The 144,179-nt window shown below is 38.2% G+C and overlaps 1 protein-coding gene across 1 annotated transcript; it reads left to right on the top strand.

Moving 5' to 3' along the window:
• The first annotated feature begins 83,048 nt into the window (after positions 1–83,048).
• ATP2B1 (ATPase plasma membrane Ca2+ transporting 1) lies at positions 83,049–142,157 on the top strand. The gene is made up of 23 exons (XM_040063584.2): positions 83,049–83,273; positions 87,734–87,949; positions 108,394–108,804; positions 113,609–113,806; positions 114,637–114,891; positions 114,972–115,097; positions 115,512–115,655; positions 118,526–118,564; positions 118,906–119,067; positions 120,412–120,626; positions 121,828–122,070; positions 124,402–124,643; positions 127,351–127,588; positions 128,465–128,648; positions 128,729–128,815; positions 129,134–129,240; positions 131,143–131,334; positions 131,536–131,749; positions 131,879–132,090; positions 133,948–134,055; positions 135,911–136,093; positions 136,326–136,484; positions 140,696–142,157. The coding sequence occupies exons 3-23, from the start codon at positions 108,600–108,602 to the stop codon at positions 141,005–141,007; spliced, it is 3,825 nt and encodes a 1,274-aa protein (XP_039919518.1). The 5' UTR covers positions 83,049–83,273; positions 87,734–87,949; positions 108,394–108,599; the 3' UTR covers positions 141,008–142,157.
• The last annotated feature ends 2,022 nt before the right edge of the window (positions 142,158–144,179 follow it).

Genomic DNA, 144,179 nt, shown 5'->3' with positions numbered 1-144,179 from the left:
GAAATTAGCCTAAGGCAAAAGTGAATTCCACAATCCCGCCCTTCATTTTGCAGGATTGCCCTCTCAGTCAGTACCCCTTTTTTATCACAAGTGGTCTGCATGGACTGATTTGAACCGTCTTTTATCATGTGACAAGAGAGACAGAAATTACAAAGGAAACCATTAAAGCAAGTGCTTACAAAGATGTCTGCTGCATTTGACCTACATTTCACCCATCTGTTACAAATCTGATTTATGGGAAAACTGAAATTATAATACTTCCTGAAAACCTAAACACTTTTAACTTGGCCTAATTTTGTTGAGTCACATCCTTTTTTTGATACCTATCTGTCTTCTTACTAAGCCAAGATACTTACACATAAGACATAAAATGATAATGTTCTTAAGCCCCAGCTGATTTTTTTCTCTAATGTCAGACATGGGAGATGCATAACAACATAGAAGTCAGGATAAGAAAATGGCAGATCAGCACCAAGTAGGAGAAATTACAGGCTTTGCCGTGTGATTGCCAGTCTAGGAGCCTTAGCAGGTCAGCAGACTGAATGATTATTTATGCAGAGCAGATTTGCAGGAAACCACACGTTTTTGTGCTAATTTGAGTGTCAGAGGCATACAGTGCTCTGTCATGTTAGGAAAAGGAGAGGAATGAGAAAAGGATCTGGGAATGAAGCTTTAATAAATTCTGCTGCAGTATAGCCATCTGTTCCAATGGGAATTCTATTCTGTCGTAAATCTGAGTGTTGTGGCTAGAAAGATGAAGTGTATACAACCCAAATTTGTAGATACTGTGTCATGAAAACTGCAGAATACAGCTGAGGCATTAACATCATGAAGTTGGATTCTTTTCCGGTTGGGAATTCTTGATGATGCTTTGGTCCCCTTTAGTTAATTCATTACATAAGCAGAGTAAGTGACAAGGTTTGTAACAAAAAACTAACAAAATATTGACAAAAATTAACCTGTGTTCACTTACTGTGAGTAATTACTGAGTATAGCAATGTGTATTCTACTCCTCTCGGGGGGCAGAATTTTTACAAGAGGAGTTTTCTGAAGAAATCATCAGACCTTGGACTCTTAGGGAAAAGTCAGGTGGGAATCTGGCGATAAGCAGGATTAACGTAACTGAGTAAAATCTGAATCTTCCCTCTCTGTGTCTTTTAATTCCTTTTTGTTCCTGACTGAACAAAAGGTTGCAAGAGCAAGATGCAATATAATTAATTATTTTTTTAATTAAATTTCCTATTACCCACAAACCACATTCATGAACAAGGACTCCTTAAAGGTAGTAAAAGGAGACCAAAAGTTAGTCTCAGTTCAAAGAAATGTCTAATATAATCTCTTTATTTCTATTTTTTATTATTTGCAGGTGCACAATATACCTGCTAATGTTGCTTAAAACAGATAATAACATCACAGGCAGGCTAATATGTGTGCTCTGTGGCAGAGATCTTTTGAAAGGGATTTCTCTTTTTCTTCCATGACTACCAATGGCTTCTCCAATGTAATACAAATGAGTTCTAACATAAATACCAATAGACACCCTGCTTAACATTTGCTTTTTGTCAGTACTGTTCATGTACAGCTCAGTCACAGAAATGCAGTGGAAAATTCTGATATCCATGCAGGATTTTAGAAGAAAAAGGTAACTTATTTTTGAGGAACTGCCACTATCCAGAAAATGTTGTGACCCACTTAGAACTGAGACAGGAGCTAATGCATGCCAATGCATTAGCATTGTAATGCAAAAGCATATTTTTGTCAATGTTGGGCATTCAAGGTCTTACAAGTTTGCTTTAAGATGGGCCTTCCTTTCCCTATTCTATCAGTTTCCACTGCTTCCTCAGAACCACAGTTTGAAAAGTCCTTTATTCAGCCACAGAAAAACAATTTCTTGCACTTCATATATATTCATATCTATTTGTTGGTACTGTAAATAGGGTAGATAAGCCTATTAAAAATCAGAGTTCATGTCTAAGCAAGAAGGACTTAAATAAAAAATGTGCAGACCAATGGTAAAATTAAAGCTTAGTCATAGATGAAATTAATATAATATTATTATTACACCTTTTGAAATACAGGCAATTGTGTGTAAATATGCACTAGTTTGTTCATGTAGGACAAATCCAAAGTCAGGAATTTTGAATGGAGTGGAGAGCTAAGTCAGGTTCTTCACATACTGATTCTAGCAAGCTTTTTTCAACGTATCATATTGCTTACAAAATCTTTATCTTTTCCAGATGATCCTTATGACTAATATGTAAGATGCACAGCATAGGACACTGGTCAGAAGTGCTTGACTCTCAGTGGTTCTATTGGATCAAATCCCTGGAAAGCTTTTCTATTCAGTACCCACTGCTTTTGCATTTATTTAGCTCAGGAATGGGAACTCAGTGTAACCAGGTTTTACTTGATAGAACGCCCTTGGGACAAAGATGTCCCTTCTGTGAGATGGTTCCAGGAACTGGCTGCTTACAGAAATATGGAAGCTAAAGATTACACGTCCAGCTGTGCTAGGATTATATGCACTGTGGAACTGTGATTTGCCCATGCCTCTGAATGTTGAAACTGCCTCATCAAGGGGTAGTGCTAAAAAAAGAAATCTGTAGACATCCACAAGTAAACAATGTATACATTGTTCAAACCAGGTATAAGATAAACTTTCTCTCTTTACCCTCCCCACACCTTTTGCTCTCAGGCAGAAGAGTGGGGAGGACATGGTGAGAGGTGACAGAAAGGAAGACAAGAAACTCCAACAGAACTCAGAAGAAGGAGAGTTGCTGCACCAGAGAAACACTTTGGAGAACATTTTGGGCTGCTCTGCTGCTATAACAGTCTGAGTTTACTAGGTGTTTTGACATGCACTTGCAAACTGAACAACCTGCAACAACCCCAGGAAACAGGTAAGATACAGCAAGCTGTAAACAGCAACTGAACTTTACCTTGGAATCATACTAAGACGGCTTTGGCCAGCACACAGTGACATGGTTCAAGCTTTTCCTGCATTCTGCAGGACTCATGACCACAAAAAATTTTGCCTTGCTGAAGCAAACACTTACCAAGATTCTCAGTATGAATCAATGAGTGTAAAAGCACAGTAGAATCATAGTAATATACAATACCTGACAACATTCATGTAGACATTTCACCTAAAGAGCTGAGGAAAATTGAAGACATGAAAAAAAGTGCCTTCTGGAAACTTTGTGGTAGGTTTTCATTCTTAAAAGGTAGACTTTCTTAAAGAGTTAAGTAATTGCAGCCATGCTGTCTTAAAATCTGAACTTGGAGAAAATGATAGCCACTGAGGAGATTATGGCTTGATTTATCATTTGTATCACGTAGGACACAGAAGGGGGGGGGGGGGAACAAACAAACAAAAAAACAGCAACAAACAAACAAGTAAAAAAACCTGCCCAGTTCTTTCGCAGAAATGTAGGCACCTTTCTCTGAGCACTACTTGAATGAATGATAGTTTTTGTCTGCCACCTTGACTCAGGCACCAAATATCTAAAATGCTGTCAGACATCTCAGTCTTTGTCCTTAATAAGAAAACTACTTTATATCTCATTTATAACAGGTCGCTACATAGGTTGCCAGAAAAAAACCTCTGCACTCTTCCTGGATGGTGCCTTGCAGAGCAACAAAGTCCAAACTTGTTGGATCTACACTTGTCCAGTATTTCCGTGGACATGACAGGTATCACAGGAAATTGAATTCAGGTGTCCCAAATCCTAAACTAATAATACCTAAAATTTTTGTTTCTCATAACAGAACCTTAGTGCCAATCACACAGAAAAGACAGACTATTTGGTTTTCATTCGGTTATTCTGAACTACCCATCCTTCTTGAACAGCAGGCTTAGATTCATATTTTGAGGTCATCATCTGAATTATGGACACCATTTGAAAGAAAATTACCTCATTCAGTCAAAAACTAGAGGCTGCCTGTGCTATGTTGAAGAGATGGAACAGTGAATGTCCATGGTATATCTAAGCAGTTGTTTTGATCCTTAAACTGGAAACACAAATGAAGACTAACTGATTGCCACTGTTGGAAACTCTCCGCTTACTGTCTTATTACTATTATAGAATAGAAATTGTGAAAAAAGAGGATAAATATCAAGCTTGTTGAGAGTCATTATGACAGGCTGACATCAGAATAGTCATTCATCAAGCTGTCTCTTTGGTTTATACAAAGATTATCAAATACATGGTATTTCAAAGTGCTAATTTCTGCCTAAGTAATGTTTTAGCAGCTACACTGTATTCCTAGGAGAGGATCCTTATTTCCCAAGAGCTCAGGAAAGCATCCCAATTGTGTGGGAGGTTTTCATATCCCTTTGCTGCCTCTGAACTCTTTCTCTTACTTCTACTGAATCCATAGTCAAAGTCTGTGCAAGTTTACTCCTAACAACTTTTGCAGAATTTTGTCTCCAATACCTGCAGAGAAGGTCAAAGGGAAATTGTTACATCTGACTCAGGAAGGAAAGACTGAATCAGCTATGCAAACAAAATAAATCTGCATTATGGGGTAAAGAGATTGACCTTTAGACATAGCAATAATAGCAGAATAGAATGGTCATAAAGCTGTTAACCAAATGATTTGGTCTGACAATCTTGAATCAAACTGAAAAAACCTTTTTTAATCTTTCATTTCTGCAATTCATTGTTGCAGCATTAAGTTGCCTTTTGTGAACAAGTTTTAATTAGGTATCTAAGAAATGAAAAATCCCACAGTTTTTGCACAAGTCCAGAGCTGGTTTGGGGTTGGACTTTATTTCTTAAATATAAAAATTAACAGAAGTTCTCATAATTGAAGATTTTATAATGCTGGGCATTGTGATTAATTATTATGGGCTTGAAAATATGAACTTAGCTAAAATGAAAAATCTCTATCCACAGCAACAAAAAAAACCACTCAGGGTTTTTTCCAAAGTGGGACTTTAAAAGCCAAATTTATAACGCTTTAGATTTTTACAGAGTAGCAGTGATATATGGACTGCAGTACATTTTCAGTGCAGACACACCTGAATTTGTTCCACTGCACTAAAAACACTATGCAGTTTACCCTTGAACCTGATCCATAAGAGTCACTTTAGATCTGAAAACATCATGACAACGAACAAGGAGTAAGTATTAGCCATTGCCCAGACACTTACTAGGAAAAGTGTCCTCCTGTTAGGAGTCTCCAATATAAATAAACAAGATAGGGAATGACAGGAGGAGATTAACACTGAGGAAATGATTTGTCTAACAGAACAATGGCTGATTACAGTATATCATGTGGCTCCCCACCCTTCATGAGTTCAAGTCACAAGCGTTTTGCCCATATTACAGATGTTACTTTTCCAAACACAATTCTGATACTTATTTTAGAAGTAATATCAAAACATAGTGTTATTCACTTCCCAATGAGATCAAAACACTGTTAAACATCTCAAGTAATTTCATATACCTAGTGAGAATATGACACTGTTTACAGATTCTTGTGTTCCAGACACCATTGGACTCTCTTTATTCTCCCTCCTAATGAGTTATTAAATGATCAGTGTAAAGAGACGTGTATCCTGTCACCTGGGAAACTTGTGTTCTTAAAAGATTGTTCATTTGAACACTATTAGTCAGAGAACCATGGGGCATGGAAACACTTGTGCATCCCACAATAAAAACAGAGTGTGTAATCAGAGCATTAATCTAAGGCAGTCTTCATCCTCTTTCTACCAAGGTAGAAAGATGGATGCAGGATGGTTTCAGGAAAGATGCCAATCCTCTCAGAATGGATAATTATTTTAGACTATTCTGTCATCTACCAGTGGTGAATCTTACCTTAATGGCAGCTTGAGAGATGTGGTCTGCTACATAATAGGACATTATCTGAGAAGTTCATTCCTCTTTTTACATTCTCAGTAGGCTTTGGGGAATAACAGATGCAGATAACTGACAGGCAAACATTTTTACTTCCTTTGCCCTTCCTTCTCTCCCAAAAGAACTGCTAGGAAGACACTCATTATCTCAGTTTGCAAACACACAATTGTCTGTCAACTGAGCGAGATGGAGAAGAAATGCAAGGGTAACCTAGCAGCCTGAAACATAAGCTGTCCTTACTCTGGCTGGCTACTTGGCAGAGATGAGAAGCTATATGAGAGGGACATGAGTGATATTTCAGTACCACAAACTCACTAATCATTGTCACCTCTCTAGGGCAAGTTTACAGTGCATGTTGGAAAGCTGCTTCTAGTGATTGAACTGGTAGGTCCAGTGCAAGGGGACTAGTTTGGAATTACTGGCTCAAATCCAGGACAGAAGTATTTAATCCTGAACCTATTTCCTCTTAGTAATGGCTTTAAGTGGGAAACTCCTACTGAGGAACTTTTCCTAGAAAGGCATGCGCGGTGCCCAACACATTCAGGTGTCGCCCATTACTAAGGCCACAAGTTTCTAGCTAAATATTAATTCAAAGATAAGCATTAGATACTGGTTGATTTGCTTTTTGACCATTTTCCATCTTTAAGGGAATGTCAGAAAATATCATTGTTAAATTAATTTTTCCTAATGCTCTAAATTTCCAAGATGATTAGAGGTTCTAGAGAATATTATGGACATATCTAGAGCAATGCCAGCAGCACTGCACAGAGAAGCACATCATCCAAATCAGTAGAAAACACTTGAATCTTTTAACTGTGAGGAATGAAGAGCTAGAGGCATGATACTGGAGGTGAGAAGGCTACTGAAGTCATTCTTGGAGATCATCTTTTATATTGTCCTAGAAAATAAAAGGCTTCCAGTGAGAGGAAACAAAAGACCTGAACAGCAGGAATATTTTGGGACTGGAGCCAGGAAAAAAAGTCAGTAACAAAGACTGGTAATTTTGCATGAATTGCTGTTTTGTGTTGTTGAGCACCAGGACACAGCTGGTGTACTGGCGAACCTGAGGTTTTGTATTAACTGTATTGAAATTATAATGAAGTTTTTATTTTATGATTGCAGATGTTAGTGGATTATTGTTATTAAGCCTATTAGTGTAATAGTGCAAATATAAATTTCTTTTTTCTTACAGTCTTATTTGTTCTAGGTTAAATTAAATTTAGGTAGGTATTAAATATTTAAAAACAACATAAAGGTCAATTAAGGAGATTAAAAACACAGAGAAGAAGGTAGAATAGCTTGTTTAAAATTCTTGAGAATTTGGAGTAAACCTACTGCCTTCTGCTATTACACTCTGGGCATGTACTTAGTGATTCTGTATGGTGATCTCAGGTACAGTTCATGCAAGAAGGTTGTTTCATGAAACATTGAAAGAGCAATGGTCTGTTTTGCAAATTGGTTTCTCCCTGTGCCTCATTTGAAAAAAAAAGAAAACAAAACCCAAAACAACAAGAACTGCAAAGTATCTAGCTTCCTGGGACATCTAGATTTCTACCTGCCTAATGTGGAGCATCTCAGAGCTGCTCCATTTTCAGAGAGGATGTCCACATTTTCAGTGAATTAGTCTTTTTCTGAGAATCTCAGCTGAACACCCAACAGGCTAACCATGATTGTCAATACTAGCTTAATCCATAAGTAATGCATTTTTCAGCTGATTCAGAATAGAATAATAAAATTGTTAAGGTTGGAAAATACTTCTAAGACTGTTGAATGAAGTCATCAAAACACATCACTTATTATTCCAATTACTAATTGGCATAAAAGTACGTAACTCATTAGTCACCCTGGGTATAATATAAAACACATAAAATGGGTGTACCATGACATTTGACTCTCTAAGTGTATTTTAGGTATACATTATTTACATTAAGGCAATTCAGTACCCTTATGAACTTGCAATCACTATGGCCATTAGATAACAGTAAAGGATTTTCCCTGTACAACCCAGTGGCTGCTTCTCCCTAGGCAGCATGATATTTTTCAAGATAACACTTTCTGCCAAGTAACACTTAATAATGTGAAGCTCTGTTTTTCGATACACCTTTCCAGGCTGTTATAAGTGGCCTTTGGCAGCTAACCAACCAGGCACTGACAGGTGGTGGGGCACTGGAAGAAAGTCATGCTGCAATGCAAGTGAGCACTGCACGCTGAACATGAGAATCTAGTATAGGAGTCCTCAACTGGGTTCAAAGCGAAGAAGTTTTCAAAAAGATCATTCCACCCCATTGTCTGGCTACAGACATTTGGTTGTGGCTGAGCCAGTGTCTGCTGATGCCCTTGAAGCCTTACCTAGGGCACAACATCCAGTCAATTTGTAACTTACAATAAGCCTCTCTCTTTTCTCATGTGCATGATTAGCCAGCTCAGCTGCAAAATCATGATAACCAATTTCTCCCAGAGACTATTATGGTTTACTCTTCCTCTGAGCTGTGAATAAGGTCTCTGCTTTCAAAAGGAGGAATAAACTGTTGGGTTTGAAGACCTTAGGAAAGAATTTTAAACTCTTGTCTGTCTATGGCTGTGCTTTGAGACATATAAACAAAATAAAACAGTCATTGAAACCCCAGTCCTTAGAATTCATAAAATAAATATTTTTTCACTTCATTTTAACTATAAGACTTTATCAGATGTACTTTGTACACCACTTTCTCATGAGGAAAATTCATAATGATAAATATCTTGAAAAACATGTGGTTAGACACAAAGTTTACAATTCTTAATATTCCTACTTTGTTGTTAGCTGCTCCTAATTAATTTTATTTACTTTGCAATGAAAAAATGTTATCCCACCCACCAAAAAAAAAAAAAAAAAAAAAAAAAAAAAAAAAAAAAAAAAAAAGTTGATTGAGAAGTGATAGCTGCAAAATGCAGAGAAAGACTGGTGAGACTTTTGTCTATTTTCTCTATTTTCTTCTGAATCCCGTCAGGAGCAGAGCCACTTATGAGAGTCTGTATGTGTATGCTGTGCACATGTGCATGCATTTTATAATTGAGCATTTGTACACATATGCACACACAAATGTTTATCCATTTTTAAAGAAGCTGTAGCACAGTTTCCTACTTGAAGGCAGTCAGAATAAAATAACCATTAATCTTCCAGCACAGCATAGGCAGTGACAGGGTAAGCTCCCACATTGCGCTGCCAACAAGCTTCCGGGACTGAGAAGTCCTTTCCTTTTCGGTCATCTTGGCTGAACCTACATGTAGACATGCCAACAAGCCTTAAGAGTTATAGTGCCTTCTGTTATGACACCAGACTCATCAAGGTACTAAACCACCTGCTTCATTTTGAGCAAGGGAAATACTTCATTATTGAGGCACATTCTCAGCTCCAGTATCTGAGCAGGCATAGGATTATTCAGAAAACACAATTAGCAGCACTTACTCTCTCATTTCACATAGACTAACAAATGGTGACAGCAAATAGTCACCGCTTTCAAAAGCCTGTATCTGAATTGCTGCATTGGAGCCAACAGGTAAATAAATATTTTCTGTAAATCTTGTTCTCTCAGATTTTTTGTATACATTCATTTTAATTCAGGACAAATTTCTGTATCCAATATGTACAGGGAGTTCCCATTGCCTTAGAAGAGATTGTATTTGCAAACATGGAATGGACATATTTTCCACCTCTGAGTGTCAGCGATGTTGACTCTGCACTTTACAGAAGAAAAGTTTATGACTGTTTAGCAGGACAAAGCACAACAATAAAGTACTATAAGCTTAGTGAGAAAATAATTTTAAAATGCAAGTGAAAAATTGAAGCAACCTTGCCTTCAAGGTACAGAAACTTATATAAAGAATATTGACTTCAAAAAATGCGGACAACATTGATCTTCCCCTGAAGTATATGTCTGTCAAGAGGCAAGGCTGAGAAGGATGATATCAATTTATTTCTTTCACATGACTTAGTACTGAGAAGCAAGGTGCTGCTCAAAATGGTTCAACAATGAACAGAGTAGCTTAGAATCCCCACATGGCAGAAGACAAAAGTAAAAAAAAAAAAAAGTGAGATTAATTCTAAGGTCATGTGACCTTAGAATCCTGTTCTGTATTTAAGGTGCTCTTGTATTTGTATCAACAGAACCTCGTTGATTTAGTATGATTATCCTGATACATAATTTAGTTGGTGGTAGTTTGGAGCTAAAAGTGCCTTGTGATTCCAAAGTACTGAAGTATGGCCAACAGAAGATTCACATGGCAAGCAGTTCTGCAGGATCAAGTTATATCAGTTCATTTTGGAAGTCCAGAAGAACACTCAGAGAAAATATAAGGACTGCTTTCTGAAGCTGATGTTACATGACTAGAAACAGCATGTATCTACCTTAATACCAAACCCATAAAAACATCCTCTGTCACCATTTCAAATTACACTGAAAAGCTTAAAAATTAAAATCTTACAAACAAGTCAAAGTAAAACCTTGATATTAAGTATATAGCTATTTCACTCTTCAGTTGTTTTGGTTATGGATGGTAGGACAAGAACATGAATCTGATTAACTAGAAATAAGTGGATTTCTTATTAAAACACATTCACAGAAAGTTCTGCAAGGACATAACTTGCCCAAATGCAATCTTGACTTGTGCCCAATAATAATTAAATTCAACACGAAAATGATTTGTACAAAAAATTAACCTTCATGGAACAATCTCTGAAAGCAGAATTTCCAGTTTCACACTATGACAACTTAAATCAAGGGACCACCCTCAGTTATACCGGTACTGACAGTGTTGCTCTACCTTTATCCTTAGCAATGATTTCTCTTCTCCAATGGCTTTAGGTTTCAGGAGGTTTTCTTTGGGCAGAGTTCACTGCCTAGCTAGAAGCTAGAAGAATGACGCACATCAGACTGTGCATTGTTCACTATTCATTGCCCTCAAAAGACCTGCTCAAACTTTTCAGATTGATATTACATCTTTGTCTGATTTCTACTAATTACAGCAGAATAATTTGCTCTACTAGCAGCGCAAAATTAATCTTATATTTGAAAGAATAAATATTACATACTCAAACAGATGCGTGAGAATGTTCTGTGTCACATACAGCTAACAAACTCATCAAACAAATATATGTTTATTATCTTTTAAAAACTGCTTAAATCATAATTTTAAGCAAGTACAAAGCAGAAAATTAAGGAACAGCAGCATCAACAATCATTAAGAATTGGGGAAAATATTTTCATTATTGTTTTCTCCTAAATTAGCATAAAGAATATAATCCAGCTTTAAAAAACAAGCCAGAAAATACCCAGTGTATGGTGTTCTTCAAGACACAGGATCCCTCAGAACAGCAGCCAGCTAAAAGAGACATTACAGCACCCTCAAACGCCATAAAGTTCTGTATTTACCTCTTCTCTTTCTGAATAGAAATTTCACACTGGATATGAGTTACCCTCTTAGCAAACCTTTTTCTCAAAAGAAATGCATCATATGGAATTTTTTTCTATCTTGATAATCTAGTATTTTCCTGTTTTAAAGCATCCCACTTACCTCTCTGCAGTTCAACACAGTTTCTTAAAAGCAATTCCATCATAGTGCCAAAAAAACCAAACAGGTAGCCACCACATCAACATGGCACCAGACCAACATTCCTCAGGCCAAACCTCAGCCATCAGCTTAGCTGAAGTCACTGTGACATCTAATCTTCTGAAAAATCACCTTTTCTTGTTAAAACAGAGAAGGTAATATTCTACTCAATTCTCAACAACTTGACAATGACACTGCTTTGAAAATTAAATTCCCAAGTTATTGTATGCATCTTCCTATCTTCCATTCTTTGGGAATTTTCAATTTATTTAGAAGGATTCTATAAATTTTCTTATATTTCTTCCAGAGCTGATGATAACATAAGAGCTACTGGATATGTATGATTTTTTACAGTTTTCTTTGAGCAGTTTCTGAAGGTTGAGTTTATTTTGTTGACAAGAGCATGCAAGCATGTGCAGATGTTCCTGTTCTATATGGGTAGCAGCTTTGGAGTGTTAAGACTAAATCCAGTTATGTGAAGGATACAGAGAAAGCAAAATAAAATTGCCATTTTTAATTCACTGCAGGCAAATTGCTGCAGACCTCGGGCAGACTGTAAGAAAAGTGAGTTTGTGGGAATTCATTTTTACTTAAGCAGTATGTATAATTCTGCTAACTACTGCAGGACCCTGTGAAGAAGTCAACATGAACCAAAACTTAATACATGATCTGAGAACTGTTAGCATTTAATTTGGGACTATTTTGTATAGATTAATTTTGTATCAACAGTAATGAGTGGGGGGTTTTTTCAGATTGTGGCAGTGTTTAATCTTCACTGTACACTGCCTGTAGGCTAATTGACAACTTCAAACTAAATACCAGCAGCCCAAAATAATGTACTCCTTCTCTCAGTTTGTGCTTGAATATTCAAAACTGCAGATATAGGAGTAAAATAGAAGACAGAGAAGTGTAAAAAGATTCAAATCTTACTGAGATTCAAGATGTCGGATGTTTGACATAGGCTAACCTCAATGAACTCTCTCCATGGATAATTGCAATTGGACATTATCATGCCCACAGAAAAGTTTCAGATTTAAGATTCTAGACTTACAAATTCTGTTCAGTGATAATTACCATAGAATAAACCAGTTAACTACTATGCTTTTCTCACCCACTATGGATTCACTGGATTAAATCCTGAGCATATATTTTTAAGAGATTCTTAAGTAAGTAAGTAAGTAAGTAAAGAGATAAATAAATAGATAAATAAATAAATAAATAAATAAATAAATAAATAAATAATCTAGTAAATCAGAGAGCTCAGTGAGGCTGATTTGTTCAGTGTGAGGTTTTTCACTAGAACTGTATCAGCAAGTGCTGTACATTGAGCATATGCCTCTCCACATGTCCCACAGGCTGCAACCACAACCTTTAGTCCGTGTTAGTACATTAATATTAGGCAACATTAATATGTGCAATATGAGTTTAAGGCCCTATTATCTCCCATGCATAAGCAAACTATTTGCTTGTGCAACAATTTAGCATCTGGGTTTACAGCAATAATAAATTATTCATGTTTATTACTGCACTGCTGCTGTGGATAAAAAAGGAAAACCCACTTCAAAATGAAGACAGTCTGCAGTTACATCTTAATAGCCTTGCACTTAACACAGAAGAATCTGTGACACCACTTCTGTTGGAGGTTACTCAAAACGAAAGAAGAAATGTTTCCCCCACCCTCTATCATGGTTGATCACCTGGACAAAAGGCTTAACAGACTTAAATTTAGTCATTCATTAATATGGAGCATCAGTCAAAAGCTACAGCCTCCCCCACTTAAAATTAGCTAACAGATATTTTTGTACGTATTCAGGCTGTTAGGCTTTGCAGAAGATTGCAGAAATAGTATCAAGTGACTTCAGAGATTCTGTAGACTCCACGGTCATGCAGTAAGTATGGGATATTTGGGTCTTTCCAAATAGAAAGTCTTAGTTAGTATCTCCAGGAAATAAATGTCAGCCTGTAAAGAAAGGATAGAATCTGGGAAGTATAGTGAGGGTGTCATGGATGCCTTCTCTGAATTGTTTTATCATGTTATGGAGACTAATAAGACACTGTGAGACATAAAAATAATTTCCATCAAAATATTTTTTCACTGCCATGAAGTATTGCACCTTTATGATCAATGCCTTCATCACAAAGCAAAAAAAAAACAAAAAAACAAAACAAAAAAGGTTAAAATGCTGACCTGAAAGAGATTTAACTGGTTTCTTTGACATAGCAGTATGTGAGTAGAATAACAATTGTTTTGCACAATAAGGAAAATGCCAGACTACTTCCTTCCCACTTCTGTATTTCATTTGAGGTGTAGGATGAGTGAATGTTCAGTACACAGAGAACATGCAAATTACAGGTCAGATGATCAATATATGTTGTCTGGCCACAGTTCAGCACAATCAAGAGTTACTCCAATTTACACTAATTTAAAAATATGTCCTAAAAGTAGAACTATTTATGAATGACATCTCTGTGTCAGTGGCAGAGCAGAAAACAAATAACAGATGCAAAATGGATTAACTGTGTTTCAGACTTTTCTGCCATGTAAAAACTAAGTGAACTAAAAAGCAAAATGTTTCAGAATGAGGATTTTTTTTTCATATTTTAGGGCATCTTTAATGTACAATTAAATTAAATTTGGAAACCAGACTAGAATTACAACAGAATAAAAGAAAAACTCAGAAGGAGGTGGCAGAACTGTTGTTGCTGTGATAGCTCCTCCCCTGAAACCATGACGAAAGTTTAAAAAACTATCAAGCAGGAAGTGGCAAGTGTTCAGTGCCCTAGACAGCCTTATGGAAATCTTATGTAAACTAATTTTTCTGTCTATAGTGAGCACTGCTAGAGTGTTTTTTTCTTCACAGGTATGCCATGATTTGGGTGATAAAAGTAGTAATAGCCATGCTAAAAAAACAGGAGACGAGGCAGTTGATTTTTCTCGGGAAGAAATTGTGGGAAACAAAGAGATCTAAAAAAATAAGTAGTAGTGTTGCCATAGAAAATGCCGAACTAATAGAAAGTTAAGCATGAATCATAACATGGCACTGAGTGTTTTTTATTTACATTTGCATTTACATATTCCAACCTTGCAGACACACCTAGTATAATTCTAAATTTTATTTCAGGTCCTAATCTCAGCAATAGGAGAGGTAGCTACCAGCCCAAAGGAGGCTGCAAAATATGCCCCAGAAGTAAACAAATACAAGGGCAATGAACTTGAGCTGTCATGATGATGATGTTAGCAGGTCCCAAATTAGCCACCTTTCCTCAAGATCAGTTGTTTGACCACAACAAATATATCTAAGCATCTGAAAAGGCCAATGCAGCTATGACTCAAAATCCACCAGGCTACAAATTGATCCCTCTCTCAACTAAGTACTGTTTTTATGTTTTGTTCAGCTGTTGGGTTTTCATAATGGTGTATATTAGGAAAAGGGAAAAAATGAGTCAACTTGAGGAGGTAGCAAACTGCGAAGGATTAAAGACTTGATACAGTAAATTTTTAAGTTCAAAATGTTTGCTTCTTTGGGTTTCTATAAGTAGCAGTTCCTAGGCATGTAAGTTAGTATGTACCTTTGCCTTGTGCAGTACTGCACTTCAGTGTCCCCAGGATAAATGGTAGAACAATGGCAAGGCAAACGCAGCCATACCATAGGTTGTACCAGGCACAAGAATCCAAAGAAGAGTTTCATGACATTATGGCAATGCCAGTATTTCTGAATCTTCCAAGCCCTGCACCAGATCTGGCCAATATAATTTGCAAGAAAAGACAGCTGGAGAATGTGTGCTCTCCTATACTGTTAAGTTTGTCCTGAAAAACATGCAATTCTCTGTTTTTCCTTTTTTTCCAAAATTAACAAAAACAACAACAAACAAACACCAAACAAAAGCGAACCAATAAAACCTGAACACCAAGCAAACACCACAAAGCTGTGAGATATAGGAAGAGAGCATGCATGTCTCAGGAATGATCAGTTTACAAACAGAAAGATGAACCACAGTGTCTTATATATACAGCTTTAACAAGCAGACTCCAATTCTCATCTTTTATCTAGACTCATCAGTGTCTCATCATCTCATTTTGATTCTTCAATAGAAGTGTGTATCAGCTCTCTAGAAGCACATGTCCTAACTCAGTGGGTTTGAAAATTAACACTAAAGCACTCAGCTAAACTTTTTCCTGTTTTTAAGAAACTTTCAATTCTACATCTCCAGGATATGTGACCAGCTATCTTGAAATAAACATAATTCTTAATTATTGCACTGACAGGTTGATATTTTTAATGAGTATGATATTTCATTTCCATGAGCCTGATGCCCAGAGAGAGGCTATGTCTCATCTTTATTTCAGAGAACAAGGGTCATCATCCAATCACCAATACATCCCACACATAGTTAAGTAAGTCCACCACAGATCTTTCTCCTATAATTATAATGCAAGGTAACTATGGTAACGATAGTTGGCAAATCTTGTGTTTTAAATGGCTTCTGTTGCACAGGTTTTTAAATCTTCTTCTCCCTCCCCCTTCCTACACACGTTTTCTTATTATAACAAGAAGATATGGGTAACTATTATGAAATCTGTGGACTCTTGTCTTCAACATTTCTAAAGATCATGACTCCATCAAGATTGGCGATAACCCAGTTAGTTTAGATCATCTTCATATTTTATATTCTCAAGAATCCTACAATCCAAGGTTTCTGCTCACTAATACCTACTAATACCTTTACTACATCAATTTATATTTCCCTTTTCCACCAAATTCTAACATTACTGAGCTGAATCAGCTTCAAACAAGATTAAAATCATGACATTTCATGAATGTTTGGCATCTCTATCGTAGAATTAGGATGCATAGAAATTTTCCTCCTTATAATTTATATAATTATGGGTGCTCATACTCTGTCTGAGTTAAGAACTTAAAAGAAATCTACTCAATTTCTGTAGAGAGTCACTTACTAGCATTTATGCCTAAAGGGAAGCCTGTGGTAAAAAGTTGCTGCACTCAAAGGTCTGTTTTGCCTGTGAACTCACTGGCTGCATCTTCCATCTCAATCTTTTTTCCATTGACTCACTTTTGATTTTTGACAGATTCTGAACATATTATTCATTATTACTCTGGTGATGTGATCATAGTATAGATGGCACTACTTGCTTTTTAGAACAAAACAGTACTTTGTTCTCCTGACTAGTTTAAGATGCATTATGCTTCTTCCATCCATCAAATCGCTTCATTTTAATCCTGAACAGGATGTCAGATTGTGCTTAAAAACTTTGGTAGTACATTACTTACAGACAAAAGTACAAAAATTCAAGGGCAAAATCAAAGGGCTAAGAAAAAAAATTATATTCTTGTTATAATATGGAATATTATCAGTTATCAGTACAATATTAACAATTCCTTGATTATTGGAAGAGTAAAGCTTAAAAACATAAAATAAAACTAGAGCTCCAGTATGCAGAGATATGGAAAAGATAGGTACACATCCTTGCGGCGGTGTCTCTCTTTCTCTCGGAGCCCTGGCTCCATTTTTACCTCGGCTAGCTTGAGAGACAAACCACAGCTGGAAGGATTTTTTTCCTCAGGGCCTTAAAGATGCCAGAGAGGCTGTGAACCTTTTCCTTTAGGGAGAGCAGGTCCCTGTCGATGGCAAAAGGGAAGAGTCTGCACTTGATTTGGGGGGGAACCAGGGCTTCATTCTGTGGTCCTGCCCCTACAGGGTCAGGAGCTCAGTTCCGGTCCCCATCCCCCAAGCCAAGAAAAAATTTCACGTCGTCTCCAGGCTTTTATCCAGGGGGAAGGGACTAGAGGCAGGGACAAGCCACTACCCAATCAGGGACAAGGTGGGAGTGGAACAGAGTTGGATTACATTCCAGTGTGGGAGAATGGGCGGGGAAAAGGAGCAGGGACAAACCTCAGGATGATACATTTTCCAGGGGAACAGGGGGGTACAGAAGAAACCATTACAAAACCCAATATAAAAATGAAATACAATATAAACCCAAATAATGCACAGCAACACATCCTGATCGCTTAAATTATCTCTATGTTGGCATTTTAAAAGGCTTAAATCATGATGATAAAGTTCCAGTAAGTTAAAAAAAAAAAAAATCTATGAACTAAATTCAGCTGTGATATAAATCTAGACTAATTCAAGTGTTAGCAGTGGTGATGTTCCAGATTTACACCAGTGAAATTGAAACCAGAATCAGCATCATTTATTAAACTCCAGAGGCCATGTTTGTCTCTCAGTATGATTATTTAAGTCTCATTAGCTACTGAGAGGGAACTGTATACCTGATGGGATGCAATGGATAGCTGGCATAGAAGCAGGGAAGGCAAAGGAATTTTCAGGGCTCAAGAAAGGCGGTCTGTTCCCCAGACTTTACAGAATTTACACATTGATAACACACTTATGTTTTTAGTTGTTCAGAAGCAGTGTTTAGACTAAGTCAAGGATTTCCCAGCTTCTCAAGCCCTGCTAGTGAGAAGGCTGGAGGTGCACAAGAATCTGGGAGGGGACACAGACAGGACAGGTGACCCAAACTGACCAGAGGGATACTCCATAGCATATGGCATCATGCTTACCAAATAAACTGGGGGGAAAGCTGGCTGTGGGCCACCGCTGCTAGGGAACTGGCAGGTCAGTAGGCAGTGAGCAATTGCATTTTGCATCACTAATTTTGTATATTACTATAATTATTAATCTTATCAATATTATTATCTTCTTCCTGTTAATGTTCTGTCCCGCTAAACTATCTTTATCTCAATCCACAACTTTTCTCACTTTCACCCTTCCAGTTCTCTACCCTACTCCACTGGGGAGCACAGTGACTGTGTGGCTCTTTGGGGATTAATTGCCAGCTGGGCTTAAAACAAAACATTTACAGAGACACAGAAAAATAACAATTACCACAGACATGGAGATTATAAAGTTACAATTACTATATCTGCATGTCCAGGCCAGTCATCACATTAAAGTGTAGCTAAATAGTTTTAGCTGGCTTTGATGGAACACTGCCAGTAAATGGTGCAGCCTTTTGAGAGGACTTTGGTCTCTTCTTCAACCTGTACCTCATTTAATCAGACTTGTAGACACCTGTGTTTCAGTGCCTATGCTGAGAACAAGGTCTTCTGGGAGCAGGACAAAAAATATAATTCAACAGTTGCTAGATAACTCTTGGATCTTGCTGCCATAATGATGGCTCTCAATGAAATAGAAATAATTTGATATCTGTACTGGATATAAACACAGCTACAGTAAAAAGTAGCCTTCCTTCTATTTGGAGAGAACCCAGGGAAGTGTAAAATCAACAAGCCCCTGTGGCTAAAGAAAGAAAATCTATCGTGAAAAATAGTGCAGAGCAATTTCAGAGCTTTTAATTTTACGTACACAGAGACCTGAATTCCTGTATTTGTCATATAGGTCTCCATACATTGAAAAGAATTCGCTGAATTTTGTAAATATACACACATTTTATAGCACAATCTGAGCACTAAATTGGAGAGATAGGGAAACCTTGTATACTCATTATCCTCTTCAATCTGAGATCATCTTGTTGTCTGAGTTAACCTAAAGATCCCCAGATGCTGTTGCAGAAGATAGGTCAGCTTTGCTCTTTCTATTATACTAGCCAAAAGATCACTCTTATCTGAAGATCTGGAAACCTCTGAGGACTAAGCTTTTAATATGTTTTATGTGAAACTGCATGCTTCACTGTGACAAAAATCACAAGCAATAGATGTGTCTCAGCAATGCACTTTCCCTTCCTTGACTCAGGTTACTTTCATCTTCCTAGTACTAGTCATTCAAGAAGACTCTTAGTTTATTTTACTCCAAGTCATAATTTGCATGATCAGACTGAGGGTTTTAGTATAGACTCCTTGAGCACATATGATTCCTTATGCACAAAAATTAAATACAGTCACAGAAGGAAAATGAAGCCCTGCCAATGCAAATACTTTAGGGAGGGCATTTTACTTAGCTTTTTGTATGGGAAACCAAGGCACCAGAAATCAAAGCCTGCTATAAACTACTCATATTGATGAAAGGCCTCAGAAATTGCAAAATATATATATGTACCTGTATATATGTGTAGATATGTGTGTGTGTGTATATATATGTCTATACATAAAAAGATATTTTAAATCTTTCCTTCCCTCCACCCTCTCTAAAAATTATTTTTCTGGACAGTTAAGACTTCTTGGCCAGTGATGGAAGACCTGCGTTCTGAATTGCCTTCTAGCAAGGCCCAATGAGCAGAGTTCTAGACAGACCATCTTAATCAGCCCAGTGGCCTTTGGTTCATTCTAAGTCCTGAGATGAATAGAAAACTTCTTTAATTTCAGTTTCTGCAACAAGTATAATTCAGCTAAAATAAGAGTCTGGCTAAGCAAGAAAAATAAAGGCTTTTAAAAATACAATTTCTCAGACAAATAGTTTGTCAGAGAAAAATCATTTTATAAGAGATTCAAAATCAGCATCACACTTAATCCAAGTTTTTTTCTAGATTTTTAAAAGATGAAATAATATATAATAAGGAGAAAGACTATGGATCTCTGTACAACATGTAAAAATGTCAAAGCTGGTATTTCAGTTTTGAAATAACAGCATAATATCTTAGCATAAAGCTGGTGAGTCATCCACATGCTAAACATTCGGGAAGTCCAGATGCTCTTGGGAAATTTGTTTTTAATAGCAGGAAAGATTTTGTTTTCTTTAATTTTTTTAAGTGAAAGTAAGACAGATTTCTTTTCTTCCAGGTTCTGAACCTGGTTCACTGATTTTTTTCTGAGGTATCCTAAGCACCTTCTACCAACACTTGAACAGAAACCGAAACCATGCTGAAATCTGCCTACAAAATGTATTTTTTTCTCATTCACTTTGACAAGAATAACATCAGCATCCAGATTGAACTAGAAAAACGTAATTATTTTGCTGCTCTTTAGACAGTCTTCCCACTTAATAATAGGGAGCCCTGAAGATAAAATTACTCCTGGGGAACGGATTTTTTGGTGCTACCTGCAACACTCTTGCTTCAGTAATCACATTGATGACTTACCATACATCTTTCACATTGCCAAAAATGTAACTGGGATATTGCAGGACTCATAGGCTTTGAATTATACTTACCCAATTTTTGATTAAGTAGTTTATCCAATTAATAACAGAGATGTACAGATAATGGATGGTGAGAAATAGGATAAACTTGTTAACCTCAGTACCTACATCCAGTTCTGTTACATCCATATGAATTATTTCTGCCTTCATTAATTAATTACTTGTGAGAGAAACATAACTTACAGTATTTCTGGAGCATAAGATTCACACAGGAAGGTAGCAGAGCCTCTCAGGGCTCTGCTCAAGGCCTTACATGACCAACCCAAGGCTGCCACGAGCGATGCCCGTTCTGCTGCATGGCATGACACTGTATCATGTTACATGGCTGGTGTGTGCCTGGCATCACCAGGAAGATAAATACATTTGGAATTTACACATTGTCCTGCTACATTTATCATGGAAAGCTTATTGTCTCTATGGTAAACTATTTCTTATAATACAAGAGAGTAGAGAATGATCAGGGAAGGAGAAACCGTCTCAGTGACATGGATGCAGGACAGAAGATATCTAGATTAAGGAGATATACTGGGTTGCAGATCAGGCATGTTTTTCACTCACTCATAACCAAACCTTGATTAACATCAGCTTTTAAAATGGATGCCTTGAAACCACACGTCTGAGAAATGCTTCAAATAGTATGTCAGGATTTACAGGCATTTTATACCTCTGGAGAACTAACATACCACACATGAAGAATTTCTCCAATCCATTTTGGAAAAAACTATGCACAAGTCTTTCAAATAACCTCTAGATTTTCTCAGATTCTAACAACTATTTTGGTTAATTCTCTGGGACTTAACCACCTATTTATTAAGAAGTCAAGCCAATATTCTTTACTAGTGGTAGATTAATGAACTACTTTCAGAAGTTAATCACCATTCACCTTTTGCATTACCAAATTAGAAGATATTGTAATTTTTATACAGTGTCATTAAACTTAGCATCTTCAAATACCAAAGATGAAAATGAAAACAAAACACATTGTAAATGATATTAAAATCTCTCCAGTACCCTTAGATACAGATGAGGGAATTGTTTTCCTTTTTAAGTATGAAACACAGTAAATGTTAAATTGGTTAGTGGCTTGAGGTGCCACATTTTTCAGATGTTCTGGATGAGATCGTCCCTGAAATTCTATTCTAGAGGTCCAAGTCCCTTTTTTACTTATGGTAAATAAGCAGTGACTAACTGAAGAACAATGATAACACTTGGGTTTATTAGATGTTCCACAACTACTTGGAAAATGTTTACATCTTTACTTTAAGTGAGTTTGGTGGTGACTTAAGCCAGTAATCAAGCACAAGGTCTGGTAATGCAGAGTGCTCTGAAAGAAGAACAGCACTGACTGGAACATAAGCGATCACTTGTGATTCTAGCAGAGGAACTGCAGTCATCATTTAGTCAAGGATGTTTATTATTAACTGTGAAGAATGAGCTTTAGGCAGCAGAGTGGGAAGTCACTGTGGGTGCAGTGGAAGTAAATGAAGATTTTTGTCCACTCAAAATAGGTCTTTAGCTGTTTCAGTTAGATATTAATTTTTCTCCTGAATAGAATAAATTATATGAAATTCACTCTGTCTTCCTATAAATATCATAGCTGCTGTGCAGTTCTGTTCCTTTCCTCTACCAGTCATTTATTGCTCAAAACCTACTTGTAAAATAGGATTGATAAATATAGTATAACAATTATGAAACGGTAAAATTGGAAAAATTTTCCTGAATGTTATTGTGAAGATAAAAAACCACAAAATGGTCTCTGTTTTGGTGACACTGTCAGCAATTTACAATAACATAAATAAGTTTTGGGAAGGTACCTTTGTTTTTTGCGTCTTTTTTAAGCCATATACTAATTGCATCTGGTCTACTCAAGTGCAACCCATGAGTGCTGGGGGACTTCCAGACGGCTCCAGAAGGTAAAAGCAAACCAACAAAGATGATGTTACACACTTTCCTTGAGTCTCTGTCCTTAGGAAGCATGAAAGTCAACTTGTGCCTGTGCCTCGTTCAGAATAATTTTGCTTTTATGCTCCACTGTACTCTGAACAATTTCAGTTATAATGTGATACATTTTCTCAAAGTCAAGGTGACATAAAACAGTAAGTGTGTTTCATAACAGAGAAATCCTGTCCACTATAATGTCATATTAACATTTTGGTTATCACCCCGAAGTTCAGGGACCTATTTAAATTGAAATTATCCACCTAACAAGATATTAGTCAGTGGGGAAGAAATACCAGGATCTAACATCATTCCAATGATTTTATGTTACAGCAGCTTTATTGTAAGAAATATTTTAAACAGTTATGCTCTCAGCTAAAATTTTGTATGAGTTTTCCTCTTTCTGTTTCAAACATTACAAATAAATAAACATTATAAACAATATAATGTATTTTACAATAAAAGTGATCTATAGCATTATAGCTTCATAATTACTAAACTGCCATGGTGGTATATATTCTAGAGATATATGAAACCCATAGAAATATAAAAAATTATAAGATTTAGCCTCAATATTTCTCAATTATTCATCAAAAAATCAAAACTACTTCCACTTCAGGTCTGTATAAAGAAATACTGCTCTAATGGGAGTAGCAGAGTTTGCTGTGGAGCACTTTAAGTGTGCCTTAAATCAGATAGCTTCTCTAAGTTGCACCCAAAATCATATGAGTTCTCACGCTGGCATGTCATCTTCTCACAAAAGAACAAAGCTGAATATTTATAAAAAACTTGGGAATTACTTAAGATTTACAGTCTCAGGACTTAACAAATCTCAATGATTATTCCAAACACATGATCCAAACAAAAATATATCAGATTTTTCCTAAGCACATGGTTGACAGGCACCATATGGGAAGTGGGCTTGCCCATGCTCCCATTCATTTCCATGGGTGTTTTGTCCCTTGGTTTCAACTGCAGCAGGGGGAGAGCCTGCTCCAACAAGTGTGAGGGACACAGGCACAGCACATGTCCTTGGAAACTTGTTGTTGCTGCCTGGAGTTATGTCTAAAGTAGGAGCCTAAGGTTTCTCAGCCACTGTGGCTGTTAATGAAGGGCCACGGAGAAGAAGTGACAGTAAGCCATGACCTCCTCAGGCAGACACACCTTCACACACCACATAAATTTTGCAGCGTGATCTGTGCTGTTCCATTTATGCAGCACAAAGCCAAGGTCTCCATCCCACTCCAGCACTCTGTGTCACTGCTGGTCAGTCTAGTCTGTGGCTGCTGACCAGCCACTGGCATCACTGAGCAGAAGCAGACATGCTGACCTGTTTAGTAGATGCATACCTATGAAATGCAACAAGGTCAAAGGAAAGCTCTGGCAGCCGTGGGTTGAGGCAATCCCAAACACAAATGCAGGCTGGGCAGACAATGGATTGAGGACAGTCCAGAAGAAAAGGACTTATGGACATTGGTGCATCGATGAGAGGCTCAGCATGACCTGTCAACGTGCACTGGCAGCCCAGAAAGCCAACAGTGTCATGGCCTGGTAGCAAAAGAGCTACAACCAGGAGGTTGAAGTGGGAGTTTTTTCCCTTCTACTTTGCTCCCGTGAGTCCCTGCTTTGTAAATACTGCATCCAGCTCTGGGGCCTCCAACATAAGAAAGATGTCAACTTGTTGGAGCAAGTCCAGAGTAGGGCTGTGAAGATAATTAGAGGGCTGTAGAACCTCTCCTATGAAAACAGGTTGAGAGAGATGGGGTTCCAACACCTGAAATGGGTTGTTCAGTCTGGAGAGGAAAAGGATCCAAGATAACCTCATTACAGCATAACAGCACCTGAAGGGGACCTACAAGAAGGCTAGAGAAGGACATTTGACAAGAGCACACAGTAACAAAACAAAAGAAAATGGCTTTACACTGAAAGGGGCCATGTTTAGATTAGATATTTGTGGAGGCCCAGGAGCCTGCCACCAGGGTAGTTATATCCCTCCACCCTGGAGGGACTGATGCAAATGGGGAGAAACACCCCTACAGATTGTGGTGAGAAAGCCTGCCTCCCATGGGCCACGTGATAGTTCTCTTTTTAAGTTCTGTTACATTATTATTTAGTTAGTTGATGTCAACCTGTTTAGCTTCTGTTCTACTATTTATATACATTTTCCAGAATGTTCTTCCTTCCCTTAACGTCATTGGCCTAATTTTTACTGCAGTTCTCTGTGGGTTCCCCCCAGTTCCTAGCCACCCCCCTGCACCTCTTCCCTTTTTCCCTATTGGTTCTTGACCTTCAGATCTGCCTCTTTTTTCTCCTATATAACCCTCTGCCCTTGGCACAGTCCTGTTCTCATCCTTGAGTCTATTCAAGGCTGTTCTCATCCCTGAAGCTATTGGAAGCTACTCTCATCCCTGTACCCCTTTGTTGTTCCCTGTTTGTGTTCCTGAATTTGTGTTCAGTTATCCAAACGAGAACCCATCCCTTTGCCCAGTCATCAGCGATGTTACAGCAGTGTGCTCCGGGCTCAGAGACGGGGGTCACGGTCTAGGACCGTGGTAACAGGTATTAGGAGGAAATTCTCAACTATGAGGGTGATAAGACGCTGGAACAGGTTGCACAGAGAAATTGTGTATGCCCCATCCCTGGAAGTGTTCAAGCCAAGTTCAATGGGGCTTTTAGAAATATGGGCTTATGGACAGCATTCCTGCTCATGGCAGAGGAGTTGGAACTAGGTGATCCTTAAGGTCCCTTCCAACTCAAACCATTCCATGATTCTGTGCCTGGACACCTGCCTAGAATATCTGACAGGCAGCAGTGTGTATGCCACTTTACCTGTGGCTGCCCATTTAATATAGCTGAGGTTTTCCATACCATTGAGGCAGAACCAATTTTTTTTTCAGGATGTACCAGATTGCCAAGAACCGTGGATGCAAACTCTTGAAATGTGCCTTGAAATGCCAGCTTTCACTCCATCTGTCAAAACTGTACATACAAACAAATTCATGTTTGTTCGAGATGCATAGCTGTAGTAAGAACTTGCTTGATTTGCCAGGAAACAGCTCAAAGCAGTAAGAGCAAATGTGACAAAATATGTTTGGCATGAAGAGCAAAGTCAAAGACTAGAGACCCTGTAGCAGACCTACCCCTTGTTTCTCAAAGTGATTGTAAACAATTCTGCCTTGTTTCATAAATTCATTCAAGTATCAGAAATGTTTTTTTTCTTTCCAGAAATGGTGCTGTTGAACATATAGTTGTTGATCGGTTTTGCATTCAGTATGGTTTTTGAGAAATATTGCTTTAAATTTGAGAGCTAGATTGAAAAGACAGGCATTTGTGTAGGCAGCTATTTCTTCTCTCCATCTTTTAAAGAATTGCCTGTTGAAAATACGTTGGGCCTGTATTTGCTTGCACCTTGAGTGCTCAATCATAAAGGGAGCTCAGGTTTTATTGGACACCTTCATGGAGGAAATATGTTGGCACAACAGAGGCAAAAGGCAATAGTAGGAAAGGGACAGATTTTTATAGCATTTTAAAGGAACTGAGATGGACACAGTGAATATCAGATACTTCCACTGGCAGGTTCATTTCCAGCTTTGCCAGTTCAGGTTGTTAAAAGCCCTTCGAAGCTGAACTCCCTCAGTTTCTGATCCACCCTTCTACTCTCCTTTCTTGGTTCAATTGTGATACCTCGTGAGGGAATGTTTGGCCTACGCGTTGTTCTGACATATATGACCAGGATGAGTCAAGGCACATGAGCCAGGCAGCAGCCACACCACTCTTCAGCCTCATCTGAGTTCTACTAGAAATAGTATACTGAGGGTAAGGTAGAGCAAACAGAGCTTCTGGTCATCTTCAATTGTCTGCATGTCATGTGGCTTCAAGCCTGAAGCAGGAGAAAAGAAGCTTATATAAACCTTTCTGAGTTTGGATCCCTTCTTAAGGATGCTGAGATAGGTACCACCATGGTCCACAGAAGCTGATCTCTTCAGCACAGGGAGATTCCTCAGGAGACTGACATCAGTGATTCTTGCCGGCACATTTTTCATACACAACATGTAGTATCCTTACAACACACACATCTGCATCTCATGCTTCACTGGCTTAAATAATTTACCTTTTTTATCACATGGCATTAATGTACAATTTCTACTCTCTGAAGTCCTTTTAGGGCTGGAAGAAAATCTTCAGCCGAATGGCAAATTCCATGGGTAGCAGACAAGCAGTTCCAGTGCAAAGGAGGTTTCTAGAAGGCTGTCAGCAAAATAACACTGAGCCTTCTTCCTCAGCGTGTGCTTACATTTGCTTCCCACAAGGCAGTACAAGCCGTGGTAGAGTGGGCTGGATTAAGAATGAGCAACAGTGAGTCACTAATCATTGTCAATTCACTGATAATCACTAGAGCACCACTCCACAATGACAACCTGGCAGTGCCATTGATGTCTTGTTGTTGTTGAGGGGATCCTCCACAGGATTGCAAGCAGGTTTACCGCAAAAATCAGGTAGCTGCAAAGTAAGATTTAAGAAAAAAGAAAAAAGAAAAAAAAAGGAAAAAAGGAAAAAAGAAAAAAAGAAAAAAAAAAAAAAAAAAAGAAAAAAAAAAAATGGGCACTTTTCCTAGCCAAATACAATTTAATTATAATGAGTTCACTTTGTGTGCCATGCTAAAGGAAGGAGTAGTCTGCAATGTGATACATGCTGTATCTGTCTTATTTAGGCAGCCTAAGATTTCTGGTTAGTCTTCCTTTCTGAATTTTTTTTTTGCTGTTGTTTACTCTGGTTTTACAGTAAATGTATGATGAATATACCCCCCAATTTAGTATTTTTAATTGCCCCCCAAAAATTAACCTCTCTTTTAAAAACACTTTTTCTGGGATCCTAGCCTTATCTATTCTGAATTTAACATTAAACTTCCAGTCTCTCTGGTATCATCTACTAAACACTGTCAGACTGGGGCAATGCTTTAGTGAGAAACTTCCAAGAAAAATCCAAGTACTGCAGTGACTCATTCTCTTCCCTCTGACTCAGTACTAGATTGCTCTCCTAAGATGCTCTTCTGGAGGTGTAATGTTTCAGATGAGATAAAAAACTCAGGTTCTGACCACATACAGGATTTATTTGAAACAGGGGGAGGAGATGTATGCTGCATTTTGCTATATATCTCCCATAGCCCGACGGAAATTAACTCAGAGTCTGGGGTGGATAGGACACTCCCACCTCTTATGTTTGTTTCCACTCCCACGTTGGAGGGTTAGAGGACAGAGAGATAGCTCACGTACTGCTTAATCTCCTTCAGGCAGAGGCAATTTTAAACAACAAGAATAGGTGATTGTTAGCAATTCCAGCTTCCTTCAGTGAGTCAGGGAGAGAATTCACAAGTCCTCCCACAAAGGGAGACCGGGGCAGGATGACCCCCAGTGCTACTGAGCATTGATAATGGTGCAGAACAGTGATATGAGAGGTGTGGGGATGAATGTCGCTGTGGAGCCTCCTGAATGTATGCTAGAGGAGAGTTTCTACTATTTTTGATTTCTTTGTGATAGTATGTCACACCATTCGCATAATTTCTTTCCACATGCAATCTGTGAGTGAGGAGTTGCCTGATCGTCTGAATTATAATAACTAAATTGATTTCCTTTTTGCCCTTTCAATCCATATGCATTTCTTCCTTATAATTTCTAATTTGCATATCACCCAAGCCCTCACAAACTATCTTTGTTACAAGATTAAGTCTTCCAGACCAGACCTAATGAGCCAGATCACGAAACATCAATGAGCTGTTGTTCAGTGAAGCTTCCATTCCATGGTCCCAGATCTTTTCCTTAAAAAAAAAAAAAAAAAAAAAAAAAAAAAAAAAAAAAAAAAAAACCCACAACAAAAACCAAACCCACAAACAAACAAAAAACACCAAAATAAAAACAAGGAAAAAAGAAACCCAACCAAACTAAAAAAAAAAAACACACCAAAAACAACTACCACAAGCTTTTCTCCTCCACCATCCCAGAGAAACCGAATAAACTCCAGCCCTCAAATCTGTGGAAAAAAACTCATGGTCATTTTAGAAGTCAGCTGATAAACTGATACCTTTAATTGCTGCTAATAGGCTGAAAAAACAATCAACCCCACTCTGAAAATGGAATGAGCTACTCAAGCCATGACAATAGGAGATGATGATGATGATGATGATGATGATAATGTCTTGACTTTCAGTCTGTGTTGGCTAATTATTGTACCTCTATGTTGGGAAGAAGAAAAGAAAAAACAAACCCCAGAGGTGTGCACAAGTTTCTAGCTTTTCCCAGAATTTTCTTTCTGCTTGGGCTGCTTTTCCTTTACTGCCTTAAAATTTTACCCAGGGCAGCAATGCAAGAGAGAGCCTGGTTCATGGGTGCTGCAGCACTCTAGAGAATGGAACAACCCTTTCCCATCAGTGCCTCAGGAATGCAGGTCCCTGCCCTTCTGAAAAAACAGCCAGAGTATCTATTCACCCTGCTGTGTGTGACTCCTCAAACAGGCAGAGAAAAGAAAGCACAAGCAGAGTTTGGCAGGGTAACCCTGCCATTTTGCACCTCTCCCGGCTCGAACACAGTAACTATGAATGTTGCATTTCTGCAATGAGTAATGAAGACTGTGCTATACTCGATGATTCATTCCTTAAGTCCTGCACTGCAGCTTTGAAAGCTTTCATTAACTGTGCGATAATGCATTCAACAGATTAGCTAAAATGATCTAAGTATTATATAATTAATCAGCAGAGTGTAGGATACCCCATCTGACATTTAGTTGAGAGCATTAAGGTGGCTCATATTTATGGCCTTGTACAGGCAACCCAAAGCAAATATTCACTAAGTGAATAGGACACCTTGCTTAATTAAAACAGCTCTGGTAGAACTCCCAGTGTATCACAGTGCATCAGAATGATGTCAAGCACAAGGCTAATGTGATGTATGGTGTTGCCACAGAACACCTTAGGTGGAAAATAATTAATTGTATCCAAGGGAAATAATAGGAATACTTTCAGATAAATACAGTTATACTGTGTGGGTAGGCCAGAGCGCTTTTCCAGTTCTGCATTAAAGCAAGCTACTAGCAGCTTCACTGGTCTCCAAGGAGCCTGGAGGAAAAGTGTTTCTCTCATCTGGCCTACAGTTTTTCTAAGTACAATTTTAGAATAATGGCATTTTAGGTTTCATGAAAAAGATTGGTTCACACTGGTTCAGAAAGCAATATGTTATGTTTCTTGTTTGTGAAACCCATTTTTCTTTGATAAAAAGTCTTTAAAATAAATAATTGCAAAAGTAAAGATTTACAGACTAGAAGGTATTATTTAATTATTTAACTATATATTAACTATATTTTAACTATTGAATCAAGTATTTGGGCTTTTCCTGTCCCCTCTGAGATGCTTCTGTGAATTTGACCCATAATTTAATTTGCACAAACATTCCATAGTGTTTTTAGTATGGGGTTTTGGTTTTTGTTTTAGTTTTTGTTTTTGTTTTGTTTTTGTTTTGTTTTGTCAGAGATATACAAAATGTAATAATTCCTCTCCTGCATTGGTCTGTGAGGCTTAACACAACCTCTAAAAAAATTATATACCTTAATATTCACTATTATATTAGATTCAGGCATCTTTGAGAGAATGAAAGAGATTGAGGAAGAGAGAACCATGAAGGATTTACTCTTCATAAGGAGCAAGTTGCAGTAGGAATTAAACTGTCCCATAACCCCTGAAGCCACATCCCTCCTCCTGAGATTAGTTATTGAAATGACAGGAAGGCCTTTAAATATAATTAAGTTTCTAAGGGAAGCAAATTCCTTCACAATATTTTGTTCCTTTCATTCCTAAGGGAGGCAGATGCCCACTTGTACTATCTTCTACTAATTGCTACTTATCACAGTCTTTTAAGTAAGTGGCAAATGAAAATTGCAGCTGGGCAAATGAATGAGGAAAGAAGACTTATCCCTGGTCTGGAAGCAGGTGTTCCTCTTTTCTTCTCAGGTCAAAACTAGCTCATGTCAGAGACACCAGAACCAGCAATCAGCAGAAGTGTCAGACAGGCCACGGGTTCAGAGCATGGATTCCTTGTGGCAGAGCACTGGAGACCAGGTTGACTGCTGCAGCCAAGGGAGGTGTCAGAGCATGGGGTCAGAGCTGTGAGCAGTGAAATAGTGAGACCATTAAGTCAAGTTCTCTAAATTTTCCAACCTTGCCCTGTTCCTTCTTGTGCTGCAGACCCTGCTCTGACTGTCCTTCCTATTACTCATAAATTTTTAGTTTTGCCTCCAACTCAGAAGCTGTGACTCGGCTCTGGTCCAAGCCTGGCATGCACAGAGGGAGCAATTTATACATATTGAGTGAGGCCTTTCAGAACGTCCATTTTCTTCAATCCTTACAGACCTGACACTAAAAAAAGGACTGAGTTGACAAAATGCAAATATCTATGATGCAAATATCCCCGTCTGAGATCTAAATAGCCTTTAGAGCTAAGAGGGAGAAACAGGCGCTCACAGGGTGTAATCTCTCCCATCTGAAAGGAAATAGCTAAGATAGGGCAGTTCTTTCCATTGACTATAAAAGGAGTAGCATAATTTGGTCAAAGGAGATACCTACAGTGTGGGTGTTCACAGTTAGGTGAGATGTCTCATATCTCCATCTAATAAAGAGAGATAGCAGCGGAGCGTTGATTTGAGTTGCAAAAATCATCCACACTTACATTCTCTTTCCATGTGAATGAGTACCCCAGCATTTCAGATTTTTATGTTTCTTTAATGGTGTTGACCAGGTTAAAGCTTTCCACAAAAAAATTTGAAGTCAGGAGAACAGTAGCAACCACTGGCATGAAAACAGCAACCAAAATCATCTCTGACATCTTACAACCCATGTAAAACCCTAACAAAAATCTGTTAGTGCTGTATGAAAGTGTCCCATATAAAGACAGAAAAGTAGATGCTAATAAGAATGAAAAGAAAAAAAAAAAAAAAAACAAGCAAACAAAACAAAGCAAAAAAAACACAGAAAAATTAACTCCCCTGCCACCACAAAGTTACACTGCAAATTTGCAGTATTCTGTTCTTTAACTATTACTTCATGTGATATATTATTTTTATTATTCAACTTATTTGATACACTTCTTATATCATTTCTGTCATCAGATCTGCAAGGACACAACTTGCCACATTAGAATAATACTTTTTTTCTTAGTTTCATGATAATATTTAACTTGTTAAAAAGGTACATTTTGTATGGAAAAGAAGTGGGTGGTAAACTGCAGTAAGCAGTGAAATAGCAGGATTGCCCTAAAGCATTGTTCATAATGAGTATTCTGGTCTCTCTTTGCTTTGTTTACGTTGGTAGGACCTAGGAAAGACAATCTGTCATTAAGAATAGGCATATTTTTACAATACTGCCCTTAATTGAAATGCCTTTCTTATTATAGTAATGCCTGAGGACAACCCAAAATTTAGTCTCCATTATTTGTACAGCACTTAGCTGAAAACAGTGCTCAGAGTATACAGTCCAAGTAGACAATACAAAGGAGAGGAAAAGCATGAGGTTTGTATGCAGAGCTAGCAGTAATAGCAACCTCAGGTGAGGTGGTTTAGGGCTTTTTTGGATTTAGGGGTTTTTTTTGTTTGTTTGTTTGGGGTTTTGTTTGTTATGTTTGGGTTTCTTTTCGGTTTTCATTGTTTGTTTGTTTTGTGGTAATGATAAACAAAATGGAAGTTTGTTCAAGTACTGGGGAGACCAAGGAAACATGGCAGGTCAAGAAGGCAAAAGTAAGGACTGCAAGGATAGTCGGAGGTGGGAGGTTTGGATCATAACATCATTCAGCACAGGACACAGCGAGGACAAGGTCTCAGCAAGCCTTCAGCTTCCTTCTTCAATTGCTCCTATTGTGTATTGCTGATATCTAGTGTGCTCTGCCTTCACATTTCCACCAGAGGTTTTACTGGCAGGGGGACCCTAATGCTGCTGATGGTGAAGGGACAGATGGACTTGAACTGTATAACCTTACCACATCCAGTGGAGTGGCAACCGCTTTAATTGTTTCTGAGCAACTCCAACAGGTTAAACATACCTATTTAACCAGGTGCCTGTTGGCAGGTTCGAGTACTTCAGCAAGCATAAATTAGCTTAGCCTTACTGACATTAACAAGACGAGACTGATTTACAGTCACTAAGGAGTCTCAGCTTTGTATCCAAGTAGCCAGTAACAATCCCGAACCTTTCCATAGGAAAAGAAGTCTTCCCTGCAGGAACTCCTTCAGACAGCACTTGTCAGGAAAGAATTGTTTTGAATGTTAAAAGGTCTAATTTGTTGTTCAGAGCTGCAGGGAAGAGTGATTAAGCAAGGAGATGTACAGCAACTTGTATGCTCATTGTTCTGTCGGCTCACTTTGTATAAAATATGTAGGTGGTGGGGTTGCAATATCTTCATTGTCATGTGGGTTTCAATTAAAGATATTTCAATTTTATTCAAACATATGGCTCTTTTTTTCATAATTTTTGCAAACACTCTAAAAACAATAACAATTTCTGTCCCTCCGCTCACCTTCTCACCCTACATTTATCACAAAGAAGAGCTGCAGCATGTCTCTGCCTGTGTGCTTATTCCAGCAGATGAAGTGTAATAACAGGCCAGTTGCACAGCAAATTGACTATTGCCAGGATAAAAGCAGTGCTTTCAGACCCGTTGGATGGTGAGGCTCAAGGAGCAGGTAGCCATCTATTGGTACAGTACAGGGTGAGTTGTACAAGGACCCCTGGGCTAACGAGCAGCAGCTGCCCAACATGGACAGAGCAATGTCTCTGGAAGGAGACAAACACTATCAGACAAGGATTCTCTTATTGCATTTTGCACAGGTATGAGGGCATCTTAATTCTGCATTATAATAAAAACAAAGGAAGAATAAGGCTTCCTGGATATATGGCTAAGACATATTAGCTTGTTGTTCCACCAAAACTGGTAGACAAACATGTAAACCGTTGTCCTTTGTTCTGTTCATAGCAGCAAAACCAAATATTCAGAGAAGTCCCATACAGATATTTTATTTCATAATCACTCATGGCAACTCATTAAAAAAAGACACTTACGCCATTACTATTGGTACTGTTAACTAAATAAAAAGCAACATGTGGAGACATTAAAGGTTAAAACCTTGAATACTCAATGAGTGAGATGGCAGAGTGGTGATCCTGGAGAGTGGATAGCAAAGAAAGAGGATAGGTGAGCATGAAACGTGTTTTCCTACTCACCCTCAGGAGTTTGTGTGGGTGTGTATGCCACTTAGTAGTTTGCAAGTCCCAGAGATGAGCTAAAGCCTGAACATTTTAGGACCTATTACTATTATTGTGTCATTGTTATTTATCTGACTGTCACAGCAGTTTCCTATCTCTTTGTAAATTAGGAGCTAGCATCTGAAAAACTCTTGAGCACTGGGTCTGAGTGCCTGTATGATTCTGAAGGGACAAAAATGGGATTGTCATTGACAGACTCTGACTCCTCTTTATTCATTCCTGGGAGCCAATGGGTTCCTGCAGTTATGGATAGGAGAGGTTAGCATTAAAGTTACGGCAGCCACAGTGTGTTTCAGACCCCACCAGTTATCAGTCTAGCCCATAATTATTTGGCTCTTTTATCACAGCAGACATGAGTTCCTCTCACTTTGGAGTCCATTCAAGTTATCTAAGGGTGCTCAGTGCTACGGATGCACATGTGCTTGTTGGTCTCACACTGCTCCAGTTTTATCTTGGGTACTTGGAGACACGCTTCATATGTGAGCACAAAATGGATCAGAACAGCCCTGCAACTGAAGCACAAAACTCTGTGGTTCACACATATCTCAAGCACATCACTGCTGGGAGGTCTTGGCAGCCAGCCGTCTCCCTTCCACGGCAGTCCCACGTCACTCAGCTGCCTTCACTCCTGACATCTGCCATTCAGAACTTGTCTTATCTCACTTGTGCGAGCTTGGCCAGTCACTGGAGAGTCCTGGCCAAGACTGCTGGTTGAGAAAAAGCACTCATGTTAATAGGATATTCATGCAGGAAGAAGGGAAATTCTTTTACCAGACCTTCATCATTAAACAAGTTCTATGCAAACATGATATTTCACAGATTGTAACAAAGTAGATGCATAAGTATTTTGTTTTGTGGTCAGTAACCTCAAGTAGTGTTGGAAAGCTCAATCAGTTCACTGGATGGTCTTGCAAAATACTCCCTTATTGATTTATTCACAAAAGAAAGGGAGAGTTTCTTTTCAACTTCCATCCCTTTAACCCTTGCCAGTTTTTCTGTAATTATTAACATTTTTTATATATATATAAAATATATGATTTTTTTGCTTCCTACATATAGAATAAATTATTCTTGTATGTTTGTACTTCCTAAGGGACAGTTTTACATATTTTAAGACACTTCTGTAGTTGAGACTCCAGAACCATATAGAATTTATTGCCAGAGACCTGTAAATGGTCAGTCAGTACTCACTCAACTGCATCTAGAATGTAATGTGTTTGTGATTTCTTGCTTCAGCCATTGCATTATTTGCAATTTTTACAGCCCACATAAGTCAAACATAACTGCGCACCCATACAGTTTGAAATTAAAGGAGGAACTGTATTTAAGATTGACATTATTTTATCTTATTGAGATAAACCATGGAAATTTTTATCTCTATATATCAACATTCTCCAGTAGACTGATAATATTATACAGCCACAGCAAACTGGCAAGTAAAGAAGACTGACAATTTATATCAGTCCACAACATTGTGCTTATTAGAGATCCTTGATTACACAATCCTGAACAATATATTTTGAAGAATGATTTGTCCAGCTGCTCATCATCTTTTTTTTAAAGTGTTCATTGAGGGGAAAATAGCTTTCAGTGCCCTGAAACTATCAGCTATCACTTTGCTAATAGCAAAGGGAAAGTATTTACCTCCCAGGCGATCCCAGGCAGGACCAGTGTGATCACAGATCAGATGATTCCATAACATTATCAACAATGATGTCTCTGTATCTAGAAGGCCTTTCCATTGCTAAGAGGTTTGCCCCAATGAAGTGTCAATCTATGATCTTCCCTACCCTCCATATCAATCGTGTCTGGAAGAGTGTTAGGGTTACTCGTACTCCATGTGAGAATCCCAAAAGTAGTTTTCTACTACCTCTTTCACTAAAGAAAAATCCTAGCACTACATGGTTACACCTTGATCATTTGCTACTCCAAGTGCTTGATGCCTGTGCACAAAGTCCAGTATAGAATACAGGATAAAATTTCAGTAAGACAGCTAGTAAATATCTAAAATCTACTTTATTGCCAGCTTTCAGTTTCACAGGTTGTCATTTACTCATAGTGAAGACTAGGAAATACCTTGTTGACAAAACTGAGTTTGATTTGTTCATTCATTTTGTAACAGTGCCCATCTTTTGAAACAAGATGCACAGCACTGCAAACTGACAAAGCCAGCAAAGATCTCTCAGCCAATTGTTGTATTCCCCACGAGACTAGATGGCCGCCGATGGCAAAAGTAAGAGTCTGGCTCTCTGGCACCGGGTTGGATATTACAGCTTTTATTCTCAAGTCCTGCTCTGCTTGCTGGAGACCTTTCCCGATGACTCGCCGATGCCAGAAAGACGTCACCTCTCCCCTGTCAGGGCTTTTTCCCCAGGGGGCAGGGCCCAGAGGCAGGGACAAGACACCACCCAATAAGGGAGAAGCGGGAGGGGAACAAGGTTAGGTTACATTTCAGTGTGGGGAATGGGCACTGCTGGGCAAGAACAGATAGAAAAGAACATTACAAATCCGATTAAATATAAACCAAATTAATGCATTACAGCAGCTAATGAAGGAAGAAAAACATGGTTTAGAAAGGAGCTTAATCTGGATAAAGTTTAGGAAAGTTTGTAACCTTCCATATCTACCATCCCCCTTAATGCTGAGCTTATCTTTTGACTTAACCTGAATGGATCCATTATCTACAGAATTTAGCTCCCAGACTGACTGTCAGGGATTGCAGTTTTGGCTTGCAGACATGGAGGCAAAAGGTATATGTCTCGGTTTGGAAGACAGGTATCTGCTAGGGAGAGGTGGGGTCTCTCTAGGAGTGGGGAATTCCAATCCCTTCCCTCCAAGTTATTATAATTTAGAAGATTAAAGAGGCTTTTCAGTCAGAGCTATGGGGAAAGGAATATAACAGTTCTTTACTAGTAAGTACAACAAGGCAAACAAACAATAACAATTACAGCATTAATAATAAACAGAGCCAGGAACCTTGAGGGGCTTTGTCTCACAAAGCCGGGAGCAGTCTGATCTCTTGGGACCCCGAGAGCACCAAGCTGGAACGGTGGAAACTGCCGGGCTGATGGCTGGAATGGCGAGGGTCCCCAGCAGGCAAAGGGGGAATGTTCCGGCAGGCAAAGGGGGTGTCCCAGCAAAGTGAGCAGTGCTGAAGAATCTGCGACGGCTGGGCAGGGCTGGCCCAGCTCCAGCAGGGCAGGTGAAGGGGGCTCTGAATTCCTGGGCACTCCAGCAAATGATGGATAGTGGTAGAATTCCCAGGACTGGACCCTCCGTTAACAGTGGACTCCTCATGTAGTAAAAAGCAGCACAACCGTTCCTCTCCGATACCGAGAGCAGGAAAAAAGAAAACCCAGCTCCCCCCAGCCCTGTCCTTTTCCCCTCCCCAAACTTCGTGTGATCATCTCCCTCCCGGCCACGTCTTTTGTGTTAGTCAAGTACCCTCTGAGTATCAGCACTTTGTTTCCTAGTAACTTATGGGGAAAAATTCTTTGAGACAAAAAGGAACAAATCTAATCCCCAACAGTATATTAATAATTTTGGCTTTCAAAGTGTGTGCTTTATCAGAAATATAATTTGATTGACTGATTTCAATACTGTCATCACATGAACTCGTGAAAACAGGATTCCCAAGATTTCATTCCATTTCTCTAGATTTCTTCAGTAGGCTCTTAGTGGCCCAGAATCCAACTCTGACTTGCATAAATTGCAGTAAAATGAAGATACATTTAATCGCAATGAAATTGTAAAAGACGTTTCTAAATACAGCAACTGTCATCCATCCTTGACTATAAGTCTCATGTATGCACCAGGTACTACAGCATCAGTGCACCATCAGTCTCACCTTGGGAGGAAAAGTGTATGAGTCAGTTTGTAGATCTTCACAGGCAGCTTTTGCATCATTCCTCATCAAAACACACCAATTAATGTTATCTAATCTTCAAACTGTACAAGAGAATTTCTTCCAAATTCTCAGTGTTGGTTAAATGGCTCTTTACTTTTAGCTGTACTTAAACTTTATTTGTGGAGTAAGACCTCAAAAAGTAGGTGACTATTCATTAGTCTCGCTAGATCAGCACAGATGTTGAAATCCCAGCATATCATTCGATAACTGCAACATTAAAGATATTACATTCCATAAGTATAGAGAAGGGTCACACAGACCTCTTTTGTAAAATGCTTTGAAGACAACTTTGTGTAAGGATTAGGTATTATTTTTTAGTAATAAATAACCTGCATAACAGGTAACCATATGAAACAAAGTAAATTAGTCTTTTCATTGGACCACCTCACTGAAACACTTCACAATCCACAAGCTGATGACACACTGATGTTTTGGTTGTTGCCCAGTGTACTCTCTCTAAGTTAAGGAGGTTTCAGTTTCCCATGCCCTGACAGTGAAGAGGTACATAAGACGCCAGGAAAGAGCATGGTCAGGACTACTGGTTTGAAATACCCAGAGAACATAATGCTAAGCATATAAACTGCAGGAAGCTCGTAGGAGGGGCCGATCACTGCTCAGGGACTGGCTGGGTATCAGTCAGCAGGCAGTGAAAAATTGCACTGTACATAATTTGTTTTTCTTGGGTTTTATTCCTCTCTTTTTGTTATCTCCCTTTTCATTACTACTATTACTAGTATTACTAGTATTATTTTTGTTAGTTGTTATTATCAATATTATCAGTATTATCAGTATATTATATATATACATATACTATTTTATGTAAATTCTTAAGCTGTTCTTAACTCACGGATTTTACCTTTTCCCAATTCTCCTCCCCATCCCACTGCGAGGTAGGAGAGTGAGCAAATAGCTGTGCAGTACTTAGTTTCCAGCTGGAGTTAATTTTATTAATATGATTATTAGAAATACATACTTTTGCTGCAAGAATAATTTCTGTCATGATATCAGCAATCTCAAAAAGTACAGGGCTATTTAAATCAACTAATCATATTGTCACACTTTTCAATCTGAAGCATTAGGAGCTTGATCAAGGGTTTGAATGCAGCTGAGACCTTCAGCCTTGATTTAATCTGACTCCCTGCTGACATTGAATGGAAACGCATAAATTTTATTAGGCTTAGAGTGATTTCCTTCAGTCATGAATTTAATAAAACAGGTTGATTTCTTTTAGTGTGCCGAAAACTGTAAAGTTCCAAAAGCTAAGTACCATTCTATTAAGTAAACAGAAAGTTAGTATGAAGAGGTATATATGAAAGTGCAATATACAACACCAAGACCAGAACTTGAGGCATCATTTGCAAAATTCTGAACCTTCTATGAAGTCAGCTTCTTGAAGGGAAATACTTGTGTATTGGGGATAAAATCCTGTTATCATATCTGGAAAGATATTTATTTTTTATTAACCACACAAAGTTAGGTTAAAATTAAAATATAATCTAACCTACACAATTGTGTACCCCATTAGGACAGGCACACAAATGTTTCCTTCTTATCTGTGATGTAGGAAATAGCAGGCCAAGTTGTGCATTCAGTGATCCCAATTCACTCAGGTATAGTGTGGGACAGGTTTTCCCTTAACTCTTGGCCCCTGAAATCAATACCTGTGTCATTTAGAAGGTCATGCAAAGACACAAGGTGCTGGCTTGACTGGAGCTGAAATTTCTTATGGAAAACAAAAGCTAACTTTCTCACAAACACAGAAGTGAGGAGATAGAGAAAATATGTTTAATATCTTTTCCTCTTTAACCTCAGCAGAGAGTTGCCACGTGTGTATCTGTGACACCAGGTGACAGAAGAGATTGATGCCCTTCTGCTGCTTGGTCTGTTACTATAAATGGTTCTGTACCTGAACATTTAACTGGAACAGTTAAAGTTAACCTATAAATCCTTACAATTAATTATTAGATGATTCATTTAATCCTCAGGTGAACTTTGTAAGCCCCACTGAAATCAGATGAAGTATCATGTGTGTGTCCAAGAGGAAAGCTTTTATTTTCCAGGAGAGCAGACCTACTGACAGCCAGAAGGAACAAATTCTTCATAGTTCATGACCTGAGAAAAAATGTCTGATAGATTCACCATTAAAACTTCTGACCTATTTGAATGGATACTTTAGCAGAAGTTTTATCAAATCTGACATAAATGCCCTGAGCAGTTTTCTTCATCATGAGTTGCTGGAGCCAGTGTTGATCTAAGTGGGTGAATCCTATGATGTCTAGTCAGATTAGAAGATTGCTTCCATATTCTGGCTGCATCAAAAGGGGCATGGCCAGCAGGTCAAGGAAGGTGATCATGCCCTTCTATTCTGCTCCTCTGAGATCCCACCTGGACTATTGCAACCAGCTCTGGTGTGCTAAGCACAGGAAAGGAATGGGCCTGTTGGATTCACAGAGATGATCAGAGGGATGGAGCACCTCTCCTGTGAGTGAAGTCTGATAAAGTTTGGGTTGTTCAGCCTGGAGATGAGGAGATTCCAGGGAGACCTCATTGCAGCCTGTCATTACTTAAAGGGGGCACATAAGAAGGGTGTGTGGAGACATTTTAGTAGGGCCTCTAGCAATAGGACGAGGGATAATGATTTTAAACTAAGGAGGGTTGATGCAGACTAGATACCAGGAAGAGATTTTATTTTATGAGGGAAGTGAAATACTGAAACATGTTACCCAGAGAGGTGGATCTAGCCTAAACTTTTTTCCCCATCAAATATCTTAGAAGATATCTTTATTAGCAAACATACATAAAAACAGTCCTGCATAAATGTGAGAACACGTATTTGTGAGTGCTGAAAGCTTGAATTCAATACAGAGTACATTAGACACATTTAAAATGACCACATATTTTACATTGGAACATGATTTTTAAAACTGCACACAGCTAAGTGTATATAAAAGTATGACTCTGTTGTTAAAATGGAAGTACTATGCTACTGATGACCAGTTACTGTCATCAGTTACTTTTTAATGGCATTTTAAATACATTTTTAATTACATTTTCAGTGAAGTGACACATATTGCAGAAGCTATCTACGAGTGTGGGTAGAACCTGATGAAAAATGTTAGCTGAAAAAATCAATAGAACTCTTTAAAAGCCAAAATATTTTTGAAATTTTTATTTTGGAAGGGTAAGAATATTTCTTTGCTTTCTATGCTTTCAAAATACCAGAATTTCATCATAGATTAAAATGAGGAATAAAGGGTTAAAAGTCCAAATAGCCCACAACCAAATGATATTTTATTTTATATAAATTTTTTGACTGTTATGAAAATGAAGCAGTATGGAATTTCCTTTAATTTTGCAGAAATCCTCCCTTATCATAAAAAACTTATTTGGACTTGAACTGGCTTAATTTTTTCAATGTTGAGGGTTCAATAATTGTATTTACTCATAACAGTAAATCATATCACAACATTGGCATTGCAAAACAAATGCTACTGAGTAGTAAATATCTTTGAGAGTCTAAAGATTAAGGAACTGCATATTCGTTTGTTCTCTTTTTACTGAGTGTTTTCCTTATACTACAGTGATTTGCTTTTCGTTTTGTTTGCTGTTTTGTAACATAAGTGAGAAATGAGTAGCTCAGACACTTCTTCAGAACCTTAGCCATTTTAAAATATATATGTATTAGTTTTCATGATGTGCTAAGCCCACTGCCATCATCCAGAAATAGTTGAATACTATTCCAAGATGTTCCCAGTCTAACAGCCAAGAAGACAGAGAGAAGGATGGGGAAAAGGAATGCTGCTTCAAAAGGAAAATTAGTGGACATATTAAAAATGCAAATATAAGATGCATTATATAAAGACTTCCTCACTTTACATATGAATGTCAAAACATCAAGCATCAGTGAAAAGATATCACTGAACACATAGACATCAAACACCTCAAGATGTTACACAGCAAAACTGCCCTCAAGTTGGAACAAATGAAAATAAGAATAATCTCATTATTCTGCTGTGGGGATTATGCAAACTATACTGTTAGACAGCTACAGCCAGATTCAGGCCCACAGCTTCTCTGGCAGAATTTGAGAGACTGAGGGAAAAGAAGCAGCAAGTGAGTTAAATGGGAGCTGTGTTTGTGAGCATGAGCAGATCCGATGCCTCAATGATTCACACGTATTCTATATGCACATACACACACCCCAAGCACTTAAGTTCCAGGCCTGATCCAACTGCAGCAGCCATGTGCACACCATCAGTCGCCGCCGATTTTATTCCCAAAGCATTTTACAAACTGTGCCCATCAGATCTGTGTGGGTAGTTAATGTGGAGGAGGTTCTTTTTCTTCCTAGTTATTGGTATGGCAACAGTTAGATATATCTTGGTCGCAGTTGCAAAATGATAGAAATTCTTTGGCTGGATCACAAACAGGCAAAAAAATGTGACAAATGTTAAAAAGTGTTTTTATCAGATCACTTTTAATTGGATAATAACCTACTGCATTATGGCAAAGAAATGGGTTTTTTCCCAAAATGTGTTTAACTGCTTGCTGAATAGTGTCACCCATGACTGAAAAAGACTTGTCAACCATGTACTGTCTTAGAGCTCCTATTGATAGATTATGTTTATTCCATACAGATAGTTTCTTTCTAAGATTTACAGAAAAACAAAATTAGATAACTTTTCTGCTTTGAACTTTGTCACCTCTTGGAAACCATGAAAGAGAGCATCCAAACAGAAGAAAACCTGAGCTTCAGCTTCTTCCCCTCCTCATACAGTGCTAATGAATCAAAGCTGATCCAAATTTTCCAAAGTTATAAGAAATGGAGCATTTTTTAATGCCAGAATTAGCATAAAAATCCTCATGGAATCACAGTAGATGTATGATTTAGGAATAAAGTCTCATAAAAAACTCTGTTCTACATCTTGCTTTCTGCAGATTCAGTTTCTGAAAAGAAATCTCTTGACCATCCCAGTCTGAGACACCATTTGAAACACATGACTGTCATCAGCCCTGATGGAACTGAAACAAAGCATCCTTGAACTGTGTGGAGGGTTGAGCCCAGGTATAAATGCTATCACTAAGAGACAGCTATGCTAGTTATTGCCTAGCCATACACTGATAACCACAGTGCTGTAAAGTGCAATGCCTGTGCAAGGTTACCTTCCCTTGACCATCAGGGCATTTATCTACTTCCACACTTTTGGAAAGCTGAATATTTTTCCAGTGATTACATCCTAAATCTTGGGATATATCCAAGATGCATGGGCACATATAAGACATTTAATCCTAGTCCCACAAGCTGTTCCAAAAATCCTTTCTTAAGAGCATGTTCTGTCTGCAAGGAATCATCTTGCTTTCTGATTCATTCTGTGAAACACATATTGGCTAATCAAACTGTAGATTTTTATTATATTATTAAGGAAGCAGTCCATTGTTATTTATGCCTAATAACACTCTTTTTAGATGATGCAGTAAAGTCTACCCTCAGAATGAATCAGGAAAGAATGAGGAAAATACCATATATCTTCTGCAATGGAAATACTTGTTCTGAAACAAGCTGTTTATAGCATTATACATCTTTTTAACTGTATGACCTTCAGAAACAAGCACAGATTTATTTTCTTCTGCAATAATATCCAGCACTCCACATCGCTTGGTGAATTCCAGGCTTACTGATACTGTTTCTAGCACCACTTCTGCACTGGAAAATATATTTGTTAGATGTTTCCTAGAGAAAATGGTGCTGATTTGCGACCACCACAGTCAAAATCATAAACTGTGAGATAATGAGTTGGATTCACAAGTTTTGCTGATTAATCTTCCCAAAATATGTGAGATGGATGTATTATTTTTAGAGAAACATTTTTCAGCAAATCTAGATATTCAGAATATCAGAGACTAAAACTTAAGCGAAAAATAATCCCATATTTCTGGGAGCCAGAGAGTGAAGTCAAGATAGCAGTGATCATAACAAATAAAATCCATGTTTAGAGAATCCTTTATTTCCTACAGTATTCTTGATCATCTCTAGCTATAATGGTAATTCAGCTAGCCATCTGCAATGTACTTCAGGTATGGTTTTCAATTTTTTGTTGAGTAGATCATTGCTTATAATAGATGACAGAGGGTGGTTGTGAAGGTCTTGTAGTCAACAAGTTAGTTTGTAGGCAAAGTGGAAATGAAGAGAGAGGTCATTCCTCAGATGCTATTTTTCAGATTGTTAGGTCCTTGACTATACATGCTAACAAATACAATCTCATAAAACAAGAAAAAGAAATCAGATTAATGGGCACCAGTCATGCAGGATGGCATTAGTTGGGTGGCAAAAAGGGTTGGTAAGGTCTTTACATCCTTCTCACATGGAAAGATTGTCCTCAGTTCTCAGAGGCATTAGTGACAGACCTGAGGAAGGTTTCTGAAGTGATTCAAAGCCAGATATTTTCTGAAGAACTTGTCTGTGTAACCCAGACAAAGGAAAATCTAAAACAGCTTCTTGTGTGTAGCATTGCTTGTGAGGCTAGTCTGATGAGCACAGACTCTGAGATACATCACATCTGATAGTGACATCGTTTTCTTCTGAGCTATTTCAAAAAAGCTTGGGAGATCAGTCAGGTAACTGTAACTGACATTCATGTGAAGTATTCCTCCCTTATTCTTATGGAAAATCTTAGACTGATTGGTCTCTTGCAGAACTGGTTAGGAAACAAAATTTTGTTCCATAGGAAATTAGTTTCTACTTCAAAACAGGATGAAAAATTGGAGTATTAAAAAAAAAATAAAAACAAAAACAAACAAACAAACAAAAACCTATAATGAAAAACTATAAGAAGTTCCAAAAGGACAACTTGACCTGTTGTTTTGTTTGTTTGGTTTTAATTCAAGCAATCATTTGGAACCAAAAAGTATCTTTGTTTCAAACTGTCACTTTGAAACTTGGAGGGCTTTGTTTTGATTACCCAAATTGTAATATGAAAAAAAAATATGCATTGAAATTGACATTTTCTCACAGAAAGTTCTTATTTCAGCAAAGCCACATTTTCCAAGAGGAAAATTTTTCAACCTGCTTTACTTGCTTGCCAGGAAATATGAAGCTGTCTAAAACCAGCATCTTACTAAAATTTTTCCAACATGAAAGCTGCTGCAATTTTTCAGTTGAAACTCTTATAGTGTTCTGTTGATGAAGAGAATTTGGCCATGAAACAGAACAGTCCTTATTATAACACCAACACACAGAAGTCAGATAGCACACTTCATGGCTATCAATTACAGTGGCAAATTCTAAGCATGGGTCAAATGCAAATAAACCCAAGCATTTAAATTTCTGATTCTTTAAACTTTCCAGATGTAGGGGTTTTCCATTTGCTTCACCTCAGTCAACTGAGTTCAGTGTGGTGGGATATTTAATTCCCTCAAGTGTTCTGCAAATAATTCAGTCCAGATATAGCTTTACCTCTTTGTGAAAGTGGATATACTTTCTAACAAATGTATAAGAATAAAGTGATCTAAATCCAATTGACAGATTAGAACCAATACAAAATCTTACCAGAAGTCTGTAAAAAGGCAGAACACAAATAAAATGCTTTAGAAATGTTTGCGGTTACTACAAAATGCAATGCTGCTTAAGCAAGATTGTTATACAGTTTTATTTGCAATAATTTTCCAGGCGCCAGTTGTAATCACGCAGAACCTGATGCTTTCATATACCTTAATGTTTTGATATCCACACTGAAAGATTTCACAGATGTAGTTTTCCATAAAGTGATGAAGATCTACTCTCAAAAAAATAGGTCTATTTAAGGATCTAAAAATAATTATCTCAAAATTACAAACAGTGTCATTCTTCCAATTTTAAAGTTTTGCTTGTTCTTAGTACTTTAGCTCCATGTAAATGACCGACCAATACTGTCACAAAGATCTTAATTTGAAAAATTAGGCTAGTATTGGAAAATTTAAACTCTGAATTTAACATTCCAGTAGTTACTTAGATACACTGAAATCCTGTTTTAGCCTCCTTTGTATCAAGGTTTATAATTCCACCACTACTCAGAAACATATGAATATCTTAATATACACATACACATATTTACAAATAAGTCTGGCAGTATGAATTCCAAATCCAGTGCTTAAGGCACCAGTATAGGAAAGAAATACATATTTCAAAATAAAGATTTGACATTTCTGGATAGAAGTTCAAGTGTCTTCTACATTAAAAAGCTGCCTTTATGCCATGTTAACATACAATGTTAAAGAAGGATTTCTGGCAGTCATTTAACATATTTTCTGTGGTCAGAGTACAATTACATGGACAATTCAATTAAATATTCCTGGGCACATTATGTGTGATGAAGAGATCCTGCCTTGGAAGAGATCTTAAAACAAGAATCCTATACAGTAGAGAGTAAGAGGAATCCTTTCTGTCTCCAGGATACTGAGATTTCTCACTCTGAACCAATTCAGTTACCTGAATTGTCTCTCTCATGAAGTCATTAGGCTAACCTTAACAACATGAATAGAGGAAGGATCTTTATTTGTCAGTAATAATAAGCACAGACCCTTAATTTCAGCTATGCAGAGAAAAACATAGAAACAGAAGGAACAAAGCAACATTAGTCTAGGTAATATCAAGGTCAGTTGGTACCAAAAGCATTCAATTTCTGTTTCCATAATATTAAAAACCTCATGAGGAAAAGGATGGAAAAGCAGTAGCAATGGAATATGGCATTCTAGGGGGATGTTAACTACTTTCTCCACTGGTCTAGAATTACTTAAAGAAGTAGAATATATTCAATGGCACTATAGATGGGGCAAGTTCTACGTACAGGTAAAGGAGTAAGTTGTCCACAGTAGTAGAGACAGGGAAAACAAATGGCTATTAAAGTCATAGAAAGCCAGGTCTGCAGGTATTGCTAGGAAAGAAACATCAGAGTATGCTGGTGTCCTAGGGTAACTTTATGATGCTTGTATCCCCAATTGTCTGTTCTGTTTGTGCTGTATGTTGAGTTCTGTGCCTTTAAGACTGGTTCTAAGAGCAAGGAGAAGCGGGAGTTTGTTTTGAGAAAACTGCCTGACTCCTCCACATTCTTCTCCAGATGGGGTGTTCGGCGGAGGCTTGGAGAGACTGCAGGACAGAGATTTTTTTGCTTTTAGCTAGTTTCAGCTAGCTAGGGCAGAGAAGTTCTCTGGACTGTTTTTTTCCTTTTTCTTGGAACTGTTTAAACCTGCTCTGGACAGAAAACCCAGGGGAGCACTGGGGGCTGCACCTGCGGCCCACCGGGGCCTGGACCTCGGCATTTTCCAGCAGCGCCGGAGGGACCGGGACTGAGGAGAGACTGAGAGAGAGCTGAGCTATACCCACAGCAAGAACTTTCTCAATTTGCCATCTCACTCCAGAACGAGACGTTTTATTGTTTCAAATTATTCATTCTTTATATTTGTATGCACTTTGTTTGTTAAGCAAATTAGTTTTTTCCACTTTTCTCCAAAAAAGTTTTTTTTACCTGGCTGGTTGGAGGGAAGGGGCCACTTGGGTTTGCTTTCTGGAGGGATCCTATGCAGGGGTTTTCTCCCAAATTTGTCCCTAAACCAGGACAGCTGGTCAGCTGTGGCTGCAAATCATGAAAGGATGGGAGAACCTGGGATTAGGAACAGAAATGTTAGTGTCACCACTTCCAGGCCAAAGGAGACACTGGCATAACTGATGCTTTATAATACTTGCATTTAAAAAAAGTGCACTGACTTCAAAACTCTTCTCTGGCAGTTTGCCTTTACATGGAAGAGCTGTCCAGGTTCAAATGCTTCCAGGGGATGAAATTCAGATATTTCCACATTCCTGAAGAACTTTGAGCTATTTGTGAACAGGCTCTTTAATCTTCTTTTTGGTATTCCTCAGTCTGGGATCACCCTGGGAATAAGGTTTCTCTGTCTGTCCAAGACTACAGCAGACTCATGAGGACCACTCCACCAGCCCAGAATAGGATGAATGCATAAGACCGGGGCGCAGGTCTCCTCACAATCCAGATCTTCAATCAAGACAGTTTTCTTAGGCAGAATCATGGACATGAGTGCTGTAAAAGATGTCTATTCCAAATTTAGCATTTCGTGGCTGTAAGAAGGGAGCAGGAGTCTGTAACAACAAGGATTAGATTGTACTAAGAGCAGATTCCTCATTGTCTAGCACTGCTTGAAAACCTTGGGGTGACTGCACATGAGGCCAAGGACATGACCTTTAAGCAAGATGGAATATCATATAATTATTACCCTGTGTAAGTCCACTGCTTCTCTCCCCCCAGCTTTTTCACAAGCTTGGCTGATTAGGGATCTACTTGGAGATTAACATATTTTAAAAAATATTGTATTGTATCTTACACAGAAGTTAATTTACTCACTTTGACTAACTCATGTTCATATTATCAATTTGCAAACCTAAAGCTATCTTCTAGGTGTACTGTTTTTTAGGAATCGCACATGTCCAGTTGGAGTATAATCTAGTTTACAATTACAAACTAATTATTTATATTTATATATATATATTTTTATATATATATATGAAAGTAATGGTGCAAAATAAATTGTTCCGACTTCGCTAGCTCTTACCATACAACTATATACAATTCTGAGTATATCAAGACAGAGCCTACTACCCACACTGGACAAGAATTAAAAATGTCTGCTCAAGCAAAACAAGCATGCAAATAACTCCAAAAACATTCAGAAAAACATTTGGAAATTAACAAGTCAGAAAAGAAAAATTGAATTAAATTGCTATTCCTTCATTAAAAAAAGTTATTTGAAATATCTTAAAATTTTTTAATTACATATTTAATATCCAAAGATAATACAGAGATATAAAAAGGAATAGCAACACATGAAATTATTGTTACGAGTTATACAGCATTAAAACTCAGTGCATTGTCACCTCAGTGAGTTAAGATATGGAATGTCTTCTTTAAGAACAATCGCAAAGGATCAAATGAAGTACTTGTGGTTCAGGTCTCATCATTAGTTAATCACGACTATTAATTAAGGACACATACACCTCATAGGTCCCTAACTCATCAGAGGAGCCTACATTCCGAAGAACTGGCCCCTTTTTAAAATTACTAAACAGCCTTAGGAAGCCATTGTCTTAGTTTCTGAATCCAGGTTGGAGCATAAGAAGCAAACAGGCAGTGAAAATTTTTGGACCCTGTCAGACTTAATGAGCGCTGTCTTGTAAGTTTTTATTGCAAGCCCTCAGTGAAGTCAACACAATTAAGAACAGAATATGGTGTAAGGCAGCAGGCAGTGCTGGAAGGACCCTATCCCTTCTGTGAGAATCCATCCTTTTTCTCCTACTCTTACTGGTTGGTTGTAGCCTCAATAAGATTCAGAAACTTTCCTTGGGGCCTTTTACCATAATTCAGAATTGATTGACTTCCACAGGCATTAAAAACAAACAAACAAAAAAAACCTCCCAAACCTCTCCCCCCACCACCACCCCCCAGCCCCCACCCCCCCGGAATCTGAAGTGATTTCAGGGTTAAAGACTGCTTTGTTGAGCTACAGCAACGTCCTGCTCGTGTGATCTGAGCTGAGTGACATCTGTTCTTTTCTGCATTCTCTACAGATGAAGCACATGTCTAGAGTACCCAAACCAGTGTATTAATTGAGTGTGTTGGTGATAGCACTACCAAACTCAAGAATGTAAAATTCATTAATTGCTTCTCTCTCAAAAAAAACCCAAAAAACAAAACACACCTATTTTTTTTTTTTAATTATGTATGTGCATACTTTTATCTATCACTTTCTGAGCCTTCGGGGTGAAACTGCATTTTTTTCAAGTGTTTCTTTGAAAGCAGAAAGTTAGAAAGATATTGGTTTTTCTGTTTTCAGAAAAGTTGAAAATTCTAGTCATTAGTTTTCAAGAATTTTGCTTTAGAGAAAAATAGATGCAATGTCACTCAGACCCATGATGAAATATTAATACTTGCCATTGGTTTTGTAGCAATGTAGAAATTAGTGGCAGATGTCTCTTCTTATTCTTCAGTTCTATCACCCCTGTGAGCTGAGTAGGAACAGGATTAGCATCCCTCTCTACTCCCACATTTCTCCTTAGTATAACAAGTTATGCCGGCTAGGAATTGTCTAGCAGTCTGCCAAGAGCTAGACAATTCCTGATACTTGCTAGGCTACAGGACTTTTCCCAAATTGTTCCTGTTTTAATTACAGTATGTTTAAAAACAAAAACAAATGGTGTCAAAAACTATTTTCTATTTAAGCTTTAGTGATCCACCTTGGTAAATAATTCTGATATCTAATCATCTTTTCTGGGAAAAAAACAAACAACCAACCAAACAAACAAAAACCACCAAAAAAACAAAACATAACAAAACAAAAAAAAAAACAAAACAAAAAAAAACAAAACAAACCACCAAAAAAACCCACGACATTCATTAATTCAGAATTGAACATGTTTTACTTCAAATGCAGGCAAAGTGTCTGCTGAAAACTTCTTTGCTAATACATTTATCATCCTCCCAATAACTGTTCCTTTCCCTTGTCCCCAGTTTCCTGTAGAAATAGCTTCCTCCTGCTGCTGAGGACTCCAGGACGGTGTAGATAAATATAGATGAGAGATCTCTGAAGTTAGGTTTTAGAAGATGAGGTTTATTGTAAGGGATGTGGGGGCCTTGCTCTGAGCTGCCAGGCTGCAGCTCGTGGCAAGGCCTAGGAAAGTGGGGGAAGGGAGAGGTAGGGAGAGGAAATTCCAAGAGAGGAAAGTCCTCGGGAAAGGGTGCAAGCAAAGAGACCGTCCAGCCCCCCTGGGACCCCTTATCAGGGGTCTTCAAGGTGGGCTGGAACAAGCCTTGGGCCAATGGGGTTACAGATACCTGATACTTCAGGGGAGGGGTACAGGTGTGGGATGAACCATACATTGGGGGTGAGACAGAACATTTCCATTTGACCTCTGGGTCTGGCTGCAGGTAACTTTCAGATGGTCACATAACTGTTTTCCCAGAGATCCAGTATCTAATACATCTCAAAGATCAAAACTTACTTTCAATTCTATCTCACTTACAGGTTTCTCATTCTCAGAATAGAGGCAATCATATTTATAGGGTTTTTTGGCTTCTTCCTCCCCAACAGTTTCCGATACTTCTCTTAACTTCTGGATGCATAAAATGGATGCACTGTTCCAGCAGAAGTTGCATGCAGGAGCACCATGGTGATAGAGCCTCCATGGCAATGGGGACAATTTCTACTCTTAAGAAATGCACCAGAATTTTAACTACACTGTGACAATGGGGGCTCATCTTCAATGCCTATAATTCCATGTAAACAGACCCCCCTCTCCCTCTTCTCCAGCCCTCCCTTCCCTCTATCCAGGTTATCAAAGTAATCTCCAGGACCATTCTAATAATTTCTTACTTTTCTTGGTCTTTAAACATAGTATGATTCTATTATATATTATCTTTAATTAATTTGAATTTCAAGTGGAGGTCTTGAATTACACAATCAAGACAACACTATCACTCCTGTCATGAAAAACTCCATATAAAGGTAAAAAGCACTTCAAAATAGCAAGTTTTATTTTGCCTACACATTTGTTGCATGAGTGGTTAATCTAATCAACCACTTTCTTATGAAACTGGAAATTTAACTTATTTTGCACTTAAAGCAAAGTACATAGTGAAATTCTTTAGTATAGCTCTCCATAATGACTGTGTAAATTTCTAAGACAGAACCCTAAAGTGTTGTAACAAAAGTAATTACTATCACAGTTCTCTACGGTTTGGGTATCAGCCGTTCTTCAAAGTGAAAAAGGAAAGAAAGATCACATCAGATATTTTGGAAGCTGAATGACGTAAGATATGTTAGCTGAGCACCTCTATTGCACTGTAAAAACTGGTGTTTAAGCCAGCATTAACCTACTGCCTATTTTAGTTTACAGTAGTCACCTCAGTAGAGTAGCGTGGGCTCAACATGGGACACTTGATAAGGTAATTAGATTATTCTGAGCTTTGTGCTTCTGTGATAGGTTTTAAAAGAATAGGAGCCTGATGAAGTAACGAGAAGAAAACTCATTCTGTGGCAATGGACAAGACAATAGAATAGAAGGTGTTATAGATCAGCTGTAACGAGAAGAAGAAGAAGAAAGAATTACAAACCATGGTTTTCTTCATCTCAGCAGGCCAACCATTTGGGAGGAAGAGGGTCTACAGATTCCAGACAGAATACAAATTATCAAAATGCTATCAATGCTATCTGCTATTTTCCTGGTGAAAGTAAAATGGACCGGAATAGTTGTCAGGTAATCAGGCACTGACATGAGGATAGCTGAAGGAAGAAATTACTTCCATACCAGAATGGGTAAAGTATAAGACAGAGTATTACTGGAGATCCAGTGAGGAGACAGGTGGTTCACATCGTTGAAGAGGACTGAGTTAACAAACAAGAAACAATTGCACTTCCATTTAGTTGCATTTTTTATGTATGTCTTTCAGTGGGTTTTAAAACTAGACAGGGGTTAACATGTATGAACCCAGAAATCTCTGTGTAGAGACAGCTCTAAGGAATGTTGGCTGATGTATTTAAAGGCTTGGCTTAGTTGAAATATGGATGTCATATGTCTCTAATAACCAGCCATCTAGCAAATAATGAAAACTCTCTGCAGGCAGAACAGTCTTTTCTATGTGTTTGCACCTACAATGAATGAGATACCAGTCCTGTTTGGAGCTCATGTACTATTATAATAAATACCATAAATGAATGTGATTCTCACCTAGAGCTAGAATAAATTGAGAGCAAGATTTTGGTTATATGACTATCACAGATGAGGGTATATAAATGACTAGTGCAAGTTAGCCTTTCTCTAAAATAGAACATAATTTGATCCTATTTCTGAATCAGTCGATGTATTTTTTAAAAAAAATGAAGGAAAACCTTTTCTGTTAAAACAACAGATTTATTTAAAAATGATGGTTTTCAATGGGGCATTTTGAGCACAAGTGTGTATATTGTAGAATAAGAGAATTGAAAATCTGTGAGGACCATGTCTTCACAACTAAATTCAAAATAGAGTGGGGCCCAAGAGACCTGAGCTAACTCCCTCTGTCAGATTTATTGAGCAACCTTGAGCATTTAACATCACTCTTACCTCCTAGTGATGCAAGAAGCACACAGATATAGATGTTTGTTCAGAGAAATTTCCTCTGAGAAACATCTTATCTTTGTAATCAAAGCCAGAGCATAAGTAATGACAGAATAGTCTCCCATTTTTCTTTTGATTAAGTAAGGCTTAATTTATAGCTCAGTGTAGAAAATGTGTTCATCCATGTAGAATCAAAGAATCATAAAATCACTGAGTAATTCCAGCTGAAAGGGATCTCAGGAAGTCTGTAATCCAAACTCTCACTCAAAATGGATTCACCTCTGAGATCAGACTGCATTACTCAGAGCCTTATATCCAGTCAGGCCTTGGAAACCTCACAGGATGGAGGCTGCACAACCTCTGTAGGCAACCAATGCTTGATGGCCCTCATGGTAAAATAAATAAATAAATAAATAAATAAATAAATAAATAATAAAAAAAAATAAAATTAGGTAGAAGCCCTGATAAATCACTACTGCTTTTTGTCTACCCACCATGCACCACCATGTAGAGCCTGGCTCTGTCTTCTTGCTACTGAGCATTGTTGGAGTGGAGGGCAGAAATTGGGTCTCCCTGAAACCTTCTTTCAAACAGGCTGAACTAGCCTCAGTTCCCTAGTCTCTCCTCACAGGTTAGGCGCTCCAGACCCAACCATCTTGGTGGTCCTCTGCTAAACTTGCTCATTATGACTTTTCTGTATTGAGAGGCCTAAAACTGGACAAAATATCTAGATATCATCTCACAAGTAAAAGGGTAGGATCGGTTCCACCTACTGCCTGTGCACCAGTTAGCACAATCCAGGATGCTGGTGGCCTTCCTTGTAAGCAGGTCATTCCAGCTCATCCTCAATCCTTAACAGTTTGATGCTGCTAAATGTGTTTTCATCTGTCAGCCTGATACATCTTCTCACATATGCTAGGATGTATACGCAAATGTGAAAACAGGTATGCATGTATGGATGGATGTAGGTTTAAAAGCACATGTTTCCATCTTTGTGGTACTTCAATACTGCCTCTCTCAGCAGCATTAGTAGTGCCATTAGGAGGCCACAGGATTGCACAAGGATAATATGAAACAATTTCTGCTTGTATATTCTTGACTATCTGATATAGGACAGGGTAGAGATAATATAATCAGCTGTTCTTAGGCAAGGACAGTAATGCAGCAACAACAGAATTTCATGATTCCTTTGGCTGGCTACCGGTATCATCAGCCAAGCTAGCAGCCAATAAATCAAACATTATTTGGCTGAATCAGTGTCCATCTGAAGTTGGGTAATGGTTTTGTTAAACTTTACTGATGACCATTTAACATCCAAGTGCTCGCTGTCAATCCAATCCAGTGATAATCTAGCACAACATTTTTTGTTCCTCTAGATTAACTCTTTAGGAACAAGTGGTCCTATTCCCTTTTAGCATAGTTCCAATGAACTCAGTTACCAACTGGGCTTGAGGAATTTCAGTTCACATGTTTAAAGATTGTATACACTTCTGAGTAGTTAAGATGCTGACTGTTGCAGAAGTAATTAAAAAAAAAAAAAAAAAACCAACAAAAAAAAAGACAGTAAGAGGAATTACAACTTCATATGAAACTCCAGTTTTCATGCCTGTCTCATCTGTGAGCAATGTTGTTGATGTTAACAGAAAAAAATAAACAAGGAAGTGAAGATGAGAATAAGAGGAAGAGAATGTTGGGTAAGAATGAGATAAGTATTGAACTACTTCGTAAACACATGGGCCATATGGTGCAGATATAAACAGTATGAGCTTTCTTTACCAATGTTATGGAGTCTGTAACCTCCCTTTCAGATAACTCCTCTCTGCCAAATGTTTTTCTTGTCTTTAATATTGCAGACTCTACAGACATGCATACTTACATAGACCAGAGCTAGATTAAGCAAACTTTTCTAAACTACATCCAGTTTCTGCTGAGTTGCAGTAACGGCTGGATTGCCTTAAAAAACCAACCAACCAACCCAAACTCTTTTGCCACTTAAAAAAAAATTAAAACATTAACTTTTAGTGAACTTAATGTGCAATGTCTATTAAAGGTATAGATCTTTTGCATAGATTTCAATTATAATATGACCATTGTCAGACGTGATGTTTGCCATGGATTGCAACTACAGGGACACATTAAGATTTTTATCTGGTTTTATGGTACCTATGGGTTTGAAAATCTATGCCCAACTATTTGGCAGCCTATTTTTTGATCTCTAGATTTTTGTGGCTGATTTGCTTTAATGACTTTTGAAGACCCAAGGACTGAAGGAGAGAACTTTCAGAAGCAAATTATATGCCATCTCAGTCACTATGCTGATAAATATATAGATGATGATGCTGAACTATCAAGTGTTCTTAATGTAGCAAGAACCTGGTTTTAATTCCATCATCTAATGCATCAATTTGTCATTTTAGTAGTATGTACATTGATAGTTTGCAAAATTAATGTAATAATCTTGAAATATTTTGACTTTTTTTTCTATTGGCCTGCTTGCATTTTTTTCCCAAGAGTTTTGCAGCAGTGTGGATATCTACAAGAAGATTTTCTTTTTCAAATGACACCTTCTGCATAAATCAGCTGATTTCTCTTTCAGTCAATGAGTTTTATACCAGTTTGCACAGTATAATTGCCTGCTGCAAAAATGCCCTTTTAGGACTGTCTGAGAAAAGCCTTATGCACCATTTACTTTGCTAGTAAGAATGAGAGGACAGTTCTAGACTAGTGCCATGTTATTACTGTCTCTCCACAGACAGATTGAATAGATAGATGGCTTCATTTCAAGTCTGGTAGCTGTATGGTTGAACACATCACAATAGCTGGATAACAAGTCAAGATTTTCCCTGCTAGCAAGCAAGTTTTAGGGATCTAGTGAGGCTTTGTAGCATGTGAACCCTCATAAATCAAAGCCACTGTAGAAGTAAAGTTCTGCTAGACAGGTCTGATACTTAACACACAGCCAGACTGCTTCTATACATCCTTCTGGGAGCAACCAACAAACTTATCAGTGACTGCAATGAGGGTAAGAACAGTCTGGAAATACCATTAGGATTTACACAATAGTGTCTGTGACATTTTGTCCTGTTGCCTCACTTTCATTTCAGCTGCTGTTCCATTTTGTTTCTAAATCAACAGCATATTGTTTGAAGGATTACTATATCATCTGTTTCTCGGAAACCTTCTGAATTTTACATTACTTTTTATTCCTGCAATGTAACCGATGGGGAGCTGAAGCTGAGTAGCCCCTTCCCTCTCACAGGATATTATGTTAACTACCAAATTGCATGTCCCTGCATGGGATTTTTTCCAGGAAACTTAGGTTCATTAATAATTTGAGGACCCTGTTCAGGTCATACAGGTCTACTTCTATATTATTTATTTTAATTTATTCTATTTAGTATAGATACCTGAGCCTACACTGCATTTCAAATGCCAGACTTCTGACATTGCTCCTTGTGTCCATTTTTTTGAAGGTACTTAGTTTATTTTCAGATTGTGAAATACTTGTAAGTGGATGCGGCTATATCATGTATACTGAATGCTAAGCACATCCAAACTAGGTTAACCTAAAAGCCAGGTATGTACTGAAGGTATGGTAACTCTGCCTGCTATCAAAGCTCAAGACACTAAGACTATTCAGAGAGTTGTGCACAGTTTATGTTCTACGATCACTATTTTAAGACATCTTTCATTCTCTTTTGCCCTCAAAAATGCAGAGCCAAATCCCATTAATGACCCAATGGAATTGCGGTACAATGTTAGCATTTTTCTCATTTCCAATATATAGAACTTTACTTACTATTTCATTCATTCCTTTTCCTTTTTGATCAAGCTCAGCAGTTGTTCAGCAAAACACTAATTGTAGTTTAAGTCTCTGTTCACCTACACAACAGTTTCTAGAAACTGTACATAGAAACAACCTCACAAAACACAGAGAGCTGGTAATAATGTAAATCCATTTACCCTAACAGACATTATATGCTCACAGCCTGTAACCATGCAACCAAATAAGTGTTGTCAGTTTCTAACCACAATTACTCGTTTATATTTTCAGCTTTTTTTAGAAGATGGGAAAGGTGCCTTAAAAACTGACCAAACAGCATTTTGCAGAAAAGAGTTCACACATCTGCAAAATGAATTCTCAGTCAATACATGTTTTCTCTATTCTTTCTAGCACCAGTGCTCAGGACTAAAGAAACCATTAAAGCCATTGAAGTCTTAGTAACTTGAATTTTTTTGCTTATGAGCATGCACTGTGGTCTTGTTTTATAGCCAGCTCCCTCTTCTCTCCTCCATGTTACCAGGCAGAGGACACAAACTGCACTTTATGTCTGAGGGTAGACATCACAGAACTTATTGCAATCAAGAAATTATACTAATTTATATATTACTTACTGTATAGGGTGGTAGACAAAGCCATATTGAACATTCAGTGGTCACACAAACTCACAATTGAGTCAGCTCAAGTCTCACTTCTTTCTTCAAGCCTTCTATTATAACAGGTAAATTGTGCCAGAAAAGAGGAGTGTTCCCCTTGGACATTGATCAATTATACAGTTTATTCTAGTCAAACATAACTGCTATAAATATATTTTTCATAATCTCTTGAATCTAGCACTGCTTTCTGACCACCCCTTTCTCTCAAGTCTAAACAAAATTGTGTGATCTCTTCAGTAATGCATACAGTAACTGAAATTCCCATTGCTATCATGTCTTAGGATGTATTTCTAAGAGTAGGGAAAGTGCAGACAATCAGCTAATACAGGAAAATGTGTCCTGTTATAACTTTTAAATTATTTTCTGATATATTAGTTTTTATCAAATCTAACTTAATGTTATTTGACAATAAGAAGCAGTGTAAACCCAGATTAATCAACTAGTTTTGCACTATTGAAGAGTAGTGGTCAAGCTGGTTTTGTATATTCATTTTCACACCTTACTTCTGTCAGGGTGGCACAATTCTCATATACCTACAGTAACATGGTTTAACTCACTGTTAAAAGTGACCAAAAACATAGTCACTCAGCTGAAAAGGGACTAAAACTGCATCTCTTTTCAGGCTGATTCTTGCCCTGTCATTGTACAGATCTGAATGCTGCTGTCTGACAGATCAGGAAAGCATGAGAAGAAGAAAAGCTGAGCTGCTGAGTTTGCACATTACATGCAGTCAGAGAAGATTCTCTCATCACAAAACATTCAGCTTAAGAAACAGATGCAAGATATCTCTCAGCAGTCAAAATGGCAGAAATGTCGGAAAAACTGCAAACAAACAACTAATTAATTAACCTAGAGCTGAAGGCTAACATGCAAATAAACCAAGCACATGGAATTGATGACAGGCAAGCTAGATTTGCCTGCTTTGTGAATGATACCCCAGCTCTCACCCTGCCTTTCCCTCTCCCCATGTCAAACACATACAAACAAATTGAAGGGATGGTGGTGGTCTTCAGGGCATTAGCTGTACCAGTTATTTTGTCCAGAGGAAAGACTGACTCAACAACCCATTCTGTTTTTGTTCATATGCCCAGATTTCTGAGGCTCCTGTGCAAGATAGTTAATTTATTGCCCATTTTTCCTAGTACATAATATCCAGGCTTCACTTAGCTTTCTTTCTCCTGCTTTTCTCAGATCTGCTGACTGACACAATCGATGTTCAAATGTTAGGCCTCTGTTAGCATAGATAAACAGATTTGGTGCTGGTGATAGGTCCTAAGGTCCAATCTGGAGCCCAGAGCAGGAGCAGCCCCAGGACAGTGGGGTGCCTTGGCATCCTTCCTTGCATGGCAGCCCCAGGCAGCAACAGGTACACACCTACCCCTGCCCTGAGCCTGCCAGTGGCATGCAATCTCAGAAACCATTTTACAACTCATTGCATCTTTGATTACTGCATGTGGGCATAAAAGATACAATGGAAACACTTCCTCATGAGAAACTATCAAGTAATTTTTTCCCTCCACAGCCAGTGATTGCTGTGGTAAACAAAATGAGCTGGTAATAGTAACTCACCTTTACTCCTTGTTTTTTATATCAATATTCCGTGTGACTTCTTTAATTTTGGAACAGTATTATTACTTGCTTGTAATTCATGGCAAACCTGTGCCAGTTTACAACAGAATAGGTGTACCAAACTTCAGGGACAATTTTTGCAGTTTGCATTTACGCTTAGATTTATTTTATTTAAATTACTTGGATGCCTACTTATACTTTGCAGATAGATATAAGCAGATTATTGTGTGGACTCCATTTATAAAACAAATATATTCACAGTGATAATCTAGGTCATCAATTTTAATCTAACTAATTTCTGGATAGAGCTTCTGATTGAACTACAGTATAACTATAAAATAGGAAAATATTCTGAAAGAGTTGAACAGAAAATCCACTGTCTCCTTTGATAAATTATTCTAATAGCCCATCAAGTTTGCTTAAGAGGTATCTCTGTGTCTTGGATTTGTTTCACCCTCTTAGGGAAAAGTAGTGGACCCAGTCTAGTAGAGTGCAGAAAGTGGATGATGGCTGGAGCAATTGGAGTGCTTTCTGAAAGGAGGGTGGTAGGAGACTGTGGTTGTATAATCTGGGTGTTTCTCAGTTGTATAATCTGAGTGTTACTCAGTAACTTGAAACTGCAGCAGACCCAACCATCTTCATTTTAGTAAGCAGATAACATCTGCCAGGATCCTCTGTGTATAAGAAGTGGTTATATGTGATTTGACATAAGTGTCCCGAGTGCTGCAGATGGCAATAAGGAAAGCCAAAATTATTGTATGCGCACTGTGGAAGCAAGAAGAGGCCTGAGTGGGTAGCTATGGGAAGATGTGAAATTGAGTTATATATACACCTATGCCTTCTGACATGCTTTTGGTGTCATATACTCTTGAAGAAGGTATTCATGATACAGCTCCAAGCTCTCATCTCTGTGGCAGTCAAAACCATGTAAATCTACATTGATTTAGCAACATGCAAACATTATCACTGTGACACATGCACCACCTCTTGAATCACTGACTGTGTAGGTATCCTGAACTTTATATTCCCATGAACTCACAGGGTACTGATATCACTGAGAAGTGAAAAACTGCTGATTTAATTCTCTCTCTTGTGATTTTATTAGAAGAAACATGGGAAAGTAAAATGGAGGTAGCTCTTCCCCTTTCTACTGCACCTCAAATGAAATCTGCTTGCAGTCATATTACGAGTGACTTCAATTGTGCAGTTCCTGCACATCCATCCCTGAGGGAGCAACAGCCAACTGCAGCCAATTCACTCGTGGTAACAACCTCAAGGCAGGATCTGGCCCTGTTTTGGGAATGTAAACACACAAGCAGGACCTTGATTATCTTCACAATAGCTAAAAATTGTACCTCTAAACACCTTAAAATTGTTTTCTCTCAGCCTTCCTCCTGCCTTTCCTTAGATCCTGATACAAATACAAAAGTAAATTTATTAATTAATTGAAAACAGGAAAATTAAACCTAAGAACTATACACACAAGCAGCCTTTTTTCATTTAAATCACCAGAATATGTTTCATTGGAAAGCAACCATAATACAAACTAGAACAAGACTGCAGATTAAATCCATTTCGAATGTTGATGTCCTTAGTGTTCGCACCCTAGTGCATTGACCATATATAGCATAACATTTATGAAGATTATTTATTGGACTATGATTTAATTAGAAGCATCTCTAAGGTGACTGGAGTCAGAAATTGATATCAAAATCCCCACAGCTTTAAGCATCATTAAAAATGCCAGAATATATCCATATTATTCAAAAGATACTGACAAACTCCTATCACATATAAATAAGTTGTTAATAACTTCTGACTTCAACACTGTTGGCAAAAAAAAAATCCACCTTGTTTAAAACCTAGAGGAAACAACATGCAGTGTAAACAAAGATGATGTTTGAGTATCAATATTTAATGAAGATGTAAAACTTGCCAAGCCAAGTCTCAGATAATTTTTTTTTTCCTTTTTTTTTTTTTTTCCCAGCTAAAATGCAGTTGCTATTCAGATTCTGAGTCACAAGTCTCAGATCTCAACCTTGTTCATTTTGGCTTCATGAACAAATAGAAAAAAAATGTTTTAAACTTCTCTTCCGTCGTCAGAATAGGGAAAAGAGGGACTAGAATTGGTACTGCCTAGTGGCTTTAAACACAAATATATTGAAATAATGTTTTACAAAACTCATTCTAAAGGGAAATAAAATGGAGAAAGACACTGAAAAGTTAGATAACTGAAGAAATGGACATTCTGACAGGGTAAAAAACAGTAAGTGTAATAAATGACAAGTGTAAAAGAACTGTAAAACTTCAAGTAATCCTTTGTGGCCCTACACTCATCTATGGTTTCTTTCTTCTTTTCTTTTATCTTTCTGCCTTTCAACTTTTACTTTCTTTAATGTTGTTTTCTACGTCATTCATTGTCAGCTAAGCATCTTTCTTTGCTTTCAAGCTGTATCTAAAGCTCAGTATCTCACTGCAGCTTTACTACCCTACCCAGTTTTTGTTCACACCTTCCTCTTCCTGAACTTTTTCCATCATCTGTGTTGTCCAAATCTTATCTTTGGAAGATCTCCATGTTTGGAACCTTGCTTAAGGTTTTCTTGATTTTTTTTTTTTTTTTTTCCCAAAGCATGGAAGAACAAACAATGTACTTAAACTTCTGGGTGCTCAAGGCTTTCTGCAGAAGCATTCTGCTACTCACAGCATCTTCCTGAGATAAGTTGCTGTGTCAATAAAGAAGGAGTGGAAGTCAACTGGTGTACCTTTTTGCAGGTAAAATATTCATTCATCAGACCAGCTAGTGACCTTTTTTCCCCACTTCTCCGTTGTTTTCCAACATCTATTTCAGGATGAGCAAATTGACAGCAGCTACCCTGTGGTCTTACAAAAACCTTTTGCACAGGCTATAAAAGAGATGTTATTTGCTCCTTCCACACCCTTGTCTATCTTCTACAACCATGTAAGGGAGAGCAAGATTCATCTCAAGACTCATCTTTCTTCCTCCTACCCATATTAAGTATTTTTGCAACACAGCTGAGATAATACCTACAATATGTTGCCAGAAATTAAATACCACTTTAGTACTCCACAAAGCATGTTTAGAACTTTTCTGTTTTCAATCATTGCACTAAATCTAGTTGGAAAACAAAAGTACAAAGAACAAGTGAAACAATGACACCATATACGGTGGTGGGAACTTAGAAACAAATTAAAGTTGGAGAGAAAAAAAGGCAATGCTGTCGTATTTTGAACTTGGCAGAACAGCAATACAAAAGGTCAGTGACAAATAATTTCTGTGTAGACTAAATCTCCATTTTTAAGAATGTTATCCTAATCTTGAAAGAGAAATGCCAGTTGAAGTAAAATGAGTTTCCCCGAGAATCTCACTTAAGAAGCTAGAAAAAATTCCAGTCAAGCCTTGAAAGTTCATACGCTGATAATACTATCTCAAAATATGGTGTGAAAGATATACAGATAATATAAAGGAAACTACAGCTTAAAATCAAATTCATTAATACATTAATATTAAAAATAATAAATTTTCAGTAAAAGTAAGATAACACCAAAGCAAACATAGCAAATCAAACAATCAAGGTATTACCAAAATAGCCAAGGGCCTCCAGGAAGCTTTGTGTCTCCTTATCCTATGTTAAAATATATTTTTATATCATAGAAGGTACCATGCAATTTTCCAATTTTCCATTTTTATTTATCTCTGATTCTTAAAAAGATTTTTTTTTCTTTTTGCAGTATAGCGCATACTGAAAGAAGACTCTGGTTTACAGTGCAAAGCACCATATGTGAGGACTTACAGATCAAAATATGGTTTATGTCTCAGAAGCTAAGATTTTGACACAGGGAAAACAAATAAAAATTTTAATAGTCATTTACAGTTTAAAACTGTGCCAGTGTGTTCTGATACAACTGAAATCCATGAGACTATATGTATGCAGTCTGGTTCATTATTTACCTTAAATTTAGGAAGAGCGGTTAATTTATTAACTTTTAATTGAAAATACATATATAATTGTTTTTATTCTGCTGGAACAGAAGATCTGTGTTACATCATTGATAGTGACTGATAGCAATTCTCAAATAGTAACCTCCCTCCTGGATAAAGATTACGACCAGGTTTTCTTCACCTCTTGCATTCCTTCCAAACCTCCTATGATTCCCACCATCATCCAGCTCTTAAGGAGTAGTTAAACATGTTACTACACTCGCTAAGCTGCTAAGCTGCGAAGGCTCTAAACCATGTCAAAACCTAAAGTATTGACTGATTTGTCTACTCAGTAAAGGTGGGAGCTATAGCACAGAGAACATAAGGCCTTTAGCATTTTAAGCAGTGTTGATTAGGTCTGCTCTAAGTAGATAACAGCGTTGAAAATGCTGGCAGCTTTGTTTACCCCAAGGCTCTAAATGCTGCCAGCACCCGAGGACCAAAACAATTGTTAGCAGCACAGGGACCAGTTTGCATCATTTCCCTGTGCTGAGGAGAGCTAGATTTCTAGCAATGTTTGACCCACCTCTCGCGAGCAACATCTGCTACCACAGTGGAGGGGAGTTAACAGTGCTTGCAACCCTTTCATTTAGATTGGACTGTCTTCTCAGATTTATTTTGGCTTTGAATGAAATACTGATCACTTATTTATATTAAACACGAGGAAAATATGGTAATTTTCCCCAAATAATGGTAATATTCCATAATATTTTTTTAAAAAAATTAAAATCCTCTTACCGCTGCAAGAACAGAAGAAAGCCACTGCTGGGAAACACAGAACAAGGTAAGTCTCATATCCTTTGTGAGAAGACTGGTTGAGTTGAAAAACTGAAGGAGCCCAAGTAGAAGGAGCCCCCTTATCAGCCTGGGAGGAGAGTCACAACATATGTTCAGACACCCACAAGTGCTGCTGGCACCCTGGATGTGGCCTCACCTAGGTGAACACTGCATTTCCCCAGAATGACTTTTCTTTCTTATTTTTCATTGGAAGAGGCTACAAGAATCCAATACCGAATATCTTAGTGGTTGATACTTCACCAGGAAGTAGAAGGTTGATAGCTCCTAAAAAAGAAAACCAGAGTCTTGTGCCCTATCTAACAGGTGAGAGGTTTAACCATCAGATTAGCAGTTAAAGGAGGCTCTTTTGTCATCACATTTGGGGTTAAGGGTAGCTTTTCTTCAGTAGCAATCTCTGAATACATGCAGTGGTTTAGATGACTGGGTACCCAATTTCTAATTTATGCATTCCAGTGACTCACTCTCATTAGTTTGTCAGTATCTCTGAGCATACTCAGGTCAGACCTATGCCCACTTGCAGAACTCTGCTGGCAAGAACAGACAACACAGGCGACCGGCAACAGGCGGAAGTGAAAAACTTTCACAGGTGAAAGTTTAAATTTCCATATTTTAGAATTAACTACCTACATTTGCTGCTCATAAATAGCACTTCGGCACTGATCCACTTTCCAAACTCCACAGGAACAAGGTTAGCACCTGGGGAGGACATTCACATCTTACAGAATTAAGCTAGACTCTGCTGGAGTAAACCTTAGGAATATGCAATGTAAATGGCTATGAGATCTTAACTGGAGGTCACCAGTGGGGTCAAATGAACTATGAGTGAAGACACATAAGTAAATATATGCTTTTCTGGACCCAGGCTCAGGTCAGGCAAAGAAAGGGATCTAGTTAAGATAATTATTGCATAAGATGCTCATTACTACAAGCCCATTTCAAGTCTGTCATGCTACATACTATTTAATAGGTTGTATAAGGTAGCTGCCATGTAGCACTTTCTTAAATTGAGGGTTTCCAAGTTATGGTCTACATATTCTGCTTAAGCTGCTACCAGAATCTTTAACAGTAGCAAACTGCTTATTGACAGTCAACTTAAATCAACCTGCGCAAAACCTACACTGCCATTGCAGCCAAGAGCACAAATAGAGGCTGAAAACCTTTCACATGGGTGACAGCTTTGGATCACAGGCAGGAGGGTATGTTCCATCTGACATTCCAAAATCTGTTTAAAAGGAATTCTGACTGCAAATGCTGAAGCTCATGGTATTTTTTTATCCACTGTGCAGAGAAGATGGTCTCCTCAGAGCAAGTGTTTTTAAGCATGATCACCAATGAGATTGCCACAAAACTTCAAAGCAGAAAGAAATTAGTCCTTTAATCAATGCAGATATACCTAATCAAACCAACTGGCATATTAAGACTATTTTTAAAAATAACTGACTCTTTCAGGGAAGGCCACTGCAGCCTAAAGGCATTTCAGACTCTCAAGATGGATGTGTCCTGCCCCTATTTTGTCAGGCCCTGTGCAGTATGGCTAACAAGGTTTCAGGCTGTCCTTACCTAACCTAAAAATTCCATTTAAAAGTGGTTTAATTTTCTTTTCGCCTCTCTATTGGCCCTTTTCAATGATCTCAGCTCTTGTGTTCATTCAGTCTGAAAGTTGTAAATAAGAGTATGGACTCCACCTCCAATCTGTTATTTCAATCAAACTTTTATTTCAGAGTTCTGTCTCAATTTCTTCTTCAGGACACAATTTTTTGGTCTTTTCTTTCCCACTAGTACATGAATATGTGTATCAGTTACACTGATCTAAAAGTAAGTAAATATTACTACGTAGGTGGACAAAATGTTGAAGTAAGATACATTGATCTGTAGAATCATTTTTTTATCAATATGACAAAGTTATCATTATTTCATTATTGAATGTACCATCTTACATTTCAAACTTTTTTTTTTTTTTTACCCATAATTTCATGTTCAAAAGAACATTAAATTTGCTTCACCATCATATGACTGGAGAAGACTGTGTAGTTTTGGTCTGTAAACCCTAACTTCCTAAAAGCTTTGTTTGTGTTTAAGTATTTACATATTTGAATTGTGATAGTTTCCCTAATTTTCTGCAGATCATTTCTTAAGTTGGTAACATACTTCTTCTTGAGAGTGGTTTGCAAATAGCCACAGAAGAGCAGGTCCTTGGCAGAGAAAATAACACAAGAGCATAATCTATATTGTTCTCCACTATAGAACCCAATAAAGTGCCCAGTTGTGGACACTCTCATGCAACAGAGGAGATGAAGTTAGTGACTCCCATTTTGAGACCTCTGCCATCTGGGTGGAATTCAAGTTCTACTTTTCCAGTTAAGAACACAGACCAATAATCAAAGATTTTCTCTAAGATCCAAAACCCAGATATGTCTGCATAAGATCCAGTTCTGACTACCACCATAAGCTTAAACACGCATTTCTCAGGGGAAAAAAAAAAAAAAAATTATGAGTGATTGCCCTTCTGCATAACCTTTACAAACTCACAATTTTGTCTGCTCAAATGAGAAGACAAACATAATCAGAGATTGCTATATAAGCAGCAGGTCTACATACGGGACTTCTAAGCCCATACGTCTCAAAAGCCCTGAAGGCCCAGCAGTCAGCAACCAGACAGGGACATTTCCTCTTCCTTCAAACTGCTCATGCAGAAAATTTCTGCTCTAAATATGCTGACAAAAAATGAGAAGGCCTTTGTATTTACTTTAGCTCCTTCTGTTCTAAGCCTTCCAGTCCGTCAGACAACACCCTTAAGATGACCACAAAGCCCTGCTGCACAAATCTGTTGACCAAGTAATCTTTGCAGTTCTACTTTATTCCACAGAAATTAATTCTTTCCTCTATGCCTACAATGTTTCAGTTAGCTACACAAACCAGCTATACAGATGATTCCACTGAAATTTTACTTCACTGAAATAATGAAGCACCATGGGAAAACAAGTATGACCATACAACACTTATAGCCAAAACAGAGTTGCAGTCTGCTACCCAGTCATGTACACCTTGCAGTATTAGTGACACAAATCATCACAGATATAAGCTTTTATATTTGTACTTGAAAATTAAATGCAGAAGAAAAGGAAACCAAAACCCAAGGATGTACATGACTATTGGAGATATGAACAAAAAACTGAGATCCCAAAGGGAATTTCATAAGCCCAATGACAGAAGAAGCAGAATATATGGTACAATGAGGGTTTTCACAAAGGACTGCTTATCCAGTTTAACTGCTCTATTGTACCTTGTAGAAGATCTGTCAATCAACTTTTCCATAAAAAGTGTAAGTAGGGTAAAAGAAGACATAGCTTCCTTGCAATAGCAAAGAATATGTAGATACAAGCTGCTTGCTCTTTTCCAGGGAAATTGATCTTAAGATTGCTGTGAAATAATGACAATGCAGAATTTGGGAAGTGGCAAGCCACAAAGAACATGTTGTAGGCCACTTTGTTTTGTGATCCCTCTGCCTAGAGGGGAATAGAACAGGAATAACTAACATCAGAATAGGCTTTAAAAAGCAGGTTGGGAAGTGAAAAGTTATCCTATTAAAGAATTAGTGATGCAGAACTCAGAATGAGGCATATTATCCTCCACATAAAAAGTACTATGTCTTTTCTTGCCATGCTATCACAAAAAAATAAAAAAAAGGTCCATTTTTATGAAGTTATTTGTGAAGTTATTTTTACTACATTGTGGTGAGAAATAATTTTCATTGCTACTGAAATATTGTTTCCATGGAAATCCTCCCACTCAGTGTCTCTTTTATTTGCTTTTACACAGAAGAACAATTTTATTAATGTCTAGTTATATAGTTACAATCAATTGAGGAATCTTATCGAATTCCTTACTGGTTCTACAGACAAGGAAGAAGAAAAAAGAAAAGAAGAGAGGAAGGGAGGAAGGGTGGGACAAAAGAGAGAAAGGGAAGGTGAGAAGGAGAAGGAGAGGGAGAAGAAGAACAAGAAGGAGAAGGAGGAAGGGCTGCTTTTAGACTGATTAAATTCCAATACTCTTCTTCAATTTCTGCAAATAAAAAATAAAAAATTAAAAAAAAAAAAAAAAAGCACAGGTGTGGCTACAACTAAACAGTTTTCTCTGTCCTGATGGTCTTATTGCCATGCCTGATGAATGACCCAGTTAGAAACAAAAACACAAGAAAGCAGATAGTAGCTTGAAGAAAACATTAAACCAAATAAGAAATAAGATCACAAGACCTAAGGAAATGCAGAAATTAAAAATGAGACCTGAAAGACAGGAAAGTCCTAGAACTTTCCTGTCACAGATAAGGCTTATCAAGTAGAATTTTACATGAAGCCTTGGACTCTTTCCTTCTTAATGTGGTTCTGTTTACCTTAACTGTAAAATCCAGGTCAACAAGTTCATACAGGGTTCATATAGGGTACTTGAAACTATGGGTGCTGTAGAGCAAAGAATGGTAGTAGCAGCATAGTTCAGCTGCCTCTGTAGATGGTTAGGATTTGTTTGTCATGCCCCTTCCCAAAAGCTGATGGAAGAAAACTTATCACAACCAGACCTGTACAGTAAACATCCTAAACATGCATGTGCACCAGCCTAGAAGGAGGGCTGAGTCTGTGACTTGCTATCTGGGCAAGATTTGTGCCTCGGTGGTTGTGGTAGGTTGACCCCAGATGGATGAGAGGTGCCCACCAAGTCATTCTATCACTCCCTTTCCTCAGCAAGGTAGGGTGAGGGGGAAAAAAAACCATACCAAACCAAGCTAAACCAAACCAAACCAAACCAAACCAACCAACCAACAAACCAAACAAACAAACAAACAAACAAACCCCACCAAAACCTCACAGGTCAGAAAAGGGCAGTCTATCACAGAATATTCTGAGTTGAAAGGGTCCCAAAAGGATAACTGAGTCTAACTTTCAAGTAAACAGTCCACATAGGGATCAAATCAACAACCTTAACATTATTAGAACCATGCCCTAAACATCTGTCCTAATCTCAGGGTTGATAAAGAAAAAGTAAAGGCCATGAAGAGAAGCAAGGAAAAAGAAAATATTTCTGCTCTACTTCCTATCAGCCAGAGATGTCCAGTCACTTCCTGGGAAGTACGGCCTCATATGTGTAAGTGGTTCCTCCAGAAGACCAAACCTCAAAACAAACACCTCCATCCCCTTTTCCTTAGCTTTCATTGCTGAGCAGATGCCTCATGTTATGGAATATCCTTTTGGTCAGCTTGGGTCAGCTGTCCCCTCCCAAAGCCTGCTGGTGAAGGGAGAATGTTTGAGAGACAGCCTTGGTGCTGTGCCAGCACTGCTCAGCAGTAGCCAAAACACCCGTGTGTTATCAACACCTTTCCAGCACCAACATGCGCCACAGCACCAAGGGAGTTGCCGTGGGGATAAGTAACTCCATCCCAGCCTGATCCCGTGCAACAGTAAATCCTGACCCCTCTCACACCTACTGATCAGCGAGACTGAGTGCAACTGAAACGCTGTAGGTGAGGGTGCGAACTTTTGGCTGGGAACACTTTTAATGCCTTAAAACACAGGAATGTTGCATAAACAAAACAAATGTATCAGGTGAAGGATACATAAGTACAGGTTAATGCTGCAACATTTCACTCATTGCAAGTTTTTAACATTTCCTCTGTTAAAGTGTTTCACTTTCAGTATTTCTTTTTTCACCTGAGTCCACCTATCACTCAAGATATTTAATTTAAAAAGTCTGAAAGGGTCTCCAACAAAACCTATTAGACCTTTGACAATTCAGAAAAATCATCAAGTGAGTATGGATTTTGTTTTCCAAATCAGCAAAGAAATTAAACAAGAAGTTAAATGAACCAAAGACAATATATCACAAGACAAGTAACTTATGAAGTATTATTTAAATCAAAAGTAGTATTTTACAGCTAAATAGTAACTATCCTAAACTGCGTGGAATAAAAGTACTAAAATCTCATCAGTGACAATTCTCTTTTTGTTCCCCTCTAATATATGATAAAAAGTCACAGAGCCGTTGTTTGTGTAGAAATTATGATATGAGCTGATTAGCTAAGCATGTAATAAAGAGGTGTCTCGGTTTGAAAAAGACAGATATCGGCTAAGGAGAGGCAGGCCTCTCTAGGAATGGGGAATTCAAATCCTTCCCTCCTTGTTATTATAATTTGGAAGATTAAAAAAACTTTTCAGTCAGAGCTATGGGGAAGGGAATAACAGTCCTTTACTAGTAAATATAACAGGACAGACAAACAACAGCAATTATAATAATAGTAAAACAGAACCAAGAACCCCGAGGGACAAACGGTGGAAACTCCGGTGCTGATGGCTGGAAGTGGTGGATTGTCCTCAGCAGGCAGGGGGGTGTTCTGCCAGGCGAAGTGAGCAGCGCTGAAGAAGCCGCGGTGGCTGGACCCGGGCTGACCCAAAATCCAGCAGGGCAGTGAAGAAACTCTGAATTCCTAGGCGCTCCAACAGATGATAGAATTCTCAGGACTGAACCCCTCCGTTAACCGTGGAATCGACGCAGCTACCAGTCGCTTGACCGACCTCCTCCCAGAAAATCGAGAGCCGAAAGACAACCCCCCACCCTCAGCTCCCGGGAGCCTTTTCCTGCCCCTAAACTAAGTGATCAACTTCCTTTTGTCCAGGTCAAGCACCCTTTAACTATCAATATTTAGTCTCCTAGCAACTTGGGGGGGAGGGGGGGGTGGAAATTCCACAAGAAAACTTAACCCCCAACAAGAGATTATGAATTCCCAGCAAGTTGACAGAAATTTAGGTGTTTGGAAAAGATACTGCGGAGTTGTAACTATGAGTTTTCATTTCAGTTTCTTCTTTGTTTTCTTTCCTCCATGATAACTGAACATACGGAGATTAGTTTATGTGTGGGAGTGACATTGTAGAAGTCTAATTAATTGCCCTAGAAAATAAAAAAATATTTCTGCCTTACCCACAGAGGCAATTTGCCTAAAGTAGTGCCTTACATTATCAAAATTTGGATGTAATGTGCAGTATTTGATATAAAAATTAGGCAAAAGGCAGAAAAACTGACTTAAAAACCCATCCTAGCCATTAGCAAATATTTCAAGTTGGAGTAGGAAAACTGTGCTGACATGTATGTGTTCTGGTTACTGCTTGCTGGCTACTGAGAAACTGCGGATATGAACAAGTAAAATAGCAATGAATTTATAAATAACCAAATGTTATGGTTAGGTAGACATATAGGTGAGTTTTCCTTCTCAGCTTTAGCAGAGGATGTTTTCAGGAGAGGTAACAGTGAAACAGAATGTGGTTTGCTATCCTCATATAGCTCTGGTAGACACGGGATTTACATTTTCAAGATTTAGGTCTTTATGCTTTATCTGTTCTTGCCTTATTCTTTCCCCATAGCATTTGTTTCCCCGTAGTATAAACAATCTGGCAGATAATTTTTAGTAAAAATTCCCTGAAAATCTTTAGCACGATGTTACCTACACTGTGGGGTTTGCTGGGGCTTTTTTCTGAAGCGGAGCTGATGGATGTTGCCATCACACTGTACAAGTCCCCTCTCCTAAAGGGAATAATGTAAAGATTTTCAAGTTGCTAGGGCAGGAGAAGGTTTTTCATGGATAAAGCAGCTCTGACAACATAAAAAGAGACAGTGTCTCTGAAAAACCTCAGTGGTCTCTGTCAAATAGGTGTAATGCTGATGTGACACAGCACTCCAAACCATCATACAAGTGGTGCTGATTACAGATTTGATGAGCAGACATCACACTACAGACAGGTCATTTGAATGACAATGTAAATTAGTAGAGAGAGATTACAAAACCGAGCAGTAAAAGACCACATAACACATAACTTATTTTATAAGAGAGGTACAATTAAAAGAAGACAACTATCCATCATCAAAAATAGAAACTTGAATTATTGTTCTATAAAACATCATTATCCTGCAGAGGCATAGCCCTCATACATTTATAGTGGTTATGAGAGACAACTTACATTTGATTCAAGACTTCAGAGATATTATTTTTTTCTTGTGTATTTTCCACTTCCAAAGAGCAGTGCCCAACAAATCAAATGCTTTGAACCTTGCAAACCTGTCATCAAACATCCAAAGTTAAAGAGAACACTTAGGTGGGCAGTAAATAAAAGGATAAGAGAGTGTGATGAAAAAGCAAATAGTTTCACCAAGAAATCAGCAGCAATTCAATGGATTTTTTAAAAAGAAAGGAAAAAAAAAATACTGTATCACGGAAACTTTTTGTGGGTAAAGTAAATTGTTTAATTGCAAAGGTATATTATTATTAAATAGGGAGTAGCAATTATATCAAACTATATTAATAAAAATACAACGCTGTTATTAACTTGTAAAATTAAATTTAAAGAGTGAACAATATATGAAATTCAAAGTACAACAGAAAATAACAGCTGTCTCTTTGTAGATTAGATTTTATCTTTAAAAATAAGGATTGTAAACTTTATTAAGGACATTTGAATTTTATAAATTAGAGAATGAACTGATATTAATGATTGATGCATATTTTCTTTCATTATACCTTCTCCTTGTCAAAGCAATATTAAGCCCACAGATAGGATAAATATTAACTATGAACAGCAAATATCAGAGGAGACAATAAAATGTGGATATTTTCCCCCCTGCATTTCTTTGGACTGTAAGCAGCTTGACTTTACCATGCTCATTCTGGTGAATATTGCTTTATTTATTTAGCACCTAAATCGGTACTATCTGGCATTTAGAGAACTAGCTTTTCTAAAAGCTCTTGCACTGACAATCCATTAGAAGGCCCTTGCCTTTTTAACCACACTAAAAATAAGCATATTTTCTTATCAATGTACACAAGCATTATTTAAGCTCATCTGAATTGTCATGAAATTTTGATATGTATTCCACAATGTTCACAAATATCACCTTTTACTCCTTTGTGCATTTGCTTTTCACAACATAAAGCTCCTCCTTCATCAGGGACACCTGATTACACTTTGATTTTTTTGTTGTTGTTGTTTTTTAAATCAGATTTCTGCACATCATAAGAATAAGACATCATAGTATAAGAACACTAAAATAATAAAATGAAAGCACCAAATACCATAAATTATTTCTCCCAAAATATTTAATATATAGTAAATATGACAACAGTTCTTTGATAAACAGGTCTCCAGTCATCAACTAAATACACACAATTTAGTAATAACAATAGAACAGCAAGCCAAAAGTAGAGAACAGATAGTCACTATCAGGAAGGAAGAATCATTACATAACCAGCATACAGAAAGCCCGTGAATCTTCTTTAAAAACAATCATCATCATCATCATCTTCTTCATTATCATACCCCAAAACTTATGTCACTAAATCCAAGTAGAAACATACTATACCATACAGATTATGGTGTACAAATGAAATATTTGTCTTAAACACTAATAAATTATTTTATATATATAATTTAGATAAATTTGAATGTATCACACATTTTATTTCACTGATGGTTCAAAATACAAACTGAAGTATTAGGAACACAGGTGAATGCACTTTACATTATTAATTATTTGTACTTTTTGCTCAGTCAGTTTTTAATTCTTGTAGACTGATAAAGTTCCTCTAAAGACAGCCCTGAAAAATAGGAAATGGTGGGATTGCACCAATCCACTAAGATACAATGACCCAAGAGCTGCATGAGATCCATTACCTCTCTAATTTTTCCTTATTCTTAAAAATTAATAAACGTCCTTCTAAATGTCTATACTCCTATAGGTCATATAAAAAGTGCTAGCTAAGTAAGGGTGTGTGGAACCAGGACTTCATTATTTCATTTTCTTCCTTCCTCCCTCCTGCCTACCACTTTGTGAAAGAGGTGAGCTCTAAGCAAAGTTTTTCATCCTTTCCACCCAGTCAGCCATAGGTAAAAAGTGGAGAAGCTGAACAGCAAAATAAGTTAGACCTGCCTGTTGAATTCTATTTTTAAAAATACTTACTGATCCTTTTAACCCTGATGAAAATTACATGTGTTATGAGGCTTCAGATCACATGCTTCTTTGATGTATTTCAGGCCTTCAATAAAGTTGAAATATTTCAAGAGAAAAACCCCAACAAACAGTCCTTTTTCTCATAAGGGTAGCATACACGTGCACTGTTTTAAGTTTTCAAAAGACAGACTGCACTTCTGGAAATTGTTTTTAAATACTGCACATGGAAGACAATGTTTGTTCTGAGAGAGATACAGAAACTCCCTGACACAAAACAAATAATATAATTCCTTTAGGCAGTTTATGTCCTAAACCTGCAAAGACATGTACAAGTTCAAGTTAATCTATATACCTGTTCTGTTTGGAACTCGCAACAGAATGAGTGAAAAAAAAAGAGGCCCCATCTAATATGAGATATTACGTTACATTCATTGATTTTTCTCGCATAATTGTACTTACTTTTGTCAACCATAAACCCCAAAATATTATAAGAATACATCCCAATGTGCAGAACACATTTCAGGGGAAAGCAGAAATGTAGTAAACAATTTAAAAACTCCTTAACCTTAAAAGAAAAATTTTTGAGGAGAGGCAAAAAAATTATGTGATTTTTATCTATCTCAGTCAACAATAAGAAACTTTACACTCTAAAAGTACTGCAGTATGGGGTGAGAGTATTGTTATAGCTATATCTCTGAATTTCCTGCCATTATGGATTTAAGAGAAGTGCTTTATCTTAGCTTTACTCACCTTTCAATTTAATGTTTCATGGAGGTGTTTGTTTGTTTGTTTGTTTGTTTTAATCTAATTTAGAAAAGATTACTAGATCAGAGGAAAAGGGAAAAAAGCCAAGCAAACTTTATCTGTACAACACTATCTTTTTTTCTGGCTACAGAGGTCTTAATTAACTCCTGCTGATTTAATTTCTTGTAGTTAACTTCCATGGTTTACCATAAGAGTTCTGATTCCTTTTTTAAAGCAAAAAATAAACAAACAAAACAACAAATAAAATCCAACAACATTTTGTACAGTTCTCATCTAAAACGATCAGATCTCCTAACTTTTTTCCTAAAATGAGTGGTTTTGCTTGTCTTCTCAGCAAACTGAAATGGATAGGGATACACATGGGGAAAGAAATAGTAATAAGGAAAGGAACAATTTTGGCTTAGTTACCAAGGTGGATTTTCTAATACTGACAGAATTTATGGTCATTTTACTGTTGTCTTACAATTTTTTTTTAATTAATTATTTGCTTTTCTAATTATAATACTGCTCTAGAGTTTTAGCTGGACATCTTTTTAGATTAAATTCCTTCTAAAGCAAGATCTCAATACATATATGCATGTTTTTATATTTATTTATACATATCAATACTCTCTTTGAAGAGGACATCCCTTTTCCAAGTGCCTACATTTCCCTGTACTTTGACAGAGCATCATGAACTTCAACAGAACCACATAAAGGTGAGAGGCAGATAAACATACAGTGATTAGAAAGATCAAAGTTTTTGACATTGTCAAAACAGGTTATGATAGTTCTGGCACTTTGACCCTGCAATTCAAACCTTAATCTTAAGGAACTTCATGAACCACATCTGTTAATGGACCCACAGTTATTTTCTTCCTAGGGACACCTGGTCTTGCAACACTTTTAGAGGCCACTACATATGCTGTCAAGAACATATACAATTACTCTTAACTAATTTCTAAGAGGAGCTGTGGGCCCTTTCTGCTGTCCTTGTGGACCATTCTGAGTGTATGGCTTCATTAAAAAGACACTGTCAGGGCTTGGGGGCTTGAAGATAAATGGCACTGAGAAGTGGTTGAACAGTGAAATGGCCTGGCTGTTTTTAACATCAAGCTGAGTGAAACACTTTTTTTTTTTTTTTTTTTTTTTTTTTTTTTTTTTTTTTTTTTTTTTTTTTTTTTTCTGTAGATCTAATGTTGACTATATCTTAAAGCTTTTAGTAATCCAAGGTATTTTTACTAAAATAGACATCAGCTTTATAAATTACTAAGCATGTGCAGTTCTCACTGAGTCCAGTCAGAACTGAAGATAATAAAATTGTCCATTTTTGGACTGCTGTCACATACAAAATATTTTTCTATCTTTTAATCCACTTCTCTTGTAAAACAAACTACCTTTACTGCTGCCTAACATGTTGTAGCCTGAAGATAACCCACAGCAGTACTATTTCTAGATATACCAATAACATGATATGTTCAAGCTCCTCGAGCTCAGGTAGCTCAGGGCTACCGTGTCATCCTATGGACAAAAGGGAACTTAGAGGAAAATCCTATTGATCTTTTCTACTAGTACCTAATAGTAATGTAGTCTGTGTTACAAGAATTTAGTTAATTTTCCTCATTTTTATGAGTTGACAAGCAACATTTTGAATTATTTTTAAAAATTTATTTCTACTCATCTGAATATATGTGATTCTGTTTATTACCTGACAATAGAAACAACACTCAAGGCAAGACTTTCTTCTTTTGACTGTCCATAGTCTATATTTAAACACTGTAAACATATTTGATTATATATATATATACAAATATAAACATTTTTTTAAAACTTTTGCTCTAATTTATACTACTGTGGAGAGTGATTTATTTTGAAGTTTTGATACTAGCTATTTATATCCACACCTTTTCATAGATATCAAAATTTTGACCTTGATAATCTTCAATCTGTGTTTGTAATCTGAAAAAGATTATTCCTGAATAAATCTTGCAAGGCTGAGCCTAGAGGTTTAAACTATTAAAAAAATGCATGGTCACTAGTAGGTCACTAGTAATATTCTTCAAAAGCACTTTTAGGTAGATGGGGCAATTTCCTTAGTATCTTGAAACAAGACAAGATGATTTAGAGCTGTATGGGATCAACAAAGTAAACAAATAATTTATTTGGTTATGTTCTGGTAAGCATTTATCATTTGACTGATTAATCCTTGACTAAGGTAGTAGAAATAAGGTAGTGCACCTTTTCTGTTACTCCTCCTTTGAAAGAAGTGCACAATGGGAACTGTCACTTCTAATGACTCTTAAATGCTTCAAACCCATTTGAACAATTGCCAAGGGGCAGAAATGCTAATGTTTGCTGAAGGAACCTAAAGCTTAACTGAATTATCTATTTTCTTATCCAAAGGACTTTGAACTAGTATTGCTAAGAGACTTTTTTTTTTTTTTTTTTTTTTTTTTTTTTTTTTTTTTTTTTTTTTTTCTTTTTTTTTTTTCTTTAAGAAAATTACCCAGCACTGATGAGATCAAGGAGGGGCTACATTTCTTCTTCCTAAAAGTGATTTCTGTGCTTCAGGACTTCGACTCAAGACTGGTCAGTGATGTTGATCTGAGAAAGATAGCTTGGTTACTACTTTTGCTTCTTATCTGGGGGAGAGGAGGAAAAATAAGTCCCTTGTCACTTGATCACAGAGGAGAGAAACACAACATTACAATTTACAAACAAGATATTTAGTCAGCATGAACATGTCACAAAAAGGAGTGAAATCAACAAAGCCTCACAAGCTAGCATAGGCTGAAAAGAGGCTCTCAAAGATAAGGCCACAATTTCATCAGACAAGTGAAAAGCCTTAAAAAGCATTGTACCTAAAAGCACCCACAGTATCACCAACCTAATGAACAAACATTTTCATTTCAATCAGAGCTGTACATACCACAAATCCCCTAAAGGACTTTTGTAGTTTGTTATGTATAATGGACACTCCTAGCATTTTGAGTCTTGGAGTGATAGGTGAGCTGCAAGAGCAATGTGTGTACATACCAAGGACAGCCACTGTGATTTGATGTCTAAAAGCAGCTCCTGGGCAGTGAAAACAGTAGCTCATTTTCAACAAACTGTTCTAGTCAACTGGACAAAACTGCCTCCAGCACAGCCTTGCTTGAAACTTTGGCCATCCTTTAGGAATTCAAGAATGAATTTGCCATAGGGGAAAAAGCATCAGCTCCAAACTGGGGAGGTAGTACATAGGAAAAGACACCTCCGTGGACGTAGCTGAATGCTCACTGGAAGCATTTTTAGCAGTTATTTAGTTGAGCGATAGATGGATATTCACCAGTCATTTCTCACCTTCTAAGAGGCACCCTGCTCTATTTCCCCTTCTCTCTCATGCCTGCTCGAATTCCTTTATCTGCTCAAATTCTACATCAGTTCCAGGATTTATGCTTTGGGATGTTTTGTTTGTTTGCTTGCTTTTTTTATTTTTTATTTGCATGTAGACATTGTGCCTTTGCATCCTTACATTGCTCAGGAAATACCTTTCCACACTTTCCTCTGCTTTGGAACAGTAATGTTGCTGAGCTGCAGAGGTACTTGAAAAGAACATGTAAAGAAGAAACAGTTAACATATTAAGTCCAGTGTATCATTTTTTCTGATATATTTCATATACAATAAACATGAAAACTGATTTGTGCAATAACTGTTACTCCTCACATTCCTTTGTTTCTTCTTTTAATCCGCAGTATCACAGTAAAACATAACACTGAGTTAAAAAAAAAAAAAAAAAAAAAAAAAAAAAAAAAAAAAAAAAAAAAAAAAAAAAAAAAAAAAAAAAAAAAAAAAAAAAAAAAAAAAAAAAATCCAGAATTGTTGAGAGGGAAATTGAACAGAGAAAATAAAATCAACTATTTGAAAGTATCACACGCATTTTCTAGGGAAAGAACATTATGCACAAATCCTCAGTTCCCCCATCAAGAGAAAGAATTTTGAGCTGATAAAAATTCAAATGTTTGAATTCTAACGGCCTCTTTCCTAAGAGTGGAGTGGAGGATTTCAGGATGAAATGGTGATACTGTTTTGTTATACAAGGTCATTGCTAGGCTGCATGGGTGAATGATAGAGCAATTTGGTCATTGCGTTGTCTACAAGATGAGTGAATGGTCTATTGTTTGCCTATCTAGGTGGCTGTTTGGAGTTTTAGGTAGCAGATTGATCTTTTAGAGTGCAAGATACTGGAACAATCACAAGATGCAGCCTCCAGGGCCTGTCAGGAATGAGCTCAGGGCATCCCTCAAGAATACAGAAAACAGGAATCTTCTCCATGGTAGACTGAAGAGACTAGTCAAACAGTAGTTCTGAACGGAGAAAGACAACTGAGAGACTGTGCCTGGTACAGAAACACTTGGTTCTGCAAAACCCGTGGAAGATTTAGACACTCATATCTCCTTGCTCATGCACAAATACTCCTCTAACTTCTCATGCTTTGTCTGTGCTCTCCACTTCCATCCAATTTAATAAACTGACTGAGTGTGAGCAGGATCAGCACTAGCAGAACAGTTAATAAAACAGTTTCAAGAAAGTTAAGATCTATACACAAACTATGAAAAGCCCGTTTTCTCTCTTCTCAGATCAAGCCGTTAATGAGATTTTGCCAAAAATCCCCTATTCGATACAGGACAGTGAGGTGAGCATTCAGATCTTGGTCACCCTAATAATTTTTGACCAAATGTTGTAATGATCCAAATACTCTGATTCTTACTCTTATGTTAAAAGTCTAATAGTAAGTAGATTAGATACAGGCAACCCACTCCAACTTGCTGTTGCACATTTTCTGTGTCTATTGAAATGTGTGATGTTTGTGTACTTAGCATGTTCGTCATGGAATGAGCTGAAGTACTGGCACTGATTCATCAAATCTGGCCTTTCCAAATGGTCTGCAAATTACTCTGAATTTTCCTGAAATGGCAATGTTTCCTCAAAAGTTAAATGAAAGATCTCCTTTCTGCATCTTGGTTTTGCTTGCTTTATACTGTTGGTGACCTACATTATAGTCAATGTTTTCTGTTAGTCAATTATATGTCCTAATCTTTAGAAATAGCAGGAGCACTTCTTTTTCACAAAAAGAAAAAAAAAAAAAAAAAAATCATGAAGCACATTGGATACTGAGGATTAATTTGGAAAATTTTTAAATCCTCAGGGAGAAGACTCTGTGGAGATGTAAGAAATTCTCCTTATTTTCAGTCAATGTGTTGCATGTTTTTATGCTATCCCTGTATATCAATGCAAGAGGAACATTAAGTGACTATTGTGTGCCTTGAGAAATGTACCCACTTAGAGAATTCTACCATAAAAGATAATGACGATAGGTACCCCTCCCACCTTCGCTTCTTTCCTGTGAAGAAAATAGGTCATTATTCCAATTTCATAGAAAAAGTACTGAAGCACAACCTACCTAACTTCCCTCAAGACAAACAGAAACAGGTACAGACATGTACCCAAACTGCAGTGCCTTAAACATATCATCTCCTTCTTAACTGTACCAAAGCTAATTTTATCTGCCCAAGAGCTAGGAGATATGACAGAACTGTGCAGAACACATCTGCCAGTCTTATAAAGCTGTATTGAGAAATGTAATTTCCAAGTGCCTGGGGAAGGAAGCCTCACTAAGCTACAGCCATAAGTGCAGAGGAAGATGCTGAACTGCAAACAGAATGCAAGAGAATTTATGTTATGCATGTTCATATAGTTTTATAGTCTTCTGGGAAGAAATGCAAGAAATCTCAACAGAACAGCCTGTAGGATGGTTTACCTCATTATTTTGATTTTTCAATTGACCTCTAGATATGGAGAGGTAAGGTTGTATTTTTAGCAACATTCAAAATAGGCAGGAGCCATTTACTTCTCACAGTTCCTTTTGATTGCTTCTCTTGAACAAAGAGGAAAATGTAACAGACATTCAGGTAAAAAAGAAAGAGACAATGAACCTCTGGCAAGCCATAATAATAGCGTAGTTAGGATAATTTATTTATTTGCCAGTCCTCATGGGCTGCTTTGTGCTGACTTCATCCTGTTGCTTTTAACCCTCTAGGCTCTGCATCATCTCGGGTCTGCGACTGTAGACTGCATAAGCTTCTCCACTCATTTCCTTTGCAGCATTAGGATTTGAATGATAACGAAGGTGAAGCAGGGTATTTATGGCAGGCTCAAAGAACCTGACAGCCTGGGATGCAGCTGGCCAGTCACACGAGAGAGATGCAGAACAGAGAGTGGACAATACACAGCTCAAAAGCCCATACAAATAGGTTACAGAATGACATACTTTATGGAGGAGTATTTTTCGTCGGGGGAGGGGGGCGATGGGACATCTACTGCATTGGAAGAGAACTGAAATCAAGGTTTTAATTTCTAATTTAATTCCTAGTCCTGTTATTCACCTCCAACGTCTCCCCGGACAACTCACTTAGGCTCAAACGTTTATAACCCCATTTGTTTTTCTTTCTCCAATCGAAGAGCCTTCGGCTGGAGACTGGGAAGCGCTGAGCACCTGCGGCCCCCACACCTTCCCCGTTCTCCTGAGGGAGGAGGGAGCCGCCAGGGCTCCCCGAGAGGCGGACACGCCTGACGGGAGGCTGGATCCGGAGCTAATCCCCACCGTCGGCAGCGAGCGACACGCTGGTTCGTGCCGCTCCGGACCCGCCAGCGGCCCCGCGCATCAGAGACCTCCTGCCGCAGCGCACTCCGGCAGACACAACGGAGCCTCGCCCAGGCTGCGCCGTGCTCCCCGCGTCCGCTGCTCAGCAGCCGCCAACGAGGCTCCCACCCGCTGCACCTGGAAGGGGGAGGCCGTGGGGCGACACCGCCCCGGCCCCGGCGGGCACGGCACTGCACGGCCCTCCCCCGCGCCCCCTGGGCGCCCGGCGTCCCTTAGGGCACCTCCCCCGACGGCACCGCCCCCGCCCTCGGGACGGCTCCGGCCCCACGCACGGCCCCTGCCCACCGGGGCAATCGCCGCGCCTCGGTCCGGACGGTAGTCGCCCCTCCCTCGTGGGACAGCGGCTTTCTGCCACCGCCGGGGGATCCCCGCCCCTTCGAGGTGGCCCGCGTCCCCGCTGGCGGCGGCGCGCGACCCACGGGCGGAGGGACGCGGCACGACGGACCGCCTCGCCTCGCCTCGCCTCGCCTCGCCCCGCCCCCGCCCCGCCCCGCGGGAGCCGCTCGTGGCAAAGTCACCGACCCCCAAAGCCCGCCGGGCTCCATCAAACCCCGCGGCCCCGCCCGCCGACGTCATGGAAACAAGCGCGTCAGCCTCCCGCCCGCCAGTGGCGGAGGCGGCGGGCGGGCAGCGGAGCGGGGCTCCTCCTCCTCCGCGGACGCCGTGCCTGCCGGGGCCCCGCCTCCTCCTCCCCCATTGAAGACTCCGCACGTCGAGAGCCCCCCCTCCCCTTCCTCGGCTGAGAGAGGGGTCCCGTCACGTGGACCGCACTCCGCAGGCGGCGAGGGAGGCGGCGAGGACCGGCGGCCGCGGCACCGGGAGAGGAGGGGGCGGCGGGCGCGGGCAAGTGAGTGACCGCGGCGGGCGGGCGGAGGCGGGAGGCGGGCGGATCGCTGCGCTCCGCCCCGCCCCGCCCTGCCCGGTGGCGCCCGGCTCCTGTAGCGGTTGCTCTGCGGCTCCGGGGCTCGGCGGCGCGCTCGGCGCTGCCCGGTGCGTGCGGGGGAAAGGAGGCGGGCGGGCCCGGCCCCGGGGAGCGGCGGCGGCGACGACGACGACGACTGTGGGAGCGCCCGCGAAGCGAGCGAATCGCTGATTCCTGCCGGTGAGGCGACGGGAGCGGGGTGGGCGGTCCGCACCCCCTCCCTCCCTCCTTCCTTCTCCTCCCCCGGTTCTCCCCGCGCCGGTGGCCCCCTCCCTCCCTCCCCATTTCGATCGCCGCTTCACCCCCCGCCCCCTCTCCCGCCCTCCTCGCGCGGCCGCAGGGCGGGGGCGGTGCGGCGGGGCCGGCCGGTCGTGGGCAGGGCGGGGAGCGCGGGGACCTTGTGCGCTCGGCGAGGGAACGAGCGGGCGGCGTCAGGTTCACGGGCGCCTCGTCCTGGCTCCCGGCTGACGGCTGTGTCGGCCCCACGGCGCAGAGGTAAGCGCGGCGGCGGCTCGGGGCTGTTCTCCTCCTGGCCGACCGCGGCGGGCAACAGCGCGGCGGCAGGTGCAGCGTTGCTCCGCTCCCGCCGCGGGGCTGCGAGCTGCGGCTGGGCTCGCTCGGGAGGGGCGGCGCGGCCGGAGGGACTGGGTGCCGCGCTCCCGGGCTTTCGCCGGTTCTCCCCGCAGGTAACCGGAGCGTGCACCTGGCCGCCGCCGTGCAGCCAGGGTACGGCGTGACCTTGAGTAGATGAGGGGCTGAGCCGCCGCAGGAGTGCACCGCCACGCCGTCGGACACGGCCGGCGCTCCACGGCCCTGCAAGCTCCTGGCGGGCGGGAGCGCACACGCCGTGGATTAAGGTGGTGCCCAATCCCCGCCGCCCGCCGGGTTAAGTAGACGGGATTAGCCCGCTGCAGCAGCACGACACCAACATCCCGGGCACTTCGCTGCCCCGCGGGGGCTGGGAGCTCGGCACCCGCGCAGCCTCTCCCGCCGCCTCCCTATCCCCCTCGCCCGCCCGCCGCGCACCCAGGGCGGTGGTTTTGGCCGCGGCTGAGTCGTACGCAGTTTTCCGTCGGAGCGGACGGGCTGGTTTGATTTATCGATGCCTGGCCGAGCTGCTCATCGACCGGCGCGGACGAGGAAGGGATGCAGCGCCACTTCGGGTGCCCGGAGAGCGAAGCCCTCGGGGGCGTTTCGCCGCGGGTGAGCCTGTCCCCACGCGGGGCCCCTCCGCTCTGGGAAGCGCTTCTAACGGCGGTGTCATCCTCTTCCCGGCGGTGCGTATAACCTTTGGCTGTCGCACCACGTGAGTTTGGGAGCGGGCTGGAGCCTCTGCCGGGGATGGCTGGCTGCTGCCGAGCGCGGGAGGCAGCGCTCGCGGTGGGGCGGAGTGGGGTGGGTGTCCGCCCCGCCGTCTGCCCTCGCTTCCCGCCGAGCCCCTCGGTCAGTGGGTAAAGGCTGAAGTCGGAAGGACTTAGATTTCCAGAGGGACACCTCATAAAAAGCGGTCCGCGTTTCGCCCGTGCGAGTGGTATTCACGAAAGGCAGGAAGGGGCTCAGCCTAAGCCCGGGGAAGAGTTTAAGGAACGGAGAGCTGTGGTTTAGTCTATCCCAGGGTTGGCAGCCTGAGGGGCAGTGTATTAGTTCAGCTGTAATAGGCGTTTATGTAGTGCTGTGCATGATCCATATTCCACAAAAATATTTTTTACGTTTGACTTTTTAAACTGTAGCGGCTGGTGACGACAGAAATGAACGGAAACAAAATTTCGGGTTTTTTTTTCCGTGTCATTTAAAGATCCACATTTCAGAAATCCTTAAATACCTGTTATGTATGGCATTTGTAAATTTGTAACTTCAGCTGGTGAGGCTTTCTTCTCAAGGTCTGTTCAGAAGGAACTGGTGATAGTACCTTAATGCTGTGTCTGAAACCGTCATTCAGAGAATGTTCGCGGGTATCTCGCCTCACAGTGCTTGAGAGGTGATTGGCTAGGTGACTATTCAAATCATCTCCCTTCTTAGAAGTCAAGTTCCAAGCTCACTGTACTTGTGAAATATCTTCCATCATTAGTGGCTGGCAGTCTTGACTTCCTGGGGAGTGAAGTGAATGTGCCCTTGGAAAACCACTGCCTGTAAAAAAGCTGCTGCATCTCCAAAACATTCCTGGGTCCTAATGAATTTGGGTTAAAATAATGTGTTTAAGTGCTTGGAAAGGTGTTGGTTAGATAACTTGCCAATTCCTTGGTTCATGGCACTGTGTGTTCAGAAGGTGGTAGCTGTAGCTACAGCCAGGGCCATTTCATTTTCAGCTGTTTATTGGCACTTTTCAAGGATTTCTTCCAAACATCACAAATCATGAATTCCAATAGAAGTAAACTTGTGTATCTTTGAACTATTGGCTCTTCGGGCAGGAATAGCTTCCAATGTACTAGGACTTTAATACATAGGGCATAATGAATGGAAACTCTCAGTGTCAGTGGAAAAAGTGGTCACTGAATTCAGTAAGGAAAGAAATTCATACACTTCAATGTGAAATTTTCGGTCTGGAAGAGCATCATTGTGTGGTTTGTTTTATTGCTGCTCCTACTAATGACTATGGTAACCGACCTAGGCTGAGTTAGCTGAAGGAAACGTGAATCCTGTGTTGTGTACAGATACTTTCAGGTTTTCCCAATCGATGTTCCTATGTCAGTGCTAAATTGCAACATTATTTATTACTTCTATCCACTCAAAGAAAAACGCATGGAAAGCCACGCGTATTATTAAACTAATACAAATCAAAACAAATTTTAAAGGGAATTTTGGAGGTACTATCTGTAAGCACACATACTGTGACTTCTGCATATTAAGCAAATGCTTTTGGGAATTTAAAGCAGAAAACAAGACTTCTGTCACATTAGCATTGAGTAAACTGTGTATCAGTTTCCTACACGAAGTTGGATTACATACAGATAATGGTACAAGGAAAGGATCCCCATTAGTGTAATACATATTCATATAATAATCTGGGGGTGATCCTGCAAATTAAAATCCACTGTAGTTTAAAGGTAGAGTCTCGTTTAGAAAGTCACTCTTTTGTGGACCACAGTATGGAGAACTTCTCTCAGCTGTTAAAACTGCGAACCTCTAAACTGTGTTGTAGAAAGCTTCAAACAAAATTGAGAGGCTTGAAAGTGTCCTGTAGCAAAGGCACAGAGGTCTAGTAATTACTACAATTATCTTTATTTTTAACTGTTTGAATTTATTTGGAAAGATGAATGTGATAAATGGGAGGTAATTATGAGATATTACTAAGAAGGAAGAAACATAGGCTGGATCTGCTGAAGCCACCTGAAAAACACATGCTTTGGAAGAATTCACCAACATTTAAGATTTTAGAGCTTGGAAGTTACTATTAACTGACAAGTTCAAAATGAACCTGCAAAACAATCAATAACATGCTGTAGCAAGCAAGTCTCCCTTGACATGAGGGTGGACAAGATAACCTGAAGTATCTTCTAACTCAAATTTCTTCCATTAAGGTAGACTAAATATTAATGGCATTCTTTACCACTGAAATGTGACCTCAGTAATGTCTTTCAGTGTTTGAACTCGTTATTTTTATAGATGTTCTCTTCTGTTTTTAAAGGGAAAATAATACTAGTGCAAAAAGGGATACATTTTTTATTTATTTCAGTTAACAAAATTTGATGCAGAATAACAAACAGCTATGATTAGTCCTGGGGATTTAAAAATAAATATCTTTTGAGAAATAAGGAAAACTTCTTGACTCTGTAAGAGATCTCTGTTCTGTTATAGAAATGCATGCTTACTTTATTACAAAAGGATCAATAAAATTGCACTAATAGTCTTAAATTTGTATTTTCTAGTGTTTTCTACTTGTCCTAAAATAAGTAATAATAATACTTGTTAAAAGTTGTAGTCAAGGAGATAAGGATCTTTCTCTATGGAGTATTTTAATTAAAAACTAGATAAAATCTAGGAGTTGCAGAATTGTGTCTAAAAAGCTAGGATTAGCTTTGCCTACTGGCTTTCTAGAGCGTGTGCAATGGTCTCAAGCAGATTTTTTTTGGCTTTTTTTAGTCAAACGTTACATTTTCTCTGAAGGCATTTTTATTCTTGCAAAGTTTAACAGATCGAAGCACAAGGGAGGCAGGAGAGACAAGGTGATACTGTTGCTGGTTCGAAAAAGAGAAGTGAACCTATGATGCTTTGTGTAGAGGATGGGTGTTTCTCACAAGCATTAAGATTTACTAATTTAATCCAAAATAGCTTGCCTTTATAAAGATTGGATTACTTCACTTTTCAATATCTAATGTTTGTGTTCTCCTAACTTAGGCTTCAGTTAGCTGAAAAGACCGTGTTCATTAATTGAACAGCAGAGTGATAAAAAAGTAAGAATTTTTTTGTTTGTGAAGCCCTCCAAACGTGGTTTGCATATTAATGTATGTAAAAAAAAAAAAAAAAAAAGTGTTCAGCAGTTTCACACAAAAGATGTAAGCAATGATAATGAGCAGTATGGAAGGAGGATTTCCAGGAGGTGAAATATACAATGAAATAAACAAGCAAAATATTAGACTAATCCATCTTGGAACAGTTGCAACTTCTCACACAGAACGCAATTTCCATACAAACACATGGTATTGTCCAGTTTGTCTTTTATTTTTAAATTATCAGGCTTTCAAATACAGTTAATTAAAATGAATTTCTACTTTTCATGACAGATTTTACTTGATATGAGCAGTGTCTTTGAAGGATCCGTCTGTTCAAGCTATTGATATTCCAGTAAACATTATGAAAATTATTTCTGCTGCCACTTATAAATCTTACTCTAACTGACAGATGACAGCAGGAGGTGTTATTAGTTTAATTTTGGCAAATTGCAAAGTAGGTATGAAGCTTTCTCTGTTGGTTTTTCAAAGGTCTTGTGGGAGAAGAAATTTAAGAAAAATATAGGAGGCATTTAAAAAAGAAATCAGAAATAGATCTGAAAATAAATATAACTTATTTTTTTGTCCAGTAAGAGATAATATGTAATTGCTATTACAAAGTAGACAAATAACATCTGCCCCTTGCCTTTGAAGGGGAATGGACTGAGAAAGAAAATCTATTCCTCCTTACTGGTGTTTGCAACTGTACTGTGCAGTTAGAGAGTGCACAGATGCATTTTGAGGGTGACACTTGATAAACTTTGGTGCTGGCCACTAAGTCTGGCTGGTTCTGCCACTTAGAGCATGACTGGTCTCAGCACTAGGGGTAGACCTGGCTTCTTGTTGGCTATAATCTGATGCTGCTTTGTAAGTTTTTGCATGGCCTGGTATTTACAGTGGACTTCAGTGGTTTGCATGTCTTTTTTTTTTAAATATTGTGTATGAGCTGGATGTTGCCTTAATTCCCAGTAAGCACAGGAAGCACCATGTTCTTAAAACACATTTCTGGGACCCTATCATTTGTAATCTGCTACCCTTGTGCCCTTATAATCACAGAAAGATAAGGTAGCAGCAGGGAAAACAGCGCTATTGCTTTCTCACCACTTGGTGTACAGTGTCTGGTCAGAGGAAGCCCAGGATGTACCATACTCGGCATAGTTGATAGCAAGAAACCCCAACTCAAGACAGGAAAGATGATTCAGCCCACTCTGCTTTAAGCAACTTCTGGGATGTGTGCCTCAAGGGTTATGGTGGTGTGCTCTTTTTCTGCTTATGTCTTCATTAAAACTTGAATATTAATTAATTTTCAGATTTTGAATCAAAGATGAACTTAATCACCTTTATGTTACATACACCAGTGAAAGAAAAACCAAGTGCTCTTTGCTGGAGTGTTACAGATGTGCCCTTATGTAGAAATCGTATAACTTATTTGCACTTGTTATTTGACCGGTGACTGGTGGCTTGTCTCCATGGATCTTTCAGGATTGCCCCTTTGTCTCTGCAAATACAAGGATGTGTTGGTTGTGGTGAGTATTTTGGCTTCTGTCTAGATTTTAAATAAAACAACTGGTGACTCCATAAGGGGAGTAGGAGGAAGAGTCACTAGCTGTGTTTGATGGAGTTTTTCCGCTGTAGGAAGAAATAACCACAGTGCTATGGTCTTTATTGAAATAAGAGTTTAGGCCACTAGCAAGAAAGAAATCTTGTGGCTACAGCACACTTTTTAAAAAGAATATTTGTAGAGTGTCCAAGAAGTTAAAGATGGTCGGTGTGACTGTCCAAACACTTGGAAAACATTTGGTTTTGTATGGTAGGTGTTTCAAGAAATAAGTCTCTTAAGACCCCATGAGAAGATTTGTTAATCACTTCTGTTAATATGTTTGATGCTTTTTTAATATTCCAAAGTTTTGTCAGACTTTTATGATGGCCTTCTTCAGCTGCTGGATGATCAGCATAATCCAAGAGACTGAGGACAGAGAGAGCATTATTTGTAATTGCCTATTTGGCTTGTGACTGTGAGTGCCAAGTTTCACCGACTGGCTGAGGTGGCCTCATGGCTCCTTTCATTACCATCTTAGGCTAACTGCATTAATTCCCCCCTCCTTTGTGCCATCTCTGCCACTTTGAGTCTACTACAGTGCACCACTAGATGGTTTGTTACACAATCTTTGTGCGCAAACTGGTCTCTCCAAGGTGAGAATGAGGCTCACATGAGGAAAGCAACACAAATCTTTGGATTGGTGGTTGGGAATGTTCCTCTTTGTGCAGCAGTCATGTAAAACCTTACCCTGGAGAGTGTTAACCTTTTGATATGGGAGAACTTGAAGTTATTGTTTTGACTGTAGATGGGAGAGTGGTTTGAGTGTCAGTTTTCAACTAACGGTGTTCCATAGAAGTATATTTGGGTTGAAACACAGAACTACTTGCCTAGGTGGTTTCTGATACTACAGTGGAAGAAAAGAAATTGTGTTTGTTGTGTTGTCTGAGCATCCACACTTGCTTTCTGATAATTTTACATAGAGGTGACTGAGTAGATAGTAAAAATAAGTGGGTGGAAAAGGTGGTAGGTATGGTTAGCCCTTATACTGTTTGGGAAATGGTGGTATTTCTGAATCTCTTCTGGCTATTTAGATCTAGTAGATAGTAGATCAGGATCTTAATATGCATATTGAACAGGAGTTTTTTTCACTTTCATCCAAGTGCTACTGCTATCGGTGTTGATATTATACTTCAAATTGCTTCATGTTGCTTGGATCTCCCAATTTTTCTTCACTTGGGAATGAAGCTGGTGCAGAACTTCATGTAGCCTATGGAACATAGTACAAACCAACACTTAAATTAGAGCAGTGTCTACCAGCCTCACTCAGTTGAGGTTGTATGAAACATGAAATGATTTAATCTGCCCTGCAGAGACAGAACTGATTGCCTCCTCCTCTGAGTCGTCGTGGCAGCAGCAGCAGTGTGCGCTGCCACCCTCCTCCCCCCCAGCTGTTCTTTTAATAAAGGCTGTTCTATTTTTTTTTAATAAAAGCTGAAACCGTTTTGGAGCTGGTCTCCTAGCCCATTCATAACAAGGTGGCTTTCAAATACGCATAGTTGAGACTGACAGCTGGAGAGAGTGAGGAAGGTGCTTTACCACTGCTAGTGCAACTGCTTTACTTCTGCTTTATTGCTAATGCAAATAATTTCAGCATGTGTTCATCTACTTCTGCTCTCAAATCCATGTTGTTAACACTGACAGTGATTTTTCTTATTCTGCAATGAGCTTGCATTGTGTAGTGAAACATCTTGACATCTTCACACAGTCTGCTTTCAGATGCATTTTGATATTAGGTAGATCTTGTTGTGGTTACTGCAGATCTAAGGATTTGTTCCTAAACTAGAGCTGTATTTCTAAAGTGATTTGAAAGAGATTTGGGAATAAAGGACTAAATTCTCTGGGATTTGAGGAAAGCATGGCCTCTTTTTCTGGATTTGTGTGTATGTGTGTTGTTTACTGGTAGTGGAGGCACATTGAGTGGCATTATCCTTCACATATAATCACCCACTCTGCAATGCATACCAGGTTATAGGAACCTTTCAAAAGACTTCGGTACAAACACACACATCCAAAATTAGATACCAGTATATAAAGCAGTGGTACATGTTAACTCTTTCTCGTGAATGAGTAATTTGTGTATGGCTTTCTTTTTCTCTTGTTGATCTTGGTGTTGCCAGGCACTGGACAGCAGCTTCTCAAACCATATTAGCAAAAATGGTTTAGAAAAAGTTGTCTTGGTTGTGCGAAATCTGACACCTAAAACTGTTTTGTGCTACCTTCTAACACAGGAAATTGGTTTACCAGATGGAAAAATACAAGGGATGTATGCTTGAGGAGAGTACTTCTTATTTTCTGGGAAAATAGTTGTAACATTCTTGATAGGGGAACAATTCAAAAATTCCGTGCTCATTCTAAAACTTCAATGCTGAATTTGCATAGGCTCAAAGCTTTATATTTGCCTTCTATTGACAGTCAAAACTAAGGCTACAGAAATTAGTATGGAGAGTAAGGTTGCATATATAACCCTGGGCAAAATGCTTTGAACTGAACAAAGTTAATTCATATTACTTTGAGGCAGCAATTGGTGAGCAGGCCAATTTCAAGCTCCTGATGGGGAGCAGGCCCCTCCTGAGCATTACGGAGCTGACAAAGTAAAAACACTTCTGACAGGCTTTCCTCTTCACAGTCACACTTAGCAGTAGCTGAAAATGGTGACTTGATGGTTGGGCTACTGCATGGCCTAGATTCTGAGAGTGAGGATGAACAGGAGAGCTGAGGCTGGCTGGCACCTGTGCCTGTAGGAAAGGTCTTGGCCATCCTGCAGGATAGGGAGCCTGAGCCAGCTGCAGGGCTCTCCTGTGCTGGCAAGGACGGGCCCATGCTGGGCAGCATGAGCAAGAGCATCACCAGTGGGGTTTGCCTTTAGTTGTGCTTGTGAGGCCACATCCAAAAATGGTGCCTTATTTTGCACCTCTCCTGACGGTCAATGAGGGGCCGTCCTGCAGTGTGGGGGGAGAAGTAGAGTGAGGTGGCTTTGCTTCAGCTGGAAAGGGTAAGGCTGAAGAGGGACCCTGGTGATGGTCTGTAGTGGGGCCTTGCAAGGAAGGTGCAGCTAGGCTCACCTTTTTCCCAGGATGAGAGTGGGGGTGTGGAGAAGAGCTTCCATGACTGACTTGGGCTGATGAGGCCCGTGCTGGCTGGAAGGAGCAGTTCCTGTCCCTGTGTGACCTTCAGGAGGAACCCACTGGCATTGCTGCTGTTTTCCTTGTTGCTGGTTCTCATCTAGGGCTGTCCCCTGACCTTGAGGTCAGGTGAGTGGCGGTGCTGGTGCAGGGCTGTACCTACTGGCAGTAGCAGAGGCTTGGGTATTCCCAAACTTAACTGTGAAGCCACATCCTTCCTCTTGCTCTGACATGGTAATGCAGCTGCTTGATATGAGAGTTCAGCCCAGCCGCCTGTGCTTAACTTTGGCAGAGCAATCCTGACCACTTACATAAGCGTCTTAAAAAACTGAAACTAGTCACTCTGGGCTGGTTCTGTTGCTGAAGCGACACAAGTGCATCTAAGATGAGATTTGTGTGACTATTTTAGATCATGTCCTAGGTGCCTAAATTTTAGATCATGTCCTAGGTGCCTAAATTTAATATTTTGATGTATATGTTTAAATTTTTCCATTGCCTATTTACAAAAAGCACCTGAAATGCCTACCTTAGAGATAGGTGTTCCCATTTGGTCTGGTGAATCTTGCATATGATGGAAGGAATGTAAAGTTTTAAGCCATGAAATGTGCACAGGCTTCAGAATTTGAGACAGACCCTTCAGATGGTGAAAACAGGTGATGGGGAAGAGCACAATTTCAACAGTGGCTTTTAAAAAAGCTCTTGCATCTGCTGCATGCTGTCTATTTCCAATTATTGAAGTACTAAATCTTGGGGAGTGATTAATGTTAGAATTAGTAGTTGTTCATCTGTGTACTAAATGGAAGGGTTTCAGGTTAAAAACTGAGACAACAAGCCACTATAGATTCTTAAAGGCACCTGTAGTAATTCTAAAGTGTAAAATTCTGTGGAATTTGCTTCACCAAGAGGAAGAATGCTCATGTTTCAAGGGGCTTTTCAACCCTTTCCACCACACCCTACTTTATATAAATGGATCATGTGTCTTAACTTCCTGATTAGAAGCCTAATGTCAGCCTCTCAAATGTAAAGTGTGTTATAAACATGGTTAGTTGTGAGCTTAGCAAGGCTCCAGTTGCCGGATGAATTAGAATTGGTGCTGTATTTCCTGCAAATATGGTTTCATATTTGTTTCACTCAAGCAGGTTCAGGGTAGTTCTGTGCCATGTTCTGAGGTGGCACTGGCATTGGATTATCTGTGTGGTGGGTCTGATTAGATATCCATTCTGCCTGGTAAAAAAAGCATTTTTACTATCTGTATAAGCTTTTAGTGTACCTGCAGGAACTTCACTGTTGTCAGAAGAGACTGCAATAATGCGGTGGGGAAGTAAGGGATGAACAGAGTGGTTGGTATGCTCATACTTGATCATTACCATGTTTGTGATGAAAGAAGCATGGCTTTCCTTGTTGCAGTTGCTCTGTATAAAACATATCGAGCAGCCTAGCCGGAGTCGTGGGAACCACCCAGGCACAGCACACAAATGGAGAACATTACAGGAGCTCTGAGTTTCAACAGCAAAACTGTGAGATAGCTTTGTTGCATTATAGGGGTGAAACTTTTTAGTCAGATATAAAATATCATGTAAGCTCTGTAAGATGGGAACCAGTTCAGCCCACTCTGACTGACTAATTTTGTGAATCTGCCACATGAAAACGAAGCTGAGAAATGAACACCACTTTCTTGTAGATGGGGAGAAGAAACAGCCATCTAATTTGCTGAAGGGTGTTGCTTCTATTTTTAAAACCTGAAAGAAGTGAAGGCTAAATTATGTAGCTACAGGCACATTCTTCTTCAGTAGGTAGCAATCAAAATCTAATGATTCAAGTTGTCAAAGCTTTTTTAAAGTTCATGTGAAGTTTAAGATGATGGAAATTTATCTTTTTTTTTTTTGGGAGGAGGAGTGTTTTGCTGCTCTTCTAGAGGAAACTTTGAGACAAAGGCATTTATTGCACTTGTATGAATTTCTCATACACAGACTTCTAAATAGTGAAACTTAGAAATAGCCACCCAAAAATTATTTGATAAATGCTTAAGATTGGAAAGAATTTTATATGAGCTTAGCCTCATACCAACAGGTTGAGCAATGCAGACTTTATTTAAGAAAAAAATAAAATTCCAGTCAATTTTGTAGACTAAAAAACATGGATGTCTGTGGAGTTTTTGCCAGGAAGGTATGTTGCCTCATGTTGGCTTCAAGTTTTGGGTTCACCTCCATGAGATGGCAACAAGCTATCAATCTGCCTGCTCAAAGCTTATTCCTCTTTCCAAAGCTGTTTCCGCAGCCGCCACTGTGTCAACACCATTTAGTCATAATTGTCAACTCCAAAGCAGGCTGATCAATGGAAATGCTAAATAAAGCAGCAAAGCTCTTGCCTCCGGCGCTGTGTAAAACCAGAATTGCCAGGAGGTGTGTGCCTCTGTGAATATCAACAGAAAGGTTTACTGTTTGTTACCTTCTAGTCCAACACTCCTATGTGACTTCCTGGCTCCTTTGCTTGAGGTTGTCTTGAACTGTGAGTTTTTCAGCTTATCTTCCAGATGAGGTTGTTTTCTAAGAAATGGACAATGAAAAGGGTTTAATTTGTCAGAAACTGAGAAACAGCAGAATCATTAGGAATAAAAACTTGAGTTGCAGCTATATGATGGTTTTGGTTGTTGAGGTTTTTTTGTTTGCGTGGGGGTGGTTTTTTTTTTTGGGTTTTTTTTTTTTAATGCATATGAAACATACTTTATGATGGTACTTGTTAGTACTGTTAGAGTTGCTCCTGCCATTTGTCAGGTATGAGACTTAAGATACGACAGGTGGTTGAGGATCAGAAACGAAACACCAACTCTACTACCCCCTGACATACATGTCTATGAAAGACAAGGAAGTTCTTGGCATGCTTTAAACTAAGTGCATTCGATTTGCAGCCACAGCTCTTTTAGTGCTTTCTTACAAGGTATCTTTTTCACAGCTGATAAGTAAAATGATGTCTGTACTCCCTCTGCTGGCTCTGCAAAAGTAGCTTTTGTGAGCTTAAATACTGAATAGCACCTCTTACAAATATGCCTGTGTGTAATTCTGAGTTAAGATAAGTTTAATGAATAGAAGAGGGATTTTCCTGAAAAATGGGTCAACAAATAGTTGCTGAAAGCTAATCAGGTGTCTCAGATGCTATCTCCTGCTATAATGGTAAACACCGGTGTTGTATATACCTTTGTAATTGTAGTCTGATCTGTTTTTGTGTATCAACAATTGGATGGGGCTATCCATTAAAATACTTGTACATCTAGTTATACATCTTAGCTCCACTTTTATAGGTATTGTGTTCTATATGTACATGACGAGCTGTGATTATTAGAAGCTTCCCCTTCACATTGAGGAAGAAAACTTACCTACTTTCATAGAGTGCCAAATATTTATTTGCTTATTCTGAGACTGCTTGTTTCTTTCCATGTGAAGAGATAATCAATATAAAATTCTCAGCCAGAATGGAAGAAGTTTGGGCTTGAACAAAGTCTTGGTATATATAGATATGAACATAATTAAACAATTGCACTTAAAAGTCAATAGGCATCTTTACATGTCAATCTAGTTTATTCTGTGTTCTTGTTTTCTGATATTATTATTATGCTATTATATACTGGTTTTAGTTTGTGGAATTCAGTGACAATTTAACAGTTTCAGAGAACCAAAAAGGTAACCCACCCTAATATATTGGTCAGTAACCAGATAAGTGGAATAATAAACCAAACTGCCTTTTTATAATTTGCTAGTTCAAAACATCTCTGAACAAGAACCTTTGAGCCTTGTGACGTGGAGTCTGGCTCCTGGTTGTGAAGTCTGAGGAGATTTTATGGATTTTTGACCCTGCAAGATGCATTTCCTGGAAAACAGTCTTTTGTCCTGACACTTCACTTGTATAATTCATAACTGTTAAATATTCCAGAACAGTCAAACTACTGTGCAAACTCAGTTAAGAATTCAGTGCAGCCACTGTAGTTCCTTCTGTTGAATTTCCCTTTGGGTGTGCCTGTGGCTGTCTGCAGATGTCTTCAGATTTTGCTCTATTGAGAAGGGACTGTTTGGCTGCAAAAAAACAGACAGTTGCCGAGACCTTCACACAGAGGTTAGAACAAGCCATCTTCTCACAGCAAGGGCGTTCCCCTACTAAATATGCTCTTCTTCCCCTCCTATTGTAGATTAAATTCTTGAAGTTTATCCCTGTGACCTGGCTTATGATCAGAATTCAGAGTTTTACTGCCATGCTCAATACTTTTTTTTAACATCCAAAGTTCTATTTTAATAGTCATGTAAGACAAGTAAACAAAAACTTGTGGACCTCCATAATATAGGCCATTAAATTTAGCTTAGCAATGTCTGCCTTCAACCCTGGTCTTGTCAAACAAGAACAGTAATTCTCCATGCAAAGGAAAATGCATCATTCTTTTAGGAAATTTCAGAAATCTCCAAATTAAGAAGTCAGAGAACCCTGATCTTAAGATATCTTAAAATAATAAAATAGCTTGGTTTAGGCTTCCTGTGGGCAATTTTGCTGTGATATAATGGCTTAAATACTTGAAAATATTTGCTCTGTGAAAAATACTTTGTGACAGCTGATGGCTTTTTTTAATAAAAATTGCTCAACAACAAGGTAATGTTTTAGTAACTACTTACTTTTTCAGTTTTAAGGAAGAAAGCTGTCTTGAAAGCTGTTTAGCTTAATTAAGTGTCTGAAGCATCACATGTCAGACTAGATTGTGACTTTGACAGACAGCTATGTAACTGCCTAAAATTGTTTGTTCTTTTACACATAGTTGGATTCTGGATTCTGACTGTATATTCCTTGATCACATTGCTGACTTCCTTTATTAGATAAGTACTCTCAACTATTCAAATACCAACAAAATTAGTTATTCCACCACCACCACCACAAAAAAAAAAAAAAAAAAAAAAAAAAAAAAAAAAACCACACCAAAACAAAAAACCCCCAAACAAAACCTGAATGAACCAACCTCTTCCCTAATTTCATGCTGTATTGGTTAGAGCAGAAGATTTCAAAGGCAGTGGATACATGTGCAAAAATCTGACTTCTGTAGCAGGGGCATGACACGCTAACTAGCACCATGCTATTAGTAATCTAGAGCAAGCTACTTAGCTATTGGTGACAAATCAGAGTGCAACATGCAAAACTACATATAAATGTTCAGTATAATTTGTGGTTTTTTTTCTGAAGGTGAACTGGGAACATTGTTTATAAGCTGTGCTGCTGTGTCTGAATAAACATGAAGAAGATTTAGGAGTCCATTGGTATAAACTTTTGTCTCTCTTAAAGCATCCCTTTCCTTGAGAAAAAGAGGAATTGGAAAACAAATGTTATGAAATAATGGAAGTAAAATCAAGCTAAGATGTTAATAGGTTAGAGACCATGGTAGAACTTGGCTGTCAATCTGCTTGTCATGGTGTACAGATTTGAATTTGTGTATAACTTAAATAAGCCAATTCATAACAACTTTGAAATTAGGTGTATGATTGGTTTTCACTGTGTAGGACTTTTCATTAAGTTTCGCTTCATCTTCCTTACCAGTGTTTTCCTTGCCTCGGGTCTGAAAGTGCGAATAAGTCTGCTACTTGTTACTAGCAGATTTCATACTTACACTTGTTTTTTAGAAGTCTTGTCTACATCGAGTAGGGAGTTTTTTGTTTTGGTTGGTTGGTTTTTGTTTTGAAAGGCTACTAAAATAATGCAGAGGTTTTCGGATGGCTTCTCTCTATATTTCCTTTGACAAACTAATTAAATAAATCATCGTTAATGAGATGGAAAAGGAAGTTTTTGGAGAACAGTCCTAGCACAGCTGCTTCTTAGTAGTCTTCTCCAAATGTTAGGTGTCCTTCAAGCTTAAGGGTCTATTGAAATTGCAGTGCTGAGGAACCAGCTGATGCCATGCTTTGAGGAAAACAGTGATACAGGAGTTTGCTTAGGAAAGTGGAGCAATAGGAACAGAGAAGCAATCTCCAAAAAATTACCTTCAGAAAGACTGAGTCCCTAACTGTGGGAGTTCGGTTAATTCGTGTTATATTTTGCTTCATGGTGCTGCATCATTTTTTGTTTGTTTCATGATGCCTGATCCTCCCAGTCACTTCCCTCCACTGGGGAAACAGGCATTTCACTGAGTATTGCTAGCCTCTGGCTAGAGGAAGCTCTTGTCTTACTCTGTTTTACCTGCATGCTGCATAAGAGAAATTTGTGAGTTGCAGGGTTTAGTTTAAAAATATAGTTGGTTTCTGACTTAACAAGAATTGGTCTGTGAGCCCCTACTCAGCTGTATAGTGAATAATCTCATGCTGAGCCAAGGCGTGATACAGTCAGATGTGGAATGGTGCTGGTCCTTTAAAGAAGTTTGTTGGAAGCCATGAGCTGAACATACAAATCATGTTGTTTAAGGAATTTGTGCCATCAGCAGTGATAATGTGCACAAATTCAGCAAGATGCTTGAAGTTTGTCATTCAAGTGGAGAAGCTGATGTAGTGCCTTTCCCAACTCCCTTTCTTCAGAGATACTGTATGCTTTTGGTATCACTAGAAACAGAATGATTGCTAAAGTTACACACTGTTACAATGTGCCACTGTAAAACAAACACTTGTGGGGAGTAGCTTTGTGTAGAAGGAAAAAAATATTTCTGACTTTGCTGAGGCAGAATGATGACCTGTAGTCTTCATGGGTGGGTAGGCTCTTAGCCCTGAGGGTCAGCTGTAGCTGAACTATGAGCATTTAGCTGTGCTAAATGCATTAGGCTCTCAATCCAGATACCATCTTTTGGAAGGCCAAATATTAAGCTTTTTAAACCAGCAATTGCTACTGAGGATTCAGAGCTACCTTCTCAGAAGACTGACACCTTGCTGTGTATGCCAAAGGTAGTTATGCTCCAGGCAGGCACCTGAGTGCCTGCTGGTTTACTACTTTCAGTTCTGCTAGCGTTGTTCTTTCATAGGGCAGGGGAGTGAAGGGAATGCAATAGCTGATCCTCAGCACTGAGTAGGTTCAGCTGGTTGAGGTGTAGTTCTTCAAGGCATGGCCTTTCCCTACCTGGGGGACTTGTGCCAGAGCTAAATTAGACACCTAGCTCCCTCATAATTTGAATGATTGCTGATTAGACTGGGAGCAGAGCTGTCTGAAAAGTGCATTAGGATCCACTGATGATAGCGAAGACTTAAGTCCTTTGGTTTATGGGAAACTGGAGAAGGGATTTCCTTTTCTGTGTGACTTATAAATACTATAATGAAGCATGGTTTTATTTGCATTTTTCTTGAGTTGCTTTATTTTTTCTAATTAATTAATCAAGCACTGATGTCTTCGTAATCTCAGAAACCTAAAGAGTTATGCACAGTAAAGTGCTTCACAACTGAATACTTCAGAAATGAAGCTGTGATTATTAATTGCACATAACCCATTTGTATGGCAATTTTATATAGCCAACCAAAACTGAGACATTAATTAAGTTTACTAAATCTGCTTGAGCCATTATGTGACAGGTGAATTTGCTGTTCAGTCCGAACAAACAGTGTCTGCCTTTCAATGAAAAGTGATGTACCATGCTATTTGTTTAGTGGCAGGTCACTTGACTTGTGTCCTGGTTTTGCTCAACCCACTACAACTTGAAATAACAGAGGAAAAAGGAACCTTTCCTTGAAGGGAGATTTAATGTTATCTTAAAGGTTGCAGCCATATAGTTCCATGATAAAGATGCTTCTAGCATTAGCTAAGTGTGTATCTTTTCCCTTAAGCTAGCATATCCACATTGCTTGTATGACTTCTACAAATAAATAAGCCCCTCCTGGTGTCTTGTGGGAAAACTTGTTCGGACAGTAGAAATGCTATTTAAATTTTTTCACTGAGGTGGGGGAGATCCTTTTTGGATGACAGCTTTCTGCATCACATGGCTACAAGTATCCCACTCACAGATGTAGAGCCATGAAATGCATGGCTACCATCAGAGCTAGTAGGAGAGTGGAGGCATGGGAACATGGCATGGTGCTTTCCTGGTCCTTGGATCCTGAAGAGGGGCAGATTTCATAGCTAGGAAAAAAATTGTTTTTAAAGCTCATGGAAATACATGGAGAAAGCAAGAGCAGTGAAAAGAAGAAAAAAGCATTAGTAAAGGAAGAAGTGCCCAAACCATTTGGAGTGTTGTATATCCCACGAGAGATGGACTTAGAGCAGGACCCAAACTGGAATTCCTTCTCTCAGTGACTGAGGTGCTGTAAAGAAGAGAAGAAAAGCACACAAGAAATGTGCGTTCTGGACCCAGGGTTGCCTGTGTGGCTGTTGCAACAGCAGCCCTCCCATACTCTATTTCTTCATTAATGCAGTTGGCAGAGTCAATGGCTTTTCCCAGTGCAAAAGGAGAAGGGTGGCGGGTGTACATTGCACTGTTGTTCATGTCAAATGAGAGAGCTGCTTCAGGACCTCTGTGAGTGGGAGTGTTACACCATGTCACTGTAGCATAGCCATACCTTTGGTTACCTGAGGATGTGACAGATTTGCTGCTTTGTTAGAGTTAAAACATGCTGTGATGGGAATCTCAGCTTTGTATATTCTGTCTACTATCACTGGTTATATATTCCCTGTCTATGTTAAAGAAACAAACTCCTGAGAGAAGTATTTATTATCTTATATTGGATAGTGGGCTTGGGATTGTCATATGTGTACTGATCACAGAGCAGTCAATTTACCATCATTCTGCAGACATGTGCCAATAGCTAGGTTGCAGTAATGCTTCAGTGTGTGTAAAACAATCTCAGACCAGCAACCAACCCTGCATAAATGAGAAAGTTTGGAGTAGCCAGAAGTCTTGACAGTGCAGGCAGCATGACAACCTAGCCTTCAAGTGGGTGTCAAACTTCAGAGAGATGGAGAAGTATTATCATGAGGAAAGAGTAGTTTTGAAATTGGAGATGTCCCTGAAGGACAAAGCAATATGTAGCCTTACTAAGCTGTAAAATACGTCAGATAATATCCCAAGGTGAAACCTACTGAATATGCTTCTTACACTGTACCAGAAAGTAGAGGCCCAGTAGAATGGATTAGTGAGCTAAGCTCTTAAAACTTATCAAAAAGAGCTAAAGGTAAGACCAGTATAATCATAATAAAGAATTTCACAAGAGATTTCACTCCTGTATTTCTGCAAAGCTATACGCTGGATTCTAAAATTCAAATATTGATGTAAAAAGACCCGTTACCAAATAAACAAAACAAACCACAAACAGAAAGGACACCTGAATCTCTTGCCATAAGCAGCAGGAAGGGCAAAGTTGTGAAGTATTTGTCAAAGTGCTCCTCAAGTATGTATTAGTTATGATGTTTGAAATAAAAAACCCTTAGGGAAGGGTCCTAAGGAAGAGAAGACGACAAACATAGTTGCAATTTTTGAAAGGGATTTTCTCAGAATGACTCTTTTAGACAGTTTATTTGGTGTATTTCTGGCAGACAGGAATTAACAACATTCAAGGGAAGCTAGCATCACTTTCAAAATATAGATTTCTGAAGAAGTAAGGCTCTTTCAGGGCTTAAGGATAAAGATATATACTGTGGTCTGCTATTTCCAGAAGGCTTGCGAAAAATCTGGAAATGAAGCTTCTCAAACTGGCTTGCTACAGGCCAAGAGGGAAGTTTCTTAAACTTTGGCCACAAGAGGACAAAACATATATCCAATTTAGCATCATAGTGTGGGCTTATTGAGATGGGTGACCAGACCTGAGGCCTTTGTTTTATTTTTCTTACATTCCAGACCCTTGCTTGGTTAGGATGGTGATTTTGAGGATCATAAATAATATCACAGTTTGTATATTACCTGTTTACGGTTCAATGAGCATATAGATTATGAGCATATAGACTATTTTGTGGTACTGTTTATACATAGCAGTAAGCTAGTCCAAAGTAGCAAAAAAAGCCTTAAAACTTTACCTAAGTTAATTCTACTGTTCTAATAAAAAGGAATTTGTTTTATGCAGAGTGACTTTATGGAAGTAATTAGGCTTAATATCATAGGCATAAATATTACCTAGTAGCTTTAAGACTAATTTTAAATTTCTTTTGAAGTTTTCTGAATACAAGGAAAATCAGGTAAGAATGGACTTTTGCCTTTTGCCTGAAGGCTCATAAATCTAAAGAGCTTTTTGCATCTTTTGATGTCATGAAGCATGATCACAGTCAAAAGCCTACTGCTCTGCATAAATGGATATTAGCATAAAAGAATACTTTCTGAAGAAAAAAAAAATAAAGGGGAGTGTTCAAATAAGGATGAAATGGTAAATATAAGTTCTGTGAAAAAAAGGCGAAAAGATTTGTCAAGATCAGTAGGAATAACTGGTGAAGTCAGCTGCTGGTTTGCTGACATTGTCAGAACTGACCAGCTGGATGGATTGCTCTGAGCTTTAAATGCAACAAGTAACTGAAATCTAGGCATCCAACTCCATCTCTGTTCTATGAAATCTGGTACCATCTCACTTTATCTTTACTTGAAACTTAGTTGCAAATAGTGATTTAACATTCATTTAACACACACCTGTCAGGGTTTGTGACCAGAACACATTTTCACTTTGGAAATGTTGTAGTCTTATGATGCATTATTTTAGTGAGTTGCTACCATGCTACCACCCTATGGTTTTTGAAAAAGTTCAGCTTTGTCTTGTCATTTTTGTCTATATGGTTTTGACAAACGTTGATGAGAAAAGTGTGGTAAGTTGTTCATTAACCTAGTAATGTGGAAGTTTGTTAATGGATGACTTTACTACTTTTTTTTTTTTTTTTTAAAGCACTTTTAGGTTTATAAATTTAGCTCTTAATATGACAGATCTGTTAAAAGAACTTTGTTTACATCATAATTACCCTAAACTGTGCAGGATTAAGAGACTTGAAATCCTCAGTCATCCTATTTAGTACTCAGTGGATCTGAAGGAAAGGAAAATATTGATGGGCCTTGGGCAAGCATTTTTTTTCTTGCATTTTCAACACCAGCAGGTCTGTCTTCAGCTATCAGCTGCCTTAGTCCAAATTTTGGCAGCTTCACTAACCTCAAGTTAGATGAGGAAGCTGACACACTCAGTAAATGCATTTTAGGTACTTGAACACACTCAAAATGATTCTGGATGGGACAGAAAAAAACTTATTTTCCACTGGGATTATAGTCCTAAACTGGAGTAACCTTGTTATTGCAAACAGTCCTCTTGAATGTAGCCTTTACTTTGTAGTGTCATCACAGAGCAGAAAGTAGATGAACCTAAGAAAAGGAAGTACAGAGAAAGAAGCTTCAGGGCCTGTGGTGGAGAAGAGAGAAGCTTCCTGAATGTTGATCAGAGCTGTGGACTGCAGAGAGGTGTTTTGAGTGGTTTAAAAATTGATGCTTTTGCACAGTTTTGTCTTAAGTTTTTGTCGTCTTGTGGACAAGCCAGCAATGTAATATGAAGTAGGTGACTGTGAAAGCCTAGTATTTCAAACATATAAAACCCTTGATGCTTCCTTTAGTGATGATCACAGTGGTTTTCTCCTCTGGGATTTTCCTGTATATCTCAAAGTCTGATGTTCCTTGAAATTGGTCATAGGTTTTTCTGAAGCCCTTCTTGTTGCATCAGTCTGTATATTTTTGGATCAGTAATATCTATTTGGTTACCTCTATTTGGTGACATAACAATTAGTTTAAACTCTTGATAAAATAGTTTCCTACTCAGACTATTCTATAAAGCACTTTCTGATCTTGTTTCATAGTCCAGGAGTCACTTCAGCTGGAGCTGAGTTGTTTTGTGAGTGGGGAGAGGCCATGGCTTGGACAAGGCAGGACAATACAGGCTTGTGCAGATGGTTGATGGCATAGCAAAATGCTTGCTTACTGGGTTCCTGGCAGAGGCTGTGGACCAAGCTGCTTTGTAAGGAGCTAGTAAGGATTATCCATATATTCATGCCATAATAACTCACCTTTAAGACTTTACAACTTTTCCTTGCTTCCTACAAAATAGGAGGAAAATGATTGCAGAACCTGTGTGTGAACACTGCTAATTTGTACTACTACCAAACTGACTTCAGACTACTGAAGTCCTTATTTGTTTGCTATCATTTCAATAAGAAATAAATTTGGGGTTTTAAAGGAAAGAAACCACCAATGGATGAAATAGTTTCTACAAGTGTCATTTACAGTAGGCAGCAGAAATCCTTTAGATTAAGTGCCATAAATCACAGAATCATAGAATAATTTGGGTTGCAAAAGGACCTTTAAATGTCATCTTGTCCAGCCTCCCTGCAATGAGCAGGGACAATAGCAGTGTTTAGATCCAGTGCAGAATCTAGGCCAGTTTTTATTTCAGATAGGTAAGTACATCTGCTTCCCAGGAGATTAAACTTCAGAATTTAATCAAATTTCTCTTTAAAAACTAAGCAAAAGTCATGACCTTTTATGAATTTACCCTTTATAGCACACAGGCTGTAATAACCAAAACTTGTCGTTACAGCACTACTGGGCTTATTTACAGCTGAAGATGATATGCTAAAAGCTTTGTGCCCGTTGCCTTTTAGTTCTTCTGTCTACTTGTACTTGTCTTCATAAACCAGGTTGTCTGAGATGTTTGCTCTAAAACAGCAGCATGGCACTGAAATTATTTAACTCCTATTTGTTCAGTTAGGCACATTTTAATTTACAGAATAGTGACTTGTAAATGCATACTGTTCCATCTTAAGTTTTTGCTTCATTAGCATTCATTCATATTCCTTGTGGAACAGCTGGTGAGTTTCTGTAGCTTGTAGTGTAGCCACCAAGTAGATGGGAGGATCTGTCTCTTACAGTAGGAAGTTTGACTCTTCAGAGCACAAGACCTCAGTCAATTTCAGTGTGATTTCCAGGTTACTTTCTCAGTTACAGTTACTTTTCATTGTAACAATATTCCATTATAATAATATTGCAGACTACTTCCCTTCTTTCTTCCCCTTACCTCTGTAGTGTTATGTAATGGCTTGAAGCTTGTTGACCACACCCAAACTAAAGGATGCAAAAGCATATTATATTTTTTCAATATCTTTGAAGCTGTAGGCAGGTTAAAAGGCATGACAGCTGGAACATATGGCAACAGTTTTTATCACAACATCTTCTTGGTATGCAGATCTGTCTGGTATTCATTGAACTAATTAGATTAAACAAAGGCTTTCCTGAGATAATCACCTTGCAAGCCATTTCCTATATTACAGGACCCAGTTTTAGTGTGTTGCTGAAGGTCAAATGCTACCAGCTAATGCTCAATATCTGAATGCATACGGTTCAAGCAGATGTATAAATCAAATTGAATGACACAAGATTTATGATTGTTGAAGCTTTGAGTCTTGAGGTATGAGTGTGCTTAAGTGTTTTACTATTGGTGAAGAAAATTGTGTTTCCTTGTAGGTTAGTGAAGCAAGTGTTAAATGTAAATTTAATCATAGGAAAAGCTTGGATAGGGGTCTAAGGTATGCTAGGTCCTGTGCATCTGGGCAGTAGTAATTGTGCCACCACAGGAAATCTTAAAAAAATATGTTGTGGCTAATTTGTTCAGCACAGAATATTCTGGTAGTACTAAATAGACAAGTAATCTATAGTCTCTTCCTACTTTGGTAAGCATCTCTACATGTAGACTTCTGTTTGGAGCTTTTCCTTTCTCCAGTCCAACTACAGAAGCTTATGATGTTGAACTTCCAACACTGGTGAAGTTGTCTGACCTTTGTTTAATGGGTTATGGGTTTGAATTAGTGTATTTGTCTGGTAACAAAACATAATGCCTTAGCAATAAATAGTAATTTAAATTGGGTAAGGAAGTTACTCCTCATAAGCAGCTACAATGATATGATGTGTCAGTGAGGTTACTACAGCCAAAGAGCAGCAAGGTCTTCTTGGAGGGATTTACATAAGTATCTGAATCCTACCTAGGAGAGTATGTGCTGCTATTAAAATGTGCTTCTGCAGTTCAAGTTTTTTAATCACTTGAGTGTGACAGAGAATAGCTTTTAAAGTTATTCCTAATCTCAATGATATAAAGGGATAAACAAAGTGTCAGTGATAAATGATTATCCAAAAGTTGATGTGTCTAATGAAAAATAGACATCTTAATAATTTTGTGTGCAGCTTGTTTAAGCTGGTCATTAATACAAAACTTCAACTGAATTAAACTTTAAATAGGCTGGAACTTCAGCAGTGGTATACAAATGAGTTTTAGTTTTATAACCATTTCTTGAATTTAAAATTTAAGATATTAACAGATTGGAAGTTTGAGGTGAGTTGCTTTAAACTATAGTGCTTCAGAGCTCATGCTATGCGGTTGTTTTAAATGGCTGATGTGATAAATGAGAAATGAAACACTGGTCAAAGCAAAATAGTTCACTAGTTATGAAGATAAATACTATTAGATGATCTTTGTAGCTTTAAAATGCACTTTCTTTTATGCTACTAAATTTCAGTCCTAATAGTTTCATTATGCATCGCCACTAATGTTACAAAAGTGGACTCTTGGAACTTGCTGTAACAGGAACTGATTGAATGTTGCAAGGTTTTACATCAAAGCTGCATTAAGGGTATTTCTTAAAGTTCCTTTGCTAATTCCTATGGAAAAATCTGTGTTAAACTAGGGCCATCCTGTATCTGTATGACAAGAAGCTATTGTGCTCTCTGTTGAAATGTCTGGAATAAATGGACTACTGAAGCAGACCCGGGTCTGATTTTGTGTAAAAAAAATTATAATGTTTAATCAAGTTTTTATGATCTGGATCAACATTGCACTTGCTTAGTGTTCAGAATTTGAAGTCTTCACACCATTCCTTTCAATATTCCACAGTTCTTTGCTAACATGGATGTACCAATATTTGGATCACTACTAGAGCTGATCTGTAGAACTGCACTGTTTTTGTACTTAATGCATGCATATTGGATTTGCCTGTGAGCCCTAAGGGTCCTTTGGTATGTTAGGGTGGCATTTAGAGCATGTAAGAACTCCCTTCAGTATAAATTTAATTAATGACTAGTCTGGATTATTATTTATTAATAAAGATTGATATAGATGCATAGAGAGGCTAGAACTGGAGTGCAAAGCATACTGAGTTACGACTAAGCAGAGTTACTGCTCTTAGGTTTAGTTGCATATGAAAGCGAGATCTGTCCACTTTGCATATATATGAAGAGAGAAAGTCTTAAAACTTTTTGATGAGAAACAAACAGTGACTAGAGCTGTAGCTTTTCCTATCCTTTTCTCTTGGATTTGGGTGTATTTGGGCATTAAATACAGGGCTCGTGCTAGAGGCTTGAACAGAGCTTTTCTTAATTAAAATTGAATCAAGTTTGGTGTAATTGGTTGTGGGGGCTTCTGCTTGGTCTATTTTTGCCTAATTAGAGGCTGCAACATCTTCTCCATAGCTATACAAACTCATTTGCCTGATCTGCTTCTTGTTATACTGTCATAGCTTATGATCAGATGCCAGCTGATAAATCCACCTAGGCTACCAGCTGGACAACAACATCCAGCTTTTGGGCATTAGATAACTATGTGTGTGTGTTTAAAGAAAACTCATACATGGTTTACATTAAATTCTTCACTTGCAGATACTCCAACAGAACTCATTAGAGTCTTAACCCTAGCATACAGGCTAACACCATCATCATGGACTCTTCAACTCTTGCAATATTTTCTTGCAAGTAGCAGAGAAAACATAGATTTAAAATTAATTTTTAAATTAAAAACTTTTTTGTGTTATAGAATGTTGGAAGTTTTATGAATGTGAATATTGATTACTTTATGCTTTTTGTCACTCTCTGGAAAACAGCCATGGGCAGTGGTTTTCTCAGAATGTCTTGTGACAGGAAGAGAAGAGCAGCTGCAGTTGTAGAAGTCGCAGTTCTTCCAGAGATGGGCATGTCACTTGTGGTCAGCTGATATCAGTTCAGGGGCTTACAGTGCAAACAAAGTACTGTGACATGGTGCTTTAAATGGTAGATTTAGTGTAGCTACAACTGTATATTTCCGAGCAGAAATCTGAGTCTTTCCTGGAACCAAGACCTTAAATTTCTGGAAATTGGGTGCTTGTGCCTTTACTTCAACATAGACTCAACAGTTCAGCCAAATAGTCCTCTAACCTGGCAGGGAAGTAGCTAGAAATCTTTTGTTTGCTGGTGCTTTGCCTTTATATTTTTGCCTTTGTTAGGCATATGACACCTGAGGGTCTTGTTGACCTGGAAGTGTTCAAGTTATTGTTCATCTGAGCCTGGCATTTGTGTTTTGTGGGGGAATATGTTGTTACACGTACTCATTACACTCCATTATGCCAATAAAGCTGACTTACATGATCAGACGCCTGGTTTTGGCACACAGCATATCTTTACACAGGCATGAGGAGTTTGTGTGTGCACTGCACTGTTGTGTAGCTACATGCATATGTGCAAGATGTGTCAGCTGAGCAGGGATTATGTATAGAATGCCTGTGCAAGAGTCCTGTGGCTAGATGATAATTTCTCACCTACAATGCATTGATCATCAGACTGCTCTAGGGAACTGCTCTTCAGTCTCCTTGTGCCTTGTGTGGAAAGGTGGTATTGTGCAATTTTTCCTTCTCTTCAAAGAATTAAACAGAGATACTGTATGAGGCTTGTGTTGTGATGAAGTGGGCTTGGAACAGGGCTAAGACTGTATGGACATGAAAAATTTGTTAAGAGCTAGGTCTGCCTGAAGATATAATCCTACTTAAAATACAAAAGTGCTTCATATGTAGGCTAGCTTAATGTTGAAGTTGTTTTTCTTGAGGTTTGCAGTAATGAATTAATAGGAACACAAAAATGCTTGTTCTTCCCAGTCTCTGAAGTGAGACCGTCATTGAAAAGTGGGGGGTTTTAACTTGAGCATGTTCTTTCCCCATGTGACATCACTTCTGGATGGTATAAGCTCCATTTCCTTGGAAACTGATTCAATTTTAGGTATTTTTAAAGGCTGCTGCTTGATGAAAAACCGTATGGACATATGATGGAAAATGCCAGTGTTAAAGGCAATAGTTGTTACAAAGTTAGTGATTTAAGGAAATCCAATAAGGCAAGGTTGTTTTGGGATGGGAAACATCCCTTTTCTTCCTTGTCACTCTTGCCCGTGGTATGCAAACTAAAAATATTATAGGAAATTAAAAAAGAAAGTTTTCTGTAACTTCAGTAAAAGGATGTTGTCTTACAATGCATTTCAGTATAGCTGTTATGTAACTGAATGTGTATTTATTCTCTTCCTAGACTGTACTTGCGTTTGGCTTTGGGGAACAGAATGCGCCATGGGACAACCTCAAAGATATCTCTCCGGATGGGCTCTCTTGCTTGGGTGATGTGTCTGCTCTCCTGACTGTCTTCATACCCAAAGGATTTATCTTCCATTTGGAAATATTTTAAGTTGAAACTTTGTTCTTTACTGGAAACTGTCTACGCTAAAGACTGCATGCATCATGGGTGACATGGCAAACAACTCGGTTGCTTATAGCAGCGTAAAAAATGCTGTAAAAGAAGCTAATCATGGAGATTTTGGAGTTACTCTTGCAGAACTCCGTTCTCTTATGGAACTTCGAGCTGCAGATGCACTGCATAAAATACAGGAATGCTATGGTGATGTACATGGCATCTGTACAAGGTTGAAAACTTCACCAAATGAAGGTAAGTAAGTTTTAACACTTATTGACAAAATTCCATTTAGGAAAAGCCTTACCCAGCAAACTGCTTTTTTAATAGAACAAAGTTTGTAAAAGCATTTTAGTTACCATAACAAAATATCACTTCTTATTCTTTTAAGTTAGACGTATTTCATGGTAATAAGTAAGCAAGAGGGGTTTTTTTTCAGTTGGTCTAACTGCATGTGAGATGTATTAATGAAGTTGCACTTGGAAAAAAGTTCATTGATGTAGACATCCACATATGAAATAGCAACGCAACATAGCAGTGTTCAACTCACTGTGAAAGCATCAGTTTTCTGAATAGTTCATATGACCTATAGTTCCCAATTCATATTGTGCTGTTGTAGAGCCCAAGTTTTTAATAATCTAATGGAGGGCTAATTAATGCTTCTGTGTTGCTACCTAGTTCTTGGATTTGCTAATGCAGCAATTTTTAAAACTGATTACATGCTTTCTGTTTGTGCTATGTTGAATTCTTAATAGCAGGATCTAGTTTTTAAATCTGCAATACTTCTGTAGATTTCCTTTTAGCCATGCAAAATAACTATCAATATAACTGAAGCATTAATGTGTACTCTTAGTGGAAGGTTTGCAAAGTGATTAAATGATCTTATTCCCTTGAAATAAGCATCTCTTATGGAGTCTTTACCATGTTGGACTTAATGGCATTTTGTAAAGTGTGGCTACACGATGCTTTTGCTATCTAGAGTTATTACTGCAAGATAGACTGTACAAATGTGAAGAAATAAGTAAATAAATTTATGAAGTCTCCCTATTGGGAACCTTCCAGAAGTTCTCCTTAAGACCTGGCTTTTTCTTACTGTTTTCTTCCAATCTAAATGAAAGCTATTAAGTCTATTTGTGACTATATCTACATACTGTAGTACTTGCAGTAAACTGTACTTTAATAAAATATATAAAAACATTAACCAAAACTTATTGTGAGGTCCTGCTGTTGAGAGTAATTGAGAATTACCAAAATCAAGATTTTGGCAAATTGTCATGTCTCTGCATTTAAGGACTCACATAGATTTTAACCAATGTAGTGTCATGTTGGTGGCAGTAAAGTACCTGCTGTCTTAATCCTGGAGGGCTGTTGCTTTCTGTTCTTCAGAAATGCTATGGAAAGATTTCTCTTCTTGGACCAAGAACAGCCTACTAATGCCGTAAGGTACTTCTGGGTACATCTGCATTTAGCATGTTTTGGCTTGATCTGCTTTTGAAGCCAGACTCTTGAAATTATCAGTACATGAACTGGGTTCCTCTTACCAGGAAAAGAGGAAAGCGGCCAGCTGACATGGCTGAACTACCAGTGAATGGGAGTAGACCAATTTCAGGATGAAGACGTTTGTAAAACATGAGGAGTACAAACTTCTGTTCTATGGCAATCATAAAGTACAGTGCATGTGTGTGAAGCACTGTAGTGTATAAGCAGTGTAACACATCTCTGCAGCTCTCAGCTCTGCAGCTGAGCTGCAGCTACAGCCTCTTGTTACCCTGTTGATCTGTTGCGTAGTATTGAAAGGTAGTTTCCTTTCTCAGTGAAAAGGGATATCATTTTCTACATCTGGAAACTGTACCGAGAGTTGAATTCTGCTGTAGAGTGATCTGCAAGGCTAAAGGTCCATTATTACTGCAAGCTAGGTGGGCATACCATTTTACACAGCCTTGAGGCACTAAGCCCCAAATACCCCATATACTGCAGGATTCACTTTGTCTCTTAATGTAACAAACATGCAGGTTAACACATGGGAGTGATGCCCTTTCCTGAAGATTGATTGTACTGTGCTGAGGGCTGTGTGATCAAGGCCTTCCACTTTCAAAAGGATTTGACATTTAGATGTACACTGCAATCAATTACATACAGTCATTGACTTAATAAAAGAGCACCGTCCTTTTTTAAGTGTGAGAGAAGCTCATAACACACCAAAGACTCAACAGCTGAACATGTTAACAGGCTCAGGAAAGGTTAATTAAGATGAGTTAGAACAGCATCCAACAGAGGTGTCATTTTGGCTTTAAACCACAACACGAAATTTTAAGGAATCAGCCTCTCTGTCAGGTAACCTGCTATAAACTCTCTGGAGGTAGTACTGGAGAACTCTTGTAAAGGTAGAACGAGGTTTCCACTTTTGTCAAATTCAAATAATAAGCATAGAAAGGGAGACAATACTAATGGAAAAAAGTCTAGGGAAGATCTTGCAGATCAAAACTGTTATGCATTGCGCTAATATCACCTCTCTAAAACCGTGTGTGTATACCTGCAAGGCTGAATGACACTTTTTCCTAATCCGATGCTTTCTTTATGACATGACACTCTTACCACTATGTAATTACCAGTGGCTTCACAGGAAAATTACAGGTAGTTCTGACATGGTACACAGTGGGTGAGTTCAGCTTGTTCCATTTCTTGCTGTCAAGTTGTTGACAATGTAAGGCAACATCTTTTTTCAGGCAAAATTTTGATCAAACTTAACCTGATTTGAAATAAGAAATGGGAACAGTCCTTTACCAGTATTACTTTAAAAAAGGACACTGAGAAGACTTTACTCTTGCATGTATACAAATGTGCAAAATGAATGTTTGACATACCTTCAGTAATAAAAGTCTGTCATATTCTGGACATATTAGTTATAAACATATTTCTAATAAAATTTGAATATGAGAATATGAAGCATTAACTAGTCCCTTGGCTAACATTTTTCAAACTTAACCTCAAATAACATAAATTACCCTAGTTAAGACACATAATGAAGAATATAATGACAGTTTTGACCTCAGGACTGTAGGTTGTGAACTGTGAAATTGACAGCTGTGTGGTAAACATAGCGACTTCAGTAATGGTGCATGGTGTATTATAGTGTATACTAAAAATACAATTTTTTTTTTTGCTAGGCTTCTTTACTAATCTTCACTGAGTGGTTCTGATAGTAGCTTGACTTTATAGAGGCCTCATTTGGAAACACTTTTCATTCTTCAAGGAACTGTGCTGTATATTTCTGACGTTCTTCACTGTTGTACCCTGCGAAGGGAGGAAGAGAGTGGGCATCAAGTTGCTAATATGATGTAAATAAATTTCCAAACTCTGCCATGTTAAAGGAATAGAGAAGTAGTAGCTTTTGCAAAATAGCAATATGGCCCAGCCATTTGGAATAACCACGCTGTCCTGAGGTTCTGTAGCTTGTGTAATGTATAGCTTGATTTTGAAAAATCTTGCAGTGCTCTTTGAGTTGAGAGTGAAAGTAAACACCTTAAAGCTTGAACTGCAAGAAGTGTAAGGCTATGGCTAATCAGTACAACTACTCCTTCAAAGACATGAATTCAAGGTGAATCGAAGACTGTTAGAATAAACGTAATTTATCATATACACAGAGTATGTTTAATAATTTCACTTCTGAAAAGATCTGCATATAGTTTGCTATTCAGTTAAGTGATTCCATAGCAGTTGTTAGCATTTAAAATTGAACTTTGCAGTTCAGTAGCCTTTTCAAAGTGTCTTGAAATATGCGATGATTCTAGGAAATGTCTGTTAGAGGTGTTAAATACCCCCCTTATTATGAAAGCCAGCTGCAGTGGCTATTGTTCTTATTTATTACCTAGTATGTTTGCAATGCCTTTATCACTAAGCAGTTGAGTTAGCTACTAAGAAAATTGCTACTAAGGAAATAGTTGTCTTTAAGCTGGTGCTGATCATAACCTTGGGGTCAATATGACTGAAGTGTCCAGACCTTTGCTCTGAACATGCCTTGAAGTTTGGCAATTTTGATTTGAAAAATGAGCTAGTAGCTTAATTCTGAATGGTGGGTTGGAAACTTTTAAACTTCCAGACAGCTGGAAACTTTAGAGGAGTAGCCAGGAGGCGTGCTCACAAAAGACCTTTAGTGTATGACCTTGCACTTAAAATACTTGGTATTCCTTTATTTTTAAGATCTAGGCAAGCTCTTGAAGCATGCTGTAGACTTTTGTGTAGGCCCCTCACTCTTGTCTGCCAGTGTCGCTTAAGGGCAGCATTCTGCTGGTACAAGAATTGGGACAGAGGAGGACTCAAAGATGCCATATAAGAAAGATGGGCATAAAACAGAGGTGACAGACCTGGCATAGTGCTGAACATGGCTCTCTCTGTGTGAGAGGAGATAGAGAGAAGGTGAAGCTTCAGAAGAGCAAATAACTACCACTACTCCAAGTGGAAGCAGCATCACAAATCTTTCTTCATGATGCCTGCAGAGCTTCAACAACTTTTAATAGTTTTTTTATATAATAATTAATATTGCAATACAATAATTGTAATAGTTACATTTTTAATTATAATAAGCATCTCATTATAAATGTTACATTACTTTTAGGATCCTAGGATGTTGTCTCTGAATACAGAATCCCTACACTGGGAACCAGAGCTGCCTTCAAGGGCTGTGGTCTTGCTAACGCTTTATGGTGCTACTCAGTCTCAATAGTAGTAACGCTACTAATGATCTTGTCTTGCAAACTTGTTTACTTTGAACAAAGGTATGTGTGTTATTAATACTCTGTTCCTGTGTCATATTAAGTGACATATTAAGCAGGTAGACCATCAACTTTATTTTGGCAAGGTGAGAATTGTAAAATATAGCAGGCTTTCTATAGTGACTGATTTAAGGGTGTTACCTACACAATTATGTTTGAGATATGGCTTTTTTGGTATTGTTACTGAAATATGGAGTGGGACTTGATTCCATGAGTGGTAAAGTTGAGTCCCTTCTAATGTGAGGGTGAAATGTGTGTGTCACTAACTTTGTCTTATTGTTAAACAGGTTTAAGTGGAAATCCAGCAGATATAGAAAGGAGAGAAGCAGTTTTTGGGAAGAACTTTATACCTCCTAAAAAGCCAAAAACATTTCTTCAGTTAGTATGGGAAGCACTACAGGACGTTACACTAATTATATTAGAAATTGCAGCCGTAGTATCCTTGGGTCTTTCTTTTTACCAGCCTCCAGGAGGAAATGAATCATGTAAGTAAACGTCTTAAAAAGTCGATATCTACTTTTATTATACTACTGGCCTTTCCTGATTCAACATGCCTATACTGTAAATCTGATGGGAGACAGTAAGTCAGTGGGAAAGCAGCTTATTGTTCCTTATTGAGAGCACATTACTAAAACTCTAGCTTGCCGTAAAAGGACAACATGAGATTTTCTTTGTCGTGATCTGGTATTATTCTGACCAAAGGTAAATTGCAAGCAGCAGGAGCAAGGACTTGCTTGAAATCCAGTCTCTGCAAGTGTTTGGGTTTTTTTTAGCTTTGCCTCAAATATTTAAGCAATTTATAATTTGCAGTCATGGGCTTTCTTTGGGGAGTCAACAAGTGTTAAATTTTCCTTGATTTGTGACATGACACTGGTAACTTTATAACTTAAGAAATGAAACTATATTTATTCTTCTAAATAGAAAATAAAAGGATTGGAACGTCATTTAACTGTATTTTTGCAGATTTAACTTTGTCTTAACAAATCAGCAAAAAAAAATATAAAGTGGGATATGTTGACAAAGCAGAATGTTATTTACCATTCTTATGCCATCATTTAACAAAATGATGACAAGTAATTTTCTCTGTATCAACTTCTCTTGTGTTCAGGTAAGCAGGGTGGTATATCTTCCTCAAGTTGCTCTAGCTTTCAGGTTCTTTAGATTCTTTGTGTGTTACCCTTATGGAAATAAAGGTAAAATTGCAAAGAAGACTAACATGGAAAATGTTTAGCAACTATAATTTTTTGTTTGCCAAAACTTTCATTATTGAAATATCTTTGTGAACTGTCTGAAATCTAAAACCTGTTTTCTGCAGTATGTGGATCAGTAAATGTTGGAGAAGAAGAAGAAGAATCTGAAGCAGGTTGGATTGAAGGAGCAGCAATCCTCCTCTCTGTAGTTTGTGTGGTATTAGTAACAGCTTTCAATGACTGGAGTAAAGAGAAACAATTTCGGGGATTGCAGAGCCGTATTGAACAAGAACAGAAATTCACAGTTATCAGAGGTGGCCAAGTCATCCAAATACCAGTAGCTGACATAATTGTTGGAGATATTGCACAAGTGAAATATGGTAAACATGTTTTCAAAGCTGAACTTTCTTTTATTTTTAAAAAAGGAACTGCAGTCAACAAACCCGGTGATCTCTTGTAGGTGACCTTTTACCAGCTGATGGTGTACTTATTCAAGGAAATGACCTCAAAATTGATGAAAGCTCACTGACTGGGGAATCTGATCATGTTAAGAAATCTCTGGACAGAGATCCTATGCTGCTGTCAGGTGTGTAGCATTTCAAAATTTTTGAGTAAAGTAGTTTGTTTCTGTGGTAAGCTGGTTATTTAAAATTTTGAGGTTAAAACTAGTAAATTTGTTTTATTTAGCATTTTAATTTATTAAATTATTTAATTTTATTTAAATTTTTATCTGGTTTGACTCCTATAACTATCCCAAACCAGTCCAAAACTTTGTTGGAGTGATCAGACCTTTAGAACTGACAACCATTTTGTGTAATTGCTTATGGGTTTACTTTCTAGATAGCTTTGGCAGCTAAAGATTTAGGAGAGCACAGTGGTACATATACATAGCTCACGGGTTCACCAAAGTCAAGTTTAAAAGATGGTTTCCTCAAAGTATTTTTGTGCTCTGCCATGTAACTGCTCACATCTCAGTGGAAAACCCGATTCAATCTTTCAGGTACACATGTGATGGAAGGCTCTGGAAGAATGGTGGTTACTGCTGTAGGTGTGAACTCTCAGACTGGAATCATCTTTACTTTACTTGGGGCTGGAGGAGATGAAGAGGAGAAGGAGAAGGAAAAAGAAAAGAAGGAAAAGAAAAGTAGGCATATTAATCTGACATACCGTGGTGAAGGAGTAGGAGTGGGGATGGTGGTGAACTTTTGAATATTACTGGATAAAAACATGTTCCAGTCACCCAAAGCCAGAAAGCTTTTTAGAAAACTCATACCTTCTCTAGGTTTCACAGGAAAAACAACTTGAGTCCAGTGACCTGAGAGTGCACCATTGCAAATAACTCGTCACATGGAATTTAGTTAAACTTCAGATCTCAATGGCCAATCAGAGTTTGGAAAGTTTGCAATTTCTAACCAGCCATACATACCATGTTTAAATAGTTAAACTCTCATCTTGTGTAACTTCAAGATGCATTGATGTCTAATAGCAAATACTTGTTTATGGAAAACAAGTTATTATGAAGTTCAACCTAGTAAGTACCTACTTCTGCATTTGACAGATAGAACATGTCCCTTATAGGGAGTTCTTCTATAACACTTGAGGGGGAGAAGCTTAGGTCTTTCATACTGCTGAGCTTGTGGATAACTTAAACACATATGACTGATTTTGATAAAAAAGAGCAGACATTTTCTGTGGCATTTTGAGTGGCATTTCCACTTCTCCTTTTCTTCAGAGCTGAAAATTTGAATGCTCAGAGATATATACAAGGCAAATTCCTCTTGGCACTTTCTTGTAACTTAGTTTTTGGAAGGATGAGGGGCTTGTAACTGAGCATATTTTGGAGCCCTTCTGTAAAGAATGAAATGGACTGTCTTCCTTATTATAAGGTAACTTATCTAACCTTGGCCTTTATCCTGAGAATCAAAGCTTAGAAATGTTAATCAGTAATGTTGTGATAGTACTGCTCACAAGGCATGTTCAGCACTGTGCTTAATGGTAAAAAAATTTCATGAAGCCATTATGAAGTCTTATGGATGGGACTAAGTCTGGAGCTTCTTGGCACTAGGAAAAAAAAAAAATTATAAACCAAAATATGCTATTTTTTGTCAGAGGGATACAGGACAATGGAAAATTCATACTGAAATGCATTTAAGATTCTCAGAGACCTTCAAACTCAATAGGTAATTGCTAAAATGTGTGCTCTGTGCAGGAATTGAGATTGAAGTTTGTCTTCTAACCCACAAATGCTTTACAATTCTGACCCTTCTTGAAACTTAAAAAAAAAAAATTGGGACTTTCTTTCCAAAGTTAGAAAAATTGTTACAAGGTGAATTGAAAGTTCTTAGTTTAAAGCTCAAGCATGATAGCAAGAAGTAATAGCTGACCTGCAACACTTGCAGTCATTAGTGCGAAACAGTTGCCATCCTGTGCTCTTCACCTTAAGCAGGAAGGAGAAAGAAGCAACAGTGCCAGCTGCTACAGGAGATACTGAGAGGATTATAGCTTTTATTAATATTCTGCCAGTGTTTATTATTCTAAAAGCAGAAGTCTGTTCGACAAGTAATGTTTTGGTGTATCCTAGGACCAGAACACTTGTGGGTTTTTTTTAAGTCTTCCAAGATAGACAGCTTCCTCTTTCCCTTGATTTAGGTTCTTAATAAGATTCTCCTTGATAAAATTCAGGTTAAACTAAATTAACTTCTTTGTGAATGTTAAGGAGATTAAAGAGACTATATTTAGCTGGCTGAGTATGGCACAGTTCAGAGTGAAAGCAAATATATGTACAAGGAGTTACAAGTAACTCAAATGTAGAACTTCTTTCTTGAAAGAGGAAGAGGAGGACTAGGGGAGAAGAAATACAAAATTAGCAAACAATGATGAGTTCTTAAGAAGTCTGAGGTGGATCTTCCAAAGAAAGTGAACATGCTTTTTTGTTTGTTTGTTTGTTTTTCCGTTCAGAAGTTGTGGGAACACTGGGAGAAATCTTACATATAGAAATCAGACTGTGTCTACAGTAGTGGTATACTGGACATATTAAATGTCATGCTAGACAGGCTACTTGATAATTCGATTTTCTTCTACCTGAGTACTCTTGTAAATTTTGGTCTATATAACCTAAGGCCAAAGAGTTGGTGAATTACCAGTAATACTGAAAATGTTTGGGTTTGTTTTAAGTTCTTCAGTTTTGTGCTTTCATTTCAGGTCATCACAAACAGTAATTATAACTCTTGCTTTTTCTTCTTATTTTTTTAGAAATAAGCTTTGTCACTTGCTAAGCCCCCAAAACAACACATGATGTGTTGGTCTTCCAATTACCTTTAATATTTCCCTTGTTGAATTCTTTAATTATTTCACTGTCTTTCTTTATGATCTCTTGTTGAGCCCCATTTCTGAACACAGGTAGGAGTGATTTTTTATTACAAACTTGAGCTATTTTCACAGTGATGTATGGTATGTTGCCTACAGTTTATGCTTATGTTTGTGTAAATAGGGTTAGCATAGATCCAGTGATCCAGTGCTGTACCTCTGCTAAGCTTTGCTGTGGATTTATGAATATTTTATACTACAGTAGCTTCTGCAATGTTGTACAAAAGCATTGATTCTCAGACGGAGACACTGCAGTTTATTTACAGAAGTAGTCAGATACTGGTGGCAAGTATTGGAAGAACACAGCAAGACCACCAGAATCACTTAATTGTCACAGATACCTTTCCTAGAAAACCATGTTACAAAGTCTTTTGTAAAGTTTTCCTCACAAGCCATAAGTGTCAGTGCCAGTAATTTGTGCAAACTTAACAGTGGTAGATTAACACTGCAGCAGCCTTGTATGGGGAAAGTAAAGTCCCAAAAGTGCCATGAGCTGTTTCTGTGAGCTGACTTACGTGCTTTACTTTTTTATATTTTTTCTAATGCAGTTTCTTGTTTTAGTAATGTAGTTTATTATATAAAAACATAAATTAAAAAATTAATTCTGCACAGCCATCTTGAAACACAACTTGTTTCCCTCTCTGACAGGTAAAAAGCAAGATGGAGCTGTGGAAAACCGTAACAAAGGTAAATGCAGGTTCTCTGATTCTTTCTTGCAAGTCTGTTTTCTCGGAGCGTAGGTGATGAATACAGACTTTCCTATAAAAATGCATTTTGGATTCTTAGATCCAAAACACTTATGGTAAAGATGGCTTGAGTGAATCTGCCCAAAACAAATGGTTCACTGAACCTGGTATTCTATCACCTATACACAACACACTTCTTTAAACATTCATATGTAGTATGGCCTCTCTGGATAAATGATAATACTCAGTGCTATTGTATTTAGTGGAGCTGGGTGTTAAGTTTTTTAGGTAACCTTGATCTGGGAACTCACCAATGACTAAACTTTTTTTTTAATCTTCTAGCTAAAGCTCAGGATGGTGCAGCCATGGAAATGCAGCCACTGAAGAGTGAGGATGGTGGAGATGGAGATGAGAAAGACAAGAAGAAAGCAAACTTGCCAAAGAAAGAAAAGTCTGTTCTCCAAGGCAAACTCACAAAGCTCGCAGTTCAGATTGGAAAAGCAGGTATAGTGTCCCAGTACTCTTCTTATGTTGATGTCATGTTAAAAAAAGTTGGAACATGCATAGTTTGCAAAGAGATAAAATAATCAAACCACTCAAGGCTGGCTACTTAAGTGCAAAATTCTAATACATGAGTAAGCTGTTGTGCCTGAGTATGTTGGTGGCTTCTCAGGCTATGGCATGTGAATGGCTTTTATTTTTCCTTAATTTAAATAGATTCAGGCTTTCAAGTGCCAGCTTCTCAGAGGGAAAATTCCAGCTTCATAACATTGGACAACTGTTACAAAAGATCTTTTTAGGTTAGACACAGCATGTAGCAATGTACCGAGAGAACTGTAAGTTGAATGAAGGCTGGAAATTGTGCTTCAGTTAATGAGGTTATATCTAGTACTTTCAGAGGTTTAGAATTTTCCACTTAATATATGCCATGCTGATACATAACATTTTTATTGACTTCCTACTTTTCTATCAGCTAATATTCAGCTGCCATGTCAAAATATTTGGTAGATTGTTGCTGCTTGGAAGTAGGCTAAAACAACAGTGAAGTTCAGTATCAAATTTAGGCTATATTATCTAGTGTGTAGTGGTTTAATTCAAATATTTCAGGATTTATTTTGGTCCATGCAGAATTGTTGAAAGGTTTAGGCTGGAAGGAATTTCAAGAAGACTCGTAGCCCAGCCCACAGCTCAAGGAGGATTGATTTTAGCATTTGTCATTAGACAGTTACAGCCTGAAACAGAGCAGTAAAACTTTTAGCTGTAACAGTTGTGTATGGCAATATTAATTTTTCAGTGAGATTAACAGATTCCTTTATATGTTTACTGTAAACTACAGTCCTTGTGAAAGATTTTTCTCATATCTTCCAAGAGGTCTTGTTTTCCTTTATGTACCTTTTGATCCATGGTAGTTCCCCACACAGCCTTAATACTCGTCTACTTCATGCATGGATTTTCCTGGTCCTCCTGCTCTGAGACCGCACTGAAGCACTCTGCTGAATCAGTCAGCATAAAGTTGGTGAAGGCCTCCTGAATTTTTTCACTTCTTGCTCTTCTTAGTCAATTGACTTTGCATATTGGTCTGTCCTGTTACTAATTATCTCCATGCATTTCAATTAAATTGGAGAAAAAAAAAGATTTCTAGTAATTTCTAAATGAAATGCATGAAGAAATACTTGCGTTGGAAGCTGGAACGCCTCTGAGAACTACCTGAATGTTTTGACTTGCCTGTTTAAAACCTTAGTTCTAAGCTAGCTGGTATAAAGGCAGAAGTACTTCCATGTATCCACAATCTGTATTGCCAAATATTTGAGATAATTTTTTAAAACTGTTTATTCTCTTTTTAACAAGGTTTGTTGATGTCTGCAATCACAGTCATTATACTTGTGTTATATTTTGTAATTGATACCTTCTGGGTTCAGAAGAGACCTTGGCTTGCTGAATGTACCCCAATTTATATTCAGTATTTTGTGAAGTTCTTCATTATTGGAGTTACAGTCTTGGTGGTGGCAGTACCAGAAGGTCTTCCACTTGCAGTCACTATATCTCTGGCTTACTCTGTTAAGGTAAGTGGGTAGAGGGCAAATAGATTTTTTTTTTTTTTAAGGTGGATGGGTGTATTCATCAGCTGTTTAATGCAAACTGAGTTATGCTGCATCACATACATATATATACATCTATATATATACACACACATACACACACACACCACAGACTGGGAAGAATCTTTTCTTGTCTTCTGTACTGAATAAGAATTCTCCTGCAGTACTTTTCTTCATCTTTGAACGAATACACACTGACAAGAACAGTGAGCATTGCCAGTCTGTTGTCACCTGCTAAAGATGAATGGGTTCAGTGTGTAGCATTGTAGTATTTGCTTACAATAAACAGATGTCCTAGAGTTTGTAAATAACAAACTTTTCTGTAAATCTGAACTTCTACCTAGCTGATGTATTGAATAACTGATACGAAAGCTTCCAGATATTTAAGACTGAATAGTGCAAAGCATTTTGTTTTCTGCTTATTATACAGCATGTTTTTTAACTTTAGCTCTTTGTGTTCTTAATTTTCTTACTGCATTAGCGTGCTGATTATTTCTCTAGAATCTAATTGTAAGGATGATTGGTGTTTAGGCTGTGTTCTAAATTCATAACTTAGAACACTTACTAGTAGGCACCATATTGTATCATTTGAAATTCATCTTCCTCTTAGGGGTGAAAATATGATACAATATAGTATATTGTTAAAGAAAGAATTTAAAGTGATATTTAATCTATGAAACGCATGTAATCCTCACTGTTTTAGCTGAAACATTAGGCTTCCACTTTGATTATAAGTCTGAATGTAGGATCTTTGAAAGCTGTATTATCTGATTTTTCAGGTAGATCAAATAAGCTGTATTGTAAGCAGAAACACTTTTTAAACATTGTATCTGGTAAAGCAACCCTTACCTCATCTCCATTTGGAAATAAAATAAACTGTTTGCTCCTAACAGTCTAAATGGTATCAATAGTCAGTGTGACATGCAGATACAGGAGATTAAGACTGTATTTATGTACCCTGTTCAAAATGAAGTTTTCTGTGACATCATAGACTTAGGGGGGAATCTGTGCAAAAAGTGGCAGCTGCAAGTTCTTCCTCTGAAATATGCCAGATGACTTAATGACTGTGTTCTGAAAGTGCTGTGCAAGACTGGACCCCATAAATGAAAATTTCTGAAGTGAAGTAATGGTTGTAGATTGCTGTTAACTGCTTTTATTTCCTTAGAAAATGATGAAAGATAATAACTTGGTGAGACATCTGGATGCATGTGAAACTATGGGCAATGCAACCGCTATTTGCTCAGATAAAACGGGAACATTGACTATGAACAGAATGACAGTGGTCCAAGCCTACATCAATGAAAAACATTATAAAAAAATTCCAGAACCAGAATCTATTCCAGAGAAAACTATGGCTTATCTTGTGACAGGGATTTCTGTTAATTGTGCTTATACTTCCAAAATACTGGTAAGTGGATTTCTTCATTCCAATCAAGATAACTGATTAACTGCCTCAAAAGATGCAAATTCTGTGATGGCCACAGGCAGCTTCAGTGACACAATGCAGGGTAAGGTATTTTGTACCTGCTGTAAATTGCTCAACCATTCATTTGAAACTCGATTAAAAAAAAAAAAAGGCAGCTTATTTCAGTTAGAACTGATAACTCAAAGATAAAAATCTCAGTATAATTTCCTTTCAAGTTCACAGTTGTTTGTTTTTATAAGTGGGGTTGTTTACTCCACTTGAAGAGTGTCTTGTCTGGGTTTGAGCACTACCTAAAAATAAACATTAAACATTTAATGTTTAATAGTAGTACATTAAATAAAATATAATGAAAAAATGTAACTACAGGTAAGGATTTAAATGGATTTTTATACCAGATACTGCTGTATAAGTTTGTAAGCTTTAGAATCATAACATATTTGCCAAAATCTTGTTTGAAACTTGCACAATGATTTGAAATGAAAGACTAATGGATTGTTGCACATTTTAAATAGTGGATTATTTAACGTTTTGTGTGCATTTTTTTCTAAAACTCTAAACACAGCTTCCTTGCTTTAGTTATTCCAACATGTTGTATAACTTACATTCTTTAGGCAGTAAGCATAATAAGTAGGATTTAGTAAATGAATTAGCATTTCAAGATTTTGTAGAAGCCTCTACTTTGTACACAAATAGCAGTGAAAACTCAGTTCAAAAGCTACTTATCAGCCTATAAGAATGCAAGAATTTCCACAATAGCAGTACTTGAGGCAGCACATAAAGTTTGACACCACCGATTTCTCTGAAACAAGATGGAAATACTACAATGAGTTACAGCATGGGAGGAGTTTCACAGTCTGTTTTCTAAAGCTCTTTCTATATCAAGAAAAAGGTATATGAATGTACACTGACCAAGCCCCTTATTACTACAATTTTAACTGAATTACGCCCACTGCAGTAGAGTTAGTTTGCTTTATAGAATCAGAGATAGCTAAAGGGAACCTCTTGAGAGAACCTCTGATCCACTTCTCCTGATCAAAGCAGAATCAGCCAGAGCACATTACTCAGGATTTAAGAATCTCAAAGATGGGGACTTTGCAACCTTTGGGCAGCCTGATCAAGTATTTGATCACCCTTAGTGTAAAAGTTGTTTCCTTATCTTAAAATGGAGTTCAAAAGCTTCAGTTTGTATGCAATGCCTGTTGTCCTCTCACTGGGTACCACTAGGAAGTCTGGCTAAACAGTCCTTACCATTGTTCTAACCACCTGCCTTATTCTGGCATTTAATACACACCAAAAAGTTTCTCTCCCAAAGTGTTGTGTTGTCCTGACAGAACAGTCCCAGCCCTTTCAGTTCATCCTCCTCTGTCAGATGCTTGAGTCTCTGTATCGTCTTTGTGTGCCATGGATGCACTTACTCCTGGATATTGATATCTCTTGTACTGGGGCACCCAGAACTGGATGTCTTAAATTGCATATGAAAATGAACATCTTGAAAAAGTGCAAGTATTCAGTACAGCCAAATTCAAAATCTTGCAGATCTGAACAAGGAAAATGGACCAGTGACTTATGATTAATGTAGTTCACCTCTAGCTACCTGAGACAGATTGAGTATGTGCTTCTCTCTATTTTGCTGCAAAACCCACTGTGTTATAGGTATATAAGTGCAAATATTTTGAGAGAAATACTTCTTTACTTATAGGACTAGTATGAGCATATCCCACATTTTAGATAAGAAACTTTTTCTGGTATTAAAGGATTGGAAACTTGTTTCTGAACTTTTTCCAGTTAAATAGGCCATGGCCTGGAAAACAGAACTTGTAGTGAGACTTAAGAAGCTTAAAGACTTAGTTTGTTTAGAAGAAGGCTAACAGGTGATGTGGTTGTAGTCTAAGTCATAGAAGAATTATTACAGGAGAGGATACTTTATTTTAGCAGAAATAATCCTGTTTATCTTGCTAAAGTGAGTATATATGAACCTATCTGTACTTTTAAAATCCAAAATAATTTTCAGGGTCTACACTCAGTTGATCAGATAAATATTTAAAGTAATGGAAAACGTCTTTTAGGAAGGTCATGCTGGGATTGATATAAACTTAATGGGTGATTTCTGAAGGATTGAAAGATCCTAAATAGGTACAGAATTTACTTTAAAAAAGCAGCAGTATGACTTTGGATCATGACTCATAGGAATTACTAAAAAAAGGAAACCTCCTCATCCCAGAACTAAGGCTTGTCCTTCCTTGTTTTCTAAGTGCTGTGCTTCAGTGGTTTATAAGTTAACCAAATCAGTGATGGTTCTTGTTCTTCTTGCAGCCTCCTGAAAAAGAAGGTGGCCTACCACGTCATGTTGGAAATAAAACTGAATGTGCCTTGCTGGGATTGCTCTTGGATTTAAAACGTGATTATCAGGATGTAAGAAATGAGATACCAGAAGAGGATTTGTACAAAGTGTACACCTTCAACTCTGTTAGAAAATCGATGAGTACTGTGTTAAAAAACTCTGATGGCAGTTTCCGGATATTCAGTAAAGGTGCCTCTGAGATAGTTCTTAAAAAGTAAGAAAACTGCTACTGTGATTCAGCACTTTAAGTTTGGCTAAATGTTGTGATAGGTGGGGAGAGTGACATGTGAAACAATATTGTGACATTGTCTGTGAAATGTCTCTGTAATCCCAGATAAATGCAGCAGTTCTATACCCTTGTGACTGCAGCTTCACAGCTCGTCTCCTTTAGTTGTTTGACTTTTTACAGTAAGATGGGCAATTAACACTTAAGTTACTTTACTTTAAGCACCCCAGAACTACCCCTTAAAACAAAAACAAGATGGTGTTCACGCTTTAGTTAAACTATTTTACTTTTAGGTGTGATTGATCAAAATGCTCAGCTGCCTTCTAGTAAAGTCCTATCAGTTGATATGCCTAAATTCCAGGAAGGTCTTGTACCTTTGAAAAGTGATTTCTCTTAAGCATATTACTGCTTAGACTGTGCAACTTTCTGTTCAAGTTGATAATTTTAACAGGAGGTTGAACTTGAATGTTTGAGCAACTCGAGGGGTTTTAATATGATAAGGCAATTGTTTCCTTATCCATCTGCCCTATAAAGGATTTATTAGAATGAGATTAGTTTTAGTGAGCAATTAGGCACCACTGGGACAAACGTTTATAGGTGTGAAGTCAGCTGTGGTAACTCCTATCTAGGTGAGGAGAGTCATCAAGCATGTATGCATCCTATTCTTTGGGAACAGCAGTGGGTAGCCAGGCCCGTTTTGATTCTAAGTCAAAGTGTTTCTAGTCTGAGTAGCACACAGATTATATTCATCAGTTAAATTTACTTTTTTGCTTGTTATTGTCTCCCTAAATCATTATCTATGGAAGTACGAATGTACTAAAGAAAAAAAAAATGAAGTCTTCCTTCTCCTCAACATTTGTGCTGAGACCAAAATGTCAATCTTTAGAGGACTCTTGTTCCTCTTGATATGGAACTTAACATTTATACTTTTTTGGCACATTTTAAGCCAAACCTTATCAATGAATAGGTATGTCTATACTCACATTACTTCTATCTTCTGAAGTATTTTGCAATAACTTAAAATATTGCACAACTGACCTGTAGAAGTCACTAGAACTCAGTCATCCCAGACTCATGTGGTCCACTTGACTTAATAACTGAAATAAGAAAATAAATAATAAGGGCATTTGGCAAAGAACAAGAAAACCTAGACTGATTTGGATATTATAGGAATAGTGTCCAAATAGTGTGTCCTATTCAGTGCATAATTCAGAGTATGTGCTGAATAGGACAAAGATTTAGACATCATCAACTGCTTCCTATGCAGCACTTGTAATCTGGTTTCTCAGTTGTACTGCTCTTTCTCTATTATAACATATGTAACTACACTTGAATACTGAAACTTAAACCTGAATATTTATAAGACACAAATGAGTCACTAGTAAGTGTAGAAGAAATGCAGAAACTTTTGCAAGTAGAGCACTTTTTTCTTTCCTTATCACTAAGTCAAATATTTGAAGTGAGTTTCAGTGCAGTCTTTGCATAGAACTTACTTATGTGTATTTAGTCATTTGGAATGTTTGAATTTGTCAGCAGCCTTGATTGCAGCTAACACTAGATATCCTTAATGATTGCTGACATTTGAACAGATAAGTAAAATCAGAACATTCACATAGACTTCAAATTTCACTTATGGTATGAATTTTGAAACACTAAGGGACTGCTTCATTTTAATTTTCTGTATGAGGTAGAAACTTTTAGGGGACTTCCTTAAAGCCTTGGACTATACACTTAACTGTAACGCTTGTCACCTCTGCAGGTCTGCCATGTCTGAACCTGATATTTAATGAAAGTAATTAATTCCTTCTTCCATGTCTCCCCCCCATGCTGTATTAATACTAATTTATAAAACTAATGCATAATGGTGTTACTTTATGGCAAAACATTGTGAAGAACACATGAGCAAGATTTCATTTCTTGTTCAAGATCATTGGTGGTGTTATATTCATGGCATCAATATTGGCAAAGTATATATGCTGTCTGTGAAAGCAGTGGTATCTTTGACATGAAACATAATTAAGAGAGCATGTATTGAAATGCTAGAGTGAAAGTGGTGAATCTAGTCTTCTATACAAACATTTTAATCAGTTTCAAAATTTGTTTTTAATTTAATATTTCACATTGCCCCACATACCAGATGCTCTCTGAATTCTCTGCATTTAGGTTGGGGGGTAAGAGGAAGGGTGGCAAACTTTTTTGTTCTTAAGGGTAACAGTACCTGAATTTGCTTATAGTGCTGTAAGTTTAGTGCTTGCAGCTGTTTAAGCAGCACGTGCATGTTCTGAACATGTACGTACTTCTGAGACTGCATGGCTGTTAACAAAGTGTGATTATTTTGTTGAGCTTGAAACTGGATTGCCTGACTCAACCAGTGCAGACACCAATCTGTTTACATATGATGGAGAAATGGATACTTCTGGGAGGTAACTGATGTTTGTATGTGAAATTCATTGGGCATTACTTTCATCCTAGGATAACGGCTCAGTTAACTTTCTACAGAAAGTAGGTTTAGCAACAAAAGAAATAAAGTACATTTGGAGAAGATTACCTTAGAGATGCCACTACTGGCTTTTTGTATGTGTGTGAGTCTAGAAAAAACTCAGCTTATAGAAAATTATTTGAGTTGACTAATAAGCCAAAGAGTGGGTTGAACTTGTGTTTGAAATTTGATAACTCTTTAAACCTTTCTTTCCAGGTGCTTCAAAATACTGAGTGCTAATGGAGAACCAAAGGTATTTAGACCTAGGGACCGTGATGATATTGTGAAAACTGTAATTGAGCCAATGGCTTCTGAAGGTCTCAGAACCATCTGCCTGGCATTCAGAGACTTCCCAGCAGGGGAGCCTGAGCCAGAGTGGGACAACGAAAATGATATCGTTACTGGTCTGACCTGCATTGCTGTTGTTGGGATTGAAGATCCTGTGAGACCTGAGGTAGGGTCACCAGCTAAGCTGCAGTGGTTCTGTTACACAGGATTCATGTTTTTCATCATGCAGAGTACAGAAACTGAACTGCTATTGTATGCCTTAAGCATAGTTAATAAATGAAAATCTAATTTCTTGAAGGAAAAGTTAATGGAGCTATTAAAGCAGATTAAAACTACTTAATGTCACATGCTGTGTTACTGAAGCTCTGCACAAACTAATAACTTAAAGTACTTACTGTGCAGGATCTCAGCAAATAAAACAACTTTTTATTTTTTTATCACAGGAGTATTAGGACTTTTGGTTTGGATAAGATTAGCCATTGGACTTGTTATCAGCTTCTCATGGGGATTGAAGGAAAGAATTGAGCACCTGAGAACTGAAGGCAGGGAGTTTGGCTTGTGGTTGAGTTGTAAGGTTTTTCAATACTGAAAGCTTTTTATGCCACATGCACGTGGAAATTTGGGTTGATCTGCACTATTGTCACTTCACAGTAAAAGTTATGGGTGAAGTAGTGGAGTATGAGCTGTAATTTATTTCACATAATCATGAATAAAATGCCCATACTCAGTACAGCCTAATATGCCACAATGATTTTTGTGGTATTTTTGAATACTGCAGTATTTAAAAAATTGCAGGAGGGAGAAGAACAGACATAGCAGTGGCACAAAGCCTCTTGCCTGAATTGCAATTTGTGTGTTTTTTTAGGAACAGAATTGTGGTATGCTACTTAGGGTTTTTTCAAATGTTCCGTAATTAAAGGCTTCATTTAAAAATAACAGTTATCTCGTACTGAGCCATAAACATTCCTTTCACCCACATGTCTAGATTTCTTTAACTAATGTACAGTCTGTGAGCCTGTGGGGTTTTTCTTCTTGCTTACAGGTACCTGATGCAATAAAAAAGTGTCAGCGTGCAGGCATAACTGTACGTATGGTCACTGGTGATAACATTAACACTGCTCGAGCTATTGCATTGAAATGTGGTATTCTGAATCCTGGTGAAGACTTCCTTTGTTTAGAGGGCAAAGACTTTAACAGAAGAATACGCAATGAAAAAGGAGAGGTAAGCATGCTGACTCACTCATCAAGTAGATCAACAGATATTCTGTCTTCTACATGTGTAAAATATAACCATGCTCTTTCTGAGATAGAGCAGAGCGAATAGATAAAATTTGGCCAAAGCTTCGTGTTCTTGCAAGATCTTCTCCCACTGACAAACACACTCTAGTAAAAGGTAGGTAAAAATTCTCTGAGCTCCTAAGTAAAGCTAGATTTTTTTTTTTTCCCCCTCTGCGCTTCTAGGAAAAAAAAAATTAGGACTCAACAATAGGAAATGTCTATGGAGTTGTTTCCAATTATCTTTTTCCTTTCTGCTTGAGAAGTGGAGCCAATGAGAACTTTTTTTTGTTACTCTTGTTTTTGTTTGTTTGTTCTTTTTTGTTTTGTTTTGTTTTCTGACTGATAAAGACAAAAACTGGGTTTCTCTTTCAGATTAAGTCTCTGCTATGTTGTTAATTTAGAACTGTAACACTTGTATGTAATTTTATTTTAGGTATAATTGACAGCACTGTCTTTGACCAGAGGCAAGTTGTAGCAGTAACTGGTGATGGTACCAACGATGGTCCAGCTTTGAAGAAGGCAGATGTTGGATTTGCTATGGTAAGATTTTTATATTTTTTAATCCTCAGTATTTTATCAATAACTTATCCAATCACTTAAGATTAATTAACCTTGTTTCATGAGCCTAGTATACAGCTATGTTAATGAAGTCAACATGCCAATTTAACCATGTTTTTATTGATGGAATATAGCCTTGTGGCATTCACCATTGAATAAAACTTTAAAAATGCATGATTGCCAATGCTCACAATTCAAAATCTTTTACACAAAGGCTTGTTGCGAAAATACTGGAACCGAATACTGAAGATTTCTGAAATGTTTTCAAATAAACCAAAGTGATTTTAGGCTAGTAAATAGGAATAATATTTGTTGATTTTGAGTAAAACTTAATATGTGATATGGAATGAGCTTAATCATCTTTCCCATTCAAGGATGCATAGGAACAGGGAGACCATAATGAAAGAGACTGCCAGTTGATGTTCAAAATGGCTTTGGAGGCCATATCTTGTGCATCTGAAGTATAGTTGAAGCAACAACATTTTATGATAGTATAGGATCTGCACTGGTCTGGATGAATTGTTAGATTACTTGGCTTTCTCAGCTACCCTTTCACATGGCTGCCAAACAACATCTTGGCTTTTAAGTGCTTATACTGCATAGACTCATGCCTTAAGTATGTGACTTTCAGGTTTCTTTCAAGACACAGAGTAAGACAGGTTTCTCAAGCTTCCTTTTGTCTCAGGGTTCCTCCTCAGTCTTCATTGTAAGAGATACACTTTGGTCATGGCATGTCACTGTAGTCTTAAAGCAGTTGAAAGAAAAAATGAAGACCATATTCGTCCTATACCACATGCAGGAGGAAAAAAAAAAAAAAAAAAAAAACCAACAACACCCCACTGACTCAGATTCTACTCCTGAGAGAAAAAAAAGGAAAGAGATTCCACATCATTCTCAAGAAGCTTTTTTCAAAAACATAACTTAAAAATTTGACAGCTACATTTGAAATGTTCGCTAGACTGTGACAGTCTTATTGTAACAAGTATCTTTGTTCTGGTATGTATAGCTGCTGTCGTTGCCACTGTCAGGGCAACAGTTTATTTGTTTTGAATGTTTCCTGCGGTTGCTGTCCGTGTTCATCTGTGTTAGGAGCTATCTTCACTAGCTGCTTACCTAAATAGTGCTTAAAATATGCCATATGATATCTAAAGGTACTGTTTAAGGTGTACACATAGCTGTGCAGGTGGCTCGTTTCCTTGACAAAATAATAAATCAAGAATAAGGATCATTAAATTTGCTATTGAGTTAGTGGGTTTGGAATGCCAAAAGAAAAATAAAGATTTTTGAAGTAGAAGTAGATTTTGAAACTAATAAAGATTTTGAAGTAGAAGGATTCTGTGAATCCTTACACAGAACACAGCTGTTTGGGTACTGTAGGAGACTAGAGGCGCTTAAAATTTAAGAATGTCACGTTGCTTTGCAATGCATATGCAATGACATTGCATATTCTACTGTTCAATGCGAATGCCCTTCTGCAAAAGGTTTTTGGTAACGTTTATCAATGCAAGCACATGTGTTGTCTGCTGCTGGAATCCATACGACAAAATAATTAGGACAGAGCTTGAACTGTAGCAGTGCACCATCTGGTGGCCTTCAGCTTAAAGAGGGTTCAGTAATATTTCTTTTGGAGGCCTTTAACGTGTCTTTACTGTCAACTCTCAAATTTATATGAAGGTCTTTATTTTAAAGACAGCATTACTTGGTTTTCATTTTCCCAAGAACTTTCAGGTACAACTTGTTTCAATAGGCCTTTAAATGCTTACATTAAAGGAGTCCTTCAGACACAGTGCATCCAAGTGAATGCTGACCAAGGACATAATAGTTTCTGTCATAAAAAGTCAGTGCATCCTGTTATATTTCCTAATGTTTTTCTTTTTCTATCAGGGTATTGCTGGAACGGATGTAGCTAAAGAAGCTTCTGATATTATCCTTACAGACGACAACTTCACCAGTATTGTTAAAGCAGTTATGTGGGGACGAAATGTCTATGACAGCATCTCCAAATTTCTTCAGTTCCAACTTACTGTCAATGTAGTAGCAGTAATTGTTGCTTTTACAGGAGCATGCATAACACAAGTACGTACCAGTAGCATATTGTTTCAGCTAATAAAGGTTGAAAAAGTCATGATTGATTAATTCTTGAGTTCAAACTTTCACTTAAATAGTAGTCCAAAGAACATAATGCTCTTCAGAACATGCCAATATTGTGTGATAAATGCCTTTAATAGCTGTAATTTCTGCACTTCTATTGGAGGGTTTATGTATCTATCTTTATAGGATTCTCCACTTAAAGCCGTGCAGATGCTGTGGGTAAATCTCATAATGGACACATTAGCTTCTCTTGCCCTGGCAACAGAACCACCCACTGAAGCTCTTCTGTTGCGGAAGCCTTATGGCAGAAACAAACCTTTGATTTCTCGTACAATGATGAAGAACATTTTGGGTCATGCATTCTACCAGCTTGTAGTGGTCTTCACTCTCCTGTTTGCTGGTAAGAATACTTACCTTTACAAAGTTACTCTGAATGTTGTAGAGAGGTGTATTTTTAAAACTATTTTTTTGCTGTAGCATGTGTGTAAAGACACTAATTAACCTGTTCGTAAATGCCTTTTATATACAGGTGAGAAAATTTTTGATATCGATAGTGGAAGAAATGCACCTCTGCATGCTCCTCCTTCAGAGCATTATACTATAGTATTTAATACATTTGTGATGATGCAGCTTTTTAATGAAATTAATGCCCGAAAGATTCATGGTGAAAGAAACGTTTTTGAAGGCATCTTTAACAATGCTATCTTCTGTTCTATTGTGCTGGGGACATTTGTTGTGCAGGTAAGTAGATTTTTGGAGGGTGGGGGGGGAAATGCATTTAGTTCAGTGATGCACTTGCTTACCTTGGAAATGCCTATCAACTAGTGCCAGAGATCTAATTTCTTCAGTGTGGAAAACCTTCAGGGTCAAGTACACAATAAGTAAGTTGTAAGTTCAGCTTGATGGAGTTTTCAGGTAAGACCTCTTTGCAACTGGTAATGCTGGAATGTTGTATTTACAGTTACCTTTTGAATTTTCTAGTTCTTCAATTTTATCTTAGTGTTCTCATGGCAAAATATGAAGAAGTTGTATGTGTCATCTGTTCATTCACCCCTTGCCCCTAAATCATTCTTATAATATCTACCTGTCTATCTGAACGAGAGTCCATTTAAACAATTATAGAAAAGGTACACCTTCTTTTATTTTCTTAATGCGATTAAGACATGAATAAGCTTTAGAAACTTAAGTATCAGTTTTTACCTTTCTGGTGCAGGAATCAGTGATACCTACACTGGTACATATTGTAGAGGTGTTGTTTTAATTGAAAAAAACCCTGATGTCTAGGGACCTTCTGTTGAGGCGCATAGGAGAATTTATAAAAGCTAGATAGTTAACTCTACATACTAACAAAGGAAGTGGAATGATCTTCAGCTGTTTGGGTTCACATGCTGGTGTTGAGAAACATAAATTTAAAACTGTATCTGCAGAAAATAATTTACAAGAAATATTTTCACCCTCTAAATAGCCCTCACTTCAATTAGTCAGAAGAAATAACAAAATAATCAGTGTACTATTTAATTACAGAATCTGTTTTCATTTTGGAATAAGTTATTTGGGACATATAACTTAATAGTTTAAGCCTTTCCTTAGACTTGATAATTCATGAAGTTGATGGAAGTCATATCAGTTCAAGCATTGGAAACTTATGTGCCACTGCTTCACATTAAGTCAGGGAACTTACTCTCTGAGATTTAGATTTTTATAGATGACACTTCTTCACAAAGTTGCTCTTATTTTTAGGGTTACGTATGCAGCAGATTGACTGTTGTTGTGCAACAAAACCAAACATTTAGAAATTACTCCTGACTGCCACTGTGTTCCCTTTATAAATTTGGCAGACTGAATGCCTTCTCAACTCCTGATTTGTCATCTCAGTGTTTTTTTGTGAGTTAATAACAGAAGATACTCTTTGCTTTTTCAGCTGTCAGGTGTCCTATTTAATGGTCAACACAGTCACCTTTTTATGCCTGCCTTGCTGCTTTGAATTGTTGATTGTCCAGGGCATACTTTCATGCGTATAATTCCTATGCAGAGAGATATCTTGCTCATTAGGGCCCATACAGCTTGTTGTAATAGCTAAGGCACTAGGAGCTAATTTAGTTTAGCTTTTGAGATCTCTGCCCCCTTCCCCCAAGATTTTCTACAAGAGATTTAAAGTCTGATATTTAACACTGATGTGATAATTAGTAATATCCTGTAGAATTACTTCTGAGATATTTTATGTCTTATGGATCTAATATTACAATTTAATAAATCTTGGACTTAATTCCAAGCAAAAGTAATCACTTTACATCTGTAGCATCAAATACATACTGTAATTGTGAAATTAAGGGAAAAAAACACAAGCAAAACTGAGGAGTCAACAAGTTTTTGAGTGTGCCATTTGAAGTATACGTGGGTACTTGAAATACTGAAAAGCGGAAGAATATGGCTTAGGTTTGGAAACTTGCTCAAACTGCAGAGACAGAGAAAGAATATCCCTAATAACTTCGGAAATTCCACGTTCTTTTGCAGAGCTGTCTGTTGTTATCTTAAAGCATTAGGGAATTTTCTAGTAACAGGTCAGTGATACATGCTTAACTAAGTTTTTCTTCACAGATAATTATTGTGCAGTTTGGTGGAAAGCCTTTCAGTTGCTCAGAACTCTCAGTTGAACAGTGGCTGTGGTCCATTTTCCTGGGCATGGGCACACTACTTTGGGGCCAGGTAAACTAGGAATTTTCAAAATGCCAAATATCTACTTGCAACCATATGCTTTAAATGGAAAAAAGCAAACACACGGTCTTTAGCATTCAGATCTTTCAAGTGGACTACATGAATATATGAAGACTAACAGTAAATATTAATTAAAATCTACTTGTTCAATAGCTAGAAAGTTCTTAATTGAATATTCCTTCCTCAGAGTGGGTGAATTATTTACATTTCAGATCTAGATGCTGTGGCTGGTTTGTTGAGCAATTTTTAACTAGAAGCAGCTGTAGTTAGCTTTTAAATATGAAGTTATATCTTCAGCCAGATATGAGTACCAGAAAATGTGGTAAGAATACAAGATGCAATGAACAAGATGCAGATTAATGAATGCTAATGTTAAAATATATTTAACTTGGTGCTTAGTAATTTTCTTGAAAAATCAGAATTGCTAAAGTTGACAGTATTTTCTTGATTTTTAAAACCTCCTGGAGTAGCAAGAAATGCAGCGAAACTCAAACCAACTTTCTCTTTAATCTTCATTTACTTAATAGCAACATAATTGAAAAATCTTCCCACCTATTTAACCATTACATTTGGACTTTTATTTCCTTTCTCCTCCCCTCAGAGTGTTATTACTATTGCATGCACAACAGTGCTTGTAAGCAGCAAGCTTATTTACATGAAACTTTAGAGCTACAGAGTTTTCTATTATTTAATGACATAGTTGTCTAAACTTTTCATACCACATGAAGAGTTTTCCATTACAGTTTCTTTCCTTCCACTAAGTAAAAGACACTTCATGTTTCACTGTAAAATTGGTAGGATGAATTTTAGTTGTAAATACATACATAGACATATATTCTGATAGTGACTAAGCTTTTCAACAAGGTTCTCTGGAAAATTAATTATTTAAAAAAATCAAATAGAGTCACTCTGAGGTTTAAAAGTACCCTAGAAGAGAATCGAGTTGGCTTGAAATACCTTTGACCAAATGTGTCTTGCAAGGGGAAAGTTTCCCTGCTGCAGTTCATGCTGTTCTAGCATCTCATTAAAGTCAAAGAGCTTTAATTTTCTGAGAATAATAGAAACTGAAGTGTGAGCTGGGAGCATTCATAGTAGCACTTTCAGCATAAAGGGCTGTTTATCTTGCTTTTGGAGCAGACTTTTTTCCTCTGCAGCTGCAGAAATGGTCTTCTAGGTTTGTGATAATCAAGGAAAGCAGTCTTGGAATTCATCTAGATCTGCTAGATATAATGTACCAAAAGATGACTCCTCTTAACCACATTTTGTTTAATTTGAGATACCTAAACTGCTGTACACCAAGTAGCAAAGTAACAATTTGAAATGCATACAATTTCAGAAACATCACTCATCTTGTAAATGTATTGATATCTCCCAGGTCACAAATGAATGAATGTCTCTTCTGTATTTCTGAATTAATTGTGGTTACTTTAGGTGATGGAGATCCCACTTGAGGTGACACATCATGCTCATCAAACTGATGATACTCTAAATGCTCTAGATACAAGTACAATCTACAGGATTAATGGCATTTGTAGCTTCAGTACTGCTCCTTCCTGGCATTGTCAAGTAATGTTAATGTGGAATTCTTTGTCACTGGCAAGGCTGTTTTGTAGTCCAAGTTTAATTACGCACCTTGGTTGAGGTAGTAAGTATACTCACAACTTTGCAGCTGTTCAGCTGGAGTGATTGTTTTACATTGATGTACTCATCCCATCTATGTAATTTAGTTTTTTCAGCTTTGCTAATTGTATGCAGGGCATCTTGTTAAGTCTTAAGACTGCTATTACTCTATTTTTGTTGTTAAAAAGAAGATTAATCCTGATTTATATATTTCATCCACTGTTAGTTGATTTCAACAATTCCAACCAGCCGACTGAAATTCCTTAAAGAAGCTGGTCATGGAACACAAAAGGAAGAGATTCCTGAAGAAGAACTAGCAGAAGATGTAGAGGAGATTGATCATGCTGAGAGAGAATTGCGTCGTGGTCAGATCTTGTGGTTTAGGGGCCTAAACAGGATACAGACTCAGGTATGGTCTTGAAAAAGGTAGGATACAGTGGGTATTATGAAGGAAATCTCTCAATTTTTGACTAAAGTGGCTATTCCAACTGGTGTGACTGAGACTGTCAAAAGGGGGTATGGATGGATGTGTAATCCCTCAGGGTCCTCTGTTTTCTTCAGCTTTAAATTCACCTCTTGCCTGTGTATCTGCTTTGTTTTTAAAAAGTGCCTTTTTTTTCTTTACTTTTTGTGTGTTATAGATGGGATGGTCCTTTCTCTTGTTCTCTCTCTCTCTTGCTGAGCAAGCTGTCACAATCTCTGATTCCTTGCAGATGGATGTAGTGAATGCTTTCCAGAGTGGAAGTACCATTCAGGGGGCTCTAAGGCGGCAACCCTCCATCGCCAGCCAGCACCATGATGTAACAAATATTTCTACCCCTACACATGTAGTGTTTTCCTCTACTACTGCTTCTACTACTGTGGGGTGTGAGTGTGTGTTCCTAAAGTGCATGAAATTAACATTTCCTAATTCACCTACCTAACGTTTCTCATTTTCTCCTTAGTACTTAAAATCATCGTTCAGGCTTTTATAGAGCTCTTCCACAAAGTGGAGTCCTCAAGACTTTTTTTTTTCTTAGAGGGCTGAGAACAGGTGGAACAGTTTCAACAAAAGACTTTAAAGTGAAAGCTGTGAGCCTGCACATCCTGTGCCTTCATCCATTTGTGTACAGAGGGATTTTTAAGATAAAAAGGGAAAACTGTTGTAAATTTTCGAGTATATGCCTCTTAGGGTGACTTGCATTGAATAAGTGAATTAACTGTGTAATCATGGGCCCAGGTCAACAAAACCAGATCTTTTGCACTGCAGCACAAACAATATAAGTAAGCAAGCTGATTTGGAAGCAAATGGTGTGTTGAAGATATGTATGTAGCTAGAACATGGAGCACTAAATGCATTTTCTTTGTAGCCTGTAAGGAACTTTATGAATCTCTGCTTTCATTGGACCTTATTTACTGAATAACAATTTTTTCAACATCAGGATTCAGGTGGTGAAACAAGGCTTCTAAAAGGAATACAAGTCAGAAGAAATATGAATTAGCTAATATAAAAAGGAAAAAGTCTTAAGCATTAAATGGCAAAACTTCCATTCAAATCTGAAGGGTTCTTTTTCCTCTCTAGGTTCTTCTGGGAGCAGTTCATAAGCCGTCAGTGAAAGTGAAGTTTGTCTCACCTTAATTCTACCCTCTATATTATGCTCTTAAGTGGCATTTCAGTTTCAGCCTTCCTTTTGATAGAGGCTGGAGATTTATTTACTCTTGGGTGTAGGCCTAAACTCTGGAGCCAGAAGATGCATAGTAGTTGTAGTTGAATACTGATAGCATATATCTTTGTTCAGAGTTTTCCATCTTAATGCATGTTTAACTTTCTTCTCTAACTTCCTAGAGACGCATTAAATAATTGTTTTTTTTAAAGAACTCTGAGAGGGCTTCTTCTCCCCCTTCCCCTCCCTGCTTAAACTTTCAGATTACCAGATGGATGAAGACCCTTAATTTTGGGAGCTGTCTTAAATAAAATGGTCTCTTCAGATTTTTTTTTTAATTTATAATTTATTTTTTATTTTTGGGCTCAGCCAGAATTTGTGTGTGAGCTTGCACAAGTATTTACCTCTGTATTTCTCCAGTGGTGAGCCAGGTATTTCCCTACCTTTCAGTAGTACTAAGAAGCTCAGCTCACAAATTTGCATGCCTCAAGAACACAAAATGAAAAGTAGATTTAACACTTAAGGATGCACAGGATTGCATCTCCTAGTTAAAATGCTAATTAGTAACCTGTATCCCTAGCTACACTCCAGAACATTAATTAGACATTTAGAATTCTCTAGAGAGCAATGTCATTCCATGCTGCTATTTGAGCAGAATCTACTGGGCACTGTAGCATCTCATTGCATCAAATGACCAATGCAGATACAGAGCTACCATTGCAGAGAACTAGTTCTTTATCCTCACTATTACAGCCTTCTGCTACACCCTCTAGAAGAACAACTTTTGAGAACTAATATAGATTATGTGAAGCATGTGTTAATGTGTCTTATTGTCTGTTTTTTGGAGCAGCTAGTTGGAAAATAGTTCCTATGAAGCAAGGTTGCTACTCTTAAGCAGCCATCTGGTTAGGAGGATTTGAAGTGCCAACTGCATTCCTTGCTATTCTGGTACTAATATGAGGAAGCCTGATGACATTATGAATTACACTTAACAAATTGTCTTGTTTGCACTTCACTTACGTGATTTATTTATAGTTATCCCTCTAGTTTAATTATCTTGATTGGTTGAAAATAAAGCCTTCAAAACACTAGATTTTCCCTTTTGAAGTGCTGAAAGTTTGATTTCTGCCTTTGTAGCTGGACTCTGAGAGTCCTGGGCTTGCTATGGTGTCTAGTCCATTTGTGTAGTATGCATTCTGCATGGGAAGCAAGCCTTTATTGTGGGAATGCATATGTTCTATGATAATTACAGCTGTCCTCTTAAGCCGGAATTATTTTCCATTGCTCCTGATGTTCTAAATTCTCATCTGTAAGCAATGAAAAAACAGTCCCATGAGACATCCATATTTCATTTTGCCACATAAATGGCACAGTGGGATGCAACATGCCAAAGAAAGTCATTGCAAACTTTCAGTCTGGCATTGTCCCTGCTAATTTTTTTGATAAGTGCCAAGACAGCTGGGGCAGCTGGCTGGACTTGTTTAAACCTTGTATAATGCTCCAACTCCTTGACAGCATGCTCAATTTTTTTCATGCAATGAACAGTAAAGTACTAGCTGCTGTTGTAATCTTTTCTCCAGCACATTCACTCTCTTTTCTGTCCTCCCCTTACTGGTAGTTATGTCCTCCCCCTTGATCATGTGCCCCATCCCTGTCTCATGTCCCCTTATTCCCTGTGCCCTCTTCCCTTGCCTCCATGATTAATTTGGCTCAGCATGTACCTGTAGTATAAAAATGGGTATATGATCGCTTTGGAGTAAAATTCTTTGTGCAAGTGGTCTGAGGGAGCAGAGGTGGGGAAACAATGCTACTTCTAGAGGTCAAAGAACACAGTTGGGGCATAAGACTTTCTTGTGTGCAGAGGTTCTATCTAACTAATTTGATTTAACACATTGCTCTTTGGGGAGCCCTTCTCTGTTTACAGTGAACTTCCCTGGTATATCTTAGCTGTTTTGAAGTTTCTGCTCTTGATCTGCTTGACCTTACAGCTTTATTCCTTCCCCTGGAAGTCACTTTATTTTTTTCCTGTTGAGGAACTCTGGAAGCACTAGTCATGATGTATTTCTCAGTTTGAAACAAGTCATCCTGGTTGCCCTAAAAAAAGCTTTAAATTTGACCTGATGTTTGTAACAGCAAGTTCTTGTTTACTTCAGAGTTGCTCTGCTACTTACTATTTAACACTTTCACACTGCTTTGCTAGAAACTTGCCCAGAGTAGGGATGTTGAGAATAGGGAGTCAACAGTAGGGGGAAACTACCTTGGGAAAAGTGTTGGATAAATGATTCAATAACTTCTGCCTCACCTTACTTGTTTTATCAGTTAAAGAATGAATCCTTAATTTCTCTAGTTGGTCAGGGAAGCATGGGGCATGGGAGAAGGGGGGTGTGGGCAGCTGGCTTCATCATTTAAATAATAGTTCAGAAAGCTTAAATTCAAGTCGGCTTGGACATGCACAATTTGCAAAACAAAGCTGTACTTTCTTTTGTATCTAATTTTACTATGAAAGGTTTATTTATGAATTCTGTTAGCTTGGCTTTCTGGGTCAAAAAACTAATTAAACAACAAAAAGACACAAAACAATCCTCAGCCTGGAAATTGTGTCCATGAATTCAATGTAAATTGAAGACTCATGCAAAGGCTGATCATCCTGCTTTTCTCATACTCGGTGCTACTGAAATAGTTTCTTCAAAGTTACAACCTGTCCTGGCTACTAAACTGTACAATACAGTATCCAATTTTTTAGTTCTGGTGTTAAGTTTCCAAAGCACTGGTTACGAAGGAGCTTTCTCTAGCATAGTAAATGGCTATATACTCGAATATTTACAGCTGTTACAGCGGTATCCTTTTTTGCATGACTTCGTAAACGTTCGCTCATTGTGACATTGGCTTACACCTGCTTGGCTTTTTCATAGTCAGTAGACATCCTAATTCCTAGCATGAGAATTAGTGTCCCTTTTATCCCGTAATTTATTTTCAGCCTCTCCCCTCCTTCCCCCCCCCTCCAATCTCACCCAAATATTCAAAGAAACACTCATTGAGATTTATTTAATTTTTGAATAAGTAAATAATTGTTGGCTTCACATCCAAAAAATGCTTAGCCCTGTTAAGTAATTAAACAATTCTAGTGCCATGTCTGAATTTTAGGGCCCTTCAGCTTTTTGCAGTACTTTCAGAAGTTTTATTTCTACTGTGTAGACTGGCAGTGCTCTACTGAAATGTTCTTTGTTTTTTACAGTTTACTGCAAGTTCCACTGCATCATACAAATTTGATTCACTCATGTCTAGTTGTTTGTGGATTCAAACTCATAAGAACCATGCCATTATCAATAAACCTGCAGCATTTTAACAATATTTTTTCTTTGTTACAGATCCGAGTGGTGAATGCATTTCGTAGCTCCTTGTATGAGGGGCTAGAGAAACCTGAGACACGAAGTTCAATTCACAATTTTATGACGCATCCTGAGTTTAGAATAGAAGACTCCGAGCCTCATATTCCCCTTATTGATGATACTGATGCTGAAGACGATGCTCCAACAAAACGCAACTCTAGTCCCCCTCCCTCTCCCAACAGAAATAACAATGCGGTTGACAGTGGAATTCACCTTACAACAGACAAGAACAAGTCTGCTACCTCTTCATCCCCAGGGAGCCCACTACATAGTTTGGAAACATCACTCTGATTGTAAGCTGAATGTTAACACACTAGCTGCATTGTAAAGAAATTGAAACTGTGTCTCTTCACACATTATGATGGACAAGATGATATTCTTATCTTGGACTTCAACAGAAGAAACACTTGTACGAATGTAGATTTATTTTTTTAAAAAAAGCTTTCTGCCAGACTGGAGGGTGCTTTTCTGGGGGTGGGAGTATTAATGAACTCTGACAGATAAACAGTAACTCAGCATAAGTGACCTGTGGATCATCTGTTGTACTGAGAATGGTCCTTAAGAGTATGTTAGCAGAGCTTTAGTTTATTGTGATCCTTTTCTGAGGGGAAAGCTGGGAAGGGCAAGGATGCCCTGGATCATTGAATTGATACTTTAAATTCTGCTGTTGGCTGTTAATAATTTGGATTATTTATGTTTATAAATGATACAGATCTGTTTACAAGGTTTGTAGATACTTTTTTGTTCCTGTTTATAGATGGAAAGCTTCCTTATAAATGATGCAGAGAAGACAAAAAACTAAACAAAAAAAACCCCAAAAAACTAGTCCTTCAAATACTGCTGTATTTTCAGGAAAAGGGTGTTTCTATTGAAACTGTACTAAATTTTGCCTGCAATTTACCTTGTTAAATATTGTAGATATTTTGCAACTACTAATAGCCAAATAGGTAACACTAATGCTTTGTAAAAACATGAGCAGTGGTGTTCTAATGAAGTTATGGCCTCTGTCCTAATTAGTTTCTAAAATACATTTACTACTTAATGGTTTTGAAACAACTGTTTAATTTTTAAAAATTTTGAGAAACTTAATGAATAACTTTTGTTCAGAACTTAGTAGGATTGTTTAATGCAGGACATCAATATGTGATGGAACTTGCTTGAAATATTTCTGTTATCTTGGGCAAAATGGATTAAATCAAAATACACCAGAATCTTAGTCCTTTGTTTTTGTCTAATCATGTTAGTTTAGTGCTGTCTTGGTGAACTGTGAGTGGAACTGTGATTATTTTTTTTTTTTTTTTCTAATCTATAGAATCCTTCATGCAGCATGAGGGCTGTTGGCATTTTGAAAGGTTGTTAGTGGGTAGCATACATGTTCTACTTTTTGTTTTTGAAACTTGTTTGTAAACATGAATAAATCTGCCCTTTTGTTAAAATAAAATTGCAGCAATGGTTTCTTACAGATTTTTTTTTCTCAGCTCCTTCACTGGAAATACAGAAAGTACTCTTTTGTGTTACTGCTTACCTTTAAACTGCAATTTCAAGATGGTAACAGCCCCTCTCCAAATAGCTCTTTGGGTAAATGGAATCATGGTGGCTGCCTCCATAATGAATGTAAGTTAAAGTACTCAAAAGTCTTCACTGAGTCAAAAGCATACTCCTGGGGAATGAATAGGTCTGCCTGAAATTGTGAGACTTACTGTGAGTACCATGAAATAAATGTATTCCTGTCTGCTTTAGTGAGGGAGACTCAGAACTGACATAACGCACAGGTGAAATGCACCAGAACTGATCGACTAGAGATTGACTGAAGAAGTTGTGGTCTGCCTCTGCTGTATAGTTCAGATGGCGAAGGATGATGAAGCAGTACTTGGTCTGGCAACTTCCTCATGTTTTCTAGGTCCAATACCACTTAAAGGAGCAACAGAAGACATGAGTTGTAAGATTTTCTTTTTCCAGCTCTGTATTTTTTAAAATAGCAAATGAATTTTTTTGTTAAATAATTCAGAATTATGGACATTTTTTAAAGTGGTCCCTTCAAAGGACTGCAAGAATTAAGTTGGTAATGAGGAATGAGATAATACTAGGGCTAACTGCAGAAATGAGCAGGTTGGGAAGTTCAAGCACATCTTTCCCTTGTGGTGGGGTACATGCATGCTTGGGGTTGTCCTTTAGTGGATATTGTTCAACATGTGGCACTGTATCCCACTGTCAACCACTCCTGAATTCCATCTTTTCTATTGTACTTCAGTAAATACACTGAATTCTAGGAAAGGGTGGGGGGTTGCACTTGACACTTTGTATAGTAATTTCTCCCACATGTTTCTAGCACCTTTCTTATATCATAGTTCTTATCTAGAGTGCTTGGTGAGGGAAGTATCAGTTTTTATGTAAGCTATTTTCTCTTTACTACAAAAGTCAGGCAACCATTGACTTAAAATAGAGGGAGTTTTCTTTACCTGTGAAGTACACTGCCATTAAAAAATTATATTTATTTAACTTCATTAATGAGTAATGATTTAACTTCATTTCAAAACAGACTTTAATTTTCCCCTCTTCTCTAGGTGTGATCATGACTGCATGTTATCCTTTTTGGAATAAAATATACACTTAAGCCTTTTGTGGGGGGTGGGTGCGTGAATGTAGGCTTTGTACATCGCTGGTCCCTCTTGATTCTGTTAACATCAGTGTACTGTTCTTACAAGAATCTTCCTTACAGAAAATAGGAAAAGAGGGGGTGTTGTTTAAGAGGGGGTGTATGCTTTCTTTGTGATTTCAAGAAGTCATAACATTGCCTAGATTATGAAATGGTTTTCACTAAGCTCATGAGGCCTTCATTGCCTTTCTGGTTGTAAGGTTTACTTGTCTTCTTGTAACTGAAATAAATAAAAGTGCTGTTCATCTCAGTCTGTATGGGGACTGAAATTCTTGAATGTCAGTACAGTACTGATTTAAACCTGAAATGCACTCCAATTCTATAAAACAGCTCTTGCTTCAATTTTACGCTCATTCACTTTCAAGAGGTCATGGTTGAGCAATAGTGACTATGAACATAAACTCAGTTCTAGACTGACTACTATTTGGAGGGGCTTAAAAGGTGTTTTCAGGGGTGGGATGTCTGCTGTAGTTGTGTATATGTTAGGACACCTCATTTTGGCTCTGAAGGAGGGCTGAAAACAGTAATACAAGAGGACTCTTCTTTTTTTCTTTTTCTTCTTTTTTTCTTTTTTTTTTTTTTCTTTTTCTTTTTTTTTCTTTTCTTTTTCTTTTCCTTTTTCTTTTCTTTCTTTTTCTTTTTCTTTTCTTTTTCTTTTTCTTTTTCTTTTTTCTGCATTGGCCTTAACAGGAAGTGGAAAATGCTGCATCATGGAGTAGTCTGGAGAGAATAATGGAAACAAATGCCTTAATGCTAAATGAATGGGTAAATGTGGAGTACAAGCAGCCAAAAAAAAAGAAATAACAT

Source organism: Hirundo rustica, chromosome 4, assembly GCF_015227805.2.
Source record: "Hirundo rustica isolate bHirRus1 chromosome 4, bHirRus1.pri.v3, whole genome shotgun sequence".
In the NCBI taxonomy this organism is placed as follows: domain Eukaryota; kingdom Metazoa; phylum Chordata; class Aves; order Passeriformes; family Hirundinidae; genus Hirundo; species Hirundo rustica.
The sequence above is the reverse complement of the archived record's forward strand: the minus strand, read 5'-3'. Positions and strand labels throughout refer to the sequence as shown.

Coding starts and splice junctions, on each gene's coding strand:
- ATP2B1 (XM_040063584.2), top strand. CDS start 108,600: ATGGGTGACATGGCAAACAACTCGGTTGCTTATAGCAGCGTAAAAAAT. Junction 108,805..113,608: donor GAAAACTTCACCAAATGAAG/GTAAGTAAGTTT, acceptor ATTGTTAAACAG/GTTTAAGTGGAAATCCAGCA. Junction 132,091..133,947: donor TGGGGACATTTGTTGTGCAG/GTAAGTAGATTT, acceptor TTTTCTTCACAG/ATAATTATTGTGCAGTTTGG.